The sequence below is a fragment of the Thunnus albacares genome, chromosome 1, assembly GCF_914725855.1.
Source record: "Thunnus albacares chromosome 1, fThuAlb1.1, whole genome shotgun sequence".
Lineage (NCBI taxonomy): Eukaryota > Metazoa > Chordata > Actinopteri > Scombriformes > Scombridae > Thunnus > Thunnus albacares.
The window spans coordinates 35818324-35928994 of NC_058106.1; the positions used below are offsets into that span (position 1 = coordinate 35818324).

Consider the following 110671-nt stretch of genomic DNA (forward strand, 5'->3'; position numbering starts at 1 on the left):
CATGACTAAATCATATGCATTGTTATATTTTCATTAAGGTTTATTATTGTTATCGACATGATAAAAGCATTTAAATTGTTAGTGGTGTAAAGTGAACCATCATGGTAGCCAGTGGAGTTCACTGTGCAGTTGATGGTTAATGTTGTGTTTATTTATGTAATACTCTGAGGTTTTGAATTATTGTTCACATGAAATGGATGACTCATTCAAGTGGACATACTGTAGCATTTCCATGTATGGATATAGCTTGAAAATAAAAGAATATATAGTGTCAGACATCCTCAGCCTCCAAACAGTAGAAACATCAGACCTTTTTGTTTTCTCATGATGGTTAATTATCTCGTTATCGCGAGATACCAAAGCTCGTTTTCTCGAGATAACGAAATAATTAAATGGTGACTTCATAGATAGCAGCATTAAAAAAACAACAATTGCAAGCACGACTGCTCTCAGCTTCCGTACTTTACAGATGCAACTGTTCAGTCATAATTCACCCATCACTCTACCTACTATATTAGTATGAAATAGACAAAGAAACAGTGAATGAAGACAAAAAGGATAAAAAGTATTTTGTTGTTATGTGTGCTGACACTCCAACACACTCAGAGCTTTGAAAGTAAACATATAAAGTTTAGTTTTGTAAAAATTTGTAAGATTCAAGTTCAAACTATCGTAAGATTCAAAACTTAATAAAAGAAATCAGAGTTTCTGTCATAATCTGCAAAAAACGATCTTTAGTTTGAGCAGGTAAAACTTGATGAAAGTGATGTTTATTTATGAATCTGTGGCAGTAAAACATTACATGTTAATGCAACATGTGTGAGGCTTGCAGAGAATATCCATCGGTGCTACATTTTAAGATAAATATGAATATAAATAGGCGTCTGTCTGTGTAATCATTATTTCATGTGTTAATTCTTCATGCTTTCTTAATTCTTATCCTCATTTTTGTCTTTATAATGTTCATTTTCTCTCAACTCACACATCTTAAACAAAAACTGAATTATCCTTCATCTTCTATAACATTTCTAAACAAATTAGCAGTGAAACAAGCTCATTACAATCAAATACATCTGGATGAATTCATCTGTAACTGGGTTCTTGGGAATACAAACATCAGAAAACTCACTGGGAATTAAATCAGCTCTTGCAGCTCCCATTTCTCCCAGCAGAGGCCAGTAGACACTCTGGAGTGTCTGCGACCGGCAGGAGTGCTGACTCACTGCTAACACACATCTTCCCAAAGACAGATTTACAGACATAAGGGCCAAATTAAACCTCACAGTGATCCATCAACGCCGCGGGAGCCGTCACGGCCCACCAGCCACAGCCTCTGATCTGGAACATACATGTAAAGAGAAACAAGCCCCGGAAAGAAGAGAGAGAGAGGATTAAAGGCTCATTACAGCCCAGAATAATGAATGATATATAAAGTTTGTTTTCATATTACAATGAGGGAGATATATAAAGTCCTTTTTTTTTTTTAAATAAGTCACATTTATGATGTAAGAACTCACTCGTTTCTTGATTTATTTTGCTGTGGGACTTATTGTTGCTTCTATCATCTTCCAGGAGAAAATGTAAACCAGTAAATCACAACTAATTAATGCAAAAACTCTCCAATAACACTGTATTAAAAGAAAGGCAGATCCTGTGAACTACATATTATAAATTGACTTGTTTTGCTTTCTTTTGCAGCAGCTCATCAACTGAAATCTGTGTTCCAGACCGAATAAAGACAAGAGAAGAGGAGTTACGTTCAATAAATTATGAACCAACCTGAACCTCATTTTCTAAAGTAGGACTGATTTGTTTTAGTGCTGCTTGTGGCCGTCTGTTTGTCATTTCATATTTGTCTTTTTTTTGGCTTTTATTGCATCCATTTAAGTATCCAAATCTCCCCATATTCATCCAGACATCATTAAAATCATTTAGCTTCAGATGGAGTGTCTCTTTCTGCTGTCAAAATCTAACTGTGAATACTTGAAATGATGCTTAAAGGATGTTTCAGTTAGCAGCAGTTCACTGTATCACACATACAGTACATAATATAGAAAATATTATATACAAAAATATAGAAATAGACGATTCTCAAGCTGCAATAGTGAAGTGAAACCTCATGCAATATAAAGCAGGGTTCAGACTCATGTTTCCCTCCAGCTGTTAATACAGAACTAGTCTTTTATTAGAAAATATTAGAACACAAAAAACAGTTTTAATTTCCCTTCCAGTCTCTCCGACCGTATTCCGTCCGTTCATTTCCCCCCTTTTGCTCCGGCTTGGATGTTTGCCCAGAGTGCATTGATATCTGCAGTGCAGGCCAATCATCATCCATCAGCAGCCTGATATGAGATTTTTGTTGGGAAAGTCTCGAGTGCTAATATTTTTAGCACTGTTATATGAGCGTTGCAATGATCGGGCATGTTTGAGAAACTTTTTGTATCAATTCCTTATTAAAAAATCAAGAAGTTATACGTTTATTTATATGATATCTAAACTGCAAACAAGAGCAATATTGTTACTTATAGATCTATGGCTTCATGAAACTCGCTGCCTTTGTGTGTCGTCCATTTATAGTTTTACATCCTTATAATAATGTAGATAATTATAATACACATGTATCTGCTGTAGTTTCATTTAAGTTGTTGAATTGTTTTAATGATTTTAAAGTCTGTGTATTTACAGCAATCTTTAGTAACCTGTGAGGTATTTTGTAATCTAATTTTGTCATTTTTGACCTCTTGAAGATACTATTTTACTTTGTCTTGTGATGAGTTGGAGTTGTTTCGTCATGTATGTACTGGGAGACTGGACTCTGTTGTAATGAAGCTACTGGGAAACCTAATAAATGAAACACTGTATTTTGTTTTTTTAATCAGTCTTACTACACAATTTGTTGTCAATATAATGCAAACTTGTGACTTTTGTGTTGCAGAATGAGCTTATTTTATTCACATGGCTTGTGAAGCTTAAAATAACCGGTTTTTCTATGCTGACTCTACGCCTTTGTTGTTACTCTGTGCACAGATGAAGCGCTGTTTTGCTCACGATGGGAACAAAGAAGTGTCAGTTTAGTAAGCAAAGCACATTGCCTGGTACTTGCAGTGACACTGATATAAATAGAACCTTTGTGTGACACACACTTCTTATTTTCAGCCCGTTTTGTTTGGCAGAGTTCAATATAAGGATCAACGTAATGGATGAGAGTGGCACTGATGACACTCCATAAAAATGATGTTTAAAGAAAGTTATCTGCTGTAAGCGTTCACTGATTATTTTATGCATGTTCTCAAACATTTGAAGTTCATTCTTGACCTTTTCAAACATTGTCTATGGGAAATAAATTGTCAGTTACATAGTTCATAGGGAATATCTTCACCTCTACCGTCTTCTTCATCACCATCATCATCACCATCGTCTTTATCAGTAGTGACAGTCTGCCTCAGTGGTCTCATACAGGAATTATAATCAACATAAATTCTCAAATCCCTCTTTTGCCCAATGATACGCTGTGACATCAAATAGCCACATAACCTGCGATCCAATCAAATATTCACCTTCCACAGAGCCACGCCCACCCGTCCTCCCAGCTCATCCTGCATTGTCATGGTGCTTGCTCCGGATGCAGTTGTCATGGAGATGGAAAAAGGCTCAGCGTCCACTAGTGGCACTGTTACCATGGAAATCCCCACCGCAGCAGCTGCCTCAGTAGAGCGAGCAGAGCCGGAGGAGCCTGTTCAGCACCATGGACAGCACCGTGCAGGAGCCGCGTTCCAGCACAGAAACCATCGCATGCTGATTGTGATCGGAGAGATTTCCACCAGCCATCACCTCGACGTTGCCAGGAAACAGATCACACAAGGTGAGCCAGCTGAGGAGCAGCCAGGAGGCTCAGAGGCTGCAGGGAATAACTTGTATCTGAGCCTAGAAAGTCTCACCGCAACAGAAAATATCTCTGTGTTCTGGTAACCTGTTGTTATTTTCTGTTTAAATGTTATCAGAAAGACTAAAATAAACTTGTATGATCGGATTCAATTCCCCAAACTGTCTAGATATATGTCAGTTTTAATTTTTGGTACATAAAAAAACTGTTGTCAGTCATTTTGTATTTGTAAAATGTGGAAGATACAATCATTGAAAGTCTGATATTGTCAGAAAAGGACGTCAGTTTCTTATTATATGTCAAAAAATGTCATGATAGTCCACATGCTGAACCTCTGAAATCCCCAAAAATTCAGAAAAAGGTTTGTTCGACATAAAAAACCTGCAGTAAGTTATTCAATGTTGTAAAATGTTGAGGATACAGTACTTAGAAGTCTGATGTTGCACATGCCGAATCTCCAAAATCCCCAAAATGCCTTTGAATATCTGCAAATTGTTGGTTTCGACATAAAAAACCGCAGTAAGTTCTTCAATATTTTAACATGTGGGAGGAATATGTCACAATACTGACAACTTCAGCTTCTTATTATCCTTTTAAATACTGTACGCACCCTCCATCATATACTTCCACCATTTCACACTGGGAGATATTTAAAAGTTAATTCACAAGACTGATTCTTTTCAAATAAAAAAAAAACTATGCTTGTATGGAAATATATGACAGTCACTCCTGTAGGTGGTTAGTTTGGACATCAGACTGTCTTTATTAATTTCCTCACTCTGTCATGTGGTATTCAAGTTAGGATGGTTTTCATCAAGATATAAACAAGGAGTCTGTCTTAAAACAACAGTCAGGAGCCCAAATGAACATTGAAACATGTTTTTCTTGCTGTAATCATTCCTCCTGTTCATACTGACCATTAGAAGATCACTTCATAATGTACTTACAGTGGAAGTGATGGGGGACAAAATCCACAGTCTGTGCAAAAATTAATGTAGAAGTCTATCTGAAGATAAAATATGAGGTTTCAGCCGTTCATATCAGTCAGTTTTAATGGTCAGTATGAACAGGATGAATGATTACAGTGGGGAAAACATGTTTCAATGTTCATTTGGGCTCCTGACTGTTGTTTTAAGACAGACTTTAAAAAATGTGAAACTGCCCTTTAAGTGATGTACAGGCTATGATAAGACATAAAGCTCCTTAAATGACAGATGAACTCAGATATTGACTAAATAGAAATGAGAGCACTTTACTTTTTTGGGCCGCAGCTGTCAGTCACATGAACAGTTAAATGTTGTGAATAATAAATGCTGCAGTACAGATGAAGATTATAGATTTTGTTGCTCTCTTTCTTTTCTCAGGTTTGCGTTCCTGGAACGTCGATCTGACCGTTTGCGACTTGAACAAGGAGCTGCAGCTGTTTGAGACCAAACACACGGCTCAGTTCTCTTCACAGGTCAAAGGTCAGTGTGTGTTTCTGTATAAATACTGATCTTGCAGCGCTCATTGTTGCTGCGTGATTAAGTTGTTTGTGTGACACGCGTTGATGTGCATTTATCTCTTTTTTTTGTTGCTTAGAGACGATAATTGCCGGCTTTGAGTAGCGATGGTATGAGAGGGATTTAATGTGTCGCACCGTCTCGCTACCTGCTTATCATCTCATCGTTCATGTCTGTTCCCATGCAGACGGTCTGCAGCTGTTAGAAAAGACACTCTGACGGCAGATCAGATCGTACTCAGTCTGACAACAATATGTCCTTTTTTTTCCTCTGTGTCTTTTTATCGACACGTGCGTGAGACGGTTCCTGTGGGAGCTGCACAGCCTCTATTGATAAGGCTCTCATATGCAGACTGCATGTTAAGAGGTGGAATCAATGAGAGTGAACACTATCTGCTGGGGGGAGTATAAGCTCAGGCCCTGCGGTAGACGCTGAATGGAGCCAGTGTTCGTGTGGATCTGGCTGTGATGTTGCTGCTGTGAATGTTTCTGCTCTCTGGGTCACTGCTTACCGCGTTACAAAGACAACACTTGTGTCGCTGCATTTATAATACTGTAACTATTTCATATTCAGCCCTGACTGTAGCTTAGCGGGGTCAAACGAGCAGCTCAGAAGAGAAGAAGAAGCACTGGCTGAATAAAATTGATCTTTGGTCCACATTTATCCTCCCACACAGTTCTTGGCTGGTAGTGTTATGTAAAAAAAAGAGAGATGAGTGCATCTGTTTGTTGATATCAATGCTGTGTGTGTGTGTGTTTGTAATACACAAATAACAAATAGTGTCTTAGCACTTTTATTATGAATCAACTGTTCATAGAAATCCATCTCAGAGGCGTAAAATAGTGATTGATGATTGCACTTCCATAAAAAGTTGGAGGAATCACAAGAAAAGAAAAGTCAGAATTGATTTCTAGTCGATAGTATGGCTCAAGCTCTAAAAACACTAGATCCTACATTTCCCATGATGCAACAGATAGCATAATTTTGTTTACAGCTGTTCCCAAAGGCTGAGTCGTCCTCCTCATGATGAGTAAACTGTCATTCAGAGCTCCTCCAATAAACACAAGATTCACAATTTTACTGTAAAACTGCAGCAAAGCACAAACTGCAAACACACATCAGAATATGAATAATATTCATTACGCTGACACGACTGTAATAAATACAAAACGCTGAGTCACAGCATCTTGTTACCAGTTACAGCCACGCTAGTTGTCAATTAACCTAATTTGCAACAAAACAAATATACAGCAAATATATTATGCTTGTAGTATCAAAAAAAACTGATAAAACAAAATATTCATGGACAAACAGCAGCAGGAGAAACAGTCACATTGTGTCTCTATTATACCTCATTAACTCTGAGGGGAAATTCCCTGCATGAAGACTACTGCTGTTGTATGACCAGGAGGGGGTACCGCAGCACACAATCATCTACTGAACTGTTTTACATGCACTCAAACAAACTCAAAGAAGTAGAGTGCCCCTTTAAAGAACTGAAGGTCAGATGGAGACATGGTTATAAAGAGATAAATGGATTACTACTGAGAAAATGTTATTGGCTTTAAAAATATTCTGCTGAGAATTTAAAGGAATATTTCAACATTTATTCATCTCACTCTCAGCAAGAAAGCAAACTGTTCCTTTAAATGTGGTACTATAGCCAGGAAGTGATTAGCTTAGCTTAGCATAAAGACTGGAAGTGTTTGGAAACAGGAAGTCTAAAGCTCAGACTGTATTTTGTTTTGATCCGTACACATCTCGCTACTAAACATGCAGACATGTTAAAGGACAGATTTGCAGTTTTTCAAGTCAGGTGTCTATATGAACAGTGAAAGAGGTTTTCCTCGCTGTAATCATTCCTCCTGTTCATACTGGATATTAAAAGATCCTTCAAATGTGCTTCAAATGTAAGTGATGGAGGCCAAAATCCACAGTGTGTCCACACAGTTATTTAAAAGTGGATATGAAGCTTATATGAGGCTTCAGCAGTCTGAGTTAGTCATATCAAGTGGATATCTGACACATTTACAGCATTTTTAGCATCAGATTTCCTCTTTGTGTTGAGCTGCAGGTGGAAGTATAGTAACAAAAAGAGGGACTTTGACACTAAAAAGACTGTAACGTTGAAAGATATCTACTTGATTTGACTCATTTGGATGCTGAAGCTTCATATTAGCTTCAGATAAACTTTTAAATACATTTTATGCACAGAAGGAGGACTGTGGATTTTGTCCTCCATCACTTCCATTGTAAGTGCATCATGAAGGAATCTTCTAATGGTCAGTATGAACAGGAGGAATGATTACAGCAAGAAGGACAGACTTAAAGTGACATCAATCTTGTCATTTAACTGAAAATGTTTCTTAAAACATCAAACTCTTTAAACTGGACCTGTATGTGGTCGTTCAGAGTGTGTTTTGGGATTTTTAAGCACCACTGATTTTAGAGATGTGTTGTTCTTCTTTCAGGTCTGAGTTCAGACTTCTGCTACTTTTAGTTTGTAACTCATCTGAAGCTTCTCAGATCGACTCGACTCTGCATAATTTCACATTACGTCACTGTCTCACAATCACAATCCACTCACGATGCATAAATTTCTCTGCGATCTCACCTCTCTCTCTCTCTGCTAACACCACACACACACCAACACGCCAACATGTTTCCTCCTCTGGGATGATTCACTTTAACTGGAATATTTCACAGTGTTATCACCTCGCTACGATACTTTCAAGTATACAGCAGCCGTCAGAGATTGTGTTATGACTCTCTGTTCTAGCTTTCCTGGCTGCAGCTTTATGAATAATAAAGGATTCTTAATTAATTATCATTTGCTGATAAATAACTATTGTCAACACCTCCATATGTTTCATCTGTTTCATCCTATTTCTCTACGTGAACCCTCTTCCTCTTCCTCTCTTTCCTTTCTTCGTCCTGCTGTATTTTTCTCCCTCCTGATGTGACGTTTTTTTTTTTACTGAAGCACAGAAAGCGGCTCGCTGAGTGCAGCTCGGTGCTGCTGGAGACTCAGATATGCTGAGATGGCTGGCAGAGAGTGTCATCTGTGCTCCAGCTTGAGCAGACATGCTGAAAGGCAGAATATTTATCCCGCTGGTATGGAGAGTTAACCCTGCCACTGCTGGGACTCAACATCATCACAATGTTTAAAAAAACATGCTCCTTATTTCTGGCTTCACAGTTTTAGTATTTATATCTGTTTATATCTTCTAACATAGTGCAATATTCTCTATACTTGTATGGCTTGACATCATATGAATGCATCATTTTTTAAAGCAGGATAAACAAAAGAACTTATTTTAAAATTTCTATCTTTAGTTTATTTTTATGCTGCCTTTATTCTTCATTGTACTAGTAATCAAAATACATCTTCCTGACATGCAACCTCAAAAGAAACTGTTTCTATTATTTATATAACTATTATTTATTGGAGTCAAATTCCTTTTTCTGTCAGTAAGGTTATATGCAGCTCATAAAATAGTTTCTGATTCTAATTATCTTTACGTATCTTAGTTACTATCTGCTTTCTGCAGTAACCTGGTTTCTTAAACATCATGTAAAGGCTGTTAAAAGATTAAGAGAAACCTGATTAGCTAGATTTATTTATTGGGTATGTATGTTTATTGGGTTTCTAATGGGGTTTTTATAAGTATTTGCAGGATTTCAGAGAGGAAAAGTGTCAACAATGTGGCAGGATGATGACTGACGCTGACAAATGAAACAGTTCATCAGAAAAATGCTCAAAAACTGACAAAAACATATCAGAAGCAAGAGGAACTTTTAGGCCTTTTAACAGATTATCAGACAAACAGCCATAGCCAATAAAGGAAAGGTGATGAGAGCGAGAAGGTGTTTTCTATGAACTCGTTAACTCATCATCACCATCTAGTAATGTGGTCACGAGGACATCAGAGTGATAATAGAGACAATATATGTACATAAATGAATAAAATAGAGAGAGTGGAGATGATTTCTTGGGTATTTATACACTTTATACTCAGGATTTGACAGGTTTTTACATGCATTTGCATATGATAAAATCTTTTGAGAGGCAAAGTGTCACTGTGACAGCCGTGTGGGACGTCATTATATCTAATTAATTCAATCCAAAGTCACAGTAAATCTGAAACTGACAATCAGTTAAATAGATAGTTTTCCACAGCTGAATAGAAGACACATATGTACAGTAAGATAAACTACAGTATGTATGTCCATGTACTAAAAACAAAACCTCAAAACTCTTTAACACTTTTAGCAGCTGATTCATATGTTTTATAAAGTATATGTGAGTCTTGATCACAAATAAGGAAAAATAGGGAATAAATCTGATTCCTCCTGAATGGCTGTGTGTTATAAGTGTTACAGTAAGCAGGCTGTGCACATAAACAAATTCTCTGAGTCCTTGAACAACATTTTTAGTGCAAAAAAGTGAGAAACTCTGCAGCATTAAGCTTAAAAATAAAAGGTAAAGATACGTTTCCTCCTCCCACTGAACTGCACAACCGCAGTTTGCACAAATTGCATTACATGATACAGTCAAGCTCCACACAGATACTATTGATTGCTATTGATTACTCCCTGCATGTCTTTGATCTCTGCTTCACAACTGTTCATTCTTCTTCGCTGCTCAGACTCACTGAAATCTTATCCGGCTCGAAACCCCACAGCAGTAAAACATGCAGGCAGATATGAAGGCATCATATATATCACATATAGAGATGTGTGCAGCTACGTAAAGCAAACACAGTCTTTCTCTCCGGATTACAAGCAGACTGCTGCAGTCATCTGCCTGATAAAGCAACACACACACACACACACACACAAAACCAACATGATTGTATTTCATTCATTTGCAGGATTCGTCTAGACTGTTTGTTCATGCTGCAAACAAGCAAAGAGAATATCAACCTGTCCGGATTTGACCATTTAAGTAATTTAATATGATGTAAGAGATTATCCAGAAAACTGCATTATAGCACATTATAGGATCCACTCTGCACTCCGCTGCTTTTGTTCATTCAACAATTATATTATAACTGAAATAATTTAATAATGTTATAATATAACAGTTTGTTTGCTTCCTGCCACTGCAATGAAAGAAGAGAATCTAGAGTCTACAGACAAAAGAAATGAAGCCACTGACAGCTTTAATAACATATAAAGTGATGGATTTTTCATATCCTGTAACTGTACATGAGTTAAAATACGTTGAGATATAGAGAAGATTGTTTCTGCAGATACAGATGATGGTTGAAATCCTGAGAAAAAAGGGAAATGAGCAGGTAACGTGTCAGTTTAAGAGGGTTAGTCTGAGGTGTTGATGAATTTCAGGAAAAGATGCTGCTGAAAAACTGCTGTGAAATGTTTTTTAAACCACTTCTTCTTGTTTTATGTCTAAAAAACACAGGTAGACTTCGACAGCAGCGAGCACAGACACGCGAATGAGTAAAAAAAAAAACGTCTTTGTGTGCAAAATAAAAATCGACTGAAGGAGGGACATTGAAGCATCTTTGGATTCGAGGCTACGAACTTACAGCCCATGAAAAATTTCCCTGAACCCCCCCCCCCCCCCACCACCACCCACCCCGACAGAGAGCAGATTCAAAAGGCCACGTTGCCTGAAGCAGAAACTTCAAACGAGCTGACATCAAAAAAAAAACAGCTCCAGTCAAAATGGCAGCAGCAAACCCTCTCTCACTGGAGTCTGATGTCCTGATCCTGATTTGAAAAGAGAAGGCCTGCTGATATTTCTATGTATTTAATTTTGTCAATAAATACCATTAAAAAGACCAAAAGCAGCGATGTGTTACCTCAATACTTAAGGTTCTTTAAATCTTATAGTATGCAATTTCATTTGTAAACCTTAAGGTTGTGGCACAGACGGCTGTTTGTGGGCTCGTGCGAACAATCTGACGTCAGTTTGATAAGGAAGTAGAAGTTTCAGGGAGCATTTTTATATACGTTCACCATAAGTTTTGGAGCTTTGACCATGTTTAAAATAGACGTCCGACATTATAACCGTATTAAAAATACAAGAAAATCACAAATATGGCTCAGTAATTCTATAAAACAGCTGGTCACTGTAGCTTTTACAGCTGTAGCTGCAACAGGAAGAAATTTGTTGGGGACTATTTTCAGATGAGTCCACATTTGGTATTTCTGGCAGCAGGACACAGTGTGTGTGTGTGTGTGTGTGTGTGTGTGTGTGTGTGTGTGTGTGTGTGTGTGATTAAGTGAAAATAGTGTGTGTGTTCATGGTGATGAAGGAACATGTCACCCAGTGCAGTATAATAGTTTCTGGACAACAACAGAAGGAAAAAGACATATCAGGCTTTGAATGCAAACACGATACTTGTTGGTAGGGATGTGCAGAGAGTCCAGTATTTGTATTTGTATTTGTTGAGGCAGCAAAATTATTTGTATTTGTATTCGAATAAAAGTGGAAAGAGGCTTAAAAATCCTGTTTTTGTTTTTATTACGCTTTTAATTTTAGAAAATTAAAGTGTTACAATAAGTGTTCATGAAGCTTTATCTCTGGGGAACACCCCCAACTTCGGGAGTGATGTCCAAATTAGGAAATATGCGTCATGTAGCAGGTGGATGTGACTCCCCTCGTTGAGACCTACTGATAGACGGAGCGGAGGAGAGACACTGAGATAGTGATGTAACCGACCTGCACTCTGGTATTTGACATGGTTTATTTTTCTTCCTGAAAACAAATAATTTTTGAAATATTTATATGAAACTACTATTCGTAAAAAAAATATAAAACTATTTGTGTTTTGCCGAATAACGTATTTGTATTCGGGCACACCCCTGCTTGTTAGTAGATCAATTTAATGTTGGTTTTAGTCTTTTCATGAGATTATTGACATGAAAAAATGAGAAGACATCCTCTGCGTCATCTATTAAAGTAAGAATAAAATAAAGAATATTGAGAATTCTGCATTTTGGGAGAAATCGCTTGTTTGCAGGAGGTGATGTTATGATTTGTAGCGCTGCTTTCCTTTTGCCTGTGTGTCCAGAATTACACTGCGTAGGCTCTTATTGACTTTAGTGGTGTGAGAAAATGAGTGAACCAAACCACCCTGATCAATTTTTGCTTGGGGAGGCGGGAGGCGGGGGGGGAGAAGGTGCACTGAGCGTGGCGAGGGTAATAGCTCTGTAATCGTGGATGTTACGGTGCCATGGGATGCTGTGTGGTGAGAGTAGCCGCTATTAAGATTCATCCCTATTAAAACATTTCAATCCTACTGTCTTTTAACGCTGTATTGGTTTCTATATTGCACATATAAGCCTGATAATATATTCAGGATTCACAGTTCAGCTCGTTGGAGGTGGGAACTGTGTTGCTCGCTGACATGCAAAGGTCACATTGGAAAATTGATCAGATCCACGCAGTAAAAATGTCCATTCACAAGAGGATGCACCCTCGAACTGAAGGTCAGTCCTGTTCAGCCGCTCTTCTCATGCGTGTAATGCTCAGACGGCTTTAGGAATGCACTCCTGATTCGTATTTACCTTTCAGGAAAATCTTTAAGAGGACAAGGTGTTGCAGGACTGGCTGTCATACTATGGCTCCTGCTGGTCTGTGACTTGAATACTAATCCCCAGCCGGCATGGGAGTGCACAGTCATCATGGCTGACAGGCTCAGACACAGAGACCACAAAGAAAAATCTATAAGGCCGAGAAGGCGGGATGGATTTTATGATGAAATGGGACCGACTGGTTTTCACTTACAGGGCAGAATGTGAACAGATGAAAAGTCAGGAGTTAATTGTTTTTTATTGAATGGTTTAGAAATGATCTGAGCATGATTATAAGATCATATATTCTGACTGACAGAGGTGTAAAGTGCCTAAAGGAGGCGTATTCTGCACATTTACAGATCTATATTTATATTCTGGGGCTCTACTGGAATATATTTGTATGATTTAAAGTAAAAAATAAACCTTATATTGTTGCTTTATGCAGCCCTTCAGTTCAGCCTCCGTCTGAAACAGGCTGTTTAAGCTCCTGTCTCTTTAAAGTCCACCTCCTGATGAGCCCGCTCTGCTCTGATTGGTCAGCATCTGGCTCCAGAGGCTACGTAAGAAAACAGCAGCAGTAGGATTTCACTTCTCTTTCTGTTTTTTTTTTTTTTTACTTGAAATGGAAACTTCTCAAATACATCCGTACATGTTCGAACCAAGCGGTAACCTCCGGGGCTGAAAAATGAAGCCAATGTGGAAGTGCCAAAAACTGCAGTTCCTTGAACGGCCACTTGAGGCTCCAAAAGCGGGTCAATCCCCATAGACCCCCATCTTAAAATGCCCAACTTTACAGCAGAAATAAACGTGTTTACAGCCTGGTACAAACAACGGTTTTGGTCTCTAAAGCTAATTTCCTCTTTCATGACAAATGTACGGGGTGTGAATTTTTTTTATAACTCACCCATTTAAATTTTATTAAGCCGTAAAGTTATGCATAATGAAGGACATGGCTGCATTGAGTGACAGGTCTACCAGCCGCTAGGTGGCTTGTTTCAGCCATTCGGCCGGCCTCTTTGCCCATTTTTGATTGGCTGGGAGTTAGGCAGAGTCACGTACTGCGAAGATGGCGACGGCCGGAGCGGTTCACTTTGAGCTTCAAAACCGCTCTTCAGAAACCAACGGGTGACGTCACGGTAACTACGTCCATATTTTTATACAGTCTATGGTTCGAATTCAAATCTGATCTGAAATATGTGAGCGGACGACGTGAACAAAACATGCAGGGAGCATTTTTTACACACATTCAACTCAAATTTCGGAACTTTAACCATGTTTAACATAGACGTCCAACATCATAATAGTATAAAAATAACAGAAAATCACAAAAAGCTGTATGTATCACCCTTAAAACAGCTCGTCAGCAGAGAAAGACTGATTTAGATCCAGGAAAATGGTCTTTATGTCATCAGTTCCACTAACAAAGCTTTCTTTCTCGGCACTGCTTTCAGTTAGAATTAGCTTTTAAGCCATGGGGGCGTTTTTCATTAACATCTCATTAGAGTAAAAATGTGTGTTGCAGGAAAATAACATCATCCAACTGAACCCTCTGATGAGCTCAAGCAGCCAAGATGGCAGTGACCTCCCTGACGGATGGCATATGTGCTGAAGGACAGCCAGTGCCCTCGAGTCACTCAGGCTTTCCTGAAGGCCTCGCTCTGTTTCCCCGGGGCTAGTTTGAATACATACACACACACACTCCTCTGCCTTAACACACACACACACACACATACACACACAAAGGATAGACAGAGAGAGACACAGCACAGGGACGGGGGGGGTTTAAGAGTTGAGACAGGGTTGGCTCATGTTGTCTGATCGAGGCGTGAGGGGAAGCGTGACGAGCTGTGAGGCGTTTGAAGGAAAACTAGGACTACTGTAGCAGTGGAATATGATTACAGGAAGTGTTTCAACAATTTAAATTTATTTTTATTTGACATAATGCCTCAAACAATGATAACAGAAAGTCATTTTAGAGAGTTTGTGAAAAGAAAATTCACTGAAAAGTTCATTGCATTCAGCCATTTATTTTATAATGATTGTGGGAAAAGCTTTGTTGGGTCAGTAAACATCAGTATCCAGTTCGTGCCTCTAATGTTTTGGCGTTACATTGGTTTTTTTCTGAAAGATAAATCCCAGACAATCAGAAAACCCAGAAGGTCGTTAAACTTTTCGGTTTCTATTCAATCCACAGCACACACAAAAAAATCCAATTTCCAAAGTTGCAAATCTATTTCTAAAAAGCGACACACGTCCTTTCTCAACCAAAAACTACGTTTATTATCAATTATATTAACGATACCCATTATTTTACATCATCATACACTACTATAACACATTTGTTATATATTTTTTTGGTCATAATTTGGTTTAAACTATTTATTGTGCAGCAGACCAGATGTTGTTTAATCCAGATGTTTGAAGAGTCTTTGAGGATTCTGGAAACACATTCAAAACTTTTTCAAAGATCATCAAGTATTTATTTTAGTCCTCTGACTCGAACGTTATGATGATACATGAGAGGAGCACTGGAGGCAAAACAGCTTCAACTTTCTAAAACTACAGGAAGAAGAAATAAACCAGAATAAATAATTCATACAACAGAACCATCATCCATTATAATATTAGTAACACCTGTGTTTTCCTTACTGGCACAAGTCAAAATGTCTACTATGACAAAGACTCGTTCCGCCTCAATTACACTGTTGTAAGTGTTGTTTTAAGTGAAGTGACAGTTTTAAGCAAATGACTGTATAGGTTTGAACTGTTACAAAGTAAGGCGTCACTGTAATCACACTACATTTGTCTGTAACGCAGTAATGTAACGTGTTACTGTTCCTACATTCAGTAATCACATTAGAGTTACTAATCAAAAAATTCTGTCGTTACTTGCGTTACACAGGTTCTTCAATTATCTGCATTATAAAATAATCAAAGGTTCCTTTCATGCACGCTTGCACAACAATCGCCTGACCTCTCATGACGTGACTTTGGCTTGACACACACGTGCACACACGTGTGGGAGAAAAGACAAAAATGGCAGAGCAGTCTACATCGTTTGAGTGGTGGAGGTATGCACACTGCTTCGAATTTGTTACGTGAAAGGACAAGAATGTGACGGTAAAGTGCAAACTGTGCTGTGAACACAACATCACACAGCAGCACCTGCAAAGGCAACATGCTAACACAAAGTTAGTAGCCAAAGAGACCCAGTCGAGTGTACGCCGACCCCAACCAAGCAGCCAAAGCCTGATTTTCAACAGGTAACATTAACAAAAGCAGACATGAACAGGCTTGTAGCATCGTACATGATAGAGGAAATGCTGCCTGCTTCTACAGTGGAATCTCTGTCTTTCAGAAGCATACTCAGCAAAATACTGATAACAGGAAACGGACGGCAACCATCATCAAACTTTTTCTTTTGTATGTCCTCCTTATTAAGATAAGGCTTTGCTCTGATATGTGGGCATATGTAAGGTTTAACGTTATATTAGTAACTGGCAATTACACGACAATGCATCTCAGGCATTGTTGATGCAAAAGTAATATAACAAGTAGTGTAATTAATTACCTTTCACAGGGAGTAATTAAGTAAAGTAATGCATTACTTAAAAAAAAAATAATGGGTAATGTGTAATACATTACATTTTTTGAGTAATGACCCCATCATGGGGTGACGTTAGAGGTCACAGGTGTATCTGTTGCCTGGAGATTTGACAGTCTGGCTGTTTGCTGTCATCACATCTGGATCCGTGACATGAAAGAGAAACAGCTCAAACTACACCAGCAGAGACTCAGCGGGTGTTGAAATAACATCAACAAAAAGTGACATCTTGTAGGACTCAGCGCTAACGGTAGCAGGCTGTGCTAATTAGCTTCCACTCTAATTAGAATACAGACTGAATAGCATGATGGCTTTGATGAACCATGTTTAACATAAACATCCAACATTATAACAGAATAAAAATAACAGAAAATCACTAAAAGCATAATATATACACCCTTTAAATCATTAATGCCTGCTATAGCTAACGTTTTGCTAACGTCCCTGTTTGTTTATGTAGTGTCTGTTCATAATTGTGGTTTTATGGTTTGACTTTAAACTGTGTCATTTAAAACATTCAGTCAAAATAGATTTATGGTCTCTAAAAATAAACAAATCAATAAGAATATGACTCCAGTGATAAACAGCTGCTCCTCCTCCACTGAGTGTCGACTAAAAAATCCTTCGTGGCCTCTTTTAAGTTCCCTGAAGACGCTCTCAGATTCCCCGCGGAGCCGTGCAGTATTGACGCGCTGTTACGTCATGATGAAATGGATACATACAGTATGACACACAGGTAATCAGTGCATCCATCACCGTCTGACCATTAGCGTCTCAGCTTCTCCTCTTCTCAACACCGGCCTGTTTCCTGATTGACTGATGAGGCACTGGGACAGTCTGGCAACATGAAAGATCACGTTCCATCCCAAGAGAGGAGGAAGAGGAGGAGGAGGAAGGTGGCTGTAATGGCTTCCATGAATGCAGCTGTCGCCCACACGGCGCGCAATTAATAAAGACTCAGTGGACCTTCGCTGCAGACTGATAGCTGCTAAACAAACCCGGTGGCATCAGAGATCCCTCAGGGGGAAACGATCAATAACGGACAGTAAAGCTCATCAGATGTTATCATACAGGTCTGTGCACATATATACTGACACACAACCATCCTCGTGTCAATACATCTACCTTTATGGTCACTATTATTGATAAGGTGTTTGTATGTTGAATCATTTCAAATTCTTTAATATGAAATGACTAATAACTAATAAAATGACTTGTCTGGTATGATGCATGACACAGTTTCTGCATTGAATACCAATTTGATTATTTTACATACAATAAATATTATGATATATATATATATACTCTTGCAAAAATATTCTAATTAATATTGCAATATTGATTTTAACCATAACGCTGAGCCTTAGTTATAGAAGTCAGTGTGTTTGCAAGTAAACTGAGACATTTTTGTAACTGCAAATATTCTTTTCATTTTATTTCCATTTTTGTTCATGTAAATTATGAAAAAGATTTTGCCACTTGGCCTCCACTAAGTTACATCACCTTGTTTAAAGGCACCATGTGGAGTTTTAGACCACTAGAGGCGCTATGGGGCAACATTTTGATGAATGGGCTCCCATTTTCTTTATATCTTGTCTTCCACTAGCAGACGAACGAGGACGCGCACGTACATGAACGAGCACGCTGGTGATGCAGTCTGATACCACGTTATGCCACTGATGAACAGCTGGTGAACATAGTGGAGCATTTAGCAGCTAAAGAGCCAGATATTTCCCTCAGGAGTTGGTGGAGAACAAAAACAGAGCTAAAAGGAGTAGATGATGAAGAAGATGAATGTTGGACTTGCTTTTGTTGTGTGTTCAGAAACAAGACAACGATTGATTGCTAGTGTCGCTCTGTGTCTGCTGGAGGCGTGAACACATTCACCATACAATATGGATACAGTAATAATATGTCAATGTTGTGTTTATGACGTGTTCTGCTGCCCCCAAGTGACCCAAAATTAAAAAATACCACTTTGAGTTACACGTTCACATACAAATTGGCATCAAATCAAATTATCACAAGGCAGCTGAAGCGTGATAAACCTGCAGTATCGAGGCAGCTCGCGCAGTTACGTCTCTGCATAATAATCCAGACTTGAATAAAGGTGCAGCATTTTCAACTGTCACTCAGCACTGAATGGTATTTGTGTGAATTTTTTATGGAGGATTTTCTTGTGCATAACAGTAGCGTGCGAATGAGATGGGTGTTCACATCATATATGACATGCTACCTGAGTTCCCCTACAAACCTGCACCCACAGGCTGAGTGGATGTTCACAGAGCGTAACAGCAGGATGAACCTGACAGCCGGAGAAGAGTGAGTGATGCCCGCTAGAGAAGAGGAAGCTGTCAGGAGAGCTGAGCAGCATTATTAAAGACCTTCCACACACACACACACACACATGCATCAGACACACAGGTATAATATCATCCTCTGCTATATTCCCCTCACGTACACACAACATATGCTGGCGGGGAGGCAAAAGGGAAAAAAGGGCAGAGCAAACAATATTCACAGAGTGATGGAGGCAGATGCATCATGAGTGGGCAGTAATGTTGCAGCGTCAGCAGGCGTAGTTCCTGTGTGTGACAACTGCATTATTACGTTATTACCTGCACTCACAACTCTTCTGTTTTTTTTTTTTTTTGTTCTGTCTTTTATGTTTTACGTCTTTAAAAGTTTTTCCTTCTCTCGGGGGATTTCTAGTAACGATGCTGAGCCAACAGTCGGGGCCGGTTATGAGTTTCTCCTCCACATGCTCGGCTCTCAGAAATCTGTCTCTCTATTGATTTCTGCCTGGAAAAGGCTCAAATATATACCAAAAATCACAGAGACGTGCTTTGAAAAAGCAATTCCTATGAGCGGGGAGGTGATTGATATGGTTTAGATAATAACCCGCAGGCACAACATGCAATCTGTGTCGTTGTCATTTATCTAATGAGTAGTTAAAATTTTAATGACACGCCTTAAAAATTTTCCAGGCACGGTAAACAGCTCTGGTCCTGGGCGCGGTTTGGAGGACGTGTGCTGATTAATAATTCAGCAGCTCTTATTGATCCGTCCCTCAGCCCCTCTCTCTCTGCAGTCAGGGCTGTACATCATGAAGGAGTGTCCCCGGCTCCTGCGCCTTTCATCTGGACCTGACAACACACATACCGACACACATGTACACACACACACACGTATGTGAGCACACACACATGCATGCACTTAAAGATGTGAAAGACAGAATGACTGTAATGTGAACTGCAATGTGAAAGAAGAGAGTCTGTAGGGATGTTTATAATGTCCTTCAGACGGAGGGCGAATGAGTTACCAGTTCATTAACATCTCTGGAATAAAGTCTTTATTGCTTTAAAAGCTTATGATGTTTGTTTTTAAGGTTGTAGCTACTGTAGAAAAATAGTTAAAAGTATCTTGTTCGTCCCCATCTACAGTACATAATGACGAGAGGATAAATAATCATTACTATAAATATCCTGCTTGTTATCTTATTTGTGCTGTAACATTCATTTTCATGAGTTATTAATTAAAAATGCTTTTATTTTGGTTGATAAAATGTCAATAAACAGGAAAAGCTTTTCATCAGCGTCCCAGAATTCAAGGTGATGCCTTCAAATCGCTCATTTTGTCTGAATAAATTATAAAAAAAACACCAAATTATTTAATTTACAAAGATACAAAACAGAGAAAAACAGCAAATCCTCACATTTAAAAAGCTGGAATGAGAGAATATTTAACATTTTTGCTTCATAAACTGATTATGAAAATGTTCTGATGATAAACTGACTGATTGTTTCATATATTTTGATAACGTCTTGTAGTTGATGACACAGTTTACAGGGTTGAGTTTTGTCCCGGCTGTCTGCAGGGAGCTGCTGAGGGATGATGTCAGACTGGCACCAGCTTTTAGGAAACAACGGACCTTTTCACATGTATTTTAATAGGACTTGTCGGAAGCCAGAGCGGAGGATTTGTTGCTTAGCAACGTGGTGTCAATTACATGCGAAGGGAAAGAGAAAGTTTCCGCATATTACATCAAAACATCATCTAGTGACTAAGCAAATCAAATTTGATGTAATGCTATGATGTATTTTTGGAGAAAGTAATTGTAAACCTGTTTGGCTGAACAGAGGAAATCTGATTACAGGAACCCAGCAGAGTTTTTGTATGTAATGTTTATGCTCCCGTTTCATCAACGCAACACACGTTTCTGTCGTTGGTTTCATTCAACAATTCGACATATTGCAAAGAAACGAAAGAGGATTTAAAATATTCAAAAAATCACATGTGAACATTAGGAATAAAGCATTTGAGACCTCACGGATTCACAGCATGATTAACACTGAATCTAAACATAACTCTGCTTGTTTTAACACTAATAACAGCATCATCTGTCTAAAACGGAACAACTCTCCGGAGACTGGAAATGTGATCACTGTAATTAGTCTTTGGAACTAAATAAACTACAATGCCCATATTCTTCATAATGTGCAGCTGTGTGGCTCGTTGATGTGTTTTTAATAGTTTTAGGACAACAGCAGAGCTCTATGACAGAGAGGAATAAAGATATATCAGGCTTTAGATTCACATATAATACTTGTTATTTACTTACGTACTTGTTGGATCGATTCATTGTTGGTTTATGGGATTTTTTAACAGTAAAAAAAACATAGAAAATGAGCAGCTTCATCCTTTAAGGGTTGTTTTAGAGGTCGAGCATCTGCTGGTGTAGTTTTGAGTGGTGTTTACATCAACCCCACTTAATTTATGAAACTCACAAGGGAGCACGTACGTCACTCTTTACCATAAATGTGACACACACAGAATTTACTTGTTTACTCTTATGCTGGACCATAAATACCACACATGCTTATTAATGTGTGTGTTTTTTTTTTAACACAGCTGCTGCCTTTTAGATGAACTGCTCCACACAGGACTCAAAGAATAGAGCTGCTCAAGTTTAAAAGCAGCCAGTCATGGTGGTACAGTAACACTTAACAACCCGCTCAGACACACATTAGTCTACAAATACTGGAAAACCATGTGACCTTGACCCGCAGCTGTGTGTGTGTGTGTGTGTGTTTGTGTGTTCTCCCATGTGTGAGAGAACTGTAAGTGATGTAAGGACTAGAGGAGGAGGAGGAGGAGGAGGGCTGGAATAGCTGAGACATTCAGGGGGAGAGAAAAGCAGCGCGTTCGGAGAGAGAAGGGCGCGGCAGGCCGGGCATCCGAGCCGCACGGCTAACAGCTGTCTGACATTTAGAGGAGACCGCCGGTCATCTGAGATGATGCTGCATCAGTGCTGCTGAGTGCCTGTGATGCACTTGAGTTTCACTAACAGGCTTTTTGCAGAGGCATTAAAAATACCTTAAAAACCACTGGTGGCGACGCCCAGTTTGAAGAGTTAGCGGAGACCTGCATGTTGTAATTAAAGAGGCCCCGCGGGTCAAAACACATGAAGACCTCACTTTATTAGATGACTTGCAAATTTACATTTCACACTTCTTAAAAATAACAAGTTGTTATCCACATCTCTGGAGAACCATGAAACCTAAAAACAGGCGCCGTTGACTGTTTGCCACCGTTGAACCAACGGGTCTTTGATTTCAGACTGAGGAAGATAAAAGATTCATTTCTAGCCTCCAACCATCGATTTTGCCAACTGGAAAGATAAATGCTGCTGACAAATTTCATCAGCTATGGCGAACTTGAAAACTGCTGTCTAGAGCTGACTTTCTAATGTTTCCAGCTGACCTGAGAATCCTCTAAAAGGAGCCTTAACTTTGCACGTTATGGCAAAAAAAATGCACATCCAGTCAAAACATTAGCATCCTCACCAGCTGATTATCCAAGCATGCAGAGGACAGCGCTAGCTAGTCCTACTATGATGGGGCAAAATGTAAGATTAGTCTGTTATTTCATTCTCATCCTGTCTGGCTGCTTAGCTCAGATACTTAGCTTGTATTTTCAGTGTTTGCACTTTTAATATTACAGGAGAAAAGGCTGTTAATGTTACCCTAAACTAGCTTCCACATAGTGGGACAATCCATAAATTCATAGTGTATAGCTAGTTGTGAATGTTTTAGTTGTTTTAGTTTACATAACCTCTAACCTCCAAACTAATTTAACTGCTATGCTATGAAAGTAACACTAGATTATTACTGTAGCTACTGAGCCAGACATGATAACGATTGCAGCTCACTGTACATTAGAACAGATAAACACGCTGCTCAGTCTATTCTTTCTAAAAGGAGCCTTAACTTTGCACTTGATGGCAAAAAAGTGCAGTTCCAGTCAAAATATTAGCATCCTCGCCAGCTGATTATCCAAGCATGCAGAGGACATGGAAAGTACTGCAGTGTAGCGCTAGATAGCCCTACTACGATGGGGCAAAATGTAAGATTAGACTGTTATTTCGTTCTCATTCTGTCTGGCTACTTAGCTTAGATACATAGCTTGTATTTTCAGTGTTTGCACTTTTAATATTACAGGAGAAAAGGCTGTTAACGTTACCCTAAGCTAGCTTCCACACAGTGGGACAATCCATAAATTCATAGCGTATAGCTAGTTGTGAATGTTTTAGTTGTTTTTGTTTACATAACCTCTAACCTCCAAACTAATTTAACTGTTATGCACACTAGATTATTACTGTAGCTACTAAGCCGGTCATGATAATGATTGCAGCTCACTGTACATTAGAACAGATAAACACGCTGCTCAGTCTATTCCTTACACACTGGCTCTTGTATTTTTTGGATTTAGAAAGGCCATAAAAAGACCAGTATGCTTTAGCTATAATTGGACGTTTCCGGTTCAAGGAAGGAGTTTAGTGAACGGTCGATTAGTTTGGTTGAAGTCTCTTGAGAATCTGTCTTTTCCTGGTTGACAAGGCCAATAAAATCTGTTCAGAACAAACAAACAAAATCCACAGAGCGTGTGCACAAGTTGTATCACAGTGATGGTTCAAATCAACAATCCACACCAATGTCTGTAAGAAACTGACATCTTTGTTGTAGTTTGAGGATCAGTTGGATTAGTTTTCTCTGCTGAACAGTGTGGGGCGGGGGGGGGAGAGTTTTGGCTGCAATCTTGGAAGGTTGACAGTAATTGCTGCAAAAAGTTTTTTAAGTAACATCGATTGATTCTTGCGTGTAGCAACATAATGGATAAGTTGAGGGCAAAGACTTTAAAGTGTGTCTCCTCCTCCAAAAGTCAATATTTTCCCAATCCAATCATGCTCAAACCACTTATCAATTAAAACACCAAAGACGACTGAAAACCATCATCCGGTTTTTAAACTTTGTCATATCTGGTTTAATTGTAAAACCACATTAATTACATCAAATTTAAAGTTTTCTGCCACGTTGCAAAACACAGTTAAACCTGTTTGTCTTTAACACAGTGAAATAAACATGATGAAAACTACAAGTGATACTGATTTATGATTATTAGAATTGATCATATTGTTCAGTTTTTAGAGGCAAAGTTTTACCTGCTTCCGACTGAAAAAAGTCAAACTTCAAACAACCTTTTTATAATCAGCAGGAGACCTGGAGGGTGAAGATTTCCAATAACTGACAGTCTTATCATGTTTAACTTTGTGCATATTTCTCTACTAACCTTTGTGAGCTATTTCAGTATCAAAAGAAAAATAATTTAATGTGTGATCCAAAAAAAAGGTAAAGATGTTATTTAAGGGACAAAAGGGATAGAAAAACTTTTGTCTAGACATTTTAACTGAAACGCTGACATCCACCTCTCTGCATTAGCAATAGCGTCTCTCTGTGAGTCAAATGTTGTGATTCATGGTTTATAGACGGTCCGGCTTGGCAGAGCTTAGAGTCTATTTTAGTTTGTTTCTGTCCCACTTAGCAGCAGCTGTTTGAGTCACAGCTGTTTGAAAAGTCCCTTCCCAGAACAATCCACTTGCTTCCCTCTAAATAAGAATATCTTGCTGTTTTTGTCTCAGTAAACTACATTTATAGCCCGTCATTCACCTCTGAGACCTTGTATATGTCTACTTATCTCAGACTGTTTTAAATCAAAACTATCCAAGAAAGTTTCAGGGAGACGAAGATGAATTAGCAACCATGACAGCAGTTCCTTTTACAATTAAAAACGTACATAGTTTTATTATTTAGGCTATTTTTAGACTCAATATATAGATCGGATTACCTTTAGACCAGCAAAATAGTACAAAATAAACACTTCAGAGTCTTTGAAACATTATTTAGACTTTCACGTTGGAAAATACAATTAATACAAACTGTGTCCTAACTGAAGACTTAATAACAAAAACATGAACAATGCAGCGAATTAAAAGACAAATTTAAAGACTTTCTTTTTACTTTCTAGTCAAAATTTGAGATCTGAGATTGATAAATGGGTTATATTTCATGCCCAGTTCTTTCTATTTCTAGCTGTATATCATAATATAGCCTAATCATTATTTCAATAAGAGCTGCAGCCATTAATAAATTAAATGATTAGTCGACTGACACAAGTTTTGTTAATTGATTCATCGTTTTAGTCATTTTTTTAAGAAAAAGTGATCAATTCTGTTGCTCCAGCTTCTTAAATGTCAACATTTCCTGTGGGTAAACTGGGTAATGGACTAAACAAGACATTTGAGGTTGTATCTCGGTACTTTCTGACATTTCAAAGCCGACAAATCGATTAATCGAGAAAATACTTTGAACGCCACTGGGATTCGTTCATTTACGACTTTTGCAACCTCGGACACCGGATTGTCCGACGGGTTCCTGAATGCATCATGAGCCACCAGATGAGTGTAGGTGTTGAGCTGTAAGGCCGATCCTTCCTTCATCTTCATCCTCATCCGCAGCCCCGCAGCAGCAGCAGGAGCAGCAGCAGCAGCAGCAGCAGCATCAGCACCGCCCCTCCCTCAGCTCCATCCGCACCTCTGACGGACGGTAAGACACCTCTCCGTTTATTCTCCGTTAAAACAGCTTCACAAAACGGCGGAAAACCTGCTTCTTTTTTCTAGTTAAAGACGCATTAAAAAAAAAAAAAAGCAGGCGGAGAGTGACTCGGAGGATGACTGCTGGACTGGTGGTGTGATCAGGCTCCGCTGCTTGTTTTTTTTTTATACATCGTTAATCTGGAGCGTCTCACTGCAGGCAGATGGTCGAAATCACTGGAGGAATCTGCCTCTATGAATCTGTATTGACAGTAAATGTGAGGATTCAAAAACCAGATTCGTTGTAGACTTTTTTTTCTGAGGCCGTGGACTACATATGATGTGAGTAAAATTATGGCTAAATCTTTTCACTGGATGCTGCACTTGTTTACATATGCTGTTACTTTGATATGAGAAGCCTGTTCTGTCTCATTTATTACAACAATTTTCAGATAGGAAACATGTATTTATGACGCATTTTAGATGATTATGTACTTTCCTGTATCAGAGCTATCCTACTGAGGTCATCAGTCCTAACTCCCCCTCAGCACAAACACATAAAAATTACATTTAAATGTGTATTTTCTGCACATGTCATCACCTTACACAATGGTTTCAAATGCTAGGAATGTAATTAGAGTGGAATCTCTTTATTTTGTATGTATTTCTGGCTTAAAAACAGTCAAATCTACGAATAAAACCCCCTAAAAATAGAAGATCTGCCTTAAAATAAACTCATCATGTATAATTTATGCGCATTTGTTGAATATTTCTCCGCCTTTTAGGTCGTTAAAACATGCAAAATACTTAAAAACAAGACTTAAGACATGACCTCGTTGTCCTTTACTGTAGCTACAGCTTCCTACGGCTAAAGGTTAATTATATTTTATATTATAGCAGAGGATGATGATGCAGTTGTGGTGTGAAGGCCTGAAGCCTCTCTTCTTATCAGCTACCAGTGTAAACAGCCTGTCTGACTCATGTTCACATTTTAACCCGCAGTTAATGTTCATTTGTCAGGGCACGAGCTGCTCTCAATTCACTTCAGTAAATTTAGGTGACCTGATTTATAAGGTGGTGAAAAAAAAAACACAACACAACACAACACAACACAACACAGCACATCTTCTGACCTGAAGGCAACAGCTGAGACTCAGTGACAGTGAAGCTGAGTTTCTGGTCTACAGCAGCGGATTCACTCGAGTGTAAACTGTTCAGGGATGTGGATTAGATTGCACTCCCCAAATAACCCCAAACTTATGCAACTGACTAGACAAAAAAAAACGTCTAAAAATAGAAACTTGACTGACAGCTGTTATCAAATCAGGCGAAAAAAAAATAAAAATTACGTGAGTTTTATTGACATGACGGAAATGTTATATTTAGCTGATGTTCAGTGCTGAAAAGTCGATTAATTGATAAGCCGCTCGATTCAAATAAGGGACGACAGTTTTGATAACTGACTTATTGTTACATTTATTTATCAAGCTGCTTTTCAAACTAGCTTTTTCCTGTTTTATATCATTTGTAATTTAATATCATCGGGTTTTGGACAACAATTATTTCCTTTAACCTGCTTATTCTGATGATAGAACAGTGAAAAATATTAAAATATTTCAGAAACCGGAGGTGACATCTTCAGATTGTTTGTTTTTGTCTGACCAACAGTCCCTAACCCAATGATATTTATTTAACTATCATATAAGTCAACAAGAGAATTTTTGTCATTTTTACTTGAAAAATTACTTGTAGCTGATTAATTTTCTGTCAATCAACTAATTGATTCATCGTTTCAGATTTATCAGCTCAGGGTCTGAGAAATAATTTTCACAAGACTAAAAATATTAATCAACTAATGGACAGAACATCAATAATAGTTAGCTGTAGCTCCACCTATGTTGTAACTAGAGCTGCAACTAATGATTGTTGACATAACTGATTAATCTGTATGTTATTTTCTCAATTAATTGATTAATCATTTGGTCTATAAAACTGAAAAATGTCGATGAAAACATCCTGGAGCACAAGGTGACGTATCTTTAAATGTCTTGTTTTGTCCGACATTCAGTCCCAAAAATATTAATTAACTATAATATAAATGAGCAAATACTCACATTTAAGGACCTGGATCCATCAAATGTTTAGAACTGTTGTTTTAAAAGTGACTTGATTGATTATTTGATTATCTAAACGGTTGCCGATTCATTTTCTTTCAAGCGAGCGATCAATTAATCGACTAATTGTTGCAGCTCTAAAGAGGCGGTTTATTATTACTGCCCCTAACTGGAGGCTGTCATTGAAACGTCCTTGAACAGGCTTCATCTTTCACACAGACTGAAGGGTTTGGACGTGCAGGTCGGGGCAGGAGGACAGAGCGGAGCGGCTCAGGTCGTCGGCCATCTTGTAATAATGTTTCCAGATTCTGTGACGGAACTCGTTTCATGACGTCGACCGAATGAGATCAGATTGTTTTCTTTCTATTATCAGAATCTCCTTTAGACGAACCCATCCACCTGCTCCTCCTCAGTAACCCCCACATAGTGCGCTCGGTGAACTCCCACAATGCCTCAGGGCGGGTGAGGCAGAGTGCTTAGCTCAGCGGGATCAGGCGGGGTGGAGCGTGGTTACACTGGCTTCCCTGCAACAGAGACAGTTGTGTGTGCTGATACTCGAAATCAGCACAGGCTTTCTAATTCTTAAAGCAAAAAAATCCACCCTGAAATACTCCGCTTTGTGCTCGCCGTGTACCTTCGGCGTTTGATAATCAAAAAGCAAGGACGTCCTTCCAGAGCTGCCTTTATATCCAACAACTATAACACAGAAATCCATCGAACTAGAAGCACAAAGATTGATTTCTACACCCGCAGTATCGCCTCAAAAGACAAGTGCTTTGAGGAAGAGAAGTACAAAAACCTGCTTTCTCACTTGTACTAACTGCTGCTGCCTTCATGTAACCGACAGCACAAGGTCTCTTCTCTAGGATCTGAGGAATTATGGGAAATGCAGGGAATTATTAAAGGATAAGGCTGCAATTTTCTATATTTTTCTTACAATAAATCTCATGTGCAGAGCCAAACTAACAATCTAACAAGTATTGTATGTGTATCCAAAGCCTGATTCATCTTATTCCTGTGCTGTAAACCTCCGTTGTCGTCCAAATAATGTTAAAAGTTCATCAATGAGACTTGTTCCTTCACCACGAAGGAAAGAACAAGTTCTGGACACGTTTGTACGTTGTACTTTTTAGATTTTTTAACCCTCCTGTTGTCCTCGGGTCAAATTTGACCCATTTTCAAATGTTTTTATATCACAAATATGAATTTCTTTCATCTAATTGCCTGAAAATCACATGGATGGTTCCATACCACACACTTTGCAAGTTAAAGTAATGATCACTACGTTCATTGAATTTTGGGTGTTTTATTAAAATTCATAGCATCTGTGGACAACAGGAGGGTCAAAGAACTTCAGTACAAAGTCAAGAGGTTGTGATATGTAGCACAACAAGCAAGTGAAACTCTGTAAACAGAACCACGTTCCCACACATGTGCAGCGGCATCTGCTTTACACAGAACTACTCTCCAGAGACTGAAAATCTGATCACTGTTATTAGTCTTTGGAGCCATTTCTAACCAAACTAATGTGACCATAATCTTCAGGGATGAAGGAACATGTCTCCCAGTGTGGCGGTGTGACTCATTGATGTGTTTTTAATAGCTTTTTGGACAACGATGGAGGTCTACAGCACAGAGGAATGAGATATATCAGGCTTTGATACACACAAAATACTTTATTTGGCTCCAAACATGAGATTTGTTGATAATAAGTAAAATATAAAAACATCAACAGCCTTATCCTTTAACAATATTATAGGTAGATGAGACCAGCTGAGGGAAAGCTGGGACTATAAAGTAGTAATGAAATGATTAGTCGCAAGTAACTTGATTAACAGCAGAAATTGCACCATTTGCAGTTGAAAATAGTCCCCAGTGAATGCACTATTGAATAACTAAAAACTACAGTGTCCAGCTCTTTGATGAGTCTTTTTTAAAAAATGGAATTATATATTTGACCCATTTTTTAAGATTTATCTCTTCAGTGGAACCGATGGGCTTTAGGTTGAGAGCCAGTCAGAAAGTATCGACACATTGTTGGTTTTTGGTCTTTTCATTGAATTAGTTGACAATAAGAAAAACACAAACCATCACCGGTCTTATTCTTTAAGATGCTCTTATAGCACTGTAAGTAAATACAGTATGTACAACACATGGTGTGGTGAGTAATAGGTCGTTGGGATGAAACGGAGGACTATTTTAAACATGTTACTGTTATATAAATCCACAGGCTGTTTATCTCTACAGGAGAAGGTTCTACAGTGCAAATTGGTTTCTGTTGCTTCTAACAAGCCCTGTTTCCTGGTTACGTGAGGCAAGACCTTTTTTTTGCAGCAGGTGGTAAATGGAAGAAATGAAATATACTCGTCTTATAGCTCCGTTGTGTGACATTTTCAGATATCAAAAAATGAAGTAAGCAGTACAGCGGTGTAGAGGTTTGCACTGGTTTGAATCTGCAGGCTGACTGGGTTTCCTCCCACAGTCCAGATACATGCAGGTTAGGTTGATTGGTGACATTTACTGGCCATGTTTCCATCCAAATGTAGCACAAATTTTTATCCAAATTGCCAGAAAATCTGCAAAAGAAAATGGTAATTAATGCATGTAAATATTAGGAGTTCATCAAGATAAACAGTAGGTGGTGCTACTTCTCCTGTTGGTGCCATTAAATCATTGCAGAAGGAGAAGACACAACAATATTAAAAGCGCGACAGTCAAAGCTCAAACGATGGAAAACCATGTGGAACAGATGATGGAAATATGACATTTCTGTTAGTTTTATGTATGAATTTGAGGAACGTTACAGTCTCCTCGTCGCTCCACACAGATCTGATGTTTATTATTCACTAAATCTGTTTCCATTGCACTTTATCAATCCACCAATTTTTTTGGGACATACTTCCACTTTTTCATGGCTAAATTGAAAATGAGCATTTAAAACAGGTGGAAATAAATAAATAAATAAACGCATTTATTGAAATTCCGTCTTCCAGCCTCGTGTTCAGTGTTGCGAGTCTATAATCGGGGGTGAAAGCAGCTCTCGGAGAGTCCAGCTCAGTTTTGTGCTCGCTCATGCTGCGAGATGCAATTACACTCTGATCTGTATCTGTTCACACCGGAGCTTTGCATGTTCCCATCTCACACAGACCACCGGTTGATGGATCACCTTCAAATTGTCCCGAGTGCACCTCTCCACCCCGAGTGCTCATTTAATTAAGCCTGTTTGCTGTCAAGTTCCCAAAGCATTCAGACTAATTAATGACGTCACACGTTTATACACTTAACATCGTCTACGGCTTAAGAGAAGACAAAGGTTTTTGTAATGATAAGTTAATATAGATACTTATTAAGAGTTGAATTTAATTAAAATGGACAAATAAGTGATTCTACAAGTATTGAAATATTACTTTTAAAGATAAACTCAGCGTTACTCATTAAAGAAACATTAACTTTTGATCCAATTCACTTTAATCGGAAGGTTTTTATGTTTCAATGTTTGATCCTGACAAACTATTTTCAGTTTTTTGTGTCAAATGTCATGAAAAACTACAGCAAACATGAAGCTCAGTGTCTGCTGCATGAAACTGGAGTTTTATTATACATCAGTTTAAAATAAAACCAACCAAAACCATTAAAAAACAGTTGCTGGATTCATCCAAAATGGATCGACAGGACATATTTTGATGTCTAGGTATGAGAAATTGTTGCCTTTAAACTGTTTTCAGAACTTTTTCAAGCTAAATTCTCTAACGGACAGCTAACATTGTGGGGAAAAGGATTAGTCTGAGTCAGGACCGAGTCCAGTTTGAAGTCTTTCCTGAAGGGGGTCACATTCAGACCGACACTAGAACTAATCAAACAACACAGCCTCCTAATTCATGTCAGTGAGAGGATGGAGATGCAGACAACTCTGATGAAAAATGCAGGTTTTTCCTGCAGACGTGTTCAAACTGACTTTTGCTGCAACACAATCCAAAGTCCTTCTGGCAGTTCATCTTAACCTCATGATCGTTGAGTTAGACAACCAGTCTGTCTAACAAGAGCAACAAATCCTCCAAATTAAATAACCAAACATGTCTTTTGTCCACATAATCCAGAACGACACATTTTCTAATCTGGAGCCCCTTTCGGCAGTAATTGGCAGGACAACATCATTTGTCTGTTTTCCAAAACTGTTACACATCACTGTTAAAAAATAATGATGTTTTATGATGTGACAACTCTGTGGTTTATGTCTGATTATGTTTAGGCACAAAAACCACTTTGGTTTGGTTTTGGGAAAGATCATAGTTCGGGTTAAAAAGACTCTTTGTTAAGGTTAGAGAAACATGGCGGGGGTTAAAATTATTACTTCCTTAAAGGTAGGCGGCCCTCATCGTCATGGCTACAATAATAATAACTGTGAGGTTAAGGTTAGGGGACAATCATAGTCATGGTCTTAACTCAGGGTTGGAAACAGGAAATGAACAACAGTCTCCTGTGGCAAAGTCCGGTGACCTCCTCACATAATTTGTCGCTATAAATTGACATCATCTGATTTCCTTCTTTGCTCTGGTCGTAATTAAACGGCTGATAGATGGTATCTGTCACTTGAACATCAGTACAAGTTGTTTTGGGCCAATGACTCGACATATTCTGTTGTTTTTATGGGAGGACAGTCTCCTCTAGAGACAGAAATCCTGTCTCATGTTATGATAAACTGTCTTATAAGACTTCAAACTCATGTGAGTTATATAAATTAAATGTATAAACTACTAAAACTGAAATTCCTGGATCATATTTCATTGTTTCAACAGAAGCAACAAGCTAATGCAGCTACTTTTTAAACACATAGTACTGTTTTGGGTCTGAACACCAGCTTATTCAGTCTAACAAAATATAATTGAACAATTCATTAAACTCCTTTGGTTATATACAGTATCTATAAATATAAAAATGACTTCCTGTAATAAAGAACTTTTATGTCAGGAAGCACTTAATGTCATGAAGACTCCTGCTGCTCTACAGGCTTTAATTCAGCCCTTTGATTATTTCCCTGAAGGTTCACCTGAACACTGCGTACCTGTTAAAACCTCTGACAGCGAAAGCAGCAGGTACAAATCACCTGCATGTCACCGTTATGTTCCTCCGAGGAAATGTACATTTTTATCTCTCTGTCTGTCCCTGTTGCTCGAAGTCATGATTCACTTTTATGTTTAATATCATGCAGTTACAGTGTTGGGTCTGTGTGCGACACTGGTTTATATGTTCTGTACAGGCTGATGGAAGAGGAGTTAACTGATCAATCAGGGCAGAACAGTGATTTACTAAAGTACTTATCAATCACTCTAAAGAAGAAACATCACCTCTGCCTCAGTTACACAGGGATGACGTAACCATTCTGTTATCATTGTTGGACTTTTGTTGGTTATTTTCCAAACTGACATCGTCCTTTACTTCCTGTACAAAATAGTAACTAGTTACATAAAAAATGCTGCTTAAAAAATATAACCTTCCAACCAAAAGAAGAAATAAGCTATAAAATATCAGATTCATTGGCAAAATATGTTAACACACTCAAGGAATTTGGTACGTTAGAGTCTCTCAAGCAATACAGACAATATACATATTATTTACAGACAATACACAATACATATATATAATACACAATATCCCATATCATGTATGGGAATTAAATTGTGATTTATTAGTAACTAAACAATACTGTATTTGTTGATTTGAAACAGATTGTAACAAATATCTGGTGAAACAAGAGTAGTGATGGCAGAGCAGAAAAAGTATCTGGTATAATAATATAATACAATAATATAATATAGAATATTATAATAATAGAAGAACACTGTGAAAAATGTTGATCACTGTTTCCCAAGATGCAACTAAAAATGTCTCGTTTTGTTCCCGACAAACAGTCCGAAAAACCAAAGTTTAGTTTAGCATCACAGAGGATTTAAGATGCCAGAAACTATTCATATTTGAGAAGCTGGAAATAGAGAATTTTAGCATTTTATCTTAAAAAATGTTTGATCGACTCGTTGCAGCTCTAGTAATTACTCTAGTAAACACAGAGTCCACAAGAGTAAAAATAAAAAGAGTAAAATACTGAACAGTAGCCCAGCAGTAGTTCAACAATTACTTAGAATGTAGCGTTAGCCAAACATTAGCTCCAGATACATAGTGAAGTAGCTAGTTTGATTAGCAGCAAGCTAGTCAAAGAAAAACGAAATTCTACTTAAAGGACAGTTTCACAATTTTTCAAATCTGTCTTAAAACAACAGTCAGGTGTCCATATGAACAGTGAAAGAGGTTTTCCTCGCTGTAATCATTCCTCCTGTTCATACTGGATATTAAAAGATCCTTCAATGTAGGTGATGGAGGCTAAAATCCACAGTGTGTCCTCAGTCATTTAAAAGTTGATGTGAAGCTTATATTCAGCTTCAGCAGTCTGAGTTAGTCATATCAAGTGGATATCTGACACATTTACAGTCTTTTTAGCATCAGATTTCCTCTTTGTGTTTCCCTGTTGAGCTGCAGGTGGAAGTATAGTAACAAAAAGAGGAACTTTGGCGCTAAAAAGACTGTAACGTTGAAAGATATCTACTTGATTTGACTCTTTTGGATGCTGAAGCTTCATATTAGCTTCAGATAAACTTTTAAATACATTTTTGCACAGAAGGAGGACTGTGGATTTTGTCCTCCATCACTTCCATTGTAAGTGCATTATGAAGGGATCTTCTAATGGTCAGTATGAACAGGAGGAATGATTACAGCAAGAAAAACATGTTTCAATGTTCATTTGGGCTCCTTTGAGACAGACTTGAAAAATTGTGAACACGTCCTTTAATCATAAATCAACCATCATAAAACAGCTGTAATAAAAAGAACACCTACAGATACTTTAATGCTCCAGCAGTCGTCTGTCAATATTTGCTGAGTCACAGATCTGACAAAATGGTGGACGTAACAATGTCCTGTAGAAACTGCTGTAGATCTGTGCCAGTAGGGGTTGCTATAGCAACCGAATGTTAAACCGAAACCAGCTGAAACCTGCTGCTGGTGCCTGAACAGACAGTAATTATCACCACTCTTTATACGTTGTACACTCCAGCGTGAGCAAACACCGTTAATAACCTCCACTCATTATATTCACATTCAGCTTTCCCCACTAAGCTTAATGGCCTTCTGAATGACTCTGACCTGTCGTAACGAGGGCAGCTTATTGCTTTTATAATAAAGGAACAGAATCGGTTATCATGCTGCCAAAATGAACCAGCTTACAGGTTATAAACAAAACCCGCTGCCAGCTGGACAGTGAATGAGCAGCAACCTGCCAGACAACATTAATTAGTTCGTTCTTCAAAGCTTCTGTGGCCAATTATGCTTTTATAGACTCAGCCCCATTTGTATTTGTTCATCTTAGTTAAAACTTATAGTTTACAACACTTTCGCTTATGAAATCCTCCCGAATCCTTGCTGGATAAACGGAAAAATATGTTGAAGTTGAAGTGTTTGTAATGAAACTAAGAGTCAAAATATGAGTCAGTAATTTCAGCCGCTAGGGGTCTCAATCAAAACAATAACAAAAGATGGAGTGTGATGACGGTGTGAAGTAGCAAGGGATCATGGGAGTTGTTGTCTTCGTTGTTAAATAACCAGCTTCACCGGGATAGGATTACTCCAGTGTTAATCATTCGGGATGTTTTTACCGGGAGCCGAATTACCCGCAGAGGTCTCCTCCTCTCCAGAACAAACAGACCCGGGGTCCGTTTCACAAAGCAGGTTCAACAAACTCTGAGTCTAATCCTGAACTCTGAGTTGATCTACTCTGAGATAAGAAACTCTGAGTTTCCGGTTCCAGAACAGCTGATTTGAGTCAGTTTATTCAACTCGGAGTAGTTTCACCTGGAGTTAAGCGCGTGCACCACAACTATAAAAAGCCAGCATCAATGGAGCCCCGATTCAACGAGTCACCATGGCAACGGGGAAGAGGAGGGCGGTGTTTTTCGCCCCACCAGAATTAGAAATCTTAATGCGATAATACGGCGAGTTTGAACATGTTTTCAGAAAGAAGTGCAACACCGCTGCAGCTGCAAAAGAGAGGGAGACGGCGTAGGAGAACATCGCTGCTCGGTTCAATGCGTAAGTTTAAATGTAGTCCTTTGCAATCACAATAATATTACAGAGGAAAACTGCTTGATTGGTCGCCTATTAATTTATTTCATTTAGGTCCAATCCCGCGAGGGAGAAGCGCACTTGGCAGCAGTTTAGGATAAAATATAAAAACATTGTTCAAACAGGTGAAACCTCGGCATAATCTCATGGGGGTACCTCATTTTGATCATGTTTTACATTGTAAAGTAAATATTAAGTGGCTGTTTGACTGTGCAGTTGTTTTATCCCCAACATAATGCTGGTTTCACACACATAAATGTCTTCTCATCTACATCATGTTCTGTTAAATAATTAATCCTATTGAAACTAACACAGACTTCTACTCAGCCAACAGAAAGAAGGCAGATGTCCGTAAAACGGGTGGTGGTCCAGCACCGCCACCTCTAACGGAGGCAGAGGAGCTGGCCCTAAGCCAGAATTTAGGAAGGCCAGTGGCTGGCCCCGCCACTGTACAAAAAACTTCCGTTTGCAAAGAAACGCAGCGCAACATACAATATCTGCTGGGATGTGAGAGAATTGATTACGATTAGTAATGTTGCAAATGTAAGGACGGATTAGGTTGTGTATGTAGATGATGGACTGTGACGTGAAACGGTATCTCTCAAAAAGATAATTGTCTGGAAATGCTAGAACATCTATGCGCAGTCTGATAACCATCTCTCAACGAATATTTAATTCTCTGCGCAGTAATGCTGCACCTTCATCCACGGGATCGTTATCAAAAGGACATGCCATGTTAGTGAAAAAGTCGCCACTTACTGTGCCTAATGGGCTTCTAATATACTGACTCTGATTGTTTTAATGATTTTTTAAATGACAGACGGCAGAACTAGGCTACGCCAAAACTCGCCTGCTGACTGAATGAATGAGGAAATCAAATGGAGTGTTTGGCTCTGAAAGAGGGCGGAGACTGAGAGAAACTCGAGGTTCATTGAGAAAAACCTGGTCCCGACCAGGTTAGGTTCATAGAGTCTGTTACTACGGTAACTGACCAAGAGCTTAAGTTACCTCTCTCTGTGAAACAGGCTAGAGTTATCCCTCTTTCTCTGGTTTGAGTTACCTCCCTTTTTGAAACGGAAAACTCAGAGTTTCCCTCATTTCAGGGTTAACAGACCCTGAGTTTTCACTAAACCTGCTTTGTGAAACGGACCCCCGGTGATTACAGGTAAAAACACTGAATAAAACTGTTTCACCAAGAAAAATCAGTGTTTCTCCGACGATGTACGGCGACCACCGGACGTCTGGTACGGGCTGTTAGCCGAGCTGCTGCTAACACTTGTTCGGTTTATTTCTCTTATAACTTTAGACCCAGACGTTCAGCAGGTTTCTCCCGGGAGCCGAATTATCCGCAGAGGTCTCCTCCTCTCCAGAAACAAACGTACACGCAGATTAAACTCGTTAAAAATACTAATTAAAGCTGTTTCACCTAAAAAAAATCAATATTTGCCCGACGACTTCCTGGAGGGGCTGTTAGCCGAGCTGCTGTTAACGTTTGCTCAGTTTATTTCTCTGATGACTTAAGATTCAGACGTCCAATGACTAAAATCCTTCTTCCGGCTAAAAGATATAGTTAAAAACCACCTAAATTTATCATGAAAATGTGGCTTAAAACTTAATAAAAGTCAATTTATAACAGTTTATGTGGAACAACCACAACGCTGATGTATTATCTTGTATGTGTGTAAGTTACTTTGGTAGACGCCATTGTAGCGGACAAACACAGCGCCGCCGTATGCATCTTGTGCGTGTTTACTCTTTGGTAGAGGAGGTATGACGCCACTGACATGCGACCAAATGAAACAGTCCGTTACTTTGATTAAATTACAGATTTCTCTGGGTTTGAAAATTGTTGGAAACATTTGGAATAATGTAAGTACACAACTCAACAACATATATAACATAGGTCTAGTTGTTTTTAGACATTTTAATGTGGAATAATTACATATTATACCTTTAAACTGAGTTATATTTTAATATTTTCACAGTAGAATATGGTCCGTATGTATCTTCTCTCTAATGTAGCACTGAAACACTGCAGGCAACATTTTCCCTGTTTTATTTTTAACTGCGGTGGTTGAGCAGTAGGAGGATGGTGCCATTGTGAAGTGACATATATGGAACATGGTCTACTTTTACCGTGGTGAGGTTCACAAATAAACACACACTCGCAGTTGACATCCGCCTCGGCCTCAGGTGGCATCTCGGGCACGTGAAGCCGTGGCCTCCGCTTCACTGTGAGTGGGCAGAAAAAAAAAATAGTGTCGCTGCCAGTTAAGGATGATAGCGGCTGCAATTCACCTCCCATCATGCACCGGAGGTACAAGTGTGTAGGCTCTCGCTCTGCTTTGGATTTATTCCTTAATGCTGCAAACACCCCCTCACTATTAGATATCTCACTTCCATATTCAAGAGTAGAGAGAAGCTTCTCGTTCCTTAAAGCTCAGGGAAACAAGACAGAATACATGTGCAAGAGGTTTGTGTTTATATGTGTGTTTCTACTAATATTAATAAAAATATTGTTAATCTTAGACAGAATTGACAGAATGCAGTAAGAAGTCTATTTAATGTTGCTGTTGAAGTTAATCTATGCATAAAATGGGAGAAAATTGTGGAAAATATCCGTCACATCTTCCCAGAGCCTGAGGCAACATCCTGTTTTGTCAGACCAACAGTCCCAAACGCAAAGATATTAAATTTATTATCATAGAAGACAAAGAAAACTGGCAAAGAACAGATGATAGAACCAGTGAATGTTGGGTATTTTTACATAAAAATGATCAACAACAATTTAATCTGTTCTCAGAATTTATGCCCATTAGTATTCTGTTGCACAACTAATCAATTAAGCTTATTTCAGTTCCCAGAATCAAAATATCTCAACTCAAAATGGAAAAATAAATGATCTGAGGTCTTTATCACAGACAAAAAAGACAATGAACACAAAGAAAGCAAACAAGAAAGAATGATTTTGTAAAAAACAAATGACTAACAGTTTCCAAAGAATTATAACTTTATCGTCTATACTGTGTGAAATTTTGCTACAAAGGAAAACTACATTATATCCTATAAAATCCTCATGTATACTGGTGTACAGAGAGCATCTTGTGTGTGAATCATCTCATCCTGTTTTGTGACTCATGTAATTCTTTGAGGTTTATTATTTCCTAGTATATAATGCACAGGATGTATTACACTGCATCTTTTACAGCGTACATGTATCATTTCTTAGCTACAGGCAACACTGACCATTCATTCATCATCCAGTTGTTAAGGAGACAGTCTTACACACCAACCATAATGTGTGTGTGTGTGTGTTTTTCTGTGTTTTGTCGCTGCCACTTTATCCCCTCAGAGCCAACAAGACAAACAGAGGGTCACAGTTCTACCAGCATCCACGCTGCCCCGCTTATCCTCCCATTATTAGTCCTTGGTATTCAGCCAGATGAGAGACTCGAGCCACAGAGGCCCAGACTGCATTTTGTCGAACATTTGTTTCCATGATAACAGTCTGAATGATTTGTGGGCACTGAAGTGGTTTTGCAGGAGATTGTCCTTGGACATGTTAATAACTAGAAATAGGAGCGAGAGGAGCGAGGCGGTTAATAAGCTTCTCAGACATGCAAAGCGTTTATATCGGATGGCTCGAGTGGTCGTGTTTTGGCACAACACAGAGGATATGGATTAGAGAGCCCAACCATCCCCCCTTCTGTTGGTCATTTTATTGCCTCACTAACATTACTGTACATCCACCTGCTTTTATTTGCATTTTCAGTTTGTGCATAAAAAATTGAAATGTTGAAAAATTCTAAAAAAACACCCAAATGTTGCAAGAAAAAGTTTGTATGCTTGGTTGAGGTGGAAAAGTCGGCGTATCGATAAAAGCTGATAAATGATGACGTACATGAGTCATGTGACTTCACTGAAGAGATGAAAAATAGCAGCAGATCTGTGTTAATTAAATTAAATTAAATTAATACATGAAACAAACAGAAATGTCATATTTCCACCATGTTTTTAAATATTGTTTTTCACCATTTGAGGTTTAATGACGTCATCTCGTTGTGTTTAACGGTCCCTGACTGGAGAATTATCACCACCAGCTGTTTATCTCGACAACCCAACGGCTGCGGATGGAAACGTGCATTAATTCTAATTTTATCTTACCGATTTTCTGGAAATTCCATTAAAACGGGAACCTGGCTTGTGACAATCACAACTTAATCATCGGCTCAATAAACGATCAGACACAGCTGGGTTCTCGTTTCTAACTAACAGAAAACAATCGACTGAAATGTTCCTGTAGCAAGTATGAAAAATGATCAAATGTACTTTGTCACATGGTTACACTTGTTTACTTTACATTCTTTGATCAGATATTGTCTTGAGTTTGGTTTCTGATAGCTGGTTCCATCTGGGATCGGTTCCCAGTTGGCAACAATTGGTTAACAAATCTCTTATCAAACATTTCAGCTTGTAATTTATCATCTTTTATTCAGATTTTAACTTTCAGTATGGTGCTAACTGTTGTTTTATCCAGTTAAACATGATATTGCGTAAATGTCATTTCCTCAAACATCACTGGCAGCAAATTAAATCAGTTGAAGCTTATTAACGTTAATTCCACAACGGCTATAACAAAACTTTTAGCTGTCGTCTGAATAATGTGCTACAGCGAAAAGAAACACGTCAACCTATGGCTGCGAGTCGACTGTTCAACGCCAACAACATGGTGACGATTCTTCATTGGATTAAAGACTTTGCTGTGTTTCAGGAGAATTTCTGGTTTTGAGCTGCTTTAATGTTAAATGTGGCTCCATCCATCCATATCGTATCACATCATCATTATCAACTGGATCTCTAATATTTGTAGCAAGTAGTTAGTAAAAAAATAAAATGTAAAAGTAAATATGCTGTAGATGTTATTACAATGTGTCAGATACGTTTGTAACATTCATGTTTAATCAACATTTCATAAATGATGAGGTTCTTTTTCAGGTTATTTTCAGGTTATTAACATTAATTAAGCTGCCGCTCAAAACTGCAGTGTTTCTGGTATTTCAGACAAAATTTAAACCTTTGAGTTTTAGTTACTTATAACTTAAGTTACTTGCAAATGTTGAAATTGAATCTAATTAGATTTAATAAGAGATTTCAAACTATTTGTTTTTGATAAAAAATGCCGTTGAATCCTTTGTAGTCGTGAACTAAATCAAGAAATCACAAAATTTTACTGCATGTAGGCAAATTCTTGAAGTGGTCACATTAGTCACTGTTGCATTAAGAAGTTTAGCATATTTTAAAAGGGCTTTTGAGGAAAAACATGGTATTGTTACAGAGAATCAGGTCTTGTATTTGCACCAGTAGCATAAAACTTCAAATGATAACCTGCTTTAGTCTGATAACAGATAACACTGAGCCTAATTTTATTCTTGTTGGTACAATTTGTCTCAGATAGCAGCAGCTGTTGTGTCATGTGAGAAAGCTGTATTTGCAGTTTTTAAGCAAAACTTAAACTTGAATATTATAAAAAAGTGTTTTAGTCCAGATGTTTAGGAGCCGTCTCTCAGCTCACAGCCATGTTCCTCCTGCTGAGACGTTCCTGTCATGACGTATACGTGATATATTCTGTTATGACTCCAGTGGACAAATGAGGGTTTGTTCTCATCATTAGCAGCGGAGAGAAAACGTTCCTATCAGCTCTCTGTTTTATGAGACGATGTCGAGGTCGTTTTATCTTGATTCCGGTAAAGCACATTTTGTCTTTCAGATATCTCCTCTGGTGTCAGGACGGCGCTCAGATTAATGTGATGTCGTAACAGTTAAAGGCACTAAAAGAGATGAGATAATGTTACGCTGCTAATATAAAGAACATCTCTGTGGTCATTCAGCCCTCCCTGGAATAAAGTTATCATAGGCAGATACTGTACTGAGGAGGCCCGAGCTCTGAATCTGATACCAAGATATACTTTTAATATCTAAATGTTATTACAAATCAAAATAATTGTTGCCATTCACATTTTTTGCCATTAAAAGATCAGATAATAAGACTTAACATTATAATTCTATATATATTTCCTTAAAGGAGCACCCCACCAATTTACTATTGCACTTCTGTAACATTGTCGGACTCACGATGTACAGTTTAAACAAAAAAAAATATCAAAATCAATGCAGCAAAACCAGAGATATCGTCTTTTTCATTCCACATATTATTCTACCTTGTCAAAATCCGGCGCCTACATCACCCACAATGCAACTCGGCCGCTGACAGTTCAGCCAGAGGTCCAGGTGTGTTACACTAGTAGCGGCTAATGTAGCGTGGAGCTGCTAGCCTCCAGCAGAGAGGTCTGATAACCTCACTTCTTTCTAACTCCAAACCCTCAGATTTCTTCAACCCCAACTGACGCTGACTCAAGTGACATCACTTGAAGCAATTCTATCAGATTTCCCCTCTGGAGACACAAAAGGATTTCTACTTCTTTTTTAACTTCTTTTTTTTACTGCCCAACACCTGAAAACACACTTTGGTTGTTGCTCTTTAACAGCTTAAACAACCTTTATGATTAAAGTAGTACTGATGATTTTACAGTATCGAGAAAATCAAATCTATGACACAGGAGACATTTTTTATAACTATTGAAACCTCCTTTAATTGGTGGATCCCATCCTTTTTGGCTTGTGACACCTTAAAATAAAGTTGTTGGGACCTCTTGCCACAAGGTGTGTATACCTGTGAATTGTGAAAATTTAAAAAGAATAATTATCTTCTTTTCTATCCTGTTAATCATCTCACAATCCATCCTCGAAAACATCATGTCGAAATTCATTGCAGGAGTCCAACGATTTTTTTCCTTTGGGACCGTCCTCAAAAGTGGGATGGGTGTTTGAATTGTTGACATACTCGACAGCTGTTTACTCCAATTATTGCTCGATCCACTGTTGGCAGTAATATTAGCAACATTCAGCCACAGTTTAAACAGTTTCTGTCACTCTGTGTACTGATGTTGAGTGAAAGCAGCTGCCTGTGAGAGCCAATAAGCTGCATCTTTGGGTTTAAGAACATCTCTGCCGATTGGAATAAATACATGTAAAAGTGGCCGAGAAAGTGCTGAAACTGACACTAAATGTTTTATAGTTCGGTGGTCGTTTCATCCACATCAATAAAACATGCATACTCCAAGATCTCATAGTAATCAATGAGCTCTCAGTCTTTTCAGCAGCACTCATTAATTCATTAAAAATACAACCTCCATGCTGCATACATACATACATACATACATGCCTTCGCTCTGGTTTTGTTACTCTCACATTCAAACCGTCTCCTGGGTTTCAAAAAGGAAACTGAACCACCATTTCCACTCTGCTTGCTTGTTTGATCAGCAGCTGAGCAAATTCAGATTGCTGGTGTATTTTCAGTGAATGTAGCAGTAAAAACAACAGCAACTTTAAACTGGGCCACTGCGTGTTTACTCACTAAACAGCCGGCTGATCCGACGTTGGCCGTTCGCTCGCATAAATTGGCTCCGTCGTTCCCCCCCCAGATGCTTGTGAAACTGTTATAAAGGGGCAGCTCTTCCAGTGCCTCGTGTTATCTGTGACTTGTTTAATGAATGTAAAGTTCTCTGGCCTAACACGCAACCCCTATTATATTAAGGCATGTCATTTCCTTCCTGAGCACTTAATTTATGTATTTCACCTGTCATCGCCCTTGCCTCTCTCTCTTTTTCAGTAGGGAAAGGTGAGATAAACACCGTGTGACAGCTCCTTCAGATTTTCAAGGTGGAGGAACAGCTAAACAACATCTTTCATGCTAAATATAGATCAACCCTGATGAAGCGCTTGCATGCCTATAATGCTGCTGCTGCTGCTTTGGCACTTGCCTTCACCTCCTGTACCATGCGATGCTGCGTGCATACTCTCATGCAGTACGAGCCTCCCCTCCCCTCTCACAGACAGAAATGCTGCAATGCGTCTCCCTCAACCAGGACTGGGTCAGTGTAACTCGGCTAGCAGCAACAGCCAGAGAGAAGCGTCCCCATAGCAACAGCCAATGAGGCTTGTGGCTGAGGGATTTTTTTTTTTTTTTTTTTTTTGCATTATTGTTATGATTGTATATGAAAAGAGCATATTTGCAGGATTAAGCTCATCTGTGGTGGGGAGGGGGAGGGTTTAGTTAACACCACTGGAGAAATAAGATGGCAAGTGAGCAAGAGAGGAGACGGGGCGGGGTTGAGGATGTTTGTGCACAGCCATATGTGGAGGGTAATTACAGTGAGAAAATACTGTAAGACAGGGTGTTGTGTTGCCAGTGATTGATCCTGATCATATTTTTCATTCTGAGCAACATTGGTGTTTCTCTTCTTATTTAACCAATCAGCAGACAAAACTGTTTTTCTTTAGAGTTCTATCACAAATCCTATACACTGTTCATTAAAGCACACATCCTAAGCAGCGTAAATACAGTATTAGCATGCAGTCACTTTATAAAGGAGGCCAAATTTCCCCCCAAAACAGTTTTAAAGTCCAACTGGAATTTAACTGCATTTTTTTTGTCTACTACAGCAACACATCTGCTCTGTAACTCATCCTGTATTCACAGAAACCAAAAGGGAGAATTTTATGTTTTAAATTCTCTGATTTCATTATGGCGCCCCCTAGTTTTAGATTATTTTGATTAAATACTGTTCCATCATGTATCTGGAGGTCTTATTATGACTCAGCCAGTCAAATCTTTACATAAAGCGATAACGTGTTGTTCTATCATCAGTAGAGCAGATGGTCACACTGAGCCTGATTGCATCCTGCTACACAACACAATAGCCACAGACTCTGAACAACAACCCACATTAGCTTTCCTGCTAAAGTCTCCTTCTTATCTAACTTACACACATGAACACACGTCTTGTCCTGCAACTTAGCTTGTTGAACGAGCCACCAAACAAACATTCACCGCTAATGTCAGTTAGCAGCCAGACAGCTAATTAGCTAAGTAGCATCTAAACATACCTGCAAATGTCACTTCAGACCCATTAGATGCTGGTTTGGTCGTCACTCTTTAAAGTTTAGTATTGTAGTCATAAGGTTTTTTGTCTCTGTTTCATGTAGGCCAGCGGATTCTCCAGTATCAGAGTGATGTCCTCGAGACAGTGGTGTTGGTGAACCCGTCAGAGGAGACCACTTCTTCAGAGGTGAGTAGTCACAACCGGACGACACGGACTAAACAACCACTGGGTGACGATGACCAGATGCTCTGGTATTAGTAGTTATTATTTATTAAAATCACAATGAGGAGTTTCAGACCAAAGTGTTCAGTCTGGGTTGAGCTCGGTTTCAAGTGTGAAGAACACAGCAGCATCTGCTGTTCATCATTTATCCCCAATGGGAGGTTGATGTCTTTCCTGCTAGTGATCATTACTCGTTTGATTAACAGGAAACACTTTTTCACTCTCAGCTGAAGCCCCACAGTGTGAGACACTCTTTAATATTCTGCCTATAAATAAACCCACTGCCTCAGTGTGAATATTTGTCAGGTGTTTGGCTTTCAAACGCTTAAAATAAGCTAACCTTTTAGTTTTCGCTATTGTTTTTGTCTAATGTAATGTAATGGAAAGTCAATTAATGATTAAACCTGAGGTACTATTCAAAAGTTTGGACACACTTTCTCATCCAAGTGAATGGAAAGGTGTGTTTGTTGGGAAATACAGTGTACCATTCATTTATTCTACATTTAACCTTTATTCTTAATGCTTCAGCAACTTCAACTACTTTAAAGACTCAATGAATTGTCGCTGAATAGAAATTTTACAATCAAATTGTGTCTAAAATATCTATTTTTGCTCCTTTTGCTGAGATTGACATGTCTAAATAATTCATTTGTGAGTGGCAGGGACAGAAACTGTTCAACTATTACAAGTAATTTTAGACTGTTCTTCAAAATGAATGCTCAACCTTTCATCTCATACTCATTGTGTTGCAACATCTACTTTGATATGAAATCTTTAAAAATGTCTTCTTTCTTTGATTATGTCACTCTGAAGTGCCATTACTACTATTATTATCACTCAGTGGCTCACTGTTGCCTGGATGACATATATTAGGGGACAAATAAAGCAGCTCTCAAACAAAAATAAATGTTAGTTAGTTAGTTTTGTTCTTTGAAGATCCTAGAAAACTCAAACTTTACAGAACAGACATGTGGTTACTGTCATATCAGTAATAGATAGTTGTACTGTTGTATAAAAGTCAAAATAACCCTGATCTCAATTCAATTGCTTGTATTTTTCTCCAAAAAGACTTTCATCAGTTCAGCTCAGTTGTACTTTTTGTTTTAATGATTCATGGAAGATTTTTTTTATTATTATGAAGCATTAATATCAGCAGTGTTTATAGTGGTTATTCTATACTACTCTCTACCCAGATCCGTTCTCTGATCACTGACCTCGCTGGAAATAAGTTGCTGATACTCAGCGGCCAGAACTCTGAGCAGGGAGGTGACATCCTGCTGCAAGGTGGAGCCTTCACCTGGCAACACTTCTCCAACATCGTCTCCGACCCTCAAGTAAGCAGAGTGTCAAGTCAAGTCAAGTCAGTTGTATTTGTACAGCCCAATGTCACAAATTTGCCTCAGGGAGTTTTACAATCTATACAGCAATACAACATCTTTTATCCTTAGACCCTTGATTCGGATAAGGAAAAACTCCCCAAAAAAACCCTTAACAAGGTGCACTTCTCTCCAAATACTTAACAGTGTACATTTATGAAAGATAACATAAGCACATCTATTTTAGTTTGACTCTTCTTGTTTCCCTGCGTCTGTATTCACAGGTGATTGAAGTCCTGTCCAGGGCCTCTTCAGAGCAGCCGTCCAGACTTACTGTTTCCTGTCAGGGAGACGGGGGCTGGAGCTCCCTGGGCCAAAGCCAGGAGCAGCAGCCACTCCAAAATCTTATGGAATACCGCCTGAACCCTGAACCCCACCTGCCCGACATGGACGGAGTCACAGAGTTCACCGAGTATGTCTCAGAGACAGTGGACGTGCCATCGCCCTTTGACCTCTTGGAGCCACCGACCTCCGGAGGTTTTCTGAAGCTGTCCAAACCCTGCTGCTACATCTTCCCTGGAGGCAGAGGAGACTCTGCTCTGTTCGCCGTTAACGGATTTAACATCCTGGTGGATGGAGGGTCTGATCACAAGTCTTGCTTCTGGAAGCTGGTTCGCCACCTGGACAGGATTGACTCTGTTCTGCTCACCCATATCGGGGCAGACAACCTTCCTGGCATCAACGGGTTGTTCCAGAGAAAGATTGCAGAGCAGGAGGAGGAGCGTAACCAAGGATCTGGCTCCAGCAGCAACGGTGACTGGATGAAGAACCTGATCTCTCCTGAGCTCGGGATCGTGTTTTTCAACGTCCCAGAGAAGCTTCGGATGCCGGAGTCAACTCTGAAAGTAAAGCGAAGCATTGAAGAAGCATCTCTTACATTGCAGTACCTCAACAAGCTCGGTATCACACCAGAGCCTCTTCACAGGGTCGTCAGCAACACTATCGAACCCATCACACTGTTCCACAAACTCGGAGTCGGAAAGTTGGAGATGTATGTGTTAAACCCTGTAAAAGAGAGCAAGGAGATGCAGTTTCTAATGCAAAAATGGGCCGGAAACAGCAAAGCCAAGACCGGGATTATGATGCCAAATGGAAAAGAAGGAGAAATATCCGTCCCCTATTTGACATCAGTTACTGCTCTCATTGTCTGGATTCCTCACCGTCCCACAGAAAAGATAGTCAGGGTGCTCTTCCCAGGAAACGCACCACAGAATAAAATCTTCGAGGGTCTTGAGAAACTGAAACACCTGGACTTCCTGCGATACCCAGTGGCTACCCAAAAAGACATATCCTCCGGTGCACCGCCTCCCATCATCAAACAGACCAAAATGAGATCAAGAACTGACAGCAAAGAGAGTCTCAAATCTTCACCCAAACCACACTCTAAAACAACCAAGAAGGAAGCCAGCGGGCAGGAGGAAGAGTCCAAGGCTGAGATCGTTAAAGAGAATAAAGTAGAAAAGAAAGAAGAGAAGAAAGTCAAAAGCGAAAGTCTAAAAGCGACCAAACAACAGAAAAACAGCGAGGTGGCCCCTGTGGGAGTGAAGACAGAGAAAAAGAAAATATCCAAGGACAAAACCACCAAGCAGGAGAAAGCCTCCAAGATGGATGAAAAGAAAGACAAAGAGAAGAAAGAAATCAAGAAAGAGAAACGTGAAGTAAAGAAAGATGAAAACATAAGAAAGGAAGAGAAAAAAGAAAGTAAAGCCAAGGAGGATAAAAAGAAGGACCCGAGTAAACCGGAGCTGAGAAAAATCACTAAACCTGACCTGAAGCCGCTGACCCCTGAAGTGAGAAAAACTCTGCACAAGGCCAAGACTCAGGCAAAGCCCAAGACAGACAAAAATAAAGCAGTTAAAGAAGAAGCAAATGAGAAAAAGCCAGTCCCGAAGAACATCCCTGAAGAGGTCGCGGCAGCGGCTCTGGCAGACAGGTCCATCGTGTCCTCCCCCGAGGACCTCACCGAGGACTTTGAGGCTCTGAAGCAAGAAGAACTGTCCAAACTTATTAGTGAGCCAATACAGAATGATGTGATATCTGGGCGTTCAATGTACACAGATACTAAAGTTTCTTCCATAATTTTCCCTGATGAAAAAATTATACCCCCAACCACTGAGATAAAACCCGCTTCACCCATATCTCCTGTCAAACAAGAAGATAACGATGGCAAGGGTGCAGCCACTGAAAAGAAGGATGCAAGTGATGGCTTTGACAAGAAATATGAAGAGGAGAAAATGGAGAAATATGACAAATATCCTGTAAAGGACGACATAAAAGACAGATCAAAGAAGAGTGACAGCTCAGAGGAGGAGGGGGATGTGATTGAAAAAGCCGAGTTCGAAGGAACAGAAGACGACGAGGTTCTGAAGTACAAAACAGACGAGACAAAGAAAGACAAAACTGGAAAGGAGTGGGACACCAAGCCAACTGAGCAAAAACCAACCGCAGCCCTGTCTGGACAAGCCGCAGCTTCGGCCTCTGAGCAGTTCTCCTTCATCCAAGATGAGACCATCCCCGGATACTCCGAGACTGAACAGACCCTCTCTGATGAGGAGATCCACGAGGAAACAGAAGACAGGATCCCACAGCTACGATATGATGTGGGCTCCTATGACGTCTCCGTCCCCGATGTCCCCGGTACCTTTGACTCCATGCAGGGTATAAAAGAGATGAAGAGCTCCGTCGTGTCTGATGTCGCGGATGTCAAACCGAAAGCCTTCATGGGAGCTCAGGAGCCTGAACTTGCACCGTACCCTGCCATCATCGCTGCTCCTCTTGCGGAGGAGGAGCACATCTCCTCAGCAACATCCATCACAGAATACGACAAACTGTCCTCCTTCGCCACATCTGTAGCCGAGGACCAGTCCATAACCTCGGTGACGGCACCTCAGACCGAGGAAGTCGGGAGGAACTCTCTCATGCTCGACACCATCAACAGTATCCCCTTGCGTGCAGAGGCCGCCCATGGGAAGGACTATCTCCACTCAGCAGGAACCATCTCACCCACCTCCTCTCTGGAGGACGACAAATGCTTTAAGTCTCCGTCCTCTGATGAGTACCAGCCCCACATTCCCGAGATGGAGGGCGACGCAAAGATCACGGCGGTCCACGAAGAAGAAGACGACGAGGAAGACGAGGACGAGGACCAGACTCCGAATGTTGACATCCCTCTGGGGAAACTTCAAGAGGGCTACGAACACGCAACCTCCATGATGCTCCAGGAGAAAGAGAAATCCCCCTCTGCCGCCATTTCTCCTTCTCCCTTCTCTACCACGCAGTTTTCTCCCACGCAGGCTGTCAAAGAGAACCAGGCTCTCTTTAGCACAGAGGGATTTAAGACTGGTGCTGAGATAAAGACTGTTTCACCCCCTCCATCTTTCTCCCCCGGGTTAGAGTCCCACTCCAGGCAGGAGAGTGAGGAAAGATGTCTAAGTCCAGATGATAGCACGATGAGACTGGCCTCGCCCACACAGTCGGTGCCTACCAGCAGCGGCTACTCTCCAACAGAAGACAAACCCTTTAAGTCAGAAGATAAAGACGAGGCAGTGAAAGCCGACACCCAGAAAACAGAAAAATCAGTCACTGTGTCTGACAACACCTCTTTCATTGGTCAGCCAGGCGATAAGACAGCATTTGAAGCTTCTGAAGAATCCGATGAAGAAGATGAGGATGAAGCTGATTTTTTCGCCAAAAAGGATCTACAGCCTACCGTTAAGGCTAAGCTTATGGAGGCAAAAGAAGGTTGTTTCCTGGATGATGACTCCTCCTTTGTGGCCAAATCTGCAAAGATAGAAACAGAAGTCAAGACCTCAGACAAGACACAGGTGTCCTTCAGCACAGATGAGAAACCAAAGGTTCAAGTGATGTACTCGGATGAAGACGAAGATGAAGATGAAGACGAGGTTGACGATGTTAAAGATTATTTCCCGGGTGAGGTAGGGTCTAAATCGTTATCAACAGATCAAAGCAAAGCAGACATAGAAAAGGACAGCACGGAGAAAACAGATGTCGCTTCTAAAGAGTCTGAGAAAAGTGTTCATTTCGATCTCTATAATTTCCCAGAGAAGGAGAGCAAAGAAAAGGCCTTATACATAAGACAAGACACGCCTTATGTGCACGGCAAAACATTCTCATACGGCGACTTTTATGACAGCAAAACAAGCTCAGTGGACTCTGATTTATATCGTCACGAGTCCTTAGATAAGACGGAGAAGGACGTAGCAAAGGGTGAAGTGGATTCGCAGAAACAGAAGTCCCCATCACCGGTTCAAGATGCGGACAAGATGTCAGAGAAGGATGGATTTACCACCTCTTATGGAAAAGAGTCCTCCATCCCATCATGGATGGACTCCAAGAGCACTCCTGCTATTCCTCCATTTGAAAAAGAGGTCAAAGAAAAGGAGACGTTTGAATACAGCGCAGGTAGCCGATTCCCGTCAGTGGCTGATAGACCTGAAGCCTCATCCACTTCCTTATCTGCAGAAAAAGACTCCTTCTCCTTTAAAAGCCAGACTGACAGCGCTAAGCCCCCGACATACTCCTCAATGACAGCATTTGATGCCGACAAAGCCGCTGCCGCAGGCTACAGCGAGAAAGGAGCCTGTTTGGAGGTTGATATGCGAAAACTAACAGCGAGGGATGAGGAAGATTATGATGATGACGAAGTCGTTGATGAGGATGATGAGGAGGAATACGAAGAGGAGGAGGAGGAGGAGGAGGAGGAGGAGGATGAAAGCACTGTTGATTCCGGTATGGAGAAAGGTGCCAAAGAGAAGTCTGAGAAGGAAGTAAAAAGTCCAATCAGTGAAATGTTCGGCTCAAACAGGCCTGAGTTTATGATTTCCATGGCTGGATACGGTTATAACAGTCAGGGGAAGCCGAGCGTGAAAGAAAGCGTCTCTAGCTCTCTCACAAAAGCTGAAGACAAAGATGCTAAGATTGACTCCTCATCCCTCAGTGGAAAGCCAATGGATTTAGGAGCTACGGGTTTCTCCGGCTACTCGTCCGGGTTTGAATACTCGTACGGAGGTGGAGAGAAAGGCTCGTTCTTATCCAGTCAGACCGCAGACAAAGCTAAAGGGGATTTCACTTTGAAATCAACAGAGGACAGTTTCTACCAGACTGACAGAGCTGATCCTGATTTTGAGAAACAGAAGACACCAGACCTTCTGAGCAAGAAGTCACTGGACACAAGCTTCCAGTATACGACCACGGCTGCCCCCGGATACTCCTCCTCTTCGGCCTACAGCTACTCCTCCTCCACCTCGGGCTCCCTCTCCACCAGCCGTCAGTTCGGAGAGGAGCTGGAGACGCCTGCCTCTGCCGAACCTCCCTTTGAATACTCCTCCTTTAAAGAGGAACACTCACTGGTTATGGATTCTCCATTCTCCAGCTCAGCTGGTGCCAAAGACGACTATCTGGAAGTGTCTGAGAAACAAATCACCACGACAACCACGGCTGAGTCTACCTCCAGTTTAGCCCGCTTCTCACCTCTCAGCCCGTTCGAGGAGGTTAAATCCTTCCCTTCACTATCATCCGCTGCCTTTGCTGAGGAGAAGAAGGAGCATACCACTTCATTAGGTGGACTTATGGACAAAGGCCCTCAATCAGATTGCTTCTATAAGCCTGAGTGGTCTGAAGGGTCCAAGCTGGACTCAGCTGGTGGGTTTGGGGCCTCAGCAGGACTGTTCTCTCAACCCGCTAAACTCACCAAGGATAAAGAGGCAGCCAGCGCCGCTCTGTTCGGTGTCACTTCTTCACCACGCCCAGACATAGAAGGCAAACATTACTTTGAGGAGACCGACAGCAGCGAAGAAGAGGATGAGGAGGTTTACATGCGTGAGATGACTCGGAGGTCGCCCTCTAGTGGTCTGGCTGGAAGCCTTTCATTTTCTGACAAACCTGCTGCTCCTGCTGCCAGTGAAAAGACAGGCGGTGCACTCCCTGATGTTCTCGGCTCCTACATGTCCTCACCTCTCCAGGCCAGCAAGCCAGACACAGCCAACGGCCCCACGGAGGTCAGCACAAGCTCCACCCTCCTCGCTGGAGCAGCAGCAGCCAGCGGTGCAGCTTCAGGCCTCCCCAAGGTGGAGCCCAAAGAGGCAGCAGGAGGATACAGGAGCACTTATGAGTGGGAGATACCAAAGCCACAGATAGGAATGATGCCCGGAGACTCTCCTCCCCATTATCGTCACGATGATGAGTTTGAAGAGGAGTGTGAGATGGAGCCAGAGCACCCGGCCCGCCCTCTTTCACTCTCTTCAACCGATAAGCCTTTCCGCTCGCCATTCTACGCTGAAGAGTGCAGCCGAGGAGGGCATGACGACGACGACGACGACGATGACAGCGATCAGGATCTCGTCGGTGATGTACCCATGGGAGCCACCTCCTCTTACGCCAGCCGCACCTCTCCGGGATATTCCTCCTCTGAGTTCAAACAGCGCAAAGAAGACCTCTCACCTTCCTTCATCAACCCCAGCATGCGGCAGCTATGCAGCGACGACGACGACGAAGAGGACGGACAGAGAAGCGACCAATCGCAGGAGGGAGATGAGCACGACTTGTCAGTGAAGAGAAGGGCTCACAAACAGCCCCACCATCACCAGTCTCACAGCAGCTCTCTGCACCAAGCCGGCGGCATGTCGGCAGGGCTGGGTCTGGCCACGGAGGACACACCGCCCACCTCCGTCAGCGAGTCTCTCGCCTCTCAGTCAGACTCTGATGTGCCTCCAGGAACCGAGGAATACCCCTCTGTCACCGGTGAAGGCAACATGGACTCAGATGAGGATGCAGACTACATGCCTGTTGATAAATTATCTGCCACAGGAGGAGGCAGCCATCACTCTACTACTAGGAGGAGCCACGACCCTCCTCCCGCACCCCTCATGGACCCCTACCCTCACCCTCCACGCCCAGATGTTTGCATGGTGGATCCTGACTCTTTGGATAACAGCTCGGTTAAGAAAGAGACAAAAACCAAAGGCCTGAAGAAGACCTCCGGGAAAACCAAATCATCTTCCCCAGCCAGGCGCAAGAGGTCCCCCATGCCCGTCAAACAGACGCCGTCTCCTCGCAGCGCCTCGATGAAGAAGAAGGACGCGGACAAGAGCTCACGTATGTCTCGTCTGTCAGATGGACAAGGCTCCAAAGACGATGACCTCTCCAGGTCGAGCTACAACCCTGGCAAGGGGCTGACCAACGGTGTCAAGAGCAGTTCAAGTGAGCAGAATTAACTAAAAACATAATCATGAAAGCTTTTAAATGACATTTAATGCAACACAGGATGTTTTGTAAGATATTTTTGCATATGACAGTGACAGTTTGCTTTCGTTCTCCCGCTCAGGTTCTCAGAAGTCCGGCTCTGCGGCTGCTCCTGGCCTTCCCATTTATGTGGACTTGGCCTACATTCCCAACCACTGCAGTGCCAAGAACGTGGACCAAGAGTTTTTCAAACGCGTCCGCTCTGCGTACTACGTGGTGAGCGGGAACGACGGAGCGAGCGGTGAACCGAGCCGAGGAGTCCTTGACGCGCTGTTGGATGGCAAAGCTCAGTGGGGATCAAACCTTCAGGTGACATTTCTCTATTTAGTTTTGCACAAAGGCTAACCTGTATTCTAAAATGATCTTTCTTATTCATGATGAGTCTCAGGATTTTAAATTGCCTGGCCTAATTTGGCAAAAATTTTGTCTGTGGTGTGTAAATCACACTGACTGATGTTTACAACTTTGATTGTAGTGTTTGGTCATGTAGGTCAACATAAACTCTCACACAAAAGTAGTGAACTCTCTACAGCATTAAAATTAAACATGTTCGTGGCTTTTATTTTCTAGCACTTGCTATTAGAAATTGAAAAATTACAGCTCCTAACATAATTTGGTTTCCTTCATATTCATAAAATTCACCAACACTCTCTTCTAAAATGGATTTTTCCAACTTTTTAGCTGCAATCTCTGCTGTTTAGAAATGTCTCCTCCATTCAGTCCTCTCTGTCCTGCTGTTATAACAGACATAGCTGCAGACCATCAACAGAAATATTGCATAAACAACAGTATTGGATTGTGTTACAAAATAAGACGACCCTAATCTAAATATAAGGTACGAACAACATGACGTACTGTTGAGAAAGACTGTATTTTTGTTATTTGCCTTATTATAAATGAGGTTTTCTTACTTCTGCAGCAGAAACTGGAAGTTCTAGTTTCATTTCAGCTCAACATGCAGTATAATCTTTAAAATAATCATAACTCCTAATCCACACTTTGTTAGATTTCACTAAACTAAAGAGATATTTGTGCGTTATAATGACATCAACAGCTGGATATGAACCTGAGCTTTGCTGTACTTCCATGAGAGAGAGATGGACTCCTATGTGGAGAGAAATATTATACCGAATCTGAAATCCTCCCCTTGACAGCAAAGCAAAAAACTATGTGGGCGAAGTCTGATATTTGTTATTTCCCAGAGGATGGAGGTGGGCGTGAATGAGTGAACGCTTTTACTTTCATATGAAGGCTTAAAATTAAAAAATGCTTTAGATTAGCTCTGGTTTATTTGTACTACAAAAGAGTGTAAATGTTCATTTTAACAAAATCTGACATTCACAGTTGTGTGGAAATTTAGGTTCCCTTTTCTATTTTGTTGTCACCCTCATCAGCTGTGACACATCCACATCTCTTGTCTCCCCCCCCCATCAGGTGACGCTGATCCCCACCCACGACACGGAGGTGACCCGTGAGTGGTACCAGCAGACGCACGAGAAGCAGCAGGAGCTCAACATCATGGTCCTGGCCTCCAGCAGCACCGTCGTCATGCAGGACGAGTCTTTCCCTGCCTGCAAGATCGAGTTTTAAGACCTCCTTTCCTCGTTTCCTCCTCTCTCTCTCTCTCTCTCTCTCCTCCTCTGGCCTCCCCCCGGTGTAGACCTGTTTTTAATTGCTCTTCTCGATAGCCTGATTATGCAAATCTGTCTCAGCTCGTGTTGAAGTCGTATGAAAAGAAGCAGAGACAGATCTGGATAACTGTCTATTTTTTTTTTTCTAGATTTTTATTCATTTATAAGCTTGTCGTGGCTATCACCATTTATATTGCAAGTTTCTGACAGCTATGTCCTCCACTACATTATTAATACTCAGTCCTGTGAAAGGGACAGTTTTCTTTCTGTTTTTTAACTTTTTTTTTTTCCAAACCTTGTGAGACATTAACTTCTCTATTGATTGGCTGAGACAACATGCCCGTTGTATTGTTAAAAAAAAACATTTAAATGCTGATGCTTGGTCGCTCGTCTTCTAATTGGCTTAAATCAAAGCACAAGTTCACGCACCTTAAAGCCAGCAACAAACAACTACATTGTTTCTCTCCACCGGATCCCAAACATCAAGCCTCTCACAACATTTAACTGATAGAAAATCATTAGTCCTGATCAGTTTTACTTTACTTTCCCTTTCCGTCTCTCTTCTACGACAATGACCCGGTGTTGAACTTTGTGCCTCCTACTGACATAGTGAGATAGAAAAACGTTCAAGCGGATCCCAGCGGTCCTTTTCAAGATGTCTTTTGAGAATATATTTACCGTAGCATCATAGAAGACCATATTCAAAACTCTGTATTGTAGTGAATTATGATATTTCTACGGTTATCTCAAAGTGAAACTCAACTTCGTTACAGTAAGAATTTCTCAGTGGCTGTTATTTCCTACAGTGAATTTGACGGTTAAGTTCTACTATAATTGTTTTCTGTAGTCTTTGATGTATTTTTCAGTGTTTCCGGTTAACATATCGTTGCAGAGAATCATGAGGAGAACTGCAGGCAGAGGCGATGATGCCGCTTAAAAAACAAAACAAAACAAAACAACAAAAAAAAAATGGAATCGTCATCCGATCTTTGGATTCTACCTGTTTATATCTTTACATACGGAACAGCACTTTGTGTTCAGAGCTCGTTAGAAGGACAAACCTTGCATCAGTTGCTGTGTCAATATGATCTTTATACAAAAAAAAAAGCTGTGTTAAAGAACGAAGAATGTATTCCGCTATAACAAATAATATAGGAACATGTGGCTGCGCGAGGAGAGATTGTGTTTGCTTGGTGAACAAAAGATGTGGGGCTGGTTCGACTGGTGGTTAGAGGTTAGACTGTCACCCACATGTGCCTTTCTGTCCCGCTGTGCTGGAAGGGAAGTGAAATTGTGAAAATTCGTCCTTAGAGGTTTTTAGAGGTATGCCGGCGTGCGGTGCATCCACGGCTCTGTGGCGGAGGCTTTTTCGGCGAGCTGGTCTCCTCTGTGGTTGTGAGTTTTTCTGTCGGTGAGGTCAGCGCACAAAAAAAAAAAAAAGCAAAGGTTGGAGTTGTACATATTTGAGCATAAAAACGGCACTTTTCAAAGCACCAATTCAGTATTTCAGTCTTTTTTTTTTTTTTTTTCCTGGAGCTGCCACTCGAAGAAGCACAAACAGCAACCAGTGTGCAAAACTGTGGTTTTTGCTGTTTTTCAAATTTAGCAATTCACTATTTGCACTTGAATCTCGTGCTATTTTTTTTCTCATCATGGTCTTTAGTTTGCAAACTAGTTTAAAGCCACAATCACCTCAACTTCTTGCATTTTTAAATCGCTTCATTTAACTGGTTATTTCCAGTATCAGTTTTCTTTCTGATATTTAAGTGGATGTGTTTAAGTAACACTTTATTAACTTAATATTATGTGTAGATGTGTTTTAATTTGATATTGATGATTTTATATTTTGATAAGTTTTAAGTAATTTGATAGATTTTAACCAGGAACAAAACCAACTATCTTAACAAAATTAGCGGACCAACAAGCCTCACCAGGGTTGCTATTTTATGATCTACAATAAAAAAAAAATCCAGATATTTCTCTGTATATTATTTTATTTCCTCGACTCATCTAATGATGCATGTATGACAGATGCATGCACATAAAGGCGATGGCTCTTTAAAATAAAAAAAGAAAAGAAAAAGGCGTAGGGCTGCAGGGAGCGGAGCCCAGCGGCTCCAGATGATTTGAATGTGAAGATGCAGATTACCTTTACCTTCTCCATGGAGGACTCTGATCTCCTGGTTGCCTTGGTTACCGTGCATCATATGGTACATCTGACTCATCGGTCACGCTGTCCTTACTGTTTGCCTGCGATACACCACAACTCAGTGCAGGGCAGTTTTAACTAAACTTAAATGTGCGGGTTATAAAAAAACACGACCATTCCTCTCTTTCTTTGGACGACAGGATACAGTTTTAAAACATTTCTGTCTGCAGATGTTGTCAAAAATGATAAACAAGTAACGTTGTCTGCCACATTGAGGCGATATTGATGTTGAGTTGAAGTTCCTAATTCCTGCCTAATTAAAAAAAAAAAGATCCATTAATGGCTTCTTCGATGAAACAGGGTTAACCTTTATGCCGGTGTTTTTTCGCTGTTAACCTACTGTGCTGCCCGTGTGGGCTCGTTAACAAGTTAATGACAATGTAATCTGCATTACTATTACATACTGCATCACTATAAAGGCTAATAATTAAAATAGCAACACTACTCACATATGAGCAGATCACTCAAAACCCAGACTGCCAGACATGAGAGACTCGGTTCACTCGTGTCAGTACATTTTTATCTATAGAAGATTTCCTATTATTCACACTTTTTCCAGGTAAAGCGTAATAAACACACACACACACACACACACTCACACATAACTGCTACATTTTCGTATTGTGCAAAAAAAAAAATTAAAAAAAAAATCTGGTGTTCAGACTCGTCTGAATCCTGCCGTGAAACAAATCATCATAAAGACTGTTGGTTTCCAGTGAGCCCTGCTTGTACGTGCATGTGTACCTTTTGAGTTCCCTTGTATTGTAATAGCTGAAGAAAAACTGACTTAACATAGAAGTGCTATTTTAAAAGATGTATATTTAAATAGCTAGGCTGTCCGGTACCGAGGAGGCACATGTAACCTGGCCGTGTTGTGCTGTAAAGAAAGCCTTGTGATCGTTTTTTCCTCCTTTCTGCTTCATGGTTCTACTTTCATCTCTTGTTTTAAGTGCAATATTCTCTTTATCTCTCTTTAAATGCTTAAAAAGGTCAAAATAGAAAACAGATTTATTGTTAAAAAGGGAAAAAAGTGTGGTGAAGACCAATAAAACATCATTTACTGAAGAAAAATGTCTCCATCTTGTCTTTTTATATTACATGAAGTAAATATTTTCCTTATGAAAAGTGATTAAAAGTATGTTTTAGCTTTTTTTTTTAATCAACCTTTTTAGCTTGTGACCTTTTGTAGCCAAGCAATGCCTACATGCGACCCCCAATCACAGGTCACGTTATATCTCTGCACTTTGATGAAGAGTTGTGTTATTTTAGTAGTTTTTAGAAATCTAAAGAGATAAAACTCTCCAGCATTTCAACAGCAACAAAGAGTCTCCAGCCCTGCTAGCAGCTCTGTGAGCTTTGAGCTACATGCTAACGTTAGCATGCTAATATGCACACAATATTAACATACTGAGTTTAGCAGTTATAATGTTTATCATGTTGACCGTCTCAGGTTAGCATGCTAACATTGCTAATCGGCACCAAACACAAGAGTATAGCTGAGTCTGATGGGAATGTCATTAGTTTATAAGGTAAACTAACCTAATGGTGCCAGAGAAATTGTTTAGGTATCTTCAAAGTTACTAAAATTTATCCAAGGGGGAACATGAATGTGTGTACCAATGTTCATGCATCCAATAGTTGATGAGACATTTCATTCATTCTTATGTTGGCGTTAAAGGATAAAGCTGGTGATTTTCTATATTTTTCTTGTCAACAAATCTCATGTGCAGAGCCAAACCTACAATAAACTGATCTACTAACAAGTATTATGTGTGTATCCAAAGCCTGATATCTTATTCCTCTGTGCTGTAGACCTCCGTTGTTGTCCAAAAACTATTACGCTGTACTCTGTCACATTTTCCTTCTTTATGAAGAGTTTGGTCACATTAGTTTGTTTAGAAACAGCTCCAAAGACTAATAACAGCGATCACGTTTTCAGTCTCTGGAGAGTAGTTCTGTGTAAGACGCTACTGAGCATGTGCGGGAACACTGTTCTGTTTACAGCTTCATTAGCTTGTTGTGCTACATATCACAACCTCTCGATTTTGTACTACATTGTAAATTTTTCAAAGAACTTCAGTACAAAGTCAAGAGGTTGTGATATGTAGCACAACAAGCTAGCAAAGGTAAAAACAGAGAAAATCACCAGTTATGTCCTTTAAAGGAAAAGTCAGGGGAACATTAATGTCAGTAGGATCTTCTGGGGACAACGTTTAGCACCTATCCAGGTATTGAAATATTTAACAAAGTATTTGACTTGCTAGAGGAAAACTCAGAGAATCAATAAAGTCATTAGGATTCATTTTCTGGGCATCATGAATCTGTACCTAATGTTCCACTAAAAACCCAAAATGCCAACCTTCTGGTGGTTTAGTGCCAGTTAAAGTCAGGAGATTATAAGTCTGTAAGCTTCATCCTCTTGGGACCATGAACATCTGACAGACTCACATTGCCTCCAACACTGAGCACACTGATAGTGTGACTAAAATAAAAAGAGAAGACTGAAAAGAACTTCATTTTGTGTGTCAGAAACTATTTCTCTTCTTCTTTCCTATCTTGTTAATCGTCTCACGTTCCCTCAGATGAATCATCCTACCATTAGAGGGCCCAGAGCCACAGGTTGGGAACCACTGATCTCAGCCTTGTACACAGCAGTTTTCTTCCTCACTGCTTTGGGGTGTAAGGATGATGTAATCCAGTGGGGGCTGAAGCCCATAGAGGGGTCCAGACAGACGAACAGTGTGGTCTTTGTTCTGGTTGTGTTAAACCCTTTTTCAACAGTCTGAGAGTCCAGAGATCTGCAGGATGGGAGCGTCGAGGCCCCGCGGGGCTGATATGAGCTGTTTGTCATGCAAAACCAGACAGAGACGGCAGTGATTCACAGAGCGTCAAATCCCCGTTTTTTTGTTGTCAGGTGGAGAAGCCCGGACACTGTTCGGTCTTTGTAAAGCTGATAGTGTGTCGGAGGAAGGAGCCGTCCGGAGAACAATCCCCGCTGTGAGAAGCTGCTGAATAGATGCAGCAATGACATCACCTCCAAAGTCACATGATCAGGATGGAGTACAGCAGGAACAACAGATGTGAACACAAGACAGTTTCCCTTTTCTTCAGAGGAAAATAACTACTAAAGTACATTTAATTAACTACTGTACTGTTGTGAGGTGGTATTTTCTACTTTTCAGAAGTAAACATTCTACTTTTTACTCGACTACATTCATCTGACACTTAATCCAGTTACTTCTTACTTTGCAGACAGATTTTACATTTAACACACTGTGTGGGCAGTGGTTCTCAACCTGGGGTTCGGGGACTCTAGGGATCCTAGAGGGGGTTCCCAGAAAAATTGGGTATATTTTAATTTCACTATTATGTCATTGACTAGAAATTAACCCAATGAGAGAACATTAATCTGCTAATCTACAGTATAAACAGTTATGGAATAATTAAATCTTATCAGATGGGGATCCCTAAGACTCTCATCTTAAAAATACGAGTCTGCGGCCTGATGTGTATTAATTTGAGGGTCCTTGACACTGAAAAGGTTGAGAACCACTACTCGAAAAATATCTGTTGTATCTTCTTAACGTTCTCTCCTTCTCAACATCGCTCTCACTGCACACTGACCTTCACTTTGACAGCACACACTGCGATGCTGCTGACTGCAGACATCCGGACACACTTACCTCTGACAGATTTACTCAACAGAGTCACACTGTCTGACTTCAGAGGTAAATTTACCTGCTGAGGTCTGAGTCATATCATCAGCAGCAAGAAATACACGCCTGTCGCACATCGTCTAGTGTACTGATAGTCTGGGTTAGTACAAATACAAATACATTATTCAGCAAAGCACAAATAGTAGGTTTTTTACGAATATTTGTTTCATACAAATATTTTTTTTAAATATTTGTATTCTTCATAAGGTAGTTTATTCATGAACACTTATTGTAACACTTGAATTTTCTAGAATTAAAAGCGTAATAAAAGCAAAAATAGGATTTTTAAGCCTCTTTATACTTTTATTCGGATACAAATAATTTTGCTGCCTCAACAAATACAGATACAAATACAAATACTGGACTCTCTGCACATCCCTAGTCTGGGTGTCTTAATTCCAATTAGGGCTGCAACTTTCATTATTGATTAATCTGCAGATTATTTTCTCAATTAATCAACACTTCATAATCTCCTGAACGACAAGTTTTCAAAGGTTTTGTCTGACAAAACTCAAATATATTCAGTTTATTACATAAAACAGAGAAAAGCAGCAAATCCTCACGTGAGAAGCTTCATCCGCAGAAAATTCATCATTTTGCTTGAAAAATAATTCAAACGATTAATTGCTTTTTAAAAAATAGTTGCCGTGTTTTTCTGTCAATCAACTAATCGTTGCAGCTCTAGTTCCAATGAAGGGAAATCTTAATGCTACAGCGTACAATAAAGTTTTAAATGATAGTGAGCCTCCAACATTGTGACAACAGTTCAGCGAGGGCTCCGTTGAGTACATGACACCAGCTGCATAAAGATTTCCCCGAGAGCTCTGACCTCAACCTCATCCATCACCTCTGAACGAACAGGAAGGCCTCATATCCTCCTCTGCTGTTATATTTAGCTTCAATCTGTCATATTCAAGTTAATCAAGCCTGAAATATTTCACATCTTTTGCTGTATTTTCCTCCAGAAGCCTTTATCTCACTTCAAAGATTTTTATTTTAAAGTAAACATGATTCTTGCTGCACTGATGGAGTTAATGATGGAGGAAGTTTTGAGTTATAATTTCCCAATTGGAACTATGTATAATGACCCAATTAAGGCCTGGTTCTCTCTAAAGGCTGCAGCCACTACTTAAGAATTTAATCTTTTTTTAACAGATTGATGAGTTCTGGAAAGACAAGCTGCTGTTGATTTTTTTTTAAAAGTCACAGTTACAGACAGAAATCTTAAAGACCAACACAAACCAGAACCTCATCTGGCAGAACAATATCTTATTATTTATTTAGTGGGTCATTCATTTGTCCCAGAGAGTCCAGGAGGTGAAGGTTTCTGGAGAGAGAGTTACAGAACAGGTGCTCTTATTTCTAGTTTTTCATCTTCTTCATCATCTTATTTTGGTTAATGCTTGGACATTTCTGATTACATTCATTTACTTTCTTTATAGTCAATTTGTAACCCCGGCTTTATATCGATGGCCAAAGCGCAAAACCTCCTATCTGCTGAATTTTCTGATTGGCGGATTTCACTTTGGATGATGAGAACAAGGAAGGTTTTGCTCATATTCAGTCTGTCTGTGAGATAATCCCGCCCTTCGTTGTGACAGAAAAGTCACACAACAAAACAAAAACACAACGCAGAGTCCCTGAGTGTGTAGAGAGGCTGCAGCACGAATCACTGAACATTCATCTCCAGCGGACGAGGAAGCAAATACACTGAATTTAAGGAGTTCTGAGCCGAGTATACTACAATATAGTGACTATTACATTTACTACATCTGTTTACCTGAGAACCTTAATTTTATTTTTAATTTAATTTTACTTATTAACTTAATTTAGAGCATCGTTTTGTAGAATCTCTTCCAACTTGCACCAAGTGCAAAAGCTCCTATCTGCACTTTGTGAGGCATTAATATCTAGTCGCTATTGTTAACACATAATATAATAATATAGTCCAAAAACAGTGTATTATGTATTGGGTGTCCTTAACAAATAGCATTCTGCAAGAAAACAAGTTTTTTTTAGTTTTCTCAAAAAGTGCATTTTTCAGATCGGAGGTTTTGCTCGAATACTAATAAACAAAACTGATTTAAAAGAAACCTCAAACACACCTGGACAAATAAAACCAACAAAACTATCTGCGTGGCTGAAAACCACTAGAGGTGAATGAGGGTTATTTTGGGTGAATTGACCCTTTAAGCGATAATCACAACGAGCTCAAGAAGACGACACACACAATCATATCGGTGCCGTTTTTTTTTTTTTTTTTTAATCTGTACACACACACAGACAGACAGGATGACGGTTCAGAGTTTCACCTCTACAGTACATCGCAGTGTCACATGAAATCCCACCGATTAAACACACAGTTGCACGTCAGCGTACATCATCCCCCCCCTCCCACACACACACACACATACACACCTGCTACATAACCGCTAGCCACAATAAAAGCACATTGAATGTAAAATGCCCCTCTTTGTTTGTTCAGTGATAAAATGAGATTTAGCTTTTAGATTTCTCCCACATAATGAGGTGATTTTACAAAAAAAAATATACAATAACTATGGTACAATTAAATATCTGATGTGTGGGTATTCAAAATACCTGACTTTTTTTTTTTTCTTCTTTCAAGATGCAATTTCAAAATAAATATTTTCTCTTTCTATCATTTTCCTACTGATTATATTAAATCTTCAATGAGGCTTAAGGACTTTGGCAGTAAGCAGTGCACACACACGGTTTCTCCTGGAGATCCATCGTTTCTATTTCGCTGGCAGTGATGAAGATTCAGCTGCAAACAGTTAAAAATCACCGACGCAGTTTGTGAACATGCAGCGCCGCAGAATCTCAGCACAGGACGGACGCTGGCGTGTAATAAAGAACAGAAGAAGAAGAGCTGCTGATTGTATTTTCCTCTCTTTTCAGTCGTTTCCTGTGATTCTCCTTATAAAAAAAAGAGTCGATGAGTCGCTGAATCCTGTAACAAACGAAGAAAACAACAACAACAAAAAAAAGCTTGTGCTCTTACAGCGATGATCGAGCACTGTTGCCCCGGCAACACCTGATACCTGTCACCTGATCGTGATGGATGGATGATGTGAGAAGAAAGCGATGATGGTGAGAAAGACGTGAAGCAGATCCGGTAACGTTTTATTTTACAGGTATTTCAAATTTATACTGATTTTCTGAGTAATCTGCAGATGTGTAACAGTTCATGTTTAGGATGTTTTACAGAAAGGTTGATGCAATGTGGTACAAATTATAAGAAAAAAACAGAAAAAGTGTTAAGTTGGTTTAGTTGGTAAGTGCTGATTCATTATATTGTTCATTTGTAAAAAGTCTTAATAAATTAGACTCTTATTTTTCAGTGTAGTTTGGTGTCAAACTAAGATATTAGCACATCAGGTTGATGAGCACATTTCTCGTTTACGACCAAATTACAGAACTCGTTCAAATAAAAGTCTAAAGATTTAACATTTACACAGCAGCGACTTTCAGGAAATTACTGAAAAAAACCGAATATGCTAATATATTGTTTGACACACAAAACTACACACTTAAGTATTTTCTGTCAGTTAAAGAATTGAAGAGTCTAATTTATTAAAAAAATGGAAAATAAACTAAGTATGAACCCACGTATAATGAATAATGTGACACTTTATTAAGTCTTTTCTTATAATTTGTACCAGACTGCACCAACTCTCTCTGTAAGATGTCAGAAAAATCTAAATACCTGCAATTTACCCAGGAAATTTGTATAAAATTAAGAGACCTGTAAAATAAAGCGTCAGCGCAGATATAACACGATTTAAAGCTTCATTAATCAATATCTTTATGGTAAAAAATTAATTAACCGAAGGTTTTGCTCTCAGTGATGAACCACCAGGAAATAAATCACCATTTTTTTTTAGCCTCTTTTAGCTTTTTTGTTTTGCAGCACATTTACTCTGAAAGTTCAGTCTCACCGCTTCCATCGACCCACTGACGAACCCACCGTACGCCGCCTGCTCAGCAAAAAATGGCCGACATACAAAGTTAAGAGACTTTAACTGGTGAAGAAAGCGGAACATCTAAAAAGGTTCAGATATTTTAGAGTTGTTAAAAGGAGAAACGACGTCGGACTAACGTTCACCAGATGGACACAAACGCCACTCAAACAGGATGATAACGTTGCTCTGAGTCTGCTGGACACATATGTGACTGGGCGTCTGATTTCTAACACACAGACATAACAATCTTATATTTTAGTTATATGTCAGAAATGGATTAATGCAGCTTTGAGGAAAGGGCTTGTGCAACAGCATTTAAGCGACAGTAACAGAGAGCTGTTTAATTTAAGCTTCACCTTACAACAAGTGGCTTCCCACATCTTTACAGACTGATGGACTGAACCAGTCGACTGTCAGAGGAGGCTCAGTGGTGTCACTGGTGTGTAACCAGTGTGCTTTTCAAAAAAAAAAGGCGTTGAACAGCATGTATGGCATTGTCATATGATTCTCCAGCACAGAGCCGAGCGTGAGGATCAGCTGCCCTTTCGTAATTACTCAACATACTGTCATGTAGCTGGAGAAAGGAGGAGGGGGGGGGGGGGGGGCCCCGCGGGCTGCAGTACAATGCCCCGCCGCTCGTGATTGGACGACGAAGACGATGCTCTTAAAGTTACAGGCGTCACCAGTAGTTTCTGACAGATCTGTAGCATTGAGTGTCTCGGCGTCTACGGCTCTGCTGTGTGAGTGGCTCCGACCTCCAGAGGCGTCTCGGGAGGAGGCGGGTTTTCCGGACTGTCCATCCACAACTCCATCGACTCCTGGGTGTCGAAGAACTCGTCGGGCCCCTCGGGAGACTGTGGCGTCTGGGAGCTGGAGCCCGCCTCGCTGCTGCTCTCTCTGAGCTCCAACAGCACGGGCAGAGAACCCGGGAGGCAGTAGCCCTCCATCCGACCCAGAGTGAGCTCACCCAGCGCGGCGCACGGCGGCCTCAAACTGGGATCTAGAATTTCATCGCCGGAGGGATCCACAGCCGCCTCCGACCCCTCCTGATCGGGATGATCGGCTTGGTGCTCGGCGTCGTCCTCTGGAGAGTTATTTGGAGTCAGAGGGACCTCGGAGGGGTTTGAAACGGCGGGGCAGGTCGGGTCGAGGACTTGTGACCCGACTGCCGGCGCCGGCTGAGTGGAAATGTTTTGAGAGGAGTGGGTTTCCTCGCTGCTCTGAGGAGTGAGGGAGATCTTATCGCTGAAGCTGAAGCGCGGGGAAGTGTCGGCTGTGGTGGGAGAAGACGGCCCGGCGCTGGATACCGTGCTGGATGGACCGCTGCTGTCTGCGAAGACGAGAAGAGGAAGACGACACAGAAAGAACCGAATTATTATGATTCATTTGCTCAACATGTCGAAACCTGAAAAAAAAAAAACTGTGCAAAGATGTAAAAGTGTTTGTGCGTCTGTTCGTTGGGTTTAGTGAGTCTGAAAAGCTGACAGGCGGCGGTAACGGAGACTAAACTGTGTAACGGACGACTTGTGTTCCATAAATAATCCACAGACGTCTGAAGCTGAAACAGCCGGGGGGGGGGGGGGGGGGGGGGGGGAGGCCAACCTAGAAATGTCAAACCCCGGTGCGAACACAGGAAACGCTGTGATACTCACACCAAGGAGGTCTGTCAGAGCGAGATCTGAGAGAGATGGAGGAAGAGAGGACTCTCTGGGGGATGTACGAGTCCACCGACGGCTGGTTGTGTGTGTCAAACATGGCCGACAGCGCTGCAGCGGGGATAAAAGACCACAGGTGAACTTAAGTCGTGATGATGACCACAAACACAGAGATGAAAACAATCGTTAGTTGCATGTTGCATGAGATTTGTGTGTGTTTCTGACCTCTGGTTGTCCTGGTGTGCGGGTCCCCGGCGCTCTCGCACACGCCGGTGAGGAATTCGTTGACCTGTTTGAGCGACAGCGAGTTGTGCAGCGTTTCCAGAGGATAGATGGAGGGCACCATGGAGCAGCCTTCGAAGCCTGTGGCAGAGGAGAGACATGAAGCCCGCGGGCACATCAAGGCTTCAGTTAGACGGGGGGCAGTCGGAAGAGGAGCAGGCAGAACCACTTCAGCTGACCACCCGATACCACCGCCCCCTCCCACCCCCCTATCCCCACAACCCCACCCATACTACACCTCAACACGGTGCTCTAAAATCCTGGTCTTGTTCCCCCCCCCAAACCCAACGCGCCTTAACTCCTGCCAGCCTCTACGGTTTCATTTCCACGCAGGCAAGTTGCAAAAAAACCATGCTGGACATCAAGACAACATGACACCATATCAGACACTAACGAGTCGACTGACACGTCTCGCTCTATTTGAAGAAGCAGGCAGATCTACAACCGTGACGTCTGCCGTTTTAAGTCGATCCCGACACACGCACACACACACACACACACACACACACACACACACACACACGCACACACACACGCACACGCACGCTGCTGCAGCTCTAACCAGCGGCACGCAGCGGTCGGAGTCGTCCCAGACTGTAGCTCAGGTCCAAACAAATGTTATCAAATCATCCGCTGTTAGTTCACAACCAAGCCGCATTTCACCAGAGCCGTTCACAATCACAAAGCGTCAAACCACAGCTTGCTTCGATCACCTTAAAAAAAAAAACCTCAGAAGAGGATTTTGTTTTTTGTTTTTTCTTCTACTGTGTGTTCATCTGCACAGGTGTGAGTACGCCACGTGTACAGCAAACAAGCAGGAATCACATGCTGGTTAAAGGTTCAGGTAGGAGGAGCCACTGGCATTCAAACTGGACTCAAACAAGAGCAGCTGATTCCAAATGAGCTGAACGTCATGTGGATTCATAGAGATACCAGATGTCTTTATGACACACGATGATACCAAGATGTCTGCTTAAAGATGGAAGTATATATATAAAACAAAACATGTAATCCTCAACTGAGACAGCGTGATGTCAGACTGGTGTCTCAACATGTAAATATTCATATATCATGTTGTGAAAAACCAGATATGTGCAATATGTTGATTTGTATACAGTTTGTGGAGGAATGTGCAGATAATATATTATATAATGTATAATACGCTGTATATACTGCAGGGGTTGGAAGACCTGAGAGGTTTGATACTGATATAATATCAATAGTTTGAGGAATGTAAAGAAAATGTTCTTGCATCAGTGTTTAATGTCTCAACAATCACTAAACTTTTAATTTAGTTTACATTATTTCTAATTGACATTGTGGGTGTATGTGATGTGCTGTGTGTAGCTTTGTATTTTGTATGGTGTTTTTTTTTGTTTTTTTGTTTGTTTTTTTCTGTTTATTGTTGTATGTTTTTTTGTCTGGGACTACAGATGCTAATTAGCTTCAAGCTAACTCTGGTGCAGTGCACCTTTAATGTTTCAAATTGCACACTGTCCCATTCAATAAATAAATAAATAAATAAATAAATAAATAAATCAACACAAGCAGCTGTACAATAATTTTGAACTTACAGTATAAAACTTGTCGTTTCCTGATTTACATCCAATCAAACAATATGTGAACAAGACTCAGAATCTGAGCGAGTATTTGACGATGACAGTTTGATATTTACTGCAACAGACAAAATGTCAGTCTGCACTAAAAACACTATCAGTGTTTGGTGTTCGGCCCTCTCTCTCTGCCGATGTGCCTCGTGATCACCGCAGTGTGTCGACACATCGGTGGGTGATTGTTGCCCGTTTGTCATTTTGTTAAACTAATTATTGCGTCCCGTGTTTGTTGCTGCTGCGATGATTAAATTTCCTGCGGGGATAAATAAAGTGTTCATTTTTCTATCTATGTGGCGTCAATCTCAAAGCAGCTGCCTTTATTCACGGAAGATAAAATATCTCGTGTGGCTCGTTTCACTGTGTGCATAATGTGTGCTACCAAAATGAGAGTTTTCTTGTACTGGTATATTAGAGAGAACTGTGTTTAGTGAATGCACAAGCTATTGTTATGGAGTTATGTTATGTACGGTTGTTTGGCTCCTTTCAGTGACTGAAAGGAGAAAAAAAAAAAGCGGTAAAACATCACAATGTCTGGAATAAGAAACTGTAAAATTCTGGTAAAATGTGGTAAAATGTGTGTTTTGCAGGCAGTAACAGTCACTCTGCCTGTTCACATTACAGCTGTTGGTGTTATAGTTCTCACACTTTACACCAAAGCTTCAAAATGTCTTTTAAAAATGTTTAATTATACTTAATGATAATGATTAATGGAGTCGATCGACAGAAAATAAACCAGTAACTACTGTATTTTGATAATAATAACAATTAAAGCCATTTTTAAATAAAAGTGCCAAAGATTTACAGGTTCTTACAGCTCTAATGGTTGTATTTACTGATTTTCTCCATATTCTGTAACAGTAAACACAATATCTTTGGACTGTTGGTTGGACAAAAACCAGACATTTGAAGATGTCAACTTGTGCTGTGGGTACGGTGGGTATTTTTCCTTAATTACTGATGTATCAATTAATCAAGACAATGATCTAATTGATAATACCTTTGATATCTTGTTACAGTTAAATTCTAAAAGATGTGACTTCGATCTTATTTCATAAACTCTCTGATCTTAAAAACAAATAAAGAATTACTAACTCTGAGGGTTTCCAGAAGGGAGCTACTACCACCGCAGAGGGGAAGGAGAGAAAGTTACTACAACAAATGGCCCAGAAATCCCAGAATAACAACGAGAAGAAGAAGAAGAAACAGCTCACACCACTCCAGCTTGCAATCTGCATAACCACAGAAACAGGCAAGCATGCAGAAACATCAAGAGACACAGCATGAGAAGTCAACCACAGAACAAGCACAGTCCCTACTAAACCGTGAGCAGTGGTTGGACAGTGCGTGAGGCTGGGGTATGGAGGGCGGGGTCAGTGGCTGACCGTAGAAGTACTCTAGGGGGTCCTGGCCGGAGATGAGCCAGTTTCGGAAGAGGCGGAGGTGGTAGGAGCACTGGTGGAGGTGGTGGGCGAGAGCCCTGTCCAGAGAGAGGTAGCGGCCCAGGCTGAGGTCGGTGGAGAAACGCCTCAACAACTGGGCCACATGGTGCTCCTCCAAGGGCTCTGAGGAAGAAGAGGGAGAGCGAGGAAGGACAGAGCAGTGGAGGGAAGAGGAGGAGGAGGAGGAGGAGGAGGAGGAGGAGGAGCAGTACAAAAGACATGAAATGATAGGATGTAAGCTAGGGAGGAAAGGATAGAAGATAAGGACCGAAAGTACGATACAGATGAGAGGAGGGATACAGGAGAGGAGGAGAGGAGGAGGGAGGAGAAGTGGGAGTGTGTGTGTATGAAGGTAGAGCTGGAAAAAAAAAAACAAAAAGAGGCAGCCAACAACAGCTGATCCTGGCCACCAAAACAACAGAAAGAGCAGCAAATCATCTCACTAAAAGTCATCCAGCACACGTCTGCAGAACGCCGTTGGTTTCAGTAACGGCTCAAGCAAAGCTTCAAGCAAAGACGCTGAAAAATAAAAAGACGTCACGTTGCTCCTCTGCGGCGTCTCGAAGTTTAAAAATTCGGTATACTGTTAAAAAAAAACAAAACAACCCAATTAATAACGAGAACACGCAGAGGAGCAAGGGGTGAAACACACTTACAGGAAGCAGTAGAGCCCAAAATTAAGAGCGGTCTGGCAGCCACGTCTCTGCGGAGACACCACAGCAGCTGGTAAATGTGCAGATACGTCTCGTGTCCACATTTACAGAGAATTTCTTCTCGTCTCACAGTGTTTCTACAAAAGCTGCAGCTTGACATTTGGTGACAACAACACATAAACTGCATCGCTGTGTGTGTGGGGGGGGGGGGGCGGGCGGGCGAGGGGGGCGGGGGGGGGGGGGTGTGGTCGTCGTACCTGTCGCAGAACACCATGGAGGTGGATCCACTGCTATGGTGGATGAGTCATCCTGTGTTCCTGCGGCGAATGATATATGTAAGAGAAATAGACGGATATAGCGTGTGGAAGTTGTACTGAATGAAAGTTTGTGTTTATCTTTACAGGAAGTGTTTATTTAGTGTTGATTTTCTGACACACCACTCTGCCCGATAGCTCCACTCTCAAGATACTTGCAACCCAAACTCTTAGCGAATGACGATCGCACCAGTTTCACAACCAAAAAAAACTCTCTGTATGCAAATAAAGTAATCCGCCTTATTCAGCCCAAAAGAAGAGCACATTTACAAAACCCAGTCTGACCAGTACTTGCCTCTTTAATCCAGTTAAAACAGTCCATATTATAAAGAAACTGGCTCACAACAAAACAACTCTTAACTGTCGACGCTCCCCTTCTCTCTGAACAAAGCCCATACCCATGAAATGATCCAAAAAAAAAAAATCAATAAAAATACAACACTTCGTCAATAATAACTGAATATTTGCCTTTTTTCAAGTCTTGCACACACAGGACGACTACATCTATGCAACACTGAAACGCATGTGTATGCTTATGGATTAAAAAAACAAAAACTGACTGAAGATTCTTGTCACGACAGACACAGTTGAGATGTGATGAACAATGCTTTAACCCTACCCCCGGTTTCTCAATAAAGAGCTGATCCTGGTTCAGTCAGCTGTTATTGAACCGTATTCATCCTTTAATCCACATGATAACGAGCAGCCTTGATTTAAAAAAAATAAAAATCAGAGGTTAACGTGACTGAAGGAGAGTCCTGAAGCTCAGGTCAGAGGAAACAGGAGAAGGGTTAAACATTGAGGTGCTGTTGGTGGCGTTTTTAACAAATGGGCTCAATTCACATCCTCTACATGATGATAACAGGTATGTAGTTTATGTCATTACTGTGTACACATGCATACGAGTGTGTGTATATACACCCACACACGCACACACACGCACACACACACACACACACACACACACACACACACACACACACACACTCACTCACATCTATCCATTGGAAACAAAAAAAAAATACTGAATTATTGGATAATGGTGACCAATTTGCAAATTGTATGCAGGATGTTAAACAGGGTTCCCACCCTCGGCTCAGTACCACCTGTCCTCATGAGGCTCTTTACGCTGTTAAGCTGCTATTTAAACATGAAGACAGTGAGGGAGGGATGAAGATTTATACATTTTAAAATGGAATTGTTAAGGTCCCAAAAAAAAGAGAGACAGCCGGGATTCACTCGTTACCGTGTTTTTAGTTTTAAGTTAAAGGGAAAGTTTTATTTATGTCTTCTGTGGCTCAGGAGGACCAGAGTTATCTCAGTTTACAGACTATTGTTCACTAGAGAGCCTGCAGAACAAACTAACGGTGCTGAGCTTGAAAAAACAATTACTAGTCAGGGAGCTGCATTATGGGAAATGTAGGATCCTGTGTTTTTGTAGTCAAACCAGGGACAAAAGGATATCTCAGACTCTGCTGCATCCATTTTTTTTTTAACCTTTTTTATAAATTTGTCTCTTGCAAGTCCTCAAACTTTAATTAAAAGAAGCCCTTTAATAAATCAGAGCTGATATTTTAAAAATCTTTGACCTTCAGAAATGATTTTTTTCAACCGGCCCTCGTTGACTCTCGCTGATCCGGATCAACCTGATTCAGTGTCGGTTCGTACGGAGCCATTTAAATATGAACGACAATAATAAAACGACAAAACTGTTAGTCGACATCTGTGATGACTTCAAACAGAAAAACAGTGACATTAAAAAGCCGAGGTTTCAGCTGCCGGAGGTTTCAGCCGCCGGAGGTTTCAGCCGCCGGAGGTTTCAGCCGCTTGGTTCTGACCCACGTCTCCTCCGGCAGCTGAACCAGAACAGGACAGACAAATGGAGGGGGCGATGCCATGGTAACCATGGCAACCACTACGCACCATGTTCCATTTTATGTCCAAATAAATTGCTTTGTAATCCGTTGCTGGTTTACTATATAGTGCACTATAAAGACCCTCTACAATTTAATTTGAGGGTCTGAATTCTGCTATATAAAAAGCCCTCAAAACAAAACAAAAAAAAGTTATGTGCATGGCATGTGCACTAGTTTCTGCTTACCATCCCACAATGCAATGCTCCACACTTTTTAGATGCAAAAATTTCCGTTGTGTGACGTCGTGCGATGACACAAAATGACAAGGATTAGTAAATGTCCATTTGCTGCTCACTATTGAGTGAACTATTTAAGGTGTCAAGTAGTGACTGCAGGAGATCCAACAAACAGCTACTGTTGAACACTTGTATGATTATACAAATAAAAGCTAAACTAGCTAAATCTGAACCGGGGCTTGTTTAATCCCCTCCCCTGCAGAAATCAGATCACTGCAGATAGAAACCAGTAAACTGATAACTTCAATGCACGTCAACCGCTCATTGACATTTATAAAAATCAACCTACCAACTACAGCCAAAACAAGGAGAAGTCGACCGATGCTGAGTCTCCGATTTAAAACGGACTCAGGTAGGAATTAAGAAACCGACAGACGTTAAACTACGTTATTAAAATGGAAACTGTGGATGTAGATTTTGCAGTGAATGTCTGAGATGTTGACTGTGGTTAGCTGCCTTTATCCCTGCTGATATCCAGTGTGTGTTTTAACTGTATAAGCAGTGTGAAGATGGCTATTTTTTTTTTCTGCTACGCTACTATGAAGCCTTCGTAAAAGTCGCTGACATTCCCTGTCTCCAAATTTCTTTGATATTATTTCACAAATTCAATGACCAGTGGGAACCCTGGTTAGAAAGAGAATGTCAGGTAGTGTTAGAAAAGTAAGAGTCCAAAGCGTTTATATGGATAAACAAAAAAAAAATTAATTAGAAAAAATAATAACGGAAACCTGGAATGCTGGAGGGCCATGTGGAAAAAAAAAAAACAACAAAAAACCCAAGGTCAAAAAACAAAAGTTTGAAGACATGCAAGACAAAGGGAGGTGAAGTGGAAATATACTTGAAAGAAGCAGACGTACCATTAGTCGGATGCTTTGCAAACGACACAGAAAATCGTTTTACTGCCGGCATAGACAACAACTCTGAGGAAAAAAAAAAAATTCACTAGTGTTACCATGAGCCACAGTAACTTTTATATATATATATATATCATGTTGTATCATGCCCTGTTCTTTTCTAATGTCAAAACGCAAAAGTGGAAAGATCAACCAACAGCTTCTAAACAAATGTTTTTTTTTTTAGAATCTGATCTCTGGTTTCCAGTTGATGAGGAAGCTCTAAACTGAGGTTTACTGGTAAAACATAGATGTTTGAAGATGTTTGCAGGGCAACACATGAGGTGGAGCATCTTCTGATGTCGAGGTGAAGATGAAATGAAATTCAACTTAGGAGGTGAAGACACGACAGGTAAGATACAAAAAAATAAAATAAAATTTTTAAAAAAAAGACAGCGGAAAAGCAAGCCCAATATTCACGTCTTATTTCCTCTTTCCTTTTCCTCTAATCGTGGCGATGAGCAACAATCCCGGTGAACAGTTTAAAGCTCGTTCAGCCTCTCTGTCGTATACTGAGACAACAATGAAAAAATGTCCACTGAGTTCGCCTGGACCGGATTTAAAGCTGGACCTCTTCTACGCTAAGATGCTTCAGCATGAAAACAAATGAAGATATATATATATATATATGACACACTACACTCACAGAGGAGCATGCACTGAAACGTCACAATAATTTGGGGGGGGGGGGGGGGGGGGGGGGGGCGTACTGACTGCGTCCAGACCCAGAACGCTTCCTTTGGTTCTTGAAAATGAGGTGTAACAAGATGGATGACAAAGACCGACAGCAGAGGCTGTGTACACATGTGAGAGAGAGAGACGACCAGGAGGATGGCAGCTGAGACGAGACGAGAGTCTGTATGATACCACAGTGACATCTACTGGACGACATGACGACAGACATCGATGTCAGCTAAACACACACAACCATGGCCGGGGGAGGGGGGAGGTGGGGGGGGGGGGTAGGGGGGCATGGTGGCCATGTTTTTTGATGCATCTTTATTAAAGCCCTGAATTTTAATATGTTTGACAGATTGTTTTCAAATAAAAATATTATTAAAAAAAAAAAAAAAAAAAGAAGGTTTGAATAATATTTGCACAGTTACAGCCCTGACTTCCACACTCAATCAGCAGAGGGCCGAGAAACTCAGAATAATGTGCAAAAAAAATAAAAAATATTAAGAGTGGATGATGTAAAACTGCTGAATGACTTCTGCTACTGAATCATAATTTATTACCCAATTTAAATGTCATCAGATTGTTTTATTTCTTAAATGACATTGGCTACTAGTAGTTTTTTTTTACTAAATAGTGTTTTAGATTTTGGGTTCAGTGCAAATATCAACTGTAATAGGAAGTCATTGCAGCTATGGATCATGCAATAAATCAATCAATCAATAAATAAACATGGGAGGATAATGATCTTGAGAGCGAGGGGAAGTTAAGAGATATGTACTGATGAACTGTTGCTTCATACATGCATTGGCCCTAAAAAAAAATAAAAATATTGTGTGCTGATCAGGATGGAAAATAAAAAACACTCATTGTTGACTGAACCCCAAACTTGTCTAAAAATGACAAATGTGGACTGATTGGAAGCAGAAATAGCCGCTGCACACTTAATGTTGCAGTTTAAAAACATACGAAACAATATCTTACATAATTCAACTAGTAGACTCCACTAACTAATGTATAATTATCTAATACACTATAAAAAATACATCTAGAAGTTGTTGTTACATTCACTATTCTCTGTGAAGCTACATTATCTATAGTCTATATTCTGATTGGAGGGTTTAATTGGGCCTGAGGCAGCATATATGAACCGCTAAAAAAGAAATACAGCAATTTTACTCGAAGTGGTGTGAAAAAAAGAAAAAAGATGGAAAAACCACAGTGGTTTTGGAGACTAGAATGAATATGGAATCTAATAAATACAGAAACTACAAAAAACATGACTATAAAATACTGTAATATACATGTATGGGCACATATATTTCTCCTGTCCCAATAACTGCTGTTATTTTTCACATCATCCAACTACTGTGATAAAATACTTTTTTCCACACTAAACTTACAGTACTGCTCTATATGTTTAAGTGCCCGGTTTTCCCCCCACAGGGCATCGCTCAGGATGTCAAACTTACAGTATTTTACATTTGAGGACTGAGTGAAATGTGTCAGACACTGATCTGCTGTTGCCCTGTGTGAGGTAAGTGAAGGAGCGCGGTCTCAAACACGTACCGTCTTTGTAGGACAGACTGCCGGTGGAGAATTTTTTGCGGTGTGCGCGTGCGTAGTCCTGCAGGTTAGGGGCGCTAGAGGACCCACCTAGGACAGTGGTGCTGAAGAGCCCGGCGCACTGAGAGCCTGCGAGGGGGGGGGGGGGGAGGGTTGGGGAGTCGGGGGGTGGGGGGTTGGGGGGTTAGTCACCACCACTACATAACATGCTGTTACTCAAACATCTGTCCAAAGAGAGAGACAGAGAAAGAAAGAGAAGGAAAGACAGAAAGAAACAGAAAAAAAAAAGAGAGACAGGCAGACACAAAGACCCAGAGGAGACCATGCAACTCCAACATCTCTGCACTCCTCACGATAGGCTGGAGACAGATTTAAAAAGTTTTAGCCACTAAGTCAGGTTATGGAGCTAAAAAAAGAAAGAAAATATCCACCCTGAAATCATTTCACAGTGTTTCTTATCGATTTGTGACACCTACAATGCATTAAGAGTAATTTTGTAATTATTATTATGCTTTCATCTGCAGTTATAGATTTCCTACGTTTCCCAGGAAGCCTTTCAACATTAGTGCAAATAGAGAGCTCAATAGAGCACAACAGTAAGAGAAAACAGAGATAAAAAGAGACAAAATGAGATCAATGGTGGTGACTTTTCTCTGATCTGATGAGCCTCTTCCTGAAGGAACATCAGTGTAAAATGAGGCTTCACACTTTAATTCTGAGGGACGTGATGTTTATCTCTGATGTTTTAGACACTTTCATCACCACCACCACGAACTTGCTACCAAACAAAACTGACCTAGAAATCCAAATTGGGGCGTATCTTTTTTTTTTTTTTTTTTTAAAGAGCACTACATCAGAGCTTAAAAGCTGCAGAGTCGGTCTATCAGGCTTATAATGAAGGAGGGAAAAGATCTGAGTCTTACTGCGATGGAGAGAGGAGGCAGTATGTATGGACCTGCATGACGGTTAAAACTAAATGTGAACAGAATTTAACACCTCAGTAGCATGTCTGAAGACGCTACTGGCACCAACATTTGATCTCAATTAACTAATTGATGTAAAAACTGGGCTGGTTTCCCAGACAAAGATTAAACACATTGTTGGATTTAACTACATTTGGAGATTCTTCATGCAAAAAGAGATTTTTCAGGACCAGGATAATCTGTTTGGAAACTGAGTTGAGTTATAAAAGCACGTATGGTGAAGTTACAGTTCTCATCATTACTTTACATCAACAATCTCAAACTGAGTATCAGTTACTGACACTGTTCTCTAAAAGGCAAGTATTTAAACTCCACATGTTTATCAGACATCTATTGCAAGAATGAAGTGACAAAAACGTTAACTTCAACAGTGTTTCGTTACCTCTCACTATTTCATGTAAGTGCACATCAAGACTGGAATACTCTCCCAAGTAAAATGTTCTTAAAGACTAATGATTATCATTAAACTACTGTAATTGGAGACTAGTTTTCTTACAAAACAAGCAAATGTATCAACAAACACATTTATAAAATCTGTAGAAATGACATAAAAGACCATCTGACTGCATGCATTTCCCCCCACACACAGTGAAAACAGCACTCAAAATATATTATTTCCATTTATGATGATGTCCTCCCAGATCAAAAGTCATCTATGAAACCTGATCATCCCTCCCACTCCCACAGCCATTTCACACTGTAATGAATACACACAGTTGCCACGACAACAGAGCATTATGACACCTACCTAATCCACTTTGTTTCATCTCAGGGGACTGACGCGAGCAGAGCGAGAAGAGGCGATAACTGCCCACTTTGGAGGACGATGTCTCTGAGAGAACCTGGTGGAAAACAAGACGACCGTCAGACGGTGGTAACACGGTAGCTCGAGCATATTCGATATCATACGCCGGTCTGCACTGTTGGCTGCCGGTTTGCAGTGTGAAATATGACCTTGGACGAGAGGAGAGGCCAAAACCACAGAGGAGAAACTCCTGGTCTATAAATCACACTGATTATATAAGTGACTGAAAAAATACACCGTGTCTGTGGAGGTTAATGACTCAACAGATTCGGCTGCATTCACACCGAATCAGCTGCAGGGTGGAGCGGAGGTGTGCTGGGGGGGGTTGTGGGTGTGTTTATTTGTGCTTTACAACGTAACCGCTGTGAAACAATCAGAAAATAATGTTTTATTGATCTGATTAACCGGCTTTCTCACTACCAGCGCTCCCTCTCTTCATTCACTCTCTAGCTCGCTCGACCACAGCTGCTCTCTCTCTCTTTTTCTCTCGTCTTTTTTAAGATGAGTCGGGAAGCCGACAGCAAAGTCTAACTTTACTAACATTATCAAGCTAAGAGAAATGTCCTCCCCTCGTCCTAGCAACGTCTTTGTCCTCCCTCATGGCAGAGTTTACTTGTCAGTCTGATCTCCTGCTGTGATTGGCCACCGCAGCCTTCAGCCGCAGTGACGTCAGGTTGTATTTCTCCAAAAGTTGACTCTGGCTCAACTTACCCCCATTCAAATGAACGACTGGCATTTTCGCCGCAACGCCTGATTTGGTGTGAATGCAGCCTAATGATTTGATGTATGATAGTGTCTTAAGGTCCATAATTAAAGGGGCTTTGAAACTGAGATATTGTAAAGTGTCTGCTGTTTTCCTTGATTAGGTGCATCACTCTGTGAGTCTCACCTCCATGGATCCAGTCTTATGATTGCGTATGAGTGGGGACCTCCTCTGAATGGTGATTGGCTCAGACAGTGGCACAGCGCGGTCCGTTTCATCCCGTGAGAGGTCCTCCAGGCTGCCGGGGTCGGTTTGTTTCTGTCCGTTCTGAATGAGCAGAGAGAGAGAAAAAAAAAATAGAGGACGCATGCTGCCATCTGCAGAACAATAACACACTGTGAAAACGTTCGGATGTGATTCTACCTGTCGTGCTACCTCTGCAGAAGCCGGCCTGAAGCCAAAACCGGTCGGTGCGTTCTCCTCCTCCTCAACGCCTTTGACCCCCGGGCTGAAGTGAAGCTCTACGTGGAACCGTTCCTCCGAGGTGAGATCCTTTAAGGGGAACAAGGCAGATACTTGTCATCACACTTGCAAAGTAACTTCAACATCACAAAAACAAGAGCCACCTGAGCCGCTGTCCCTTGACATCATGATACAACCTGGAGGAAAAAGTAGATTATCTGCACACTGGGTTTTAGCTCCCAAAATATCATTATCGGACCTGATAAATAATCAAAATCACATACATTTAAAAGTACCTGAAAGAATCACATGAAACAGTCACATTCCTGCAAAATATAGCCAAAAAATATCTTAAAAACTGTTAAATTGTTTGTTGTAAAATATACATTATTGATAAAAAGAGATACAGCTTAACAAAGCACTTTACAAAATTTAATAGACAAGATTTAATCTGTTAAAACTTATCACAAATATACTGTTTTCATACATTCATTAATTGTCAAAGTGCTTCAAAATCTCAATTACCTACAAGCAAAGATGAAACTTTTATGTTCTCTATAAGTTTAACTCATTCAACACTTCAATCACAGCTTTATTAACACACTGAGGAACAAAAACCTCCACTTATGTTACACTTTACACACAACCTAGATGATACAATGTCCCAGACACCATGTGCAACAGAAGCTTCACATACTAACAGAAATTTAAACACACAAAAAACAAATAGTTACCTTATTGTTGTCTTCATACAGCATGATGACAATCTGAGTCATGTAGTTGAGTTCAGAGACAGCGCTGAGGTAATCCATGGCTCGCTTCCACTGCTGGTCTTTCTCTTCCTGTTGCACACAAACACAGCAGTTTCAATGTTAACCTCCCTCTATGAGAAGCATTCATCATTGGAAATATAATAAAAACATTAATAGTCCCGCTGAACTATGAATAGTTAGATTAAAGTCTGACTGCTTACATCGAGCAAACCTCCGTAACGGAAAATGCTGAGCAGAGAGTGGACGTGACTCTCGCTGGTGAAATATAAACGTGTCCTGACGTGGCGGCCGGGAGACATCACTCCACGAGAATACCTGCAAGAAAAATCCCACTGTGTTAGATGCTTCAAAATATTCTGTCAGTCCAAAACTTTTCATGTCTTTCTATATAAGCAGCCTTTTATATATTTCATCTCAGACTCACAGAGGGTGAAGTTTGTTGACAGACTCGTCCTCGTGCGTCCTCTGCAGGTCGAGCTGGATCTTTCTGACCAACGGGAGGCAGTAGGCGTAGGCGATGTCCAATTTTTCAACTTTATTTATTCCGTATTCCTGTAAAAACAAATAAAATTTTGCTCAAACAGCTATTTAACTGCTTGAACTGGTTATTTCCTTGTTGCACAACACATGAAAAACAGCAGCTCACTGCTCTCAAATGAGTCTTAATTACATGGTGACACTAAAGTAAATGTAATTAATTCATAATAGAAAATTAAGTTAAATTGTTGACAAAACATTAAAAATATATATAGATATATTTATTTCCAGGCCTTTAACTGTGAATGACGAAAACACAAAAACACACTTCTTTTATTTAGTTGCATTCTTGCTTCAGCATTGTTATTACATTTTAATCTGTTTCTGATTTTTCTCCTTTAAATATGAAACATTCAGTAACAAACTGGCTTTCCTGGATTTGTGCAGAATTTAAAGTAAGTAATTTACAACATTTCTTAATTATCTGCCAAATTTCGCAACTGTGCATTCCTTCTTCTCTCTAAACATATCTTGGATAAAGAAAAAACCCATCCTTCAACTCAAACAGGTCAAGACTATAGTTCTTTGCAGTAGTCCAGATGTAACACGTGTCCTTTCCTCCTCCTCTCTCTCTCTGTCTCTGTCTCACCTGTGGGATGACGATGTCAGCCAGAGCGTGAGACAGTCTGAACAGCTCCAGCGTGTCCTCCAGACCCAGAGTGGCGTTGTGGATGACATCGTACTTCACGCAGTCGTAAATGTCGGGTATTTTACTGATGTCGTAGCGGCCGTTCTTCATGCGGAAGTCTCTCTCCAGTTTGGACCAGCGCTGCAGCATCAGCTCCAGCGTCTCGCTGTGGTACAGCTGCAGGTCTGAGGAGGACAGATGAAGACGAGACGAGGAAGACTGTGAGAATATCTAAAGACATTATATCGAGGTTTCCCACCCCATTACTGATAAATCAAAAGATACATTTGGATTTTGATAGAAATGTGATTAAATTAAAACTGTTGCCAGTAAAATATGTTGCTGACTTTCTCAAATGTCATTTTTCAATATTTTGAGCGCTACAAATTCTGTTCATCTCCATCGTATTGGCTGGAAACAGAAATGTCTGAGCCGGATTATCTCATAGTTATCTCAACTATTCTCATAGCAATATACCACCAGTGATAATAAAAAGACTTTGGATAATAAAAAAGGAAACGTTGACAGCTGACGGAGGGATTCGGCTCACCAGCTGACTTGGGGTCCTCCATTCTTTTGCGGATCTGGGAGGTGAGGCTCTGAATGAGGGCGTAGACCTGGTCGCATGTGGCCACTGGGTTCTGGACTATCTTCATTGAATTCACCAAAGAGGCGCTACAGGTTGGGGCCAGCTGTCACACACACACACACACACACACACACACACACACACACAAGAGAAAAACCCCACAGCACTTTCATTAAAAAGCCAATTAAAAATAACACAGAACAAATTAATTCTGACTATTTTCACAGCACAAAGACTTCAAAAGGCTGCTACGTGTGTGCGACTTTGTAATTTGATTTAATAATTAATCTGCAAACAGCACATGAAATGTAATCCTTTCTGCTTTCATTACAAGCAGTTAGTAATCCTGTGCATGATCAAAGGAGATATCGTCGGGCGATTAAGTAGACAGACAGGTTAATATGTCTCTACATATCATCCTCCCGGTCTAACATCTACTGTGGGAAACATTTGACAAAAAAAAAAAACTTACTTCTACAGTTTGGGAGGAGTGGCTGTAGTGGTTTTAGATTTTGAACATGCATAAAAACGTGTACACGGCTAATGATAACCACAAAACAGAACTTGTTGGCCTGTAAGCAGCTCAACTTATGCATTTAGGGATTGAATGAGTGAATTTCTCATTTAAACCACATACGTAAATCATGAGGAATATGTTTTTAATCCTCTATGTTCTGGTTCAGTATTGTCTGTCCCAAGAACTTGTTCCATGCAAAGATTTAACATCTTTAACCACAAAGTAAATCTCAATCCATCCCTCCTCATGAGTTAATCTGTAAATTATTATACTTTTACTGCAGCTGATCCAGATGCTGCAACCAGACTTTAAAAAACAAAAACAGGTCACGACACATGACGCATGACATCACTTGTGCTTCCTGTGTCAAAACCACCGTCTACTGATTTACAGCTTTGTTTCTCAAAGTCCTTTCCCTCCTCCTTCCCTCTCGGAACAGACGACTAAGCTAATCACCCTGTCGTAGTCTTCGTCGGTGAAGTCCCTGTCCTTCTGCAGAATCTCGTGGAGTCGGGCCTTGACGCGGTGCTGGCAGCTGCTCAGCGAGTCGCTGTCGTTGTCCAGCAGGCCGTTCATGTTGGCGCTCTTCACCATCTGCACCAGGATGGGGGTCAGCTCACCCTCCAGAGCCAGCAAGCCCTGCTCACACACACACACACACACACGGACACACAAAACAAACCAAATGAAGTGTAGTCTGTGATTTGTTTTGGCAACATATTTGATGTAAAGTGATAGTGATGCATTCCTGTGTTTTTACAACAGTGCAGAGATCATTTATCAGCAGTGTGGAAAGTATTTTGATATGACAATATGTTCCTGACATGACAGTGATCTACACAGTGTAAATATATCAAACAACTTTTATAAAATAATACAGTAAAAGGTTATTTTCACAGTTACAGTTATTACATATCAGTCAGGACTCCCTTTCATGTAAAGCTGCTGTTTATCTCTAAAAGGCTAAAAGATCAGTTTTGGCTCAGAGAAGGCTGCTTTCTCCTGAAAATGTGTCTTTTAGTGTCATTTAAGTCTACAGGTGGCGCTCTTTTCTTTCTGTTCAAACACAATGTAGATTCCTGCTTGTTTTAACTACAGTTTTTCTATTAAATCAAAACCAACAGGTGTAGACATTTCTGTAAACATAAAATCCATCACCTTCTGTATTTTATCCAGAAAGAGTTAAGTGCTTTATAATAAAGTGAAACACTTTAATTAACCGGCTGTAGGTTGAATCAAATGTTTTAATTGTGATACAAAGCAAATAAATAACAAGAAAATAAAAAAACAAAAATATAAGACCCTACTCTCTGGACGCTGCTTACATTATTAATTTCTAGTTGACATTGGGAGTGTAGCTTTGTATTTTGCATAATGTGTCCTGTGTGTTTTTTGCTTTGTACTGTTTGTTATTGTGCTGTTATATGTTTTAATTGCATAAATAACAAGAAAATAAAAATATTACTATTCTCTGGACGCTACTTACATCACATATACGCACAATGTCAACTAGAAATGAATAATGTGTTATTGTGTGTAGCTTTGTTTTTATTTGTAAGGGACTGTAGATGAAAATTAGCTTTAAAGCTAACTCTAGTAGAGTACATCAAATGTTAACATTTATATGTTTAAAACTGTACATCATCCCAATAAATACAATAACAATAATTATTACCTTTGCGAAAGCTGCGGCCGTCATCTGCACCCTGCCTTCGTCAGATGCATATATCTTCAGGTCATGTCTGTAGGTGCTGTGTAACCGTAGCAACCCGCAGCCTGGAAATCCAGCATAGTCTCCTACAAGGACACAGAGACAAAACAACAGCATTTGTGATCACACACATATATATATATATATATATATATATATATATATATATATATATATATATATATATATATATATATATATATATATATATATATATATACTGCCCATGCTGGTTTAAAAGACACTCTGGATCTCTGCCAGGATGAATTCTGACTTTAACTGAGTGACAATGAAACGGCAGCAGGAAGGTGTTTTTTTGGGACGGGCAGAGGAATTCATACCAACTAAAAAACAAGCTCATGTGTGACTTAAGACACACTAACTGTGTCCCACATGTCCATCTGCAACTAGGCTAAAATATCTTGTGATTTGTTTTCTCTTCCTTATTGAAGAGTGTCGCTTTCCTCGTCCAGTTTTTTTCTTTGTTTACGTCTCATGTCCTAAAATCTCATATTCTCAAAGATCCTAAACAACCTTTATGTGTTCCACCTTTCTTTGCTTCTTTGTCACCACTGTATCTCATTTCCTTTGGTTAGAGTCACGTCTTTGATCTGTGATACGAGCACAAACACTGTCCTGGAAGCACCTCGCCGCGTTAACCCAGATTATCTTGTTTACAGCAGAGTTATGTAAGGAAGTAACGAGAACAGCAGAGGAAAAAGAAGAGAGATTATTTGCAGGCAGAACAGCTTTAGAGTACAAACTATTTTTTGGGATACGACATAACAGAAACAGTTTAATTATATGAATAAAACTAATAACAGGATCTACATATTAGATTGTTGCTTAAGCATCATTGTTTATGGATTATAATAAACTATTTATACAATATTCCCTTTCTGAGGGTCTTCCACTGTGTCTTATAGATACTAAACAGAAGAATAATGGTCTTTTGACCCACTTTTCATGCACCTCTTCCCGCCTCTTGTTCTGACCTTATATGGATCAGAGGCAGCTCAGTGTGGTGGCTCATAACCAACTCCAACTCAGCCTCTTAGTAGGGCAGCGATTAACGATTATTTTCATTATTGATTAATCATTTAGCCGATTTTAAAAATGTCCATTCCAGTTTCCAAGAGTCCACAATGACGTCTTCAGACGTCTTGTTTTGTCTGACCGACTGTTCAAATTTACAGTGATATAAAACAGCAGTAAATCATCATATTAGAGAAGCCGATACACCAGAATTTAGATATTCTTTCTTAAAAAAAGGCTCAAAACGATTTATCAATTATCAAAATAGTCACAGATTAATTTACAGTCAAACAACATGAGTGATGGTGGTTTGTTTCTGTATACGCTTTAGCATTCTGATATGTTTCCATATATCTGATGCTTTAACTGAACTGTTATATCACCTCCCCAACAAACACAGATTATAAATTTCTGACAAACATATTAAATACTACAGTACGGACGTGGTTTGAGTACAGAAACCCTGCTGTGTGTGTGTGTGTGTGTGTCTCACCTTGTCCTCCGGGGTACATACAGCGAAAGGCCCTTCCAAGCTCCTCAGCCTGCACTCTGCCAGCAGGAGTCAGCTCTCCTCCCCACTTCAGCACCAGAAGCAGAGACGGACCTTCCTTACGCGTATCTGCAAACATAATCCAGAGGAAATCAATCAACAGTCGCTCCAGTGTTTATATATCAGCACCAGTATACGTATGTTAAGGGACTGATTCCTTCTTACCTTCCTCCTCACTCGAGGTTTTGGGCTGCCCATGGGGCAGGTAGGTTAGTTGCACTTTTCTGTTGATCCCCGAGAAGTGGCCGTACCTTTAATCAGTAGGAAACATAACACATCTGGAATCATTAAAAGCCAAAGCTAACAGACTACTAATGATGTGGTGTTACTAATGTAGAAACTAGAGTTAGTTAATTAGCTGATTAATAAATTGAAAAATTAATCATTGTCATTATACAAGCAAAAATTTGCTTTCAAATTTGCAGATTTGCTGCTTTTCCTTGTCATACATGATAACAAACTGAATATATTTGGCTGTTGGACTCTGGCAAGTTATAAAAGCCATTTTTTACCATTTTCTGACATTTTAAAGACCAAATGATCAATCGAGTAAATAATAGACTAATTGATAATGAAAATATTCATTAGTTGCTCCAGTTGAAACAGGTAAGAAATGTCCAGTTCATTTTTTATATTCTCTGAAATAGCGTTAGTGTCTCTACGTTATCATGCTGATATGTGTGAAGGTCAGAAAACTATTTGCTGTTACAATTTGCAGACATGTAAAAAGGTCTGAGAGACAATGGGCTTCTTCTCTCTGTGTACAGACTGTTTATTCAGCTCCGTATGGCAGATAGTGACTCATGTGTCATAAGCACAGAGAGCAGAGAGAGAGCAGAGAGAGAGAGAGAGAGAGGAAGCCAAAAGCAAAGTTGGGAAACTCTGTCCCGACCGCGTCTGGGAAACTGACCTTCTAAAAGTTTACTTAGTGAGGTTGTTCATATCATTTAACACAAAAATACCAAAATCACTTCCTGGTTCTGACGGTATATTTAGGTGAACTTTGGGTTAATGCAAGGTTTCAAGCTTTTCTTAACAACCGGTCTACGTCAGAAATCTGTATTTTTTTCCGCTGCCTGTCGTGGTTCGAAACAATTTGCTGAAATGACCCAGAAAATGATGGATATGAGATCGGGGGGGGGGACGACTGGTGGTTACTGAAGTGGCCCGGTTCATTTATCGCTTACATTTCCAGGACAGTCTTCAGCTGCTCCAGTTTGGATTTCTTCTCCTCTATTTCGCAGTCGTTGTGCTGTCCTAGTTCTGCTAACAACTGCCTTGTGATGTCCAGCACCTCCTGTTGCCGTTAGAGACGATACAGATGTTCACCACACACAGGCTGGGACATATGAGCGTTAACTATTACAAGTTTAAATCGTATACGATCTTTGTTACCTGCAGTTGTTTTGGTTTCTTCAGCTTTAATTTCCCAGTTTTGTATCCTCCGTATTTTTCAAATAGATCAAAGAACCTGGATGAATCAACAACAAACTTAATCAAAAGTCTGAAAATGTATTAAAAATATCAGTCACAGAAGTAAAGTTGTAAAGGAGAGATAACCTACATGGGGTTGCGAACCTCCATCTTCATCTTTTGTTTGGGCGTTCTGTCTCCATGTCGGATGACGGCGATGACACAGCGTAGCTCCATCCTGAAAAGTGCACGTGTAAGTCTCATCAATCTCATCAATGGGACCCGAAAATGAACACTATGTTGTTGAACTGGTGTTTATAAAATCTTACAACTACAAACATTTACTAATAGTCATGTGGTTACGTTGTTCCTTTCTAAACTCTTGTAAGAGGACGATAAAAAAGCCCTTCTAATGAAGTAGAACAACACAAATAAGAAGCAAGACTGCAAGAACAATATTAACCAAAAGCTCACACACACACAGGTCAGACTCTTTGTGTAAAGTTTGACGTTAAACAGCAGCTCAAACTTTGACAGGTGGGTTCTAATTTACAACTCAAGCAGCTGAAGTCTCAAATGTGTAGAGCAGTTACCGCGGCAACCACCCGGCTTTAGCAGATGTGAATGGGTTTAAACATTAAAGATACATTTCATAACTTGAGAAATGTGTGATTGTGTCTGTTTGACCAACAGCAATTTTATAAAACAATTAGAAAACCATTTATGAACACAACTTAATATTTATGTCTGGAGTGTTTCTATCAGGTAACTTCAAGTCTGCTTATTGATTTAAATTACATACAGTCATAGTATTGTCTCAGTTTCAATCCAGGTGTAGCTGACGAACTCATCAAAGTAAGTAAAGTTTATTTCCAGAGCACATTTAAACACAGCCTCAGCTGACCAAAGTGCTGTACAAAAGGAAAACATATATATAATATGTAGGTAGGTAAATTATAATAATACACATGATGATAACTTAGGCACCATCCAAATTAATTTGAAGTACACTGAACACATCTCCGCTGCAAACATAACGCTAAACTGGTTTTTCTAGTGTTATGACTCACATGGTCCCTGACGTGGTGGGAACGATGGGGATATCTTCTGCCTCAGTAGGGATGGACCAGGGAATCTGAAACTGAGGAGCCAGCTCTCGCATCACGATGTTCCTACAAGAGTCACGAAGAGACACAAATTCAATTCACAGATCTGAATGAGAAACAACCAACGTCCAGCACGAACGACAGCTAATTAAAATAAAACGGTACCCGAGGATCTTGGCACAGTCGTCGTAGTACTTCATCGAGTTCTTCACAAAACTGAAACCGTTGACGTCACACACGTAGGAGTGTCCGTTGGCTCGGAGAAGGTCGAAGCCGCACACCGTTTGCTGCAAAAATGTTTTGAGATGCAACAAGCAGAAAATCAGTGATGTAAGAAAGAAGACAAACCAAACTGTATCAATATCATTCTTTTTTTGTTTACCTTGAACGCTAGGCAGACTTTACGCGCCACCAGTTTCTCCATGGCTGAGAGCATGACCGGGTAACGGACCTCCTTGCCCTCGCTGTCTCTCTCCACCTTCCCGTCCAAAGCGGGAGACTTTCGGGCCTCAGCGTGAGCGTAGTCCGGCCCCACAGTGTAAACCTGAAGGGGACAGGAAACACCCACAACCAACAGACATCCTCTCAGTCATTATTTTAAATTTTAAAGTAATGCACTGACTGGAATTATTATTGTTCCACAGCACAAAAAAGTAATATGACACTAAAAAAAACATGAATTAATTTTGGGCCTAAGATTAAAATCAACTCTACAATTAATCTTTATTGGAATAATCAGTTACTGGGTAAAAAAAACAATATGTCAGGGAGCTCTGTGATTGGACAGTCTTGCCAATATAAAAACAAGGAAACCGCAATCTGGAGTGACATTAAGACTAAACAATCACATTGCACTTTTAAGAGGGAGCGTTTGTTTGTATATAAAATATTGACAACTGTTGCCATCTAGAAGGTGGATGTTTCAGCTGCTGTTTAAACTGAAGAAATGAGGGATATTTATCTAGTGTTGCTACTGCTAGCTTGTTGCTAACACTGTTTTCATGACTGAACTTGAAGAAGCGGGGTTGTATGAGGTACTTATCCATAGTCAGTGTATCATTCGCAGTAGATGGCGGCACAGAAGCTAAGTAATGTACTGCTGTGGACGAGGGCGGCAGCATAATGTAAAAAAAAAAAGAAAAAACAAAACAAAACAGTTTAAGTGTACGCTATATTTTTAGAATAATTTCATGCTGCACACTGTATTACACAGCAGCTCTTTGGGTCAGAAAGTGCTGTTGCGACATAAAGTGTGCTGCTGCATGCGTAGGAATATGAAGGTGCTACGGTTGAGAAAATGTAGTGCCAAGGAAAAGGTAAAGGTAAAGCGGTGAAAATATTCTGATATTGATTTTTTTAAGTGGTTAAAATATGTTTTGCTGCTGGCCCCGTCCACAGCAGTACAATGATTAGCTTCTGCCTGCTTCTCCTACCTGGGGGGGGGGATGCGGACTGCCATCTATACCATCCATATAACCCCACTCTGAAAAATGCGAACTATCCCTTTAACACATTTTTTAAGGATTCTATCAGCCCACAGATCATGTCTGTGTTTTAAAGGGTAGTTTTTTTTTTACAATAAATACTTCAGGGAGACGTTTGGATTTATTAACCAGCTGCTTGCTGGTGGACGGTTCACGGTTCGTCGCTGCCAGTAATCACCGGATACTCTACCTTCACGTCAGTGCCATCTGTTGGCATGAACTCTTCATAGATGTAAGAGCCAGTCTTCCTCACGCTGCTCTCCGGTGAGTACACGCTGCTCCGGCTCCCGATCTACACAAGTCACAGAGTGAGTTGAGTGAGTAAAAAAAAAGTATTGTGAAATGACAAAGCCATTAGTTCAGCTGTTCTCTGTGCACAGTCTCTTTAAGATCCATCACTATCAGAACAAAAAGGGCTGCAGCTCCATGTTTGGCAACTGATTTATGATAATGATCCGTCTCTGGCAGAGCAAAAGACTCATGTACTGTTTCAAGTGTTTTATGAGAGGCTACTAAGTGGTGCAGATTAATACCTGTTGTGTTCTACTCTGTTCACTTGATTAACAGTTGCCATTATTACTTAACAGATAAAAGCAGGGGTGTACATTCAAAATGTCAAGACCAGCCCCGGGGCCTGTAACGCTTTTCCAAATATAAACACGAGTGCTGTTACTTCAGGCGCACAAGTGCACTTGGATGGAGGTGAGGGGTGGCTAGAGTCTAAAAGCCAAATCAGACCGAAGCCAAACGACGAGTCCAAAGCACTACAATTACAGGGAAAAGTTTCAGTGGTGTGGAACTCCAACTCACAGTCTGTGAAACACATCAGTGTGTTCCTGCTACATGTACAAGTGTTAGGATAAGCAAGCTTTCTGCAGCATTTACATAATTAAATTAAGACCTTTTCAACACCACAAAGAAAGCAATTTAATACTTTTTTTTTTTTTTTTTTTTACAGTCACATTGGCCAAAGAAAAGAAAACCAAAGGGGAGAATATGGCCTACAATTATTTATTTATTTATTTTAGACATTTATATCACATTTTTGCAGTACTTTCCAACTGTATGTAACAATAATTCTTAGTAAAAAAAAAAATCAATTAATGTGACCTGGACCCCTCTAGGTGGCAGTAAATGATGGATGGATTAACTAATTACACAATAATTAATTAGTTGATTTAAGTTTTAGTTAAAACTGACACTTGTCTATTATGAGTGGATGAGCTTCCTAGCTACTGTAGCTAGCATTAGCTTAGTTTGCTGCAGGTCTAGTCAGGATGGTTCTGATGGCCTGTGATGACACTGCTGTCTACCGCAGACAAGAAAAACTATATAAAAGACCTTTGTAAACAAAACCTTCTCGTGCATTTTTTTAGTAAAGTGAATTCAATACTTTTTAAGACTTTTCAAGACCTGCAGATACCCTGTATGATGCTCACTGAGGCAAATAAACACTGGTGTTGACAGGACGGTTACAGGATGGTCACAAATTTGGTGATTTTTAATTACTTGTCAGTTTCCTCCCACTAGTAGCATTAAAGTTATAATTTATGACTTTAGCATGAAATGAAGGACCTTTCTGAAGAGGCGCTGGCTGCCACCACCAGCAGACGTGGGGTAGTAGATGTAGACGTTGTGGTCCTCGGCACAGACGGGCTTCTCAACGAAAGGCTTCTGGAATATTTCTCCGTTCACCTCCACGTGGTCCTCTCCTTCCACCAGGTTGCACTCTGAGAGACACACACACATACAAAGCAGATGTTAAGTCCCATTTCACTACCCTCATAATACACACAGATGTTGCTCGCCCCATCGGTGTTTTATTCCTGAGCCCCCCCTGTGGAGCGGCTCTGCGCTCTGAACCATGTGACGTTCATCGGTTGTTGTTAAAAACAGTCGTTACTGTCAAGGAAAGGCACCAGACATAACTGATCGCTCATCGGTTCAGGGACTGCCTCTACGTCACTGTGTAAAAACAGGATTTAAATGCCAGACACAACATATCACAGCACTCAAGTATGGGACACTTGCAACTGCTTCACATTTGATACTATATTTATCCTCAAGCTGAAATAAAACCAATGCAGTCTTAAAATTAACGGCCTCAGGATGCTGCATGAACGGGGGCTGAGGGGGCTGTTTTTCTGACAGATTTTTCATGAGGAGGAAAAAAAAAAAGAAATCTTCCAGAATTAAATCAAGAGGTGGAGAGAATGTAGTTAACTTTGTATTGTCTTTACTCCCATTTGCTGTAACTGTAAAGTAAAAAAAAAAAAAGATATTGATTATCAATAGCAGACTGACCATCTGGTTTATCTGGGTCACGGTTCAGCACAGCATAGCGTGGTAGATCTATCCCTTCCTCCTGCAGGATGCGGTACACCTCCCTCCTGGAAAAACATGAACAAATGTTAATTAAAAAACTATTATCATTGTTGTCTTTCAACCAATACTGGAAATATATAGTTAAAGATCTCCAGTAGACGTGTTTTAATCATTGAAAAATTCCTAATCTATGAATATGCAAACGTTTTTCATGTCAAAAGGTTTAACTGCTGGACACAATATGTCTCCTGCTTCACTTCAAAGTCCATTCTCAGTGTTTGTGCACTGGAGGCGTCACGTTTTCCACATCACGTTTGTGTGAGCTGCATACTGCACAATGGCTCCCAGCTAGTTGTGATGTCACAAATCATGCTCGTAGGTAGGCGCACGTGTTAAAACTGCAACTTGAGCTGAGCGCAAAAGCAGCGGATGAATGTGAGAAAGGGCCTTCTAGTGTCAGTCTCTGGACATATATTATATGCACAGTGAAGCTCAAACATCCAAAATGACAAAAAACACATTTTTTTAAGAGGAGGAAGGGGGACTTGGAGCTATGTGGATTTACCTGTCCTGTATGTAGTACTGCATGTTCAGGTCATTGAGGAGCAGAGGGTTTCTCAGTTTGGCATAGCTCACTGCCTTATCCAGCGGGAATCCTGGTTGATATGCAAAGAATTTATTCAATAATTACAGAAAATATCCTGTTAGAAGTTACAGATTTTACAAGATTCAAAAAAATACTGAAACATTGTTGGAGAAAACAGACTCACATGGCACAGAATAACTCTGTTCAAGGTTCACCAAGTTGAATTTAAGACATTTTAAGATATTTTTAAACACACATACTTGTTTCACAATCTCATCGTTATTTGTAAATTGAATTTAAGACTTTTTAATATCTTCTATGAGGCTTTTTTTTGTTGAGGAAACTGAACGCTTTTGAATAGAATTTTCCGGACCTGCGGATTCTCCGTGTGTCGGACTAAAAACATAATGCTGACATTGTGTTACAAGACAGACACTGTGTTTAATGTGTAAATGGTTGAACAGCTGATAAGGAGCCCATGTGATCACTCAATGCATGAAAACACAAAAAAATGCATGTTTAGAAATCCTATAGAGTCGTCTAGTTGAATAAAAGCCCTTTAGCGTGAATAGAGAAAACCTGTTTATCTTCTCAGTGCAGGTGATCACTACTCTGTCTATCTTTGTTTGTGTGTGTCAAAGACAGTCGTACCCTTGGAGTGGAAGGAGATGAGGCAGTCACACAGAGGCCATTTGTCCACGGGCTCGTTGAGGATGACGTCCTCTGGGAAGATGACCACGGTGATGTACTCAAACCTGCACAGCCTCTCCAGGATCTGGGTCATCGGCTTGGACTTGGACTTCTTCATCATGCAGCAGATCCCCACCATGATCTGTTGCTCCGGGGGCTGAGTAAGGAGGAGAAAGAGAGCGATGTTGTAGTGAACCGTTGAAGGGCACGAGAAATACAATGGCGGCTTTGTCCCGCAAATCTCCCAAAAAATCTCATAGCAAAGAACTGACTGTGCATAGAAATAGCTACACATGTCAACAACAGAGAGAGATGGCTGTAGTGTCTGCTACTTTATGAAAGCAGAAAATAGAAAAGATGAAGAACTCCACTATGGCTGTCAAGGGTGCTGAGTGTTAATTTAGGGCACTTTCACACCTGTGGTTCAGTTGGAACCAGTCATAATAAAGTTATTTCCTTCCTTTTTAGTTCTGGTCTGCGTAGAGGACACACCAACATTATACAAACGACCGAGTCAGTTTTGGTGGGGAAATCAAATTGATTGAAAAAGTTATGCAGACTTTTTACTGAACATTGTGACACAAGAGCTCACGAAGAAATTAATGAGCGTCATCGCTCAAGACTGTAACTCCGACGTTGTTTTATGAACAGTGACATCCAGGGAGGAACTGGACGAATGAGAATGTCACTATTTATTATGAGCTCTATTTAACTAAATGTATTTCTGGTAATGATACGTTAGGACTATTTTTAAGTAGAAACAGGGGGACAGGGGTCGCAGATTAGCCTTAGCTAGAAATCCTATATGCAACACATCTGTTTCATGTTATTTTAACCTGTGACAATGTTGTTTGCATCGTCCCTGACAAATAAACTAATAAATATAATGGATAAAAACAGGTGTATTTTACCATTATTATACCCTGGGAGGTGGTAACTATGTGCATACCTGTTACCATTGTTACAATATATACGTTGCTTTTACATATTGTTTATGAGACTTGGCTTACTTCACAGTAACGAGCAGCAGATTTAATTGAATTTTAACTTTTGAATTAATGATAAAATCACAAATCTACTATCATACAATCCTGCTGTTTGTCTGTTTTGCTTTCACGCTACAACTACGCTGCTCCAGAGTCGGCCTGGTAGTGGATCGAGACCCAATCCAGTAGTTTAGTCCGCGTCGACTGGCTTCACACCAGCCAAAACAAATCATTTTAAAACTCTTAAGAATCGGTGTGAAAGCACCCTGAAAGCCATCTGCTGATGACTCATCTGTGATTTTCACAGATAATCTGATGCTTTTGTAGCTAGCACAGATAGCTCAGGAAAGGAACAGATTATAGTAAAAAAGAGATTATGTGGTTTGACAGAAGTCTCCCACCGAGTCTGTGTCTTCGTCGTCCTCATACAGCTCCATGTCTGTCCTCATGCTATCCTCCAGGACCTCGCTCTCATCGTCCTCGCAGCCCACGAAGAATCTGGGAGCGCCACGCCGGCTCTCGCCCGGGCTGTTGGGCTCTGACATCACAGTCCCCCGCGGCAGCCCTCAGCGTCCCACCGCGCCATCGTACACCAACACACCGCCGGAGCGGGCCGCCGATGGAAGGGCACGAGGCCTGGGGAGAGGGACGGGTCCACTCTGCCTGGGCTGGACAGCAGAGCTTGAAGACGAAGGTGTGGATGAAGGCAGAGGAGCAGAACAACACTGAACGAGCGGGACTCAAACGTAAAAGGTTATGTGAGAAACGACGGTGTTGGTCAGTCCTCTGTAACGACGTCTTTGCTCAAGTTTCTCATTCTTCATTTAGTAAATTCCCATCTCATATGTCTGGCTTTGGTTTCTCCAGAGTCTTCAGCAACCTGGAGGCTACAGCTCCAATTATCTGGTGACAGTCCTTTCCTCCATTTGTATATAAGACTGACAGTCCTGCAAGAGAAACAAAACATCGGATATTATTTTTGCAGTTGTTTCATATGCAACGTGCTTCATAGTGTTGAGTAACATTCATTTGGGTGCCAACTAATCACAGTTACAGTCTCACTGCACTCAAGGATGTATCATAAAACATAAACCCCTCATGGATGTTTGTTTTCACGTGGAGAGAAAATAATGCGCTCACATGTTCGTGCTTTTTACCAAACTGGTCATCAAATATATCTAACATTAGCATCTAATGTTATCGTAAAAGTCACACATAAGCAGGAAAATTTTCTGTGAATTGAAACACCTTAACGAAATATGATATTTTACGTAAACTAGAAAACTGCTTCTATTTTGCAACAAAGGTCCAGAAATATGCTGAATTATTGTCAACTCAACAAATGTTACTCTATGGTTTTCTTGTGATTTTATTAAAATGTTACATTTCCTGTATATACTGTTGAGTTTGTTCAGTTAGTGTGAGTTGTGTGTAAAATATTAGGCAACAAACAATTAAATAAAAAATGTGTATGTATTCTTATTCCACCCAATAATTTCTCAAAAAGGAAATTGGTCAATTAATTGATTGACACAAAATTAAATTGGCAGCAATTTTTATAATCAAATAACAGTCATTTTTTAAAGAAAAAATGCTAAAAAAATTAGCTGGTTGCAGCTTCTTGAATGTGAGGTTTTTAAGTTTTTTCTGTGTCATACACCATTGTAAACAGAATTTAATATAAATTGAATTTAATATAAAATTAATAAAATCCTTTCAGTGCTTATCCTTGTTAAAAAGCAATGTTTTTGTTTTTTCCGGTACAGTCCCATTATGCCAGGTTATATAGGTAATTTTGGCCTCTGCACAGTAAAACACAGTGTCTGGCACCGCAAATCATGGCTGATATACCGTCACTTTCAAAAAGAAATGGTTGAGTGCTTGAGCAATAATTACCTCCAGTGCTTACTCTACTGTTGAACATTTAGCCCTGACGCTGCAGTCTGGTGCTGCAAAACAGCAGGAGCACAAGCTCTGATCTGCATTTCCATCACCACTAAACATAAGGCAGTCATGGAGACTCTCTGGCACGCTATAAGACACCCATGTGAACAACAAACCACTTCACCATCAGGCACAGTCACTCTAGCCCTTGTGTCTCACTAGGGACATTTTTGGCTTTTTAAATTGCAAATTTTTGATTATTTTGGCTGTGTTAAACCTGCAGTGCGGAACTTTTACATATAAATGAACACCAAACAGGCTCACACAGTGCTGATTAAGTCTATCACCTCCAGGTAAATCTCTCTGTATTTCAGAGTATACAGAGTTTTTAAATCTGATGTCAGTGGCGACATTCCCGCGCTGGCCAGATTAATGCATACTGCGCATGCTCTATGGACAAAGCATGCTGCACACCAGAGACATCTGCCAGCCGGGTGGCTAATTTCCCGTTAGCCCTCTGCTAACTTGAATCGTGTGGCTCTTCTAGACTTTCCAAATATTATCGGACCAAATGGACCAAATTCTGATGTAGAAAGGAGTCATTTCGCTCAAAACAGTTTATCTAGTGTTTCACAGCTGCTACAGTATGCAGCATAAACTTCAACAAGGGCGTGGATTCAACCTCCATTCATATAATAAATCTATAATAAATTGTGAAGCCAAAATAATGACACTCAGATCTTTATGGACATAAATGAACCCATTTAAACTGTAATTTTTGATCCCACGGCCATTACAGCATAAAATCATGCATTCTATTATATAAGGCTTTCAATCTAGAGCCCCAACTTCAAAATTGTAGTTTTTACTATTTTCCACCGGACTGAGCCATTTTCTCATGTTTGTCCTTTGGGGCAAATACATGTTATTTTCCTGGTTTTCACCAAGGGCACTGCTGCTGTATTATGGAGCACATGTAGCAAATGTATACAACTAAAATGATGTGCGTGTGTGTTGATATGGATGTTGGAGAGTGGTGTGTGCAGCTGAAGGAATAGAAATTATATGGTACTGAAGGTCTCTCTCCCTCAAAAACTGGAATTTAAAGGGTTAAAATTCTGAAACTGAATGAATATTTTGTAGTGATGATCAGGACTGAAAATGGTTAAAAGATTTAACTCAGTGAAAGTGGAAAATACTAACATATAATATTTTACGGCAGTTTTTTGACAGACATTTGCGTGAGGCACAAGGGCCAAAACTGATTATTTGCAGTTGAAAACAGTGTTATTAGCAATAAGCAGCCTAGAAGGGGTCCACATGAGACAATAAACAAAACACAGAACTGTCCAAAGCCTTGGGGATCTCAAACTGAGGGAACACAAATAAAGCTGCAAAAAAGGACAAGTTCTCTCCAAAGAATTTGGTTGTTTATTTAAAAGGTCCTGTGACCTAAAAAAGCTCTTTAATCTTCCTAAGATCCACAGATAACAGTAAACCATGTAGGCAACATTTTTTATCTTTATTAGTCAATTAATCAATCTAGAGAAAATTAATCTGCAAAGTCTTTTTTTGGGGGGGGAAAAAGAGGGCCAAACATTCACTGGCTCCAGCTTCTAAAATTAGAGCATTTGATGTTTTCTTTGTTTTCTATGATAGTAAATTAGTTTTTTGGACTCTTGACCAGAAAAAACAAGCAATGTGAATGTCAACTTACACTTCAGGAAATTGTGATGGGCACTTTTCACCATTTCTGGACATTTTACAGATGATTAGTCAAGAAAATAATCCACAGATTAGTTGATAATAAAACTGTTTAAAACATTTAGCAAATAGCAGATCAAGGAAAGCTTTGTGTGACTGCAGGAAAAGCCTACTGCTGTCTTCCACCAATTAAATGTTCTTGAGAAAATCTAATTAAAAAAGGGGGAAAGATATGGAGCAGATGTATTTTTGAGGAAATAATCTTTCCATTTAGACATGATTATTACTAAAGTATAATGCTTTTATGTTGGTTGATTGGTTGGTCAAGGGTGATGATTCATTCATCTTTTGTTACTAGTCTACTAAACAGATTCACACATACAGTAGAATACATGCATATACATTTAGAGCAGTGCAAACAGGGATTCATTCTGGTCAAGTGTGTGGCTGGAAAGTTTTACTACTTTATAAATGTTTTACTCCTGCCTGGTACACAAGTAGAGAAATTCATTCTTACTCCCATTTTGGCACTCAGTTAATTTAAAATAAACTCCTTCCGTGCCTAAGTGGATTAGTGTTTCAGAGCTTGAGCATAACAGTTAATCTCTTCTATTACACCTGCTTACTCAGGCTACCACAGCTACCACTAAGGACACTGAGGTCATGTGTGTTTTATGTTTTATGGGACTTTAGGGGTTCAGGTGACCCGGGTAAAGTTTACATTCTGCAATTTCATGCTACAAATGAGAGCTTTGGGATGAAACTCCTGTATCTGCATAGAAAAACAGTCTTGTTTTAACCTTGATAAAAATGCATTTTCAACAGAATCCTGTTGGTTTTCAGAGGGTTTTAATAAAGCTAGAAACTTAGAAAACAACCCAATGGACTGTAACAACATGGTGGGTTTTTAAAGGCTGATTTGACAAAGTATTAGTAAAGTGGTCATAGTAAAGCCTGATCACAAACTCAAATTTGCAAGTGAAAGTTTACTGAAGGTCAATGATATGACAGAGCCAAGGCTGCATTTGCACCATTCAACTCTAGTCCAGCTTCTTATTAATCTTGCCCTTTGACCTCCTAACTTCATATCATACATGTCTGAGGTTCTGGATCTCTTTCCATTCCTAAACTTGCCCTATTCCTCATTTTCCGTGTTTCTTGTCTCACAAACCTTCACCTCTACCTCACCTTGAACCGGATGACTCAGGACTTCTTGCTTGGGCAGGCTCAACTGCCTCCTGCAGAGCTGGAGTCTGCCAGGATCTGTTCCAACCTTTAATCTAGTGAGCAGTGGAGCCTGAGTCTGCACCAGAACTTGTTTCATTAAAACTATTTTGTCCCTGCCTCGTTTATTGACAGGAGAAAGTTTTAAATATCTTTTACCTGACAGTTTGGACCGAATGAACTTGCAGACTGAACAGGGTGTGTGTATGTAATTTATTACCAGATCTAGATTTCTAAAAGCCACGTGCCTGTGGTTATGTGCATAGCCTCCTTTCTACTTTCTAAAGTCAGATACCAATCATTTCTAGCCTAAGGGTCTTCACATTTGCCTATTTTTAGACCCATAAAGGATCGAGCATTTCCCCACCGGAACTCTACTCTGTATGGACTAATAGAGAGTCCAAACTGTGCTTCCTAATAACCTTTTGCACACTGCAAGAAGTAAAGTTCTGGTGGGGAAATGCTCAATCCTTTATTTATTCTTATGGGAACTCTGGGAGAAATGAATCCCTTCAAATAAAAAATAAAATAAATAGAGAATTATTTACATTATCAAGTAATTTGCAGATTAGTTTCATGTTTAAATCGATTTCTTGTTTTGCCAAAACAGTCCAAAAGGCAAAGACATTCAGTTTGCTGTCACACAACACAAAGATGAGCAAGAAATCCACACAACTGAGAAGCTGGAACTTTTTGTTTGGAAAGGACTTTTTGGATTTTATGAATACTTCATGATTAATTTTCTGACGATCTAATCATTTAATCGTGTAATTGTTTCAGCTGTTTTTGAATCTAAATCAATAGCTAAACTGTATTCAGGGTCCCTTCAAGATGTTAAGCAGGACAGAGAACGAGTTTTTTGTTGGGTTTTTTTTTTTTTTTTTAATAAGGAGGCTTGGACTAATGACCTCAGTAAATCTAAAATCCTGGCTTTGGACCTGGCAACCAAGGCAGCATTTCAGTGCAGTCAGTATGTGCATTTCCTATCACAGCGACTGTTAATAAGACTAGTTTATGTACTGCAGAAAAAGCACTAATGTTAGAGCTCCTGTCTCCCTTTGTAAAGGCCCTGCCAGGTTTAACTGTATGTATTCTTAAGGCACATGGCCGGATGTTAAAGGGTAGGGTCACAGATTTTTAAGTATGTCTTAAAGGTGTGTTTGTGGTAATTTGATAAAACACAACTTTAATTAGGAAAATGCAATGTGCAAGCACAGCGAAGACAGAATAATAAGGGTGTTATAGATGGATTTTTATTTTGTTTATCTATTTTAATGGATTTATCACATGTGCATTAGTCTCAAATTGCTATCGACACTTGTTCTGTCTTGTCTTGTCTTGACAGTCATCTGTAAAGCACTGTGAACTGCACTGACCTGTAGGAGAGGTGGCATACAGACGCAATTTGATTGATTGATTGATTCTAAAACAGGAACCTTCCACAAGAGTATGCAATATGCAGCACCCAGCTGTTATTGGACTCTTGTGGTGCAAAATCCCAAACAAATTTACAAGAAATAAAAATGACTTTTTTACTTCATTTGGGCACCTGTTGTTTAAAGAATGGCTTGAAAAATTGTGAACCCATCCTGAACCAAAAAATAATCTTACAGCAACTAGCGTTAGCAGGAAGGTTAAGTAACTAAACCACTGGAGACTGATGGATGTTGCGACCGTTAGTTAATAACTAACGTTACGTTACTGCATCAAGTCCATTAAAGCTGTGTGCAAATGTACGTTATTGTAAAGAGATGTTAGCAATACCAAGGCGCTGGTACATTGGATTATAACACTACTAAAGGGTAGCGTTAGCATGTAAAACGAACCTCATTCTCGACAGCCCATACATACATACAGTAGGCTTACTTCTACAAAACGTCATTTGGCGACGAAATTAAGGTGAGCTCCCGTTAAATTTAGCAGCACATTCAGCTAATGTTAGCATTCAGCTTAGCTTAGCACCCCCGGCTGGTTCGGCAATGTAACGTAAACAAGTCTTCCAGAGCCATTTTGTCTGCATTTTGAAGCAAATATTAAACGTCTGTGCGTTTGTTTATGTTAACGCCTTTAAGACTGAGAGCATGTCGATGATATTTCCGTCACCAGCGAGTAACAAATTAATGAACTCACAGTGTGGCTGGAGGGTTTGTGTCGCTGCCATCAGTCCGCTTCCTTTTACTCTTGACAGTGAAACTAACCTTATGTTTTTCAGTTTGACGCACGGGTGATCAACGCATAAACCGACCAATGGGAAAGGAGAATGACTTCGAGGAGGCGTGACGCAAAAAACACACGAGCCAATAAGCAACGACCACAGTCTGTTGCCGAGCATAGAGAGGAGAAGAGCGCCAGCGGCCTCTAGTGTTAGAGAGGCGTCTATCCGTTTAAATATCCTAAATTACCTTTTAATTCATTTTAAAAGAGCAACTTTAGCCCAAAAGAATTAACATTTCACTATTTGTAGTCTTCCTACCTCGAATTATAAGTTCCGTTTATGCAACTTTGTAGGTCTATTCCACTACGTTTCAGAGGGAAATATTGTTTTTATCATTTTAAAAACAATACGTATTATTATTTATTGTCCTCTACTCCAATACATTTATTTGACATATTTACTAGTTACTTTGAAGATTAAAATTGAGATTTTCAATGCAGGACTTTACGTTGTAATGGAGTAATGTGGAGTAATGGGTCTGAATACTTGTACCCCACCGTTGGACAGCTATGGAAATAGTTACTTCCTGTGTTTGTTTCCGGTGTAACGCTTAAATTTTTTGACTACATATGTTTGTGTCTAATGCTATTTATAGCTGACTATAGCCTACAATGGTTTTATTATTAATTTATTATTATTATTATTTTGTACTTTTTTTTATACATTCATGGCCAGTTGGTGCATCTGTGGTAGTTTACTTCCAATAGTATCACTGACCAATCTTCATTGAACTCTTTATTGACTTGTGTTTTGTGAAATGTGTGTTTTGCACCTCAGGGCCACTGTAATCTTTATATTTTTCTTTTTTTTTTAATGACATAATATGCACAAACCAAAGTTATACTACATGTGTTTCTGCTACTAGTTCCACTATAATTTACTATTACTAAATTACTAGTCCCACTACTGCTATTACACTTCAATGATTGTACTGTATTACATGAATCCAACAACAGGAAATGTTCTGAAGGCTTCTCTGACTCAAACTCAGCATTTTTAAAGGTGACCCTGCCCTCTTTCAATATAGAGTCAGCAGAGCGAACCGCCTGCCTGCTGCAGCTGCTGCCAACATTGACGCAAGTGTGTCTCTGAGCTTCCCTGTGCAGACCGGAGCCTGTTTGACCAACGCACCACCCAGTCGATTACATACCTGTGTGCAGGCCAGCTGGGGCTGCTGCTGCTGCTGCTGCTGCTGCTGCTGCTGTGAACTTCTCTGAGTCACAGTGGGCCGCTATACTACTTATGAAAAGAGCATTTTATAAACAGCAGGCATGCAAACAAGGCTCTTCTCAAATCAAACTGAACATGGAGAAGAGAGGGTGTACCCACTTGCACAAATATTGTCTGTATGCAACATAAAAATATGTTTGTCCTCCTGGCGTAAGATTCTTTTTTTATCATAATCAGCTACAATTAACACTAAAACTCACATATGGTGTTTGTGCTGCGTCACCCACTGTATATAGTTGGAACAGAGTATCTTTAGGTAGCGGTCAAGAGGCAGCTTTTCTCAGATTTTCACTCAGATTTACCTAAATGATCCTTGCCTTCACTGCCTCCGGCTCCTCTCACAAAGACCCTCTGTAAAGCAGACCCTCTGCTGCTCAGTGCCCTCATATGGCTTCTATTTGCCAAATTCAGGGGTGTTTCACTCCCGGTGACTTACAGCAACAGGTCAGACCAGGACAAGGAGTCTCATTATGAATGCAGTTTCAGTCTCTGTACCTCTGGGCTGCTGCTGCTGCTGCTGCTGCTGCTGGTTGCTTCGGTCTCTGGGCCCCTGGAGGAACCCTATCAGCTTATTCCACCTTTAACTGGCTGTTCATACCACCGGGTTGTTCCTTAAACTGCACAACAGGTGGATGCGGAGGGAAGCCATGCGGGTGATGCAACCCTTAGATTAAGGTGTGGCATGTGGAAATTTCCACCAAAGGTTAAGTAAGCACTTCATCATTCTTTATAACATGTGCGCTTGAGTAGACCAGCCCAGATGTGGTTTTGAAATGAAAGGATACAGCTGATGATGTTCTATATTTCTCTTTTTAATGAATCCAAAACCTGATATATCTTATTCCTCCGTGTCATAGAGCTTCATTGTTGTTTGTGGTGTCTTGAAAAGGCTGACTACCATAATACATTGGAGCAGTTGGGGGGGGTTAAGTGCCTTGCTCAAGGGCTCTGCTCCGCTCTTTCACTTCCTTACTCAGATTTCTCCTGCCAGTCCAGGTATTGAACCGACAACCTTCTGATCAGGAAGCTGCTTCTCAATTTGAACATATCAGACGTTCATATTAAATGTTAATGTTTGATTAAAGAGTTTAAATGGTCAACAGTAACCTGCTTGTGTTACAATAAGAACATTTATCTTTATCTTTATCTATATTGTTATCATCACTGTGAAATGCCTTTGAACAATGAACACATTATAAATGGACTTTTGTCACAACAGGATACACCTCTCTTATCATCTGAGTCACTTTTTATATAGTTTTGCAATCATGTGAAAACAGAAAGAGACTGAAATGTCAGTGACAATACCTGTGAGGCTGGATGTACTGAAACACTAAATAAACAATCAGAGACAGAAATACAGGCGACAGAAACCTGTTTATACAATCACAAATCTTACATCTTCTCAATTTCATGCGGGAATAAAACTGCACATCATTCATCCTGCACCCTGACTCTGAATACTGTATCAACATTAAACACATATTTCATTGGTTTGGTCTTTGAGTTACCAAAAACTAAAATAAAATAACAATAACCTGTAAGAATTAATAATAAGTCAGCCATAAAAATAATAAATCTACAAACTATTTTCTCCTCTTTCAGTGTCCCTCTAATTACAGTCACTTAAGAAACCCTATCAAGGAGCTACAGTGGCTTTAAGTTGTTTTAACACATTTGAACATGTCCTGTTTGACCCGGCTCAGTACTTATGGTGTCAGAAAGCCATATAGAACACGTACAAGACGTCTTTCAGAAAGTGAAGGGCACGTGTCACAACACCCGTGCAGTTATGCGAGTAACGCAGCGGTTAATGACTCAGGGTGTTGAGTAAACGCAGGCTGGTTGCGGTCTGGCTCCCGGTTATCAGCTGTGTTTTCCAGCTCTGCTCAGTGAGAAGAGAGTCTGTTCTGTACTCAGCCAGAAGGAAACAGTGTTCTGTCAGAAACACTCCGAACAAGTCCACAGATTAAGTATTCATTCTCATTTTTGCAGAAAAAAGTAGACACGCACGAACACGCGCAGATGTGCGTTCAAGGTCATCGCGGTTGGGAAAAACTGTAACTGTAATTTCAAGGACTTTCATGTTTTCACTGATTGATGACGTGACATGGAGCCAGTGACCACCGGGATAATAAAAACACTTAGAAAACCCGCTGGAAAAAACTGAAAATGCTTGGTCATGAAGTAAGAAACAAGACGGTTTTTCATTTTTGCAAACATTCGATGGAACTAACAGCAAAGACTGTAAACTCTTACTTAATTGCACAAAAAGGAATGTTCAATATTTATAATGGACACGCATGTGAAAAATGGACTATGTCAACTCATCATGGGCATTTTTTTTTTTAAAGATCCTCTCCAGTCGTGTTTTAAGACATATAAAAGTACACTGGAGACTTCAAGTTTCCACATCACATTTGTGTACGTTGCATATTGGACAACAATTGGCTCCAAACTAGTTGTAAATTCACAAATCATGGCTGTAGGTGTACGTCTTGAACTCAGATTTAAGGTGAGCAAAGAGAAACTTTTACCCTTCAGCAAACTGCACAGACATCATTCTGCAGCAAAGCTCAAACATCCAACTGTATCAACGAAGAAAAAGCTTATGTTGTACTTAGGAGCAGTACAACAAACTGTATACACTATATTTACTTATTATTACCAAGCAGCAACCTCTGGGGCTGTAAAATGAAGCCAATGCAGAAGTGCCAAAAACAGTTCCCTGAATGGCCACTTGAGGCTCCAAAAGCGAGTCAATCCCCATAGACTTCCATGTTAAAATGCCCAACTTTACAGCAGAAATAAACACGTTTACAGCCTGGTACAAACAACGGTTCTGGTCTCTATAGCTAATTTCCCCTTTCATGACAACTGTACAGGGGGTGAATTTTTCTATAACTCACCCGTTTAAATTTTATTAAGCCGTAAAGTTATGCATAATGAAGGACATGGCTGCTTTGAGTGACAGGTCCGCCAGCCACTAGGTGGCTTGTTTCAGCCATTCGGCCCGCCTCTCTGCCCATTTTTGATTGGCTGGGAGTTAGGCAGAGTCACGTACTGCGAAGATGGCGACGGCCGGAGCGGTTCACTTTGGGCTTCAAAAACCGCTCTTCAGAAACCAACGGGTGACGTCACGGTAACTACGTCCATATTTTTATACAGTCTATGATTATTACCTAACAAAGTTGATAATGGTGAACGTGTTAACAAAGCGGTAAGAGCAAATCAAAATATTAAAGGTGTGGGCTGTAAAACCAAAACAATAAGTTAATAGACACTAAAATGCTCCATAAAGTTCAGGGAAACTGCAGATTGGGTGATAAGTGGTTTCATCACTACAAGCGAAACCTTTCACACTACATGTAGTCATTTGATCAGTAAAAATATCACTTAGAGCAGCTTTAAGATAAATGTGCAGCAGTTTAAAGTAGATTCTTTGTGTCAGGATGGTGCAAGCAGAGAGCTCAATGGAGATTTTTATCAGATTTTACTTAGTTGATGAGACATTTCACTGTAATTGATTACAATTAATCTTCTGGAGACTTTGAATATCTGCAACTCATTAATTCATTCAGTAGCCATCAAGAAATTTCACTCTGGGCCAACATTTCCATCCATAAAGCCGCGCTAGTGTGGCTAAAGATTTGTGCTTTTCTCGGACACTTAACAAATTGCTGAAATAATATTTTACAGTCTGTAATTTCAAACTTCTCTGTCTCTTGATGTGACCATGCACCTTGTGTTTTTCACTGAACAGCCTCACACTGATGGAACATTTTTATTTCTTGATTACAGCTTAAAGTTTGCATTCCTGTGGACTAAAATCAACTTGAATATTTATTTTTTCTCTTAAACCCAATTCTGTCAAATCCAAAGATGCCTCAAATCCTACAAAATTTCCTCCCAACGCAAACACCACGAAACAAGTTTGACCTGTTGTAATATTTAGACTCCAACAACGGACATGGTGTAGTTACTGTGAGTCTCCTGTGCAGCAGGAATCAGCTGCTTGTGTCTGATCTCTAGTACACGGTGAAGCTGCAGACTCAGTTCTGCTCTGTAGGTACAGAGAGAGAGAGAGAGCTGCACACAGCAGCCATTCATACGTACAAGGCATGAAAAAATAAACACACTCTGCTTTCAACAAATGTTCTCCTGAGAGGTTCCTAACAAAATCCTTTCAGCAGTAGAGAGCAGACTTCCTGACTGCAGGGAAGCTTCTCGGGTCTGAAAAAGTTCAAATGGAAGTTTGCTACAAGTCCATCAGATTGGAAACCCCTGCTGGTCCATCAGGCAGAACAATGAACAATGACAAACAACTGAGCCTATGTGTCCAGGTGAAACCACCCCAACAGATTCAGGATAGTGAGTTTCTTTGGAGTTCTTTGTTTTAGTTGCAATTACATTCAATACACTGACACTGATCTGATTAAAGGGGGCATGCTTTTTGTGATTTTCTGTCATTTATATACTGTTATGATGTCAGATGTTAAACATGGTCAAAGTCCCAAAACTTGAGGTGAACCTATGTAAAAATGCTCCCTCGAAGACAAAGCCAGGGCTTCAACATGCTCTAAACGCTTCGTTTGCAAAGTTACCTCTACTTCCTCCTCATGATGACATCAGATTGTTCACGTTTACCCACAAACATCCGTTTGTAATATTTGTTGCTAAGATTGTTTCCACGAGTAGTCGGATTTGGGCTCGAACATGTACGGATGTATTTGAGAAGCTTATATTTTACTTAAAGAATGAGAAAAAGAAGTGAAATCCAACTATGTTTGTCTGTGTAGCCTTTGGAGTGCAGTTTGACGAAGCTGACCAATCAGAACAGAGTGGACACTTAAAGAGACAGGAGCTAAAACGGCCTTTTTCAGACAGAGGCTGAACTGAGGGGCTGCATATAGTGTCAGTAAAAGATAAATAAGGAGTTTTTTGAACTGTTAATCATGCAAAGATATTCAACTTGAGCCCTAGAATTAAAAAAATATAGACCTGGAAATGTGCAGAATATGTCCCCTTTAAGTCCAAATCTTCATCCTGTGATGACCTTCTGGAAAACCAGATGTTCTTCATGTTTAAAATGTCTACACTGTTCTAACCACAAGTCTCTTGAAAACAGGTTAGTTTACATTCTCACAGATATAAATGAGCTTCCGCTTAATGTCCCCTGAGACTCAGATACGGATAAATAATATGATGCTTCTATGCAAGCTGTACAGCAGACTATTGATTATGGAAGGTCTAAGACAATGAACCCTATTGGGCACACTCCCCCGGTTACTGCAAAAGCACCTTGCCATTCTATATGTCTTTATTTATAATTGATGCAATCTGTACATTTACTAAGAAACAATAGTCTGGGAGGCCATATTGATTTTGAAGTAGGTGGAAGGAAATTTGCCCAACTGTTCGGATAATGAACTTTTCCAAAGTTCAAGCTGCAGAATACAAGTTTATTTCTGTGACTGAGGAAAGAAAACACAATCACACACAAAACGCTGAAGGCCTTGGAAATATACAGTATATTCAATTGTGCTTAATGTCAACAGACAAACAGGTACTGAGGAAAAAGATATATATATATAAAAGTCAGGCTGAGGTGGAGAAATAAAGAAATATATAGAGAAATATAGAGTGAAACAGACAGAACAGAGTTTACAGCCATGCTAGCATCAGCATGCTAACATGGTGATGTCCCTAATTTAGTTTAATTAGCACTAAACACAGAATGTCATTTGTTTTGTTGGTTTTTGCTCATAAACATCACAACATTTTATGTGTTCTGCCTGGCTGTGCTCGCTTTCTTTCTCTCTGCTGTACTCAAGTCTCAAAAGAAATGTTGATATCACAGATTAGCTGATTAAAAATAAATGTCATACAGTACCGGTTAAAAGTCTGGACTCACCTTTCCATGAGTGAGAAAGTGTCTCCAAACTTAGTATTTGACAAATTAAAATTTTGACCTGATGATGACAGAGAAGTTATTGGTATTTCTTTGAGGGGGGCATGAATGTCTGTGGCCCTCATGGTGGCACTAGAGGAAAAGTCATTAAATCATTGAAGAACCATGAATGTCTTTATAAAATGTTGTGCCAATAGATAGATGGATATAGTCTTTATTGTCCCGAGGGAGATTTATTTTCACAGCCTGTACATATTCCACACAGAAACATACAGATATCCACACAACAATAAACCGATATACACAATACATAAACATGTAACATTCATTCCCCATATACCAAACCATGTACACAGATACACACACACACTGAGATGAGTCTGGATCTATACAAGGCTGCGATGGAAGAAAACGAGCTCTCAGGGAGGCAGCTGGAGGCAGTATGTGTAATCCTGATGAGTTTATTTCTGTTAGAGATAGTTGACAAGGTAAAGAAACACAGGGAACAATTACAACAGGATGGGTTGAATTATGCTTTTGTACAGCAACGGCAAGAGGTACGCTCTAAGTTTGGGTACGATATGGAGTCTTTGCACGGATTGTAGATATTTCACTGGATAAGTGAAAGCTTTGACCTGCTGGTGGAGCTAGATGAAAAGTCAAAGGCTCAGTAAAGTCAGAAGGATTAATCCCAGTTGTTAAGATATTTCAGTCTGGACCAACCGACAGAACAAACCGCCACACACACAGAGAGAGAGAGAGAGAGAGGCAGCAGTATTCGTTTGTGTACTCTCTGTCTTACAGCTCTCAGACAGCAGTCCTATTGAGAAAGCGGCCTTTATTGTGAAAGGAGCTTATGAATAAAGCAAAATCCCCGAGGATTTAACCGAAACTCTGTCATCGATACATCACCGTGGGTCACTTCGGTTCCACCTGCTAGAACCAGACAGACACCGCTCCAACGGGCACGAATGACGCCCAGTTTACCGTTATTCTTATGTCATCGCAAAAAAAAAAAAAAAACAGCTTTGCTTTGTTGACAGGTTGCCGAGGTGGGGCTTGAGTGAAAATTTCTTCAGTTAGTCTAACAATTTAGTCATTTCACCCGACCCTGCCTCCAGTATAAATAGCCCCCGTCTGCAGACACACCTTGTCCTAAAAATCTCTGGACAAATATTCTAAAAGTGGAAAAATCTAAACATACTAGAAGAAAACGGGACAACTGGTGACACAATCACACCATACAGGAACAGAGTCCCCCCCCCCCCCCCCCCCCCCCCCAACCCCACCCCTCGTCCTCCTCCTCTTTGAAGTTCGGTCCAGGCGGTTCAATTTCTGTACTCTATTTAGATTTAAATCCAGCGAGGCCGACGCAGAGAGTTCAAGTTCTCAGATCTAACATTCTCTCCATTCCTGCATCTCTTCAGCCTCTCGTCGCAGCGTTCATATGGAGATGAGGCGAGAGGAGAGTTCACAGAGGAGTCAGGGAGCAGTAAAATAATCTCATTTTAATAATAAGAAAAAGTACAAAAGATTGAAGAGGAATTTGTTGTAGCATCATAGAATAAAAACTTTGAGTGCTGCTGGTGGAACAGCACTTAAAACTCGACCTAGACTCCCTTTATAAGTTAAGTGGGGTTCATTTGTATCCGTGGCAACAACATTATTAGGTGTGTGAACTGTTGCCGTCTCCTGCCCAATAAGCGCTCACTGGTACCTGTTTGAAAGAGCGGCTTTGTCTCCAGTTTTTTTTCTTTTCTTTTTTGAGGAGTGAAAGCAAGCAGGCAGAGAGAAAGTTAAAGGAGGCGAGGTGTGATATTCTCAAACGTTTTTAGGAGCAGCTTAATGAGCCCAGAGATGACAGCGAAAGAGCAGGGAATCATATGAAATCTGTCTTGTCTGGTCCAAGAATTCATTAATTACCTAATTGGATTCAATTATTTTATCATAAATTTAATCTTTTGATGAATTCAGTCACTTTTTTGTAGTTTGGGTTCCCTTAAGAGGTGATGATGGATAAAATAAACACTATGCAGAGCAGTAAAGTCATTAGAGTCAATGCCTAAGAATATTTTACTTGGGGGGCCACTGATTTGAATTGAAAAGCCTTAAAATACAAAAGACAACACTAGCTGACTCCCTGACTGTATAAGGATCATTACCTCATTTCTAACAAGCTGCAGTGGGACGAGCACACACCTTCCACCTCCTCAACCCCCCTCCCTCT

General features: G+C 40.1%; 2 protein-coding genes across 14 annotated transcripts; one reads left to right on the top strand and one right to left on the bottom strand.

The window, feature by feature from the left end:
* Positions 1–25368: 25368 nt before the first annotated feature.
* map1aa (microtubule-associated protein 1Aa) lies at positions 25369–58135 on the top strand. Its single transcript, XM_044356764.1, has 6 exons — positions 25369–25479; positions 44855–44937; positions 46167–46307; positions 46574–53567; positions 53692–53918; positions 55044–58135. Exons 4-6 carry the CDS (start codon positions 46697–46699, stop codon positions 55197–55199), a joined length of 7254 nt encoding a protein of 2417 aa, XP_044212699.1. The 5' UTR covers positions 25369–25479; positions 44855–44937; positions 46167–46307; positions 46574–46696; the 3' UTR covers positions 55200–58135.
* Positions 58136–63402: 5267 nt separating this feature from the next.
* ppip5k1a (diphosphoinositol pentakisphosphate kinase 1a) lies at positions 63403–101324 on the bottom strand. Of its 13 annotated transcripts, XM_044356876.1 has the most exons (32): positions 101219–101324; positions 94678–95223; positions 93252–93447; positions 92580–92670; positions 91994–92079; positions 91265–91419; positions 89880–89981; positions 88588–88749; positions 88371–88492; positions 88170–88271; positions 87251–87337; positions 87082–87157; positions 86874–86983; positions 85852–85937; positions 85630–85755; positions 84066–84187; positions 82847–83029; positions 81835–81976; positions 81246–81469; positions 80544–80671; positions 80320–80434; positions 80081–80188; positions 79308–79436; positions 79071–79211; positions 78125–78218; positions 76397–76522; positions 74117–74179; positions 71051–71110; positions 70084–70263; positions 67032–67169; positions 66804–66917; positions 63403–66481 (listed from the first exon to the last, which is right to left on the bottom strand). In XM_044356876.1, the coding sequence occupies exons 2-32, from the start codon at positions 94819–94821 to the stop codon at positions 65877–65879; spliced, it is 4317 nt and encodes a 1438-aa protein (XP_044212811.1). In that variant the 5' UTR covers positions 94822–95223; positions 101219–101324; the 3' UTR covers positions 63403–65876. The 13 variants fall into 13 exon arrangements, with proteins under 13 accessions (XP_044212811.1, XP_044212719.1, XP_044212711.1 ...); XM_044356784.1 differs by lacking the exon at positions 74117–74179 and having other exon boundaries at positions 79320–79436; XM_044356776.1 differs by lacking the exon at positions 74117–74179.
* Between the last annotated feature and the right edge of the window lie 9347 nt (positions 101325–110671).

Bases quoted from the DNA above. Each gene is read 5' to 3' on its own strand.
- ppip5k1a (XM_044356876.1), bottom strand. From the start codon at position 94,821: ATGTCAGAGCCCAACAGCCCGGGCGAGAGCCGGCGTGGCGCTCCCAGA. The intron at 79,437-80,080 runs GTAACTATTTGT...TTCCCCTTAAAG, and splicing joins TGTATGAAGACAACAATAAG to GATCTCACCTCGGAGGAACG. The intron at 78,219-79,070 runs GTGAGACTCACA...GTTTTCCACCAG, and splicing joins ATAAGACTGGATCCATGGAG to GTTCTCTCAGAGACATCGTC.
- map1aa (XM_044356764.1), top strand. From the start codon at position 46,697: ATGGAATACCGCCTGAACCCTGAACCCCACCTGCCCGACATGGACGGA. The intron at 53,568-53,691 runs GTGAGCAGAATT...TCTCCCGCTCAG, and splicing joins CGGTGTCAAGAGCAGTTCAA to GTTCTCAGAAGTCCGGCTCT. The intron at 53,919-55,043 runs GTGACATTTCTC...CCCCCCCATCAG, and splicing joins AGTGGGGATCAAACCTTCAG to GTGACGCTGATCCCCACCCA.